Source organism: Lepisosteus oculatus, unplaced genomic scaffold (genome assembly GCF_040954835.1).
Source record: "Lepisosteus oculatus isolate fLepOcu1 unplaced genomic scaffold, fLepOcu1.hap2 HAP2_SCAFFOLD_52, whole genome shotgun sequence".
NCBI lineage: Eukaryota > Metazoa > Chordata > Actinopteri > Semionotiformes > Lepisosteidae > Lepisosteus > Lepisosteus oculatus.
Genome location: NW_027168064.1, coordinates 134,409 through 275,307, shown reverse-complemented (window position 1 = coordinate 275,307; position 140,899 = coordinate 134,409). Strand labels below are relative to the sequence as shown.

The window sequence follows — 140,899 nt, the reverse complement described above, 5'->3', positions numbered from 1 at the left end:
AGATGACTGTGGGTCCCAGCAAGTCAGGAAGAGGACCGGTTCTTCCTGATGAAGAGCTAGTTCTGAATAGTGATTCAGCTGTCCACAGTTCCGACCTGTTCACGAGGCCTGCTGCTGGTTACTCTCTGGCAACCTCCACTCTAGACTCTTAGAACAAAGGAAAGTTCTGGCACTCGGACACACTGGCCGTTCCGTGGTTGTCCGGGCTGAGTCTCAGGATGGTCAGGAGGCGCGCTGCGAGAATGTCCTGCCCTTGGGAGCCTTCTGCTCCTGGGCCGTCCTGCCCTGGAATTCTCCTTTGAATTCCCTTTAGAACAGTCCACAGAATCCTCTCCAGAATCCCTTCTGAATCTCAATCTGAAACTTGTTGAATCTGAATCTGAATCTGAATCTGAATCTGAATCTGAATCTCTCAGGCTCTCTGTGTTGCCTGTTTTTACCTGGAGGAACTTCAGCTCATTGATTGGCTGAAAGTTCCATGGGCATCAGAGTCCCACGTGGGTTACTCGGCCCTACCAGTCCCTGATTGGTTGATCAAGGTGAGATATGAGTCACTTAGTCCTGACACTTAGTAATGCAATCCAGATGTCCAACTCGCACTCCCTAGACAGATAGGCACCAATGGATGACCATTGATCATGATAGCCAGGCTTAGCTAAGTGCATCCCCCTTTGGGACCTGTCCTTATCAAAAGAAAACATCTTGCATGAATGGTTTCTCTGTGGCTGCACCACAGAGATGGAGGGTGAGATGGGGCCTCTTTTGGGAAGGCTCAGAACACTTAATTCTTTCTTATTATTAAGCCTCGCCGCTACATATCCCCCCTTTTTGAAGGTCACGAGGTCCCGAGGCATTGTTGCCTTCAAAACAAAACAGAGTTAAGTGATGTCCCTTGCCATTAGAACATTAACCTTAAATGTCTACATTACTCCTCGAGAATTCATACCGGAACCAGCATTGGATACAAACAGGATGAATAACATCTGGAGTATGTATAAACACGGTAGGAGACATTATCTAAGTCTAGGAATTACACATCAGGAAGTTCACTGTCAATATCTGATACCTCTGTGGTAGATATTTGGGAAGAAGTAACTTCCTTTCTTTTGGCATGCTACCTTTGACTCATTCATGCTACCCAGAGTACATCTTGATGTGAGAGTACATCATTCAGAGTACACTGTCAGTCATGATCCAGCTACCTGGCAGTAGTGTTACAATAACAACAGTTCCTGTTCCCAGCCCCCGATAAACCACAACACCTGTGTTGGGTATCTGCTAGGGTGGTTTGGAGGTTTGTTCCATTAAAGCAAACTAACTACCTGTACCTCTTCAGGGCTTACTGTTTCTTGGATTTCTATCCAATTCAATAGTGTGGCACCTGAAGGCATCCATGACCTCAAGTTTGGTCTTATGTTGTCTGGTTCTAGACAGTACAGTGTTAAGTTCAAGAGCACTGTGGCCTCCTCGGGAACTTGCAGGAAAACTGTTTGATTAGGTAGCTGCATTGCGGTAGCTGTATCTTGCCTGTCACAAGTCATAGTGTCAGTTAAATGTGGTGTGCTGACCAGCCATTTACTTCCCACCTGCTCTTCATGGGGTTCATTAACCTCCCTCTGCTCGTTAGTAGCTTTACACCCTTCATTGGTGAATCGTTTAGACACAGCCAATGGATAGCTTTGGTAGCCATACCCATCTCAAGATTTGGAACCGAATTCAATCTTGGATTGCCTTCTGGGTGAGCTATGAACGATGAGGTTAATGTCACATGCTCCTCTACTGAGAAGAGTGGAATCAAGTGGGTTGGGAATTGTGCCGTGGTTAGACTGGCTACAGTGGCACTAAACTCCCTTAACAGGTCTTGTGTCAACATTCTGGCCTGTTGCACACAAGCATAAACCCACTGTATAACACCAACAATCATGTCCACTGGTTGGGGAATAAGGTTTAACCCTGTTGCATAGGAAGTTGCCTGTAGGGTTTCCCCTAAGCTTTCCAACTTTTGCTGCTGTTGATACAGTCTGTCACTACCCTCTGGCATCTCTGACACCTGCCTTCTTGGGGCAGTCAGGGTGAGAGTGCCAGTAGCACACAAACCTACCAGAAAAAGCAAACGTGCAACAGTGGTGGCAGCAATCAGTCCTCCCAAAAGTCTTTTCGGATGGCTGATCCCAGTCATCTCCTTCTGAGTGACTGTTGCCTTTCTAAGCTGGTGCAGCGTGTACATGGTGTCTTTCTCAGTATGCCCTGTGGCATCTTGGGCACCAACATCCTGGAAATCTGGGGAGATCTGACACAGCGGCTGATGCTGCTCCTCCGTTTCCAGGGCATCTGCTTTTTCGATTTGTTCATGCCTGTGCTCTAGGAACCCTGCAGGGAGCGGTGCAGCGGTAGAGCATGCCTGAGCCTCGGCTGAGTGGTCATCTGGAGCACCTGAGTGATCTGGGATTGTTACCCCATTCTCACTGTTCAGGTCCACCCTGCACACTTCCTGATTGAGGAATCCCTCTATCGGCATGTTTACAATCGTTCGCTGGGGGTAGGTGTAGGACACCTGCTCGCTCCCCCCTTCCCTCGCTAGGGGTTCAGGGAGCTGCCCCAGCAGTGGGATAGCTAGTTCACTGTCTTTGAACTCACTATCACTCACCAGGCCCATGTCAGTGCAGGCGGGGATTCTGACATCCCTCTTTGCGATGTCCTGCACTGGCAGGCGGGTGACTTTACCATCCAGCTCCAGTCTGGCTGAACCACTGTTGGTCAGACTCAAACTGACAGACTGAGCTGGTGGCTGTGAGAAAACCGGCTCGGCTTTCATTCCCTGTCCCTTCTGGGGGACTGGGTGTGCTGGCAACCCTGCCGTTGAGGCAGGAACAATCAGGTCAGTCTCACTCACTACCTGGTAGTTGTGAGAAATAATGTTACCTGACTGCAGGTTCCCTGGGTCACAGCAGAGGGAATCAGCATCTGGGATCAGGTGTTTCCACAGTGCAGTAGTCTCAGCGTCCAGCTGGACCTCCTGTCTAACCTGTGAATGTTGCACCAGGGGCACCTGGCGGTGGCCCTGTGACAGCTGCTCAAGCAGATCCTCACTAATAGAGGACCTCTCAGGGCTAAGAGTGAGGGCTACATCACCAACCTGCTCTCCTGCCATCTGGATCCCTTCCACCACTGCGGGGTGGTGGTCCTGACCCCTCTTGGGTGCCAGGGTGCACAGGGAAAGCTCCTTCTCATCGCCAGGTGGGGAGATCTGCTCCTCTTTAGGGATGTAAAAGGGGTGTGCTTTACCTGGTGGATCAGGCGGCTGCTTGGAGCACCGCTCCTGTGGCATGGAGGCTGTTGGGACCTTGGCCGGGACACGACTTCCCTGTATATTGGGGGAACAAGAAAATATTTTTATTTCTTGTCCAGAGGGAACAGAAGGAATCTCCACATAGGCTTCTGTGTTCGGTGGGCACTGTGTGAGCACAGTCTGCCTCTTGGCCCCCCTTTCCTTCTGTACAGAAGGCTTAGGAGCCTTGACCTGTTTCCACACTTTGCCTTTCTGGTGATTCACCAAAGGTTCCTCTCTGAGTCGCATGCCCTTTTCTTTTTCTACCCGTTTGAGCTTGCCGTGTGACATCAAACACCTTTCAACCTCAGTGTCAATCAGTGTCTCACTGGGTAAGACATCTCCCATGGCAGCCTTGAAGTAAAAGCTTCTTGCTTTTCCTCTGCGTTTTACTGCCTGCCCTGTGACTTCAGGGGTGGAGTCAGCACTCACTTGGGAGTGGCTGACCTTATCCAGGCAGGAACCCTTCCGCTCAATCAGATAGACTGAGGGAGGGAGAGGGGGCGGGTCTCTGCCTCCTCCATTGGAGAGTATCAGCTCATTCACGCTTCCGGCAGCCTTGGGGAGCGGTTGTCCCTGTCCTAATAAAGCTTGTTCAAGCCTGGCCAGGCGGGCGGCTACTGAATCCTTTTGTTCAGCCTTTTCTAGCCCTTTCCTTCCCCCGGTGTTCTCATGGCACTTAGGACGCTGGGTGCGGTCCTGTGTGAGTGCTTTGGAACGGGGCTTAGCCAGCTCAGGAGCCTGTGCTCCTTCGAGCAGGGGAGAATTAACCCTGCTGGCTCTGACGGGGAACGCAGTCGCTTTAGCAACTTTTTGCTCAGAGCGACTTTGGACATCATACTCCCAGGCTTTCTGCACGAATCTCTTGATATCAGTCATTTTCATGGTCTGTGCATCTGTATGCATTAAGATCATCTTTCTGACTGACGGGTGGAGATTCGCAATGAATAAACCCTTGAAATGTGTGTTCTCTTCGCAACCCTCATCATTTCGCCCTGCAAAATAAGTTCGTCTAAGTCTCTCGTAATATTCGCGAGGGGACTCTGCTCTCTCGTGCTTAATGTTAAGAGCGGCGGCTATCGCAGCAGTCGGGTCAATAAACGCACTGTATTCTTCGATAAGTGCTTGACAAAGCTGCTCAAAATCATTACAGACTTCTTTCATCTGCCTAGCCATCCACTCATGTACAGCTCTGCTGGTAGTTTTTCTAACCAGAAACACTTTCTCCTGTTCTGTGGCGTTTGGCAGGTACTGCAGGTTATACCTGAGGTCTTGAATATAACTCTCGATATTATTCTCTGACACTGCGGGGTCAAATCTCTCTATGTCCTTCGCTAGCTCTCTCAGAGAATGGAGGTTTATTCTCCTAGCTTCTCCGCTGACGGAGATATGGAAGAGATCGTGGTCAGATCTGTCGCTGCTAGAGAGAGTGCTTAATAGCGACTCGAATTCAGACCTTTTAGCAACCATCGTTAAACTTAAAGAGTATTACTTATAAGTACGAAATCACAGTTTTACCACAGAAAACCACAAGATCAAGTATGCAATCAACCTGGTAGATTGCAAAAGATCACAAAACGATCAAGCACTGCTTAAAGAGCAAGGGGAACTTTTTTTCCTTTCGGCTTTCAGCACACTGTATTGTCGTGTATGAAACCCGCGGCGTTTTATATTGAATTATTCCGCTTGGTTGACTCATTTCAGTCTTGCCACGCCCGTGCCAGGGACGCCAAATAAATGTAGATAAAGCCGGTTCAGGGACGCCAAATATGTAATCATAGTGGCTCTCTGAAGGCACCAGTTCTGTAGGGTTTGGGCATTTACTGAAACAATTATTAATTGTAGCAGTAAATCACAAAGTTGATTCTTTTGATGGCTTTAGAGTCCAACCATGCGACATAACTCAAACAACGCGCACACACAGGTACTAATACACGAGGATACATTTATTAATACATAGAATATGCATGTAAACCTAACAGATCTTATCGAGAGGGTTATCAGAATACAAAAGGTATATATTCAATCAGTTACAAAGTGTTACACATATCAAGAGGACATACGTTCAGTATATCATTCATTTAGACCGTTTCGTAAAGTGAACTTGGTTACAACTTCTACATTAGATACTCAAAACAAGTACATAACTCTTAGGAATTAAATTGATATCAACTGGTTGGGATAACAATTGAATTCTCGAGCTGTAATGCATTGAAGTTGAATACTCATCCAATCTTTGGGGATTCAGATCTCCTGCGGGCACAAAGAAACAGTTGCAGGCTGTTGCTGTCCAATCCGCGCTCTCTGGCTCCGTGCCAGGCTGTGCTGTGCGGCTTGCGACGGTGCGCTGCTGATGCTCACTGTTGGCTTTAACTAGCAAAGTTTGTGCACAGGAGAAAAGATGACTGTGGGTCCCAGCAAGTCAGGAAGAGGACCGGTTCTTCCTGATGAAGAGCTAGTTCTGAATAGTGATTCAGCTGTCCACAGTTCCGACCTGTTCACGAGGCCTGCTGCTGGTTACTCTCTGGCAACCTCCACTCTAGACTCTTAGAACAAAGGAAAGTTCTGGCACTCGGACACACTGGCCGTTCCGTGGTTGTCCGGGGCTGAGTCTCAGGATGGTCAGGAGGCGCGCTGCGAGAATGTCCTGCCCTTGGGAGCCTTCTGCTCCTGGGCCGTCCTGCCCTGGAATTCTCCTTTGAATTCCCTTTAGAACAGTCCACAGAATCCTCTCCAGAATCCCTTCTGAATCTCAATCTGAAACTTGTTGAATCTGAATCTGAATCTGAATCTGAATCTGAATCTCTCAGGCTCTCTGTGTTGCCTGTTTTTACCTGGAGGAACTTCAGCTCATTGATTGGCTGAAAGTTCCATGGGCATCAGAGTCCCACGTGGGTTACTCGGCCCTACCAGTCCCTGATTGGTTGATCAAGGTGAGATATGAGTCACTTAGTCCTGACACTTAGTAATGCAATCCAGATGTCCAACTCGCACTCCCTAGACAGATAGGCACCAATGGATGACCATTGATCATGATAGCCAGGCTTAGCTAAGTGCATCCCCCTTTGGGAGCTGTCCTTATCAAAAGAAAACATCTTGCATGAATGGTTTCTCTGTGGCTGCACCACAGAGATGGAGGGTGAGATGGGGCCTCTTTTGGGAAGGCTCAGAACACTTAATTCTTTCTTATTATTAAGCCTCGCCGCTACACGCCTCAATCATTATTCACCAAAACCATCAGCAGAATGTGTCGCCTTTGTGGTGATGTCACTCCTCTGCTTCACAAATGTCCTTAGTGACGGACCATTTCTTTCTGCCATTTTTCCGGAGCGGTTATTGATTGCTCCATCATTTCCCTCATACTTTCCATCCCTAGATTGAAAAAAAAAAACAGAAACAGGCTGACAGGACGACAATCAAATTGCAAAAACTCATCAAAGCACTCGATAGAGTATTTGAATCCACAAGTAGCTCTGAGCAACTTTGTCCTGGCTTGCATGAAAGTCGGAAAATGTCAAAAAGAAAAAGATGGTGGCTTTTTCATATCTGTTCTTTTATTTTTAGTTCGTTGGCTCTTCTGTCCATTGTCCTCCTGCCTGGCTCTTGACCTGTGACTGTCTGAACGCACACATTAGACTTTCAGGCGGGGGATTTGTCCTGAGCCTCTGTGAAAGACCCACCCACCCCCATAAATCACTGCTCTAGAAACACATGAATGCAAAACTAAACCACAGCTTAAAGAGGAGCTCCAACTCAGTGCCATACTAATGTAAACGAAGTAATACTAAGACATGTTCTTATGGATTTGTCTTACCTTGAGATATGTAATTGGATTTCAGGATTAACTTCCTCATTCAATGTACTGGTGATTCTTTGCCTGGTCAGTACCTGGATGGGAGACCTCCAGCGAACAATTAAGCTTGCTGCTGGAAGTGGTGTTAAGAGACTCTTAGGATCTTCCAGAGGTGTCTGTCCAATAGCACTAGTTGCCTTAGAGCTGGCTCAAACATTGCTCAAGAGTCTACCTTTCACAGATGCGCAAAGATGAATGATGGGGGTGCACGCTTCAAGGAGCCTTCCAGCTGTAGGGACCGATTAGAGACGATCCGTAGCATGTGTTCGTTTCCATATACGCCCCGTGTCTCAACGGTAGGACAGAGTCAAATACTGCCTCGACACGTAACAGCGTTATATTAAACCGCAGGACTTGAGGGCTGTTTTGTTTGAATGTTCAAGGCATTGGTAAGAGCGTAGGTCAAGGGCCATTGGTGCATCTCCTGTAACTGAAGTAAAAATGCTATTCAAAGTGCAGTGACTAAAATCGTCGTCCACATGTCTCCGTTGTTGATTGCTTTCTGTCTAAGAACGTTCTGTTTTCATGTCCGAACGGGGAGATTTTATCATTCCAACTTGAAGCCACCCTTAAGTCCTCTGAGGTGTGTGTGTGTGTGTGCTTGCACGTATGGCGTAAAAGGTTTCTTAAACGGAGAGCGAACTTGAAAAAAGTTGCCTCAGCTGCCGCCGCCGCCTCGCACTCCCTGTTCGATTGTAGCAAGAAGGCAGCGGCCGCGGCGTTCGCTGTAGTCGTGCCCGATTGGTTAAGGTGACGGACTTGAAATCCGTTGGGGTCTCCCCGCGCAGGTTCAAATCCTGCCGACTACGGCGTCCTTTGCATTTGTTTGCGTGCGTGCGTGTAAAAGGACCAGCGCCGTTTCGTTTTCGCTGGGACCTTTAACACTCTAAATCGCCTGGACCCGCAGCCTGTGAAATCGGTTCTTCAGCACCCACGAAGGACGCTTTGCCGCTGGACACAGATACCGATGCTTTTCTGCAACGAGCTTTCCAGCTGAATTTTCTCGGCAGCTCCGTACTGAACCTGTTCTCCATTGCAACATAGCGGAGGCTCATCACGTCTATAGCAAGGCTGTGTAGGACCGCATACGCCACAGTGACTTGTACACAGACCACATGAAAGGCAAGCGAAATACACTTTTAAAATTCCAAAGAATCACAAGGTCAGAGGAACAGCGATGACCTGAACAGATCTGTTACAGAAGTCTAGGTTGACCTATTTAGAGCTGTAATTGCATTTTTGTTTAATAGAAGATCAAATCTACTCGCATGTACCAGCACCTTACAGTTTATTGATGTTAATTCTGTTTAAGTAATAAGATTGCTAACGATGTTGGACTTAAGCCGGTGTTTTTTAGAACAAATTGCTTACACTTCTGTAAGGAATACGCAGTACGTGCCTTTGTCAGTCATTGCTCACCATACCTGTAACTTTCTTATCTAACTCACTTCCTCAAATGGTGAAGGTCCACAAACATAAATGAAAAAAAAAAACCCTTGTTGTAGATGAGGTGCACAAAAAAGCAGCCCCTGATAGTGTATAACACATTTATACTATTGCAGAGACACATGTAACATATATATATATACTGTATATATATATATGAAACAGAAATAGAAACAGAAACAGGAATCGCTTACTCACCTGGAGAATCTCTGTAGGAATATCTAGCATTTATCAATGGAAATAAAAGCTGCTTTAATACAGTGCATGTTCAAACTCAAACCCTCAGCTGCTGTTCTTGTTTGTTTTGGGACAAATTGCAACTGAGCATCGCATGAGCCGTTACGTACCCTTATCTGTTAGGGAATTTCAAGGGAGGAGTTAGGTCAGAATGGGTAGGCTGCAAAACAACAAGTAAAGATTTATTCCAAGATGAAACGTTGTGGCGGTTTTCTTATCTTTTCAGCATGGACTAAACTTTTACGTGTTCCTTATATGCTATATATGTATATATTAGCACCAATGTCGTTCTTAAAAACTAACATGAAATTGTCAGGGACATTCAGCTATATACAAAGACGAGACAGACAAAGTAATAATTCTGTATTAACGTGGCCTACATATTGACGCAATGATCGAACTAACTGACATGTTCTGATTCAGATCCCCTGCAGTTCATGCCAATTAGAACAATAGGAATGCTGAGTCCTCCCCACCCTACTGAGCACAAATTCAGCTGCTCTCCAGTTCTGTTCTGCATGTTTTTTCATTGCAATTGAGCTCGGAACTGGAGATGATCTCCATACAGTTCTGTGTTCACTAGCCCACACTTGCGTGCTAATTTACGGGTTGTGGCAAATGCTTTTCTATAGTTCATATACATGACGGCAACCTGTTACCGAGGAACCTGAGAGGTTTAAAAGCCTCGCAAGCCAGGTAGGACTCGAACCTACAATCTTCTGATCCGAAGTCAGACGCGTTATCCATTACGCCACTGGCCCATAGAACATGCGCTTGAACTCCACCACAGAGAGCTCTACACTGCTATTAGTAGTACACTTCCCCATCTAAAGCTGATTGCAGCTGTCAATCATTTCGCAGCCACGCCCCCTCTTCATCTTCTCTCTGCCTTAAGCGTCTCCGCCACTCTCTCTTGACATTTCATGTCAGCATGTCAGAAGTCCGAGTGACGTTTTTAATGGCTGAGTGAGGGCACGATGCTGAAGCAGAGAGGCCACTTCAGCCAGAGAGACTTGTGCTAGGTGAGATCTGAAAAACAGACTCGCAACAGAAACAGACCAAAAAAGTATCGGTGAGATCAAAAGGCAAATGCAACATCCAGCAGAGGGCGTCTAAAGATTAGGGAACGGGCGACTGAAATCCATATGAGGCAAACTTTCCGGCTGTGTACTGCAGCTGGCCTCGTTGGCGTAGTTGGTAGCGCGTCAGTTTCATCGTCTGAAGGTCCTGAGTTTGATCCTCACACGGGGCAGGGCTGCTTCCTCTCTTGCTCTTTTCAAACACTTGCGGCAACTGTTCGCTCATAACCACGTCTGGAATGCGTGACCTTTACACGGGGGAGAAGCAACGCCGCATCCCTTTTCTAAAGAACATTCACATTCAGAAATAAGTCAAGAAATTTGCCATTACTTTAGCTTGCGCTGCTGTCAGCCTGCCCATGTTGCCAAAGAAAGATTCACTCGGCGTCAACATGACAGAACAGCGATCACTTGAAAACACTGTTCCACACTCCGTAAGCAAGAACTTCAGTGTTTGCAGTCACCCGATATGCCGATAGTCAAAGGAGCACAAAACACGAAGCGTCAAAGACAAGATGAGTTGATGGAAAGAGCGTTGAATTGATGAGCACAAAAGTTCAGCTCGTACAATAGGCAACGAAGGTCCCGGCGTCATCATCGCACTTGAAAGGACTGCCTTGCAGACTAAGGGCAGTGGGAGGTTGCTGTTTTGAGATGGAGGCATTGGGATGGTGGGCCGAGATCTATTCTTCTTAAGGAATTCTTCATCGTGAAAGATCGGTCCACAGGTCATCCAAAGAACTTACAAATTTTTGGGACTCAGGGAATCACGTGCTTCCGGAAGGGAGTGAAGTGCTCAAACACATGACATGCCCCCTTGATCTCACATGCACAATTCTGCTGCAACATGCACAGCTACCGTCCACACCAGGCAGTGGGGCTTCAGCAGAATTTGCAACGCCACCTGCAATTACATATCCAGCTGCACACATATACATGGCCCCTCTGTCCTTTTCAGGATCTCAAAAAAAAGCATAGCGTGGTTTTCCTGCAACCTGATTGACCGCATCTCCCTCAGAATGTGCCCCGTTGCATTCATTGGTGAAGCAGGACGGAGGCTAACGGGCATGCCAGAACAGTTAGGCTCAGCGATCTCTCCAAAATATTGTGGTTGTAGTGGAAGAAATATGGTTTAAATTGTACCTTGGTATTTCAAACTCTCTCTAGAATGTTATCCATTTCTATTTTATTTTGACAGGAACTGGCTAATGACACTGGATGAAAAGAGAAGAAAGAAAACACAACGTTTCGGCCGTGGAGCCTTCTTCAGGTGTGAGGGCTCCACGGCTGAAATGTTGTGTTTTCTTTCTTCTCTTTTAAGCATGGAATAGACCTATTACTTGTTCCTTTGCAGCCTACGCATGCTGACACAGCTCCCCACCTGAACTGCTAATGATGCCTGGTAGTTTGTGGTACTTGGGTATTGTCTTATGTTTGCTCAAACTGCATATGTGTGATTGCATATTTTTGGGAATTTTCATATGTCAATATTTAATTCACTGACATTCCTGTATGCTTGGAAGAAAGGTAGATTGGATTTGGCACAGGACGCCTGTCCATATTTGTTGATCATTGTTGGGCTGGAAAAACAATGATAAAAAGTGTATGAAAAAAGCTCTCTCCAATATTTCCCTTCTCTTCGCCATGGTTACACTGCCCGTTCTTTCCGTCTTTTGTCCTTCTACAAAGATTCCAGGGCTCTTTTTCCACCATAATATCAGAATTTGTTTTTTTCTCTTTTAAAGGCTGTAGGTGGGGTGTGATGGACTGTACCACTATCATAGAAGATTTTTTCAGGACACATCGCAGTTCCATAGTAGAATTTATCAATAGTAGAATTCCATAGGACATTATTTACCAACGTATTACCCAGTGTGAGACTCTGCCAGTAAACCTCAGAGCATTGAGTTCTCCACTGATAAAGATGGCTGTCTGAAGTCATGAAATCCACTGCTGGGATGCCTGAGAGACAGTAATTGAATCTTGGCTGGAATTAGGCTTTCTATTAGTGTTGATCTTTGGGAATTATGTGGTAAAAAGGGAAAACTCCTTTACTTTAGTCACTTTGAATGTTCAAATGTACAGAACCTGTAAAACTAAGCAATGAAAAAAATCCATCACCACTCTCATGATAGCATAACTCATAGTCTCTGCTGTTGTGTAACAATACACACTTTCAATTTTCTTATCGCCTGTCTCCAGAGAGAATGTTGTTAGTGCTGATGACCTTGAATTAGACCTTGTTGACTCTGTAAAACAATCTTCCTCTGCTTAGATTTTCACTCAGATTGATTTTGTTCTCAGATTATTCCTGGCAGGACTGAGTTTCTAGGAAATGAAAAGTGAAAGAAAAAGTACAGAAGATCAGCCCTTGAATATACAACATTGTGCAGTGAGATTGTTAAATGTATTAGCTGCTATCCTGTGCTAGAGCCTGTCGTGGTAAGCAGTGGATGACAGGATCTAGCACAGATACTAATGAAACACTGTTAATGAAAGATAAAGCACTTGAGTCTTATTTTAGTTTTCCATTTCCCTTTCATTTGTGATGTACTGTACAACAGGCCACAGAACATGCACAAAAACAGATATGCACACATTCACACCAGGCAATGACAGTCTGCCCAGTCAGAATCTGAGCTGAGGTATCAGAATTCTGAATTCCCTGAATTCTGTCATGGATCATCCACAATAAGGGCAATATTTGAACACGAGGATCCCCAGGAGAGAGCCTAGTAACATAAATCTTGGAGCAAAAGCAGATGATTAACTTCATAGTTTGTGTGGTTGAGCCAAAGTTGAGCATGAGGATATGTGAGTCACCATTCTTAGAAATGGATCCAACTTCAGACAGGCGTCAAAAGTAAGAGTATACAGTGCTGGGGCAATGACACTTCAATGATCAGAAGGATAACAAGAGTTTTAATGCATTGAAATTGATTTTCTGGTGATGCACACTGTCATGGAACTATTAATTTTTTAAGGATCACTTACTGACGTCAGACAGCTGCCAATTCTCCAGACTGGAAGGATGAACAGTTTATCCCCCTAGGTACCATATTTCCATATTTCGAAGCATTGGAATAATACATGTCATACAGCAACATAAAAACAGGAAGACAAGTATCACAGCCCCTATAATCGGTGTTAGTAACTTAAAAGAAAAACATTCCCCCTGGCCCAAACAGTGATTCTAACCAGGAGAGAAAAGCCGGTGTATCTTTTATGCCTCTCTCTTTATTCACCTTGTCTTTTAGTTCTTTCAAATGCTGAATAGCGAGCGTAAGATTTCCGTAATCATAGTCATTAGCTGGAATATATGTACAACAGGAGTCTCCTACTAAAGCATAGACTCCTCCAGATGCTGCATTTTGAAGGTCCAGCACGAACCTGTTCTGAAGTGCCATTAATCTAACTCCCCTTAATTCTTGTTTGATAGCGTCTAAGCCTTCTAACGTGATATTAATAAAAGAGTACATTTCATAAAAAGTCGCATGGGTGAGGCTGTAGAATGAGGCATTAAAGCACATATATAACAAGATGCATTAAATTTCTTTAACTTTACATTATGATTTATAAATTTATACCACAAATTACTCATATCCCCCTCATTATCAGTTTCATTCAGCCAGTTTGTATACAAAGAGGCTTCGTGTTTAGATTCTTCCTCTTTTGGGGTGGTGACAGGCTTCTACATAAAAAGGAAAAGGGCTGTGCACATCAGTCCCAAGCAGGTTATCCCCATCTGTCCTTGTGGAGACATCACTCCTGCGCTTTGCTCAGTTCGTTTGTGACCTTTTTACAGTGGGAAGCATGAATCCAGGGCACCATTTCTGTGACCTTCACAGCAGTGGCAGTGGTCAGCAGCACCTGGTACAGCCCCCTCCACCTGAGTGAACACCATTTCTTTTTCCTGAAGTCTTTCACCAGAATCCAGTCTCCTTATTCACTCATTAGTTCTTACAGCACAGGTAAATCCCTGTGGGCTGGAGCCCAGCATAATCTTAGGCTTTTTTGGTCAACATTGGTCAACAGATTGGTCAACAACTGGGTAATAACTCTTAGAAAAATCTACACATTGTTCCCCTGCCTCAGCTGTGACGTTTTGCAGAACAATTCTAGCTGAAGTTGTAAAATTTCTCTTTGTTCCGTTCCTGCAAAACATCTTATTATGAACAAACAAACCACAATAATCATTTGCATCTAGGGGAATCACTCCCAAGGGTAACCCCCCTTAAAGCTATATTGTTCTACCCATCAGGTTCTGCCACTAGATAAGAGAACCTTTCCCATGAAATCATTTTTTGACCTTGAATTAGACCTTGTTGACTCTGTAAAACAATCTTCCTCTGCTTAGATTTTCACTCAGATTGATTTTGTTCTCAGATTATTCCTGGCAGGACTGAGTTTCTAGGAAATGAAAAGTGAAAGAAAAAGTACAGAAGATCAGCCCTTGAATATACAACATTGTGCAGTGAGATTGTTAAATGTATTAGCTGCTATCCTGTGCTAGAGCCTGTCGTGGTAAGCAGTGGATGACAGGATCTAGCACAGATACTAATGAAACACTGTTAATGAAAGATAAAACACTTGAGTCTTATTTTAGTTTTCCATTTCCCTTTCATTTGTGATGTACTGTACAACAGGCCACAGAACATGCACAAAAACAGATATGCACACATTCACACCAGGCAATGACAGTCTGCCCAGTCAGAATCTGAGCTGAGGTATCAGAATTCTGAATTCCCTGAATTCTGTCATGGATCATCCACAATAAGGGCAATGTTTGAACACGAGGATCCCCAGGAGAGAGCCTAGTAACATAAATCTTGGAGCAAAAGCAGATGATTAACTTCATAGTTTGTGTGGTTGAGCCAAAGTTGAGCATGAGGATATGTGAGTCACCATTCTTAGAAATGGATCCAACTTCAGACAGGCGTCAAAAGTAAGAGTATACAGTGCTGGGGCAATGACACTTCAATGATCAGAAGGATAACAAGAGTTTTAATGCATTGAAATTGATTTTCTGGTGATGCACACTGTCATGGAACTATTAATTTTTTAAGGATCACTTACTGACGTCAGACAGCTGCCAATTCTCCAGACTGGAAGGATGAACAGTTTATCCCCCTAGGTACCATATTTCCATATTTCGAAGCATTGGAATAATACATGTCATACAGCAACATAAAAACAGGAAGACAAGTATCACAGCCCCTATAATCGGTGTTAGTAACTTAAAAGAAAAACATTCCCCCTGGCCCAAACAGTGATTCTAACCAGGAGAGAAAAGCCGGTGTATCTTTTATGCCTCTCTCTTTATTCACCTTGTCTTTTAGTTCTTTCAAATGCTGAATAGCGAGCGTAAGATTTCCGTAATCATAGTCATTAGCTGGAATATATGTACAACAGGAGTCTCCTACTAAAGCATAGACTCCTCCAGATGCTGCATTTTGAAGGTCCAGCACGAACCTGTTCTGAAGTGCCATTAATCTAACTCCCCTTAATTCTTGTTTGATAGCGTCTAAGCCTTCTAACGTGATATTAATAAAAGAGTACATTTCATAAAAAGTCGCATGGGTGAGGCTGTAGAATGAGGCATTAAAGCACATATATAACAAGATGCATTAAATTTCTTTAACTTTACAGTATGATTTATAAATTTATACCACAAATTACTCATATCCCCCTCATTATCAGTTTCATTCAGCCAGTTTGTATACAAAGAGGCTTCGTGTTTAGATTCTTCCTCTTTTGGGGTGGTGACAGGCTTCTACATAAAAAGGAAAAGGGCTGTGCACATCAGTCCCAAGCAGGTTATCCCCATCTGTCCTTGTGGAGACATCACTCCTGCGCTTTGCTCAGTTCGTTTGTGACCTTTTTACAGTGGGAAGCATGAATCCAGGGCACCATTTCTGTGACCTTCACAGCAGTGGCAGTGGTCAGCAGCACCTGGTACAGCCCCCTCCACCTGAGTGAACACCATTTCTTTTTCCTGAAGTCTTTCACCAGAATCCAGTCTCCTTATTCACTCATTAGTTCTTACAGCACAGGTAAATCCCTGTGGGCTGGAGCCCAGCATAATCTTAGGCTTTTTTGGTCAACATTGGTCAACAGATTGGTCAACAACTGGGTAATAACTCTTAGAAAAATCTACACATTGTTCCCCTGCCTCAGCTGTGACGTTTTGCAGAACAATTCTAGCTGAAGTTGTAAAATTTCTCTTTGTTCCGTTCCTGCAAAACATCTTATTATGAACAAACAAACCACAATAATCATTTGCATCTAGGGGAATCACTCCCAAGGGTAACCCCCCTTAAAGCTATATTGTTCTACCCATCAGGTTCTGCCACTAGATAAGAGAACCTTTCCCATGAAATCATTTTTTGACCTTCATGATCCCTTCAGGGCGTACAATTAGCACAGAAGCAGCAGCTTTAGTCCACATGTTTTTCAAACAGGATATTAACGATATGATCATAACGAATAATACCAGACCCACAAATATGTATTGAACCAGAGACCCTCTCAATGTTCCTAGCACAGACTGTAGCCATGCACCAATGCCCCAATCGTCTGGATTATAATTATGATATATATTTTTCTTCATCATAGTGCTTTGCTAAGTCCTAGCAACCTACAATACTACAATAGAGAATTAGCAAATTCAACAATCCATTCGTCCAGCTAAATTCGTCCCCCCAGGAAGTTTCATTGATTGGCCCGTGATGATATCAAACAGGCTGTTACACAGTTCTGTTTGATCCAGCCCGCATCCCATGGCGTTCCTTCAGTCTGATGTCTAGTCGATCTTTCAGAGATCTGTTCCTTCATTCCACTGTTCCAGCAGACTGAGGGTGATCTCAGTCCATCTCACTCCGAACAATGCAGCCACAGCCTGACACACCTTCCCTGTGAAGTGTGTTCCTTGATCATAATACAAGGGGCAGGGCAGTGCCCACCGAGGGCTTATCTCTGTTATCAAGTGTTTGGTAGACACAGAGGCAGTGGCAGCAACCCACCGGGAAAACAGATTATAAGAGCCCAGGTTTCCCTTTACAATTTTCAATTTCCCAGGTTTGAAAGGTTCCTCAGGAGCAGGCCTTTTGAGCTGTTGCACCCGCACCTGAACTGTAGTTGAGTTCCTTTGATAAACATTACATCCACATTAGATACCACATAAGTGGTTACTGCTTCAAACCCGGTTCTCACCCAGTTTTGGGTAACCGGCACACCATTTGACTCCCACCTGGGTGTCCAACAGAGTGCATTTGTCGGGCTATAAAGGGCATTAGGCTGTGAGGGCATGCAGGGCGTCTGGTGTGCTGTCAGCTCCACACCCCATCATCCTGCAGCCCCATAATCTTTTCTAACCATGTCCATTTCTCTGCTTCACAGAGGTCTCAGACTACTGTTCTACAAGTATTGCTCACCTGACAGTTGCATCTGCAAAGTTGTTCCCTCGAGTTACTGGAAACATTTCTTTATTATGTGATTTACACATTACCACAGCTACTTCAGTCAGTAGCTGCAAAGCTTCTAATAGTTCAGAGATAAACCCAGCATTCTTAACTGGAGTCCCTGCCGTGTTGAGAAAATCCCTATTCCTCCACCACCATCCAAAATTGTGGCATGCACCAAATGTATATATAGAGTCTATATACATATGCAGCCATTCAAAACAAGCGGGGTATGCTGCGGTATAACACGGTGGGAGTGTCCCAGTATACCGCATCATACCGGACGCAAATTAGATTATGTTAATAGTATCCGGAATCACCTTGTAAAATCGCCAGGTGGAGCTAATAAAGGTTAACCTCTCCTGTACAGCATTTGAGCTGTCACCAGAAAACGTCAGTTTTGAATCCTGATCACTGCTGAGGGACAATCTTTATTCAATTAAGAATTTAAGGTGTATACTCTTTAGACTTTTAAATTTAAACAGTGTATTACAGCATGTTAATCATTAAACATTAAAAAGGCGGTATATTTTATAAAAGCAAGATTGTTCTGTTGGACAAAAGTACACAACCTACCACCTTTATCATAAATATTTTAAATATGCAGGAATATTTTATGCATCAAAGTCTTTACTGAAGATATTACTAAGAGTATTAATAATGAATGACCTTGGACAAGCTGTAAGCTCAAAGTATTACCCTGGTCCACATTCTTTGTAACCGTCTTTGTAAACGAAAAGAGTTTATTTTTTCATTGACAAAAAGTAACACCACAGCATTTAGTTGATCCGATCACGCAAGCCCAGGCCGCCTTCAAGGCCTCTGCCCTGCCGGTCGTGGTTGGCAATACACCTGGCCTTACAAACGAGCCAGTGGGGCCCGTTCAGCTCCGGGCTCATCGCCTGCGGCTCACGGCTTGCGAGCGTGCCCAATCCGTGCGATAACTCGGAAAACACCCGGCCACACTGTGCCGGAAACGACGCACTCTGGGAAGCCGCTATGCAGGCAAGGTCCCAAGATCCCCACCGGCCGGACACTTCCCGCCCCCCAAAGAAAAGCACGCCAATCAGACGGCCGGAGACCGAGGACTCGCGGAGCAGACGACCACAATCACCATTACAAGAGCGATTGCGAACGTGCTTGGTTTCTCTCTTTGACCAACCCAGCTGCGACCCACCCGAAAGCAGAGAAGCACAAAAATTGCATGGAACTCATTCATGCTCCTCTCCACGGAAATCTTTAGTAAAAGGCGAAAGATTTGTACGAGATGAAGAGAAACCAGAGTGCGTGGCTGCACAGCTGCAGGAGCCCAGGCCGCCTTCAAGGCCTCTGCCCTGCCGGTCGTGGTTGGCAATACACCTGGCCTTACAAACGAGCCAATGGGGCCCGTTCAGCTCCGGGCTCATCGCCTGCGGCTCACGGCTTGCGAGCGTGCCCAATCCGTGCGATAACTCGGAAAACACCCGGCCACACTGTGCCGGAAACGACGCACTCTGGGAAGCCGCTATGCAGGCAAGGTCCCAAGATCCCCTGCGGCCGGACACTTCCCGCCCCCCAAAGAAAAGAACGCCAATCAGACGGCCGGAGACCGAGAACTCGCTGAGCAGACGGCCACAATCACCATTACAAGAGCGATTGCAAACGTGCTTGTTTTCTCTCTTTGACCAACCCAGCTGCGACCCACCCGAAGACAGAAAAGCACAAAAATTGCATGGAACTCATTCATGCGCCTCTCCACGGAAATCTTTAGTAAAAGGCGAAAGACTCGTACGAGATGAAGAGAAACCAGAGTGCGTGGCTGCACAGCTGCAGGAGCCCAGGCCGCCTTCAAAGCCTCTGCGCTGCCGGTCATGGTTGGCAATGCACCTGGCCTTACAAACTAGCCAGTGGGGCCCGTTCAGCTCCGGGCTCATCGCCTGCGGCTCTCAGCTTGCGGCCGTGCCCAATCCGTGCGATAAGTCGGAAAACACCCAGCCACACTGTGCCGGAAACGACGCACTCTGGGAAGCCGCTATGCAAAGCGAGGTCCCAAGATCCCCTGCGGCCGGACACTTCCCGCCCCCCAAAGAAAAGAGCGCCAATCAGACGGCCGGAGACCAAGGACTCGCGGAGCAGACGGCCACAATCACCATTACAAGAGCGATTGCGAACGTGCTTGTTTTCTCTCTTTGACCAGCCCAGCTGCCCGCCACCCGAAAGCAGGAAAGCACAAAAATTGCAGGGAACTCATTCATGCTCCTCTCCACGGAAATCTTTAGTAAAAGGCGAAAGATTTGTACGAGATGAAGAAAAACCAGAGTGCGTGGCTGCACAGCTGCAGGAGCCCAGGCCGCCTTCAAGGCCTCTGCCCTGCCGGTCGTGGTTGGCAATGCACCTGGCCTTACAAACGAGCCAGTGGGGCCTGTTCAGCTCCGGGCTCATCGCCTGCGGCTTACGGCTTGCGAGCGTGCCCAATCCGTGCGATAACTCGGAAAACACCCGGCCACACTGTGCCGGAAACGACGCACTCTGGGAAGCCGCTATGCAAAGTGAGGTCCCAAGATCCCCTGCGGCCGGACACTTCCCACCCCCCAAAGAAAAGAGCGCCAATCAGACGGCCAGAGACCGAGGACTCGCGGAGCAGACAGCCACAATCGCCATAACAAGAGCAATTGTGAATGTTTTTGTTTTCTCTCTTTGACCAGCCCAGCCGTACCCCACCCGAAAGCAGGGAAGCGCAAAAATTGCATAGAACTCATTCATGCTCCTCTCCACGGAAATCTTTAGTAAAAGGCAAAAGATTTGTACGAGATGAAGAGAAACCAGAGTGCGTGGCTGCAGAGCTGCAGGAGCCCAGGCCGCCTTCAAAGCCTCTGCGCTGCCGGTCGTGGTTGGCAATGCACCTGGCCTTACAAACTAGCCAGTGGGGCCCGTTCAGCTCCGGGCTCATCGCCTGCGGCTCTCAGCTTGCGGCCGTGCCCAATCCGTGCGATAACTCGGAAAACACCCGGCCACACTGTGCCGGAAACGACGCACTCTGGGAAGCCGCTATGCAAAGCGAGGTCCCAAGATCCCCTGCGGCCGGACACTTCCCGCCCCCCAAAGAAAAGAACGCCAATCAGACGGCCGGAGACCGAGAACTCGCGGAGCAGACGGCCACAATCACCATTACAAGAGCGATTGCGAACGTGCTTGTTTTCTCTCTTTGACCAACCCAGCTGCGACCCACCCGAAGGCAGGGAAGCACAAAAATTGCATGGAACTCATTCATGCTCCTCTCCACGGAAATCTTTAGTAAAAGGCGAAAGATTTGTACGAGATGAAAAGAAACCAGAGTGCATGGCTGATTAAGGCCATTTAAGGCCTTAATCTGGCAATTAAGGCCCACACCGATCCTGAGCCTCAGAACTCCGGGCGCAATTAAGGCCCAAACCAGTTCTGACCTTCAGAACTCCGGGCGCAATTAAGGCCCACACCAGTCCTGAACTTCACGGTAAGGGTCCAAAACCCGTTCAAAAACTCCACGCGCAATTAAGGCATAAACCAGCTTCGAACGCCTGTACACAATACCGCGGAACCCCTGCCAGACCAAATTCTGGGCTTACAGCAAACAACCCATTACATACACCGGTGTCTTCCCCGGGCCAGAGGAATTCAGAAACTCACGTTTACTCCGTCATCTCGGGCGATTCTCGCAGGGAGCAGAGATTTCCCAATCGGTCAGAGAGAGTCGGGACTTTTAAATAAAAGAGGAGTCCTTACCTCTTAGTTATGTGCGCGCTGACCATCTCTCCTGCCGATGGGAAGTTCTGCGCCTTCTGGAGCATCCGCCGACTACGCCAAATTTGTTGTAACAGAAGAAATAAGGTTCTTGATCCCGAGATGAAGTAAAACAGATGAGTTTATTGCATGCAAGGAACAATAAAGCCAAAGTCTTGTTTCCCGCAAGAAACAACAAAACCGAAGTATTGTTCCCCGTACTGTTACAAACTTTTGGGTTATATAGTGTTTTCTTCTCCGTTTCTGACGTCACTCGGTCTGATGGTAAAGAGGGGGGTTCATGGTATTTGGCCAGTTTACGATGTTCTGGACAAATGGTCAGTTTAACATTACACCCAGGGGGGTTCCTAGCTTGCATCTGCAATCCTTATCAGTTAACCCCCCTTTCCTGCCATAAACCCCAGTTTGTGACTTGAAAGTCTAAACCCCCTACAGAAAGGATTAAATTCAAACCCCCGTCTCCACATCTTTCTTCAGTATCTTAATAAAGTGAAGGAACTGCCCCTTCGCCAAGGCGGTGTGGGGCAGAATGGACAACATAATGCAACTCCTGGAAACGAATGCGGTGCTCAGCTACCAGTACATTCTGCTGGGGCTGGCACCTACCGGACTGGACAGGGGGACGCAGTTCCTGATGTGGCTGCTGCTGTCCCTCACAAAGAAAGGCCTGTGGGACGCGAGAAACAATCTCATCCGGCACAACAACAAGTGGGGAGCGAGGGAGCTGGAAGAGAGGATCCTGGCGGACCTCAGGAGGAGGATGAAGCGCGACGTTGCTAAATGGGGTTTCCCCACGGCAAAGGAGCACTGGAAAGGCCTATGGACCCTGTACAGGGATTAATGGTTTACAGCAAGCGGTAGGGTTTGGAGGGACTCTCATAATAGCGCAAATCCGCCCACCCTTGCAAGGATTGATAACGGACAATCACCGCCGTTCCGCCGATGTTTTAATTTTGTGGAGTGTTATCGTGTGAGACGTTTCCCTTTGAGATGTGTTTTTTTTCGGAATAAAGTATATTTTATAAGAAAAAAAAAAGATTGTACCATAAAGATTTCCATGGAGAGGACTATGGTTTCCTGCAGGACTATGCCGGTAGGAGGACCAGGTTCCACAACTTCAAGGGGCTGTGTCGAGGCGATCCACAGTACTGTCAGGACCAGCCCTGGCAGTTTTAGGATTCCCATTCTGGAACATAGATGAGGCACATGGTACAGTTCCACTATAATTTTGAATATATTTTCCTAGCAGGACCTACAGTACAGTACCTAACTACCTGCAGCTACAAAGGGGCACCCCCCTCTTTGATCGGGTTTGGATGTTTAACCCTATTCTGTGTTCTCCGGCGCCATTTGAGGTGGGCGATACAACCGGAGGTGGTTGCGATGCACCCACTTGTAGACCAGAGATTGCCTTCCCTTCTCAATCTGAATTCGATAAGCTACCGGTGATACCTTATCGACAATCTCGTGGGGTCCTGTCCAACTGGGTAAGAACTTCCGGGCCACCCCTGTGGGTTTGGCAAATTGGAAGTACAGGACCTTGTCTCCTACTTGGAGTTCCTGGTTAACTGCCTTTCGGTCATAGTATGCTTTCCTACCCTCTACACTCCTTCCCAGATTGTTCTGGGCAAAAGCAAAGGTTGCCTGCAGATGTGCTCGCAGGTCTGACACATACTGATGGGCCGTAGCAGCCCCCGTCGTGCTCAGGTCCTCCACCCCATAAAGACAGTGTAGGGGAAGAGTCATCTTCCGACCTGTCATCATCTCAAAAGGTGGGACCCCCGTAGAGCAATGGGGCTTACCTCGGATGGCCATCAGAACCAGGGGCAGCTTAATGTCTCAGTCCCTACTGCTGTTGGAGACAAACTTTTTGAGCATACTAACCACCGTTCGGTTTGCCCTTTCTGCCTGGCCCGAGGATTGAGGGTGGTAGGAGATATGCAACTGGGTCTTGACCCCAAGCATATTCCACAGGGTTGCCATTACTGTAGCTGTGAAATGGGTTCCCCGATCCGAGACCACGGTCAGGGGGAATCCCCATCGACTGAACACATGGTTCATCAACAGCACTGCAGTTGTCTCTGCCGTGTCGTTGGGTGCTGGGAGGCACTCAATCCATTTTGTGAATGCACACGTAACAGTGAGGAAATATTTGTTCCCTCTGGATGACCTCACCAGCGGCCCCACCCAATCCATTTGAAGATTGGACCAGGTGAATGTCATGCCCTTTTTCTGGAGTGGTGCACGGTGCAAGGGCCGTGATGGTTGGAACTGGCTACACGTCAGACACCCCTTTACATACGCGGCGATGTCTTGGCCCATGTGAGGCCAGAATGCCACCTGCTGGATAGTGTCGTATGTAGCCTTGATTCCCCGGTGACCCCCACAGGGTTCGTCATGAGCGTGTTGGATCATGACCCCCCGATGACAGTGGGGAACTACCCACTTTGGGACACCTTGTGCAACTGGTACACAAACCAACAACCCCTTTATAATTTTTAGGTTGTCTTTCACCTCTGCCAGCTCCTTCAGCTCCAGAGACTGGCTCAGCACCTGCTCCGAAAGAGGTTGACGCACTGGGTCAGCGATATGCTGATACATTTGCCCAATTGCTGGGTCCTGTTTCTGCATTTCCGCAAGATCGGTGTTAAAACCCTGTGACCCAAGCACTACAGATTGAGGGTCAGCTCCGACATCCTGTCTAGCCCTGCTTCGGGTGACCGCCTTGACCTCAGCCACGAATTCTGGGGGTAGCCATTCCTGCTGGAACTGCCAGGGTTCACCCTCTAAGGCGCCAGATTTGGCCAACCGGTCGGCCTCATCATTCCCGTCTTTGTCGGGTCCCTTCACCTGGGAGTGTCCCTTCACCTTCCTCCAGTAAACCATCATTCCAGCCTCGGTCGTGAGCTTGTCACTGGCCAGGAACAACTCTTTGTTCTTTACTTCCTTGCCCCGGGCATTTTTCATGCCGTTACCCTTCCAATACGGAACGTGAGACACGAAGCTATGTCGGGCGTAGTTCGAGTCACTACAGATGACAAACTGTTTAAGGCCATGTGTCAGGGCCTGCTGGAGGGTGATCAGCACCCCAGCTACTTCCGCATACTGACTAGTCTTTGGTCCTAGCTTATAGCGGGTCGGCCCACAGGGAGTATTGTCTTGCCAGACTACTCCTACCCCTGCTAGCACCTGCTGTTCGTGGCGAAAAGAGCAACCGTCAACATAGGCCATGGGTAAGCCCTGGCCCACGTTCTCATCGTAGTACCGATGATTGTTCGGTAGCTCAGCAGCGGGAATTGTTTCTGGAGCTTCCATGTCAGTGTCACAGCCGTGACACACTTGGCCCAAAGCCAGGCCCTGTCCCAGGTACATTTTCTTGCTCTGTGCATAACGTACCTCTATCTCATAGCCTTGTAGGGCCATCATTCATGCCACAATCCTGCTATTTGACACCCTGCCCGCTTTCAGTCTCTGGCTATGCAGGAATGTCACAGGTTGGTGGCAGGTTTCGATGATGATCTTTTGTCCCCCAACATAACTACGGAAGTGTTCTACCGACCAGACCGTAGACAACAGGGCCTTCTCGCAGTCCAAGAACTTTTGCTCCACTGGGCTCAGGGCTCGACTGGCATATGCCACCACCCTTCACTCTTGGTTATATTCCTGACTCAGAGCAGCCCCAAGGCAGTGCTCTGAGAACCCTGCTTCAAGGTAGAAGACCTTATTTTTGTCAGGGTAGGCCAAGCTCGGCGCACTACCGAGTCTGCGCTTCAGCTCCATCACAGCCTGTTCTGGGGAAGGCCCCCACTCAAAGGGCACGTCTTTCTGCAACAGCTTGTGGAGGGGCCTTGCTATTTCAGCGTAATCCTCAATGAACTGCTGGGAATAATTACATACTCCCAGAAAGCTGCGCAGTTCAGACAGGTTAGTGGGCGACTTCATATTCTGGATAGCTTGGACTCTGCTGGACTGTGGCTGTATGCCTTGGGCTCCAACCAACAGTCCCACGTACTCCACTTGGGTCCTACACCACTGTCCCTTAGCCAGGGACAGTTTGGCCCCTGCACAGGAGAGCTGGGTCAACACATGCCTGATCTCGGCCATGTGTTCTTCCCAGGTCTGACTCCTCATCAGAATATCGTCCACATAGACCAGGTTGCCCCTGGCGGCTGCATCACTCATGGCTTTGTGCAGAAATATGTTGAACTCCGCTGGGGAGTTGGAATACCCAAAGGGGCATCGATTCCAGGTGAACTGCCTGTTTCCAAAGGAAAAGGCCAGTTTGTACTGGTCTGTTGGTTCTACCTTAAGGGTCCAGAACCCATTGGCCACATCCACTGTGGTGAAATATTTCGCTGTTGTCACCTTGGCTAACTCCTGATCTAGGTAGATCATTGGCCATCGTGACAAAGGAACCTGTTTATTCAGCTGCCGGTAGTCAATGGTCAGACGCCATTTACCATTGGGTTTCAGCACCGGCCACAGTGGGGAGTTATAAGTGGAGTTACACTCCCTTATGATCTGACGCTCTAGTAGAGCATCCAACGTCTGCTTTATGGACTCGTATGCCGTGAGGGGAATGCGATACTGCCTGACATAGGTTGGGCGGGCGCCAGGGGCCGTTGGAATGCGCACTGTGTTCAAATCCGTCACCCCGCAGTCATAGGCGTCCCGTGCAAACACTTCCCGGAAATCCTGGAAATTCTGACGCAGCTGCTGACGCTGGCTTTCCGTTTCCAGGGCATCTGCCTTGCCAACCTGTTCCTGTACCTGCTCTAGGAACCCCGCTTTTGACGGCATGGCGGTATCCCGGGTCGTACTCTCGGCTGAGTGGTCCATCGGAACACCTGCGTGTACTGTGTACACAACCATCTCATCCTTATCGCTAAGGTCCACCCTGCACACCTCCTGGTTGCAGAATCCCTCTATTGGCATAATTGCAATCATCCGCCGGGGGTAGGTGTAGTACACCTGCTCGGTTCCCCCCTCCCTGGCCAAGGGACCAGGGAGCTGCCCCAGTACTGGGATGGCTAGTTCGAAATCATAGAAACCATTGTCAATTACCAGTCCCATGTCAGTGCGAGCAGGGATTTTGACATCTTGTTTTGCTATGTTCTGCACCAACAGGCAGGTGGCTCGGCCATTCCGTTCCAGTCTGGGGGTACAACAGACTGCTAGGTTCAGTCTGATAAACTGAGCTGATGGTTGGAAGAAAACCATCTCAGCGTCCATTCTCTGTCCCTTCTTTAGGACAAGGCGTACTGGAAACCCTGCTGTTGACGCAGGAACGATCAGGTCCGATTCGTTTACTACCTGGCAGGCCTGAGGAATCGTCTGACCTGACCGAATGTTCTCGGGGTCACCGCTTAGAGAGTGGGCATCTGGGTCCACCCGTGTCCACAGCACACTGTTTACTGTGTCCAGCTGGGCGCCCAGTCGAACCAATAGGTACTTCCAATAGGAAGTAGTGAGCAAACTTCCTTTTTCCGATGGAGATGGAAGCTACACAGCTTCCTTTGCTCCAAATGGACCTATGAGATGGGGGTGCCCACCACAGAACCTGTGACTGCGTCACCAGGGTCACTTGACAGCTTGGCGACAGGTCCTCGAACAGACCTTCACTGATTATGGACTTCTCAGAGCTGAGGCTAAGAATTACATCATCAACCTGCACTTCTGCCACCTGGACCCCCTCCCACCACCATGGGGTGGTATTCCTGGACCCCCTGAGGTACCAGGGTGCACAGAAAGGACTCCCATTCATTACCGGACAGGGAGATCCACTCTTCTTCAGGGATGAAAAGGGGGTGTGCTTTACCTGGCGGGTCAAGCAGCTGCTTGGAGCACTGCTCCTGTAGTTGGGAGACCGTGGGAGTGCTGGCCTGGGCAGGACTTCCCTGTAGTTTTGGAAAGCAAGAAGAGACATTTATTCTCGTCCAGAGGAACCAGGAGGAACCTCCAACTCAGCTATAGTGTTCAGTGGGCACTGTGTGATCACAGCATAACCACTGAATCCCCCTTTTTGCTGTGCAACAGGCTTAGGGTTTTTGACCTGAGCCCACAATTTTCCACGCTGGCAGTCCACCAGAGGCTCCAGCCTGTCAAACAGGTCTTGGCCAATGAGTAGTGGCTCTGTTTTAAACCTAGAGATGTAAACAGGATGCACCACGTTCATTGGCCCGAACCTAAGTGCCACCCACACTCGGTGTGTGATCCTGGCATGATCCTGGGTATAGCTGGAAATATCTATCTTACACGGTTCTACCTTAAGTCTGATGCCTTTTCCTTTCGCTACTCGTTTGAGCTCGCTGAGTAGATCGGCTGACATCAAACTAATTTCAGCCCCAGTGTCAATCAGTGCTTCTCTATCTAAGACGTTTTCAAGAGAAACCTTGATATAAATACGCCTTGCTTTGCCTTTCTGGCTGAGATTCCCTAAGAATTGTTGGAAGCCTGCCTTTTCTTTGACTTCAGGGGCGGGGTCAGCGCCCAACTCAGAGTCACAGCCTTCTTCCAGGCAGGAACCCTCCCACCCAATCAGATAGACTGAGGGAGGGGCTTGGGACGGATCCCCGCCTCCTCCAGTGAGAAGGGGCGTGGTCCCCCTAAGCTCATTCACACTTCCGGCATTCGGTGCGGAAGGTTTACCCTGTCCTGATCTCTCAGGCAGGGCTTGTTCAAGCCTGGCCAGGCGGGCTGCAGTCGACTCCCTTCGTCCAGTCTTATGATAGACTCTGCCTGAGCCCTTGCCTTCCCCGTAGCGCTCACGGCGGCTCTGACGCTTAGTGCGGTCCTGCCTGCCTATTTTGCGCCGGGGCTTAGCGAGCTCAGGAACCTCAGCTGCCTCGAGCTGAGGTGAGTCGTCAACCCTGCTGGCTTTAGTGGCGAACACGGCCGTTTTAGCAGGTTTTCGCTCTGAGGAAGCAGAGACTTCAGCTCCCCAGGCTTTTTGAGCCAACCTTCTAATGTCAGCCATTTTCATCGCTTTTGCATCAGTGTGCATCACAATCATTTTCCTGACTGAGGGATGCAGATTAGCAATGAATAAACCTTTGAAATTCACATTCTCTTCGCAACCCTCTTCATTCCGCCCTGCAAAATAAGTGCGCCTAAGCCTCTGATAATAGTCACGAGGGGCTTCAGCTTTTTCGTGCTTAATATGGTGCACAGCGGCCACGGCAGCTATGGGATCGATAAAAGCCGAAAATTCTCCGATCATTGCCTGACACAGCTCCTCAAAGCTATTACAGACCTCCGGTCCTTGTCTAGACATCCACGCAGGGCAGTCGTTGCTCCGAGGGGATCTACCAGCAGTCCGGCTGGCTGGTAGAAAGTCTCTATGCACAGAGTGGGACCGCGAGTCCTCACAAGTCACTCTTGTGCCTGGGAAGAAGCTGGTTCGTTCCCGGTCCAGCACTGCTTCTGAATAAGCTATTCAGGTTGTCTATGAGGGTCCAGCTGTAGGGTCCAACTGTCCAACACAAACACAATCTGTAGCGTTTAGCGTGACATAGTCTTGCAGGCATCGTGCTGTCTCACTGCAATACTATACCGCTGGAGGAAACAGTCCATCTGGCCATGAAACTCATTTGAACGTCTAGCTACAGCAACTAACAATATCATGATTTATTCAGGATTTGTGGAATCAGCACGTCCCGGAGACAGCTTCCGAAATCGTGAGCATTCTCTGGTGGTGTCCTGCAGAGCTTTTGCGGGTGTGTGTTGGTGGTATAGTGGTGAGCATAGCTGCCTTCCAAGCAGTTGACCTGGGTTCGATTCCCGGCCAACGCAGTGGCGATTGGTTTTAAATGCTGTCATGAGCCTTGGATTGTGAATAGCAAAGCGAATCCTTTTGAAAGAGCCAAAGCACTGCAAAACGGAATTGAAGGAGAATCTTAAAGGGGATTCTGAGCGGTGTCTGCATACACGCAGTCCGATACGGGTGCTGAAAGCTTGAGCTACTCTCAATGTCATGCTGCCTTTCCCCGGAGTAAATCTGTTACATTGAAAGAATGCTTCTGGCAGGTTCAAAAAGGGACCCTTGTTAATTGGAGAAATCAATGATTTCGAATGAATTCTGTATGCGTTAAAAGACAGCTATACACAGAAAACATGCAGGACACTGCTCATGATGTCTCAGTGCGTTTTTCCAAGCCATCTGACAAAGCCCGCCCACTGAAAACTGCAGCAGATCGTGTAAAGACGTTCAACTTTGTAACTACTGCACGCACAGGAAGCAGAATAAATTCCTCTTTTCAAACTGTCAAAGGTTTGCTTTGTGAACGCTGCAGGACATCGTACAATCTCTTTTGAACGGGGACAAACCATTTCTTATAGGGCGCAGTAAGTACAGACGTTTAAAAAGCTCCACTCATGCCGACGATGCAGCATGAAGAAGCGCAACCTAACTTTTGACAGACAAAAGCCGGGCGCCGCTACGAGCAATATGAAATCAAACTGACAGCACACGGCGTTTCGCGCTAACTCAAAAGTGATCTCGACAGACGCTGTTCTCTGCATAACGCTGAAAGAGCTAAAGAGCGTTTCTGTTGATACGTAACAAGCTCGTTTCTTTCTACCATGATGTCACCATGACCAAATCTGTCTTTAAACACCTTGCTCAGTCTCTGACGAGACCGTCAAAAATTGCTTTCGCCGATTGTATTGCAAACCGGCGGAAGCGGGGTATTGGGAAAAGTTTTCAACTAGCAATAATCGCGCCTCGGCTAAACCTCACAGGCTACGATACTGCCACTGCGCAAAGCTGACGGTTGCCAGGCAACCGCGGGGATCCTATGGAAATCGTTATCGATCGTCTCATGGCATGTCGTTGCGGTAACGCTTCATATTTGTCGTCTTCTTCTTCTTCTAGCTTGAGGTTTTGAAGAATTTCATGACAGACAAGGGCTCCGTTGGGAACAAAGGGCGTTGTGAGAAAACCGTTGCTTATTTTCAGCAGCAGAAATACAACCCTTTAAATACAAGATGACAGAACAATGACGAAGGGCGTGCCGGGAGGAACTCATGCACTACAGAGGAAAGGGGGCGGGCACGTACAGTTCACATTCAAGCCACAAGTACTCTTCTCGGATGTTACACAAACAAATCCTAACGTCTTGAAAGCATTGCAGCATGTTTGTGTCCCACTTCCCGTGGCTGCAGGACGACTGACACGAACGGACAAACACAATCTGTGGCGTTTAGCGTGACATAGTCTTGCAGGCATCGTGCTGTCTCACTGCAATACTATACCGCTGGAGGAAACAGTCCATCTGGCCATGAAACTCATTTAAACGTCTAGCTACAGCAACTAACAATATCATGATTTATTCAGGATGTGTGGAATCAGCACGTCCCGGAGACAGCTTCCGAAATCGTGAGCATTCTCTGGTGGTGTCCTGCAGGGCTTTTGCAGGTGTGTGTTGGTGGTATAGTGGTGAGCATAGCTGCCTTCCAAGCAGTTGACCTGGGTTCGATTCCTGGCCAACGCAGTGGCGATTGGTTCCAAATGTTGTCATGAGCCTTGGATTGTGACTAGCAAAGCGAAGCCTTTTGAAAGAGCTAAAGCACTGCAAAACGTAATTGAAGGAGAATCTTACAGGAGATTCTGAGCGGTGTCTGCATACACGCAGTCCGATACGGGAGCTGAAAGCTTGAGCTACTCTCAATGTCATGCTGCCTTTCCCCGGAGTAAATCTGTTACATTGAAAGAATGCTTCTGGCAGGTTCAAAAAGGGACCCTTGTTAATTGGAGAAATCAATGATTTCGAATGAATTCTGTATGCGTTAAAAGACAGCTATACACAGAAAACATGCAGGACACTGCTCATGATGTTTCCCGAGCCGAAACACAGTGCGTTTTTCCAAGCCATCTGACAAAGATTGCCCACTGAAAACTGCAGCAGTTGGACATGAAAAGTGCACGATAAATGCCATTTCTCATCATTTCTCTTGGCATCAGTTCTGCTATCAAATGGGACGGAGGCAACGGGCTCAGAGAGCAGGTTAAGTGCACACCGAACGCAGATGTGTCCAAGTGTCTGTAAAAGCGCGGTGCTCCGCTGGCGCTGTTCCCTAGTGGCTTAAAGTGCCTGCCTAGTAAGCAGGCGATCCTGGGTCTGAATACCAGCGGTGCCTCTCTCCGTGTCTTGTTGTGCCGAATGTCTCATTTCAGACAAACATGTACAGCTTGGTTCAGTTTAATGCAAGAATTCATTTCCTTTCTGGAATAACTTGTTTTTGAAGAAATCCATACAGCTTGTGAAAGATGAAATCCATTTCTTGGTTGTCAGTGGAAAAAGATTGCCGGCTGCAAGAAGCGCAAGTGATTGTTTTCTTTGACCAGAAACCTGCAAATGTAGGGAGCACAAGCAGCAGTCAGTCTCTGTGGCGCAATTGGTTAGCGCGTTCGGCTGTTAACCGAAAGGTTGGTGGTTCAAGCCCACCCAGGGACGCGTGTCTCAGTTTTTCCAATGTAAACATCATAACCGCTAAAGATGATGGCGCAGAAGGCTCCACAGTCGAAACGTTGTGCTTCTTTTCTTATTTTTTCAGCATGGAGTAAACCTTTGCTTGATCCTTTGCAGCCTACGCATGCTGACACAGCTACCTTTCTCTTAACGCGCCTCAATCATTATTCACCAAAACCATCAGCAGAATGTGTCGCCTTTGTGGTGATGTCACTCCTCTGCTTCACAAATGTCCTTAGTGACGGACCATTTCTTTCTGCCATTTTTCCGGAGCGGTTATTGATTGCTCCATCATTTCCCTCATACTTTCCATCCCTAGATTGAAAAAAAAACAGAAACAGGCTGACAGGACGACAATCAAATTGCAAAAACTCATCAAAGCACTCAATAGAGTATTTGAATCCACAAGTAGCTATGAGCAACTTTGTCCTGGCTTGCATGAAAGTCGGAAAATGTCAAAAAGAAAAAGATGGTGGCTTTTTCATATTTGTTCTTTCATTTTTAGTTTGTTGGCTCTTCTGTCCATTGTCCTCCTGCCTGGCTCTTGACCTGTGACTGTCTGAACGCACACATTAGACTTTCAGGCAGGGGATTTGTCCTGAGCCTCTGTGAAAGACCCACCCACCCCCATAAATAACTGCTCTAGAAACACATGAATGCAAAACTAAACCACAGCTTAAAGAGGAGCTCCAACTCAGTGCCATACTAATGTAAACGAAGTAATACTAAGACATGTTCTTATGGATTTGTCTTACCTTGAGATATGTAATTGGATTTCAGGATTAACTTCCTCATTCAATGTAGTGGTGATTCTTTGCCTGGTCAGTACCTGGGTGGGAGACCTCCAGCGAACAATTAAGCTTGCTGCTGGAAGTGGTGTTAAGAGACTCTTAGGATCTTCCAGAGGTCTCTGTCCAATAGCACTAGTTGCCTTAGAGCTGGCTCAAACATTGCTCAAGAGTCTACCTTTCACAGATGCGCAAAGATGAATGATGGGGGTGCACGCTTCAAGGAGCCTTCCAACTGTAGGGACCGATTAGAGACGATCCGTAGCATGTGTTCGTTTCCATATACGCCCCGTGTCTCAACGGTAGGACAGAGTCAAATACTGCCTCAACACGTAACAGCGTTATATTAAACCGCAGGACTTGAGGGCTGTTTTGTTTGAATGTTCAAGGCATTGGTAAGAACGTAGGTCAAGGGCCATTGGTGCATCTCCTGTAACTGGAGCAAAAATGCTATTCAAAGTGCAGTGACTAAAATCGTCGTCCACATGTCTCCGTTGTTGATTGCTTTCTGTCAAAGAACGTTCTGTTTTCATGTCCGAACGGGGAGACTTTATCATTCCAACTTGAAGCCACCCTTAAGTCCTCTGAGGTGTGTGTGTGTGTGCTTGCACGTATGGCGTAAAAGGTTTCTTAAACGGAGAGCGAACTTGAAAAAAGTTGCCTCCGCTGCCGCCGCCGCCTCGCACTCCCTGTTCGATTGTAGCAAAAAGGCAGCGACCGCAGCGCTCGCTGTAGTCGTGGCCGAGTGGTTAAGGTGACGGACTTGAAATCCGTTGCGGTCTCCCCGCGCAGGTTCAAATCCTGCCGACTACGGCGTCCTTTGCATTTGGTTGCGTGCGTGCGTGTAAAAGGACCAGCGCCATTTCGTTTTCGCTGGGACCTTTAACACTCTAAATCGCCTGGACCCGCAGCCTGTGAAATCGATTCTTCAGCACCCACGAAGGACGCTTTGCCGCTGGACACAGAAACCGATGCTTTTCTGCAACGAGCTTTCCAGCTGAATTTTCTCGGCAGCTCCGTACTGAACCTGTTCTCCATTGCAACATAGCGGAGGCTCGTCACGTCTATAGCAAGGCTGTGTAGGACCGCATACGCCACAGTGACTTGTACACAGACCACATGAAAGGCAAGCAAAATACACTTTTAAAATTCCAAAGACTCACAAGGTCAGAGGAACAGCGATGACCTGAACAGATCTGTTCCAGAAGTCTAGGTTGACCTTTTTAGAGCTGTAATTGCATTTTTGTTTAATAGAAGATCAAATCTACTCGCATGTACCAGCACCTTACAGTTTATTGATGTTAATTCTGTTTAAGTAATAAGATTGCTAACGATGTTGGACTTTAGCCGGTGTTTTTTAGAACAAATTGCTTACACTTCTGTAAGGAATACGCAGTACGTGCCTTTGTCAGTCATTGCTCACCATACCTGTAACTTTCTTATCTAACTCACTTCCTCAAATGGTGAAGGTCCACAAACATAAATGAAAAAAAAAACCCTTGTTGTAGATGAGGTGCACAAAAAAGCAGCCCCTGATAGTGTATAACACATTTGTACTATTGCAGAGACACATGTAACATATATATATACTGTATATATATATGAAACAGAAATAGAAACAGAAACAGGAATCGCTTACTCACCTGGAGAATCTCTGTAGGAATATCTAGCATTTATCAATGGAAATAAAAGCTGCTTTAATACAGTGCATGTTCAAACTCAAACCCTCAGCTGCTGTTCTTGTTTGTTTTGGGACAAATTGCAACTGAGCATCGCATGAGCCCTTACGTACCCTTATCTGTTAGGGAATTTCAAGGGAGGAGTTAGGTCAGAATGGGTAGGCTGCAAAACAACAAGTAAAGATTTATTCCAAGATGAAACATTGTGGCGGTTTTCTTATCTTTTCAGCATGGACTAAACTTTTACGTGTTCCTTAAATGCTATATGTGTATATATTAGCACCAATGTTGTTCTTAAAAACTAACATGAAATTGTCAGGGACATTCAGCTATATACAAAGACGAGACAGACAAAGTAATAATTCTGTATTAACGTGTCCTACATATTGACGCAATGATCGAACTAACTGACATGTTCTGATTCAGATCCCCTGCAGTTCATGCCAATTAGAACAATAGCAATGCTGAGTCCTCCCCACCCTACCGAGCACAAATTCAGCTGCTCTCCAGTTCTGTTCTGCATGTTTTTTCATTGCAATTGAGCTCGGAGCTGGAGATGATCTCCATACAGTTCTGTGTTCACTAGCCCGCACTTGCATGCTAATTTACGGGTTGTGGCAAATGCTTTTCTATAGTTCATATACATGACGGCAACCTGTTACCGAGGAACCTGAGAGGTTTAAAAGCCTCACGAGCCAGGCAGGACTCGAACCCACAATCTTCTGATCCGAAGTCAGACGCGTTATCCATTACGCCACTGGCCCATAGAACATGCGCTTGCACTCCACCACAGAGAGCTCTACACTGCTACTAGTAGTACACTTCCCCATCTAAATTTTCACAGCAAGAAACTTGTGTTTCCTACTATTTTTATCAGGTTTAAAATATCATCTCCTTAAAACAGAAAAAGTGTTGATGTGTCGTGCTGAAATTCCGATTGATTTTGAATTCAAAGAAAAAAGGTTTTCTTCCAAAACACCATGAAATTGTCACATCTTGCAGACAATAGGTGTATTCCATGTTGAAAAGAGAAGAAAGAAAACCATGGAGCCTTTTACAGGTGTGAGGCTTCTTCAGGTGTGAGAAGAACTCACAGTCGAAACGCTGTGTTTCCGTTCTTCTCTTTTCAGCATGCAATAAACCTATTGCTTGTTCCTTTGCAGCCGAGGCATGCTGACGTAGCTACCCAGCTGAACATCTTGCAGACTCTACAATACTTCTCTCCTGTAGAAGTAAAGCAGGGCTTGCTGGGTGAGCTTTTGCTCCGGTAAATTAGGTCACGTGTCATGTTAAATCACTTCTTCTAAACACAACATTTAGTGGTGCTAGCTTTCCCCATTAAAAAAAAGAGACATTTCCCTTACAGTACATGACATATCGTTTTTATTCTATGAATAAGTATAGAAATTAAACAAAAGAAAAAATGGTGTCGCCAAAGAATGCACAGCTTGGACATGAAAAGTGCCCGATAAATGCCATTTCTCATCATTTCTCTTGGCGTCAGTTCTGCTATTAAATGGGACGGAGGCAACGGGCTCAGAGAGCAGGTTAAGTGCACACCGAACACAGATGTGTCCAAGTGTCTGTAAAAGCGCGGTGCTCCGCTGGCGCTGTTCCCTAGTGGCTTAAAGTGCCCGCCTAGTAAGCAGGCGATCCTGGGTCTGAATACCAGCGGTGCCTCTCTCCGTGTCTTGTTGTGCCGAATGTATCATTTCAGACAAACATGTACAGCTTGGTTCAGTTTAATGCAAGAATTCATTTCTTTTCTGGAATAACTTGTTTTTGAAGAAATCCATACAGCTTGTGAAAGATTAAATCCATTTCTTGGTTGTCAGTGGAAAAAGATTGCCGGCTGCAAGAAGCGCAAGTGATTGTTTTCTTTGACCATAAACCTGCAAATGTAGGGAGCACAAGCGGCCGTCAGTCTCTGTGGCGCAATCGGTTAGCGCGTGCGGCTGTTAACCGAAAGGTTGGTGGTTCAAGCCCACCCAGGGACGCATGTCTCAGTTTTTCCAATGTAAACATCATAACCGCTAAAGAAGATGGCACAGAAGGCTCCACAGTCGAAACGTTGTGCTTCTTTTCTTCTCTTTTCAGCATGGAGTAAACCTTTGCTTGATCCTTTGCAGCCTAAGCATGCTGACGCAGCTACCTTTCTCTTAACGCACCTCAATCATTATTCAGCAGAATAAGTCGCCTTTGTGGTGATGTCACTCCTCTGCTTCACAAATGTCCTTAGTGACGGGCCATTTCTTTCTGCCATTTTTCCGGAGCGGTTATTGATTGCTCCATCATTTCCCTCTTACTTTCCATCACTAGATTGAAAAAAAAAACAGAAACAGGCTGACAGGACGACAATCAAATTGCAAAAACTCATCAAAGCACTCGATAGAGTATTTGAATCCACAAGTAGCTACGAGCAACTTTGTCCTGGCTTGCATGAAAGTCGGAAAATGTCAAAAAGAAAAAGATGGTGGCTTTTTCATATTCGTTCTTTTATTTTTAGTTCGTTGGCTCTTCTGTCCATTGTCCTCCTGCCTGGCTCTTGACCTGTGACTGTCTGAACGCACACAGTAAAATTTCATGTGGGGGATTTGTCCTTAACCTCTGTGAAAGACCCACCCACCCCCATAAATACCTGCTCTAGAAACACATGAATGCAAAACTAAACCACAGCTTAAAGAGGAGCTTGTCATGACCGCCAGGCAGTTAAGACCAACTCATAAGCGATCTAATCAGCACCAGCAGTGGGTGATTATTAACAAACGCCGCCGCACGAGTTTACCCACCTGCACACACTCCACCGTGCGGTACGCAGTGCTATTTTTACCATCTTTACCTGCTTCCCGCTGCTCGGTATTGAGTCTGCTCCTTGAGAGCTCTACCTGGCGTTTTTCCATTACCTCGTTTATTCTGGATATTGGACTCCCCTTCTGCCTTTTCGACTTTGGACCTCGCCTCTCACCTCGGACTGTTTGCCACCAGTGTTCTCCCTGGATTACGACTTACCTTACGCCTCTTGACCACGAAACAAAGCAAAGCAGAGCAAAACAAAACGAACAAACGAAAACCCTCACGTCCCGCACTTGCATATAACGCCGTTACGTGCCCAAGCGGTATTGTATGTCATCCTAGCACTGCACCCCGGGGCGTACGGTATATGGGAACGAGCACACGCCACGAATCGTCTCGAATCACTCCCTACAGCTGTAAGGAGCTTTGAAGCGTGCACCCCCAACATTCTTCTTTGCGCATCTGTGAAAGGTAAACTCTTGAGCAAACTCTGAACCAGCTCTAAGGAAACTAATCCGATTAGACGTTACTTTGACTCATCCTTTAAGGGACCCTTGTTAATTGGAGAAATCAATGATTTCGAATGAATTCTGTATGCGTTAAAAGACAGCTATACACAGAAAACATGCAGGACACTGCTCATGATGTTTCCCGAGCCGAAACACAGTGCGTTTTTCCAAGCCATTTGACAAAGCCCGCCCACTGAAAACTGCAGCAGATCGTGTAAAGGCGTTCAACTTTGTAACTACTGCACGCACAGGAAGCAGAATAAATTCCTCTTTTCAAACTGTCAAAGGTTTGCTGCAGGACATCGCACAATCTCTTTTGAACGGGGACAAACGATTTCTTATGGGGCGCAGTAAGTACAGACGTTTATAAAGCTCCACTCATGCCGACGATGCAGCATGAAGAAGCGCAACCTAACGTTTGACAGACAAAAGCCGGGCGCCGCTACAAGCAATATGAAATCAAACTGACAGCACACGGCGTTTCGCGCTGACTCAAAAGTGATCTCGACAGACGCTGTTCTCTGCATAACGCTGAAAGAGCTAAAGAGCGTTTCTGTTGAAACGTAACAAGCTTGTTTCTTTCTATCATGATGTCACCATGACAAAATCTGTCTTTAAACACCTTGCTCAGTCTCTGACGAGACTGTCAAAAATTGCTTTCGCCGATTGTATTGCAAACCGGCGGAAGGGGGATATTGGGAAAAGTTTTCAACTAGTAATAATCGCGCCTCGGCTAAACCTCACAGGCTACGATACTGCCACTGCGCAAAGCTGACGGTTGCCAGGCAACCGCGGGGATCCTACGGAAATCGTTATCAATCGTCTCATGGCATGTCGTTGCTGTAACGCTTCATATTTGTCGTCTTCTTCTTCTAGCTTGAGGTTTTGAAGAATTTCATGACAGACAAGGGCTCCGTCGGAAACAAAGGGCGTTGTGAGAAAACCGTTGCTTATTTTCAGCAGCAGAAATACAACCCTTTAAATACAAGATGACAGAACAATGACGAAGGGCATGCCGGGAGGAACTCATGCACTACAGAGGAAAGGGGGCGGGCACGTACAGTTCACATTCAAGCCACAAGTACTCTTCTCGGATGTTGCATAAACAAATCCTAACGTCCTGAAAGCATTGCAGCATGTTTGTGTCCCACTTCCCGTGGTTGCAGGACGACTGACACGAACGGACAAACACAATCTGTGGCGTTTAGCGTGACATAGTCTTGCAGGCATCGTGCTGTCTCACTGCAATACTATACCGCTGGAGGAAACAGCCCGGGTTCGATGAGCCTTGGAATGTGACTAGGAAAGTGAAGCCTTTTGAAAGAGGTAAAACACTGCTCAAAGGAACTGAGGGAGAATCTTACAGGGGATTCTGAGCGGTGTCTAAATAAATAAATTCTTCAGTGTCTGCGGATGGCATTTTGCAGCTGGAAACAGATGTCGACGCTTTTTGAACAGAGCACCAAAAAAGCGTCTTTTTTGAAGGTACAGGTATTGAGCATTGGTGGTTCAGTGGAAGAATTCTTGCCTGCCAAGTAAGAGGCTCGGGTTCGATTCCTGGCCAATGCAGTGGCTTTTGCATGCTCACCACTATACCACCAACACACGCCCACAGGATCCCAGCAGGACACCACCAGAGAATGCTCACGATTTCGGAAGCTGTCTCCGGGATGTTCTGATTCCACACATCCTGAATAAATCATGATATTGTTAGTTGCTGTAGCTAGACGTTCAAATGAGTTTCATGGCCAGATGGACTGTTTCCTCCAGTGGTATAGTATTGCAGTGAGACAGCACGATGCCTGCAAGACTATGTCACGCTAAACGCCACAGATTGTGTTTGTCCAAATTTGAACTTTCACAAAAGCATGCTAGCAGACAAATGCGCCTCAGAGGACTTAAGGCTGGCTGTTATATGCTGGAATTACCTTTTTTTGACGCTCTTACGAATGCGATGTCAACGAAAACAGAACAAAGCACAAAAAAACCCTCAAGTCCTGCAGTTGGATAGAATGCCGTTACACGTCCAAGCCGTATTTGACTTCATCCTACCATTGCAACACGGGGCGTATATGGAAACGAACACACGCTACGAATTGTCTCTAATCAGTCCCTACAGTTGTAAGGCGCCTGGAAGCATGCACCCCCATCATTAATCTTTGCGCATCTGTGCAAGGTAAACTCTGGAGCAGTCTTTGAAACGGCTCAAAGGAAACACGTGATTGATTCCATGTGCATCTGGGGTTCATATCTTATTTACATTTAATTCAAGGGAAAGGCTTGGGTCAGTTTCAGACGGCCTCCAACAGCGAGATTCAAGCGCCCCACCTTCAGCCCAATCTGCGCCACCAGAACGCCAACGGCTCCTCTGCGCTCCGGGGTGCGGTTGTGACCCCGTAACCTAAAGTGTTGGTGGCAGACAAATGGAGACTAACAGGTGACGTCCTAGGACATGACTACATTGTGACACTCGGTGGGGATGGTGACCATTGCTTGGAAAAGAGTGCGAGGCCCCTTTAGAAAAACATTTTGTTAACAGGCATTCTGCCTCAGCCTAAACACCTATAGCTTGAAAAGCGCATGCTATTAGACAGGCACCTCTGCAAGACCTTAAGAGTCTCTTAAACTAGTGATAGTAAGGTGTTCCCAATGGGCGATGTTCGGCTTTCAAATCATCTCTCCTTGGAAGCGCCGAGATGCAGCTGTTTAAGGCTTAGAAGCACCTGACTGTTTCACTACCTAGCTGATCACTGTCAGTCAGGGAGCTCAGAGGTGAAAAGCCTGTCTGAGAGACAATTCGCCGTCAATCAGTTCAATATGTTCCGTACCAGCTCGGCGCACCTGAGATCATCTTGGTAGCCGTGTAGCTCAGATGATTGAGAGCGTGTGTGTGTGTACCACCGTGATTGGATGCCGGTCCTTCTCAGGTCACAGTAAACCTTCTGCTGCCTAACTTCCCTTATTTTTGGGGATCCCTTTGAAAAAGCAAAGGAAAAAAAAACCAGCTCTTCATCAGCGTGATCAACCTCACCCAGTGTGGCGCAGTGGCCTAATGGCTAAGGCATTGGCACTCTAAGCCAGGGATTGTGGGTTCGAGTCCCATCTGGGGTGCTCCTGTCCCCTTTTGAGAGTACAAATGTCCTTGCAATTTGCGAAGCTACAACCCCACCTTACTCAGTGAGCGGCTCTGCTTTTCTCTCACATACAGTTGGAAGAAAAACTTTTGTAAACAGCCCTTCGGAATGATGTGGATTTCTGCATGAATGGCTCCTAACATGTGATCTTATCTTTATCTAAGTCATAATAATCAATAAAGAGAGTCTGATTTAACAAACAACACACGCCCAACATTTGACATTGCTGTTTTAACAAATGTTTTAAACAATCAAGGTCATTGATGGAAAAAGTACGTGAACCCTTATATTAAGGAGCTAGTGGAACCTCCTTTATTGACAAAAACCTCAACCCCCACTTTCTGTAGCGGCTGGTCAGACCTGAGCAGCGGTTAGGAGGTATTTTGGCCTATTCCTCTATGCAAAACTGTTTCAGTTCATGTATATTTTTGGGATGTCTTCTGAACGGCCTGCTTCAGATCATGCCACAGCACTTCAATGGGATTGGGGTCAGGACTCTTACTTGGCCATCCCAAAATACGGAATTTCTTCTGTTTCAGCCACTCTGTTGTTGATGTACTCCTTTATTTTTGTCATGCTGCATGACCCAGCGTCTTTCGAGTTTTAGATCACAGGCAGACACCCTGACATTCTGCTGTAGAATTTCCTGATACATCTTGGAATTCATCGGTCCCTCGATGATTGCAAGCCGTACAGCCTCCGCCATGCTTCCCAGGTGGGATGAGGTTTTGGAGTTGGTATGCAGTGTTTTGTTATCTCCAAACATAACGCTGTGCACATTTACCAACAAGTTCAACTTTTGTCACGTCTGTCCACAGAACATTGTTCCAGGAGTTGCTGTGGAACATCCATGTGGTCTTTAGCAAACTTGAGAGGGGCAGTGGTGGTTTTTTTGTTGGGGAGAGCAGTGGTTTCCTCCGTGGTGACCTCGGATGATCACCACTCCTGTTCAGATTTCTTCTTATGGTGGACTCATGAACACAGACGTAAGACAAAGTAAACCACCTGTTTGCTAGATCCCATCCCCACTCAGCTAGTCAAAGATTCCCTCGAAGGACTGGCAGGACCTATAATTAGTATGATGAATGCATCGCTTGCGTCAGGCGTCGTACATGATCAATTTAAGGTAGTGGTTCTTAGACCGCTCCTTAAGAAGTCAAATTTGGATCCACAAGTTCTTAACAACTACAGGCCTGTCTCAAAGGTCCCATTTCAATCTAAAAGTCTTGAGAGAATAGTTGTTGCCCAACGTCAATCGTATCTGGATTCAAATAATATAATTGAGAAATTTCAGTCTGGTTTCTGAAACTGCATTAACGAGAGTCGTAAATGATATTCTCTTAGCTACTGATGCGGGGAATGCAACAGTGCTTGTGCTTCTAGATCTTAGAGCTGCCTTTGACACGGTTGACCTCTCTGTTTTGTTACACAGGCTTGAGTTTGAGGTTGGCTTATCTGGAACCGTCCTTCAGTGGTTTACTTCACATTTTACTCATCGTTTTCATTATGTTCAAATATCTAATAATTGTACTGCTTCATCAACGTCACCAGTTCAATTTGGGGTACCAGACGGATCAGTGCCGGGACCAATATTGCTCTCTCTCTCTACATGCTGCTGCTAGGTAGGATAATAAGAAAAAATAATATGAACTTTCATTCATATGCTGATGACACTCAGATAAACATTTTGTTTCCACCAAATGACAACTCTTCTATTATCACTTTAGTTAAATGCATTAATGAAGGAAAGACTTGGATGTGTGAAAACTTTTTGTAACTCAACTCTGAGAAAACTGAGGATCTGTTGATCGGAGGCAACAATACTGATAGGACTACTATAACTTCAGCACTTAACTCAGAGGATTTAAACATTTGCCTCAAAGAGACAGCACGTAACCTAGGCGGCATATTAGACACAAGGCTCTTAACAACTTGCATTGTTAAGTGCCTTGGGACAACCTTGTTGTGAAAGGCGCTATATAGAAATACATTGATTTGAACTGAATTGACAATGTAAAATGTTGTGTGTTTTTTGTTAAACAAGACTGTCTTTATTTATTATTATGCGTCAGATGAAGATCAGATCACATTTTAAGAGCCATTCATGTAGAAATCCAGATCATTCGTGTTTTAAAAGTCGCGGGAAAAGCGAAACGGGTGCTTTTCCTTTGTTGCGCAGACACACGACGACACCGTAGGCGGCAGGACTCGAAGCTTCGCAGGGAGACCCCGACGGCTTTCTAATCCATCGCCCTAACCACTCGGCCACGGCTGCAGCGCGCGCTGCTTTCTTGATACAGTCTAACATAGAGTGCCGGGCGGCGGTGGAAACCTTTTTCAAAGTCGCTTTTGGTTTAACAACAACAAAAAAAAATTTCACAAAATGCATGCTAGCAGACAAATGCGCCTCGGAGAACTTAAGGCTGGCTTCAAGTTGGAATGATAGTCTCCCCGTCCGGTCAGGAAAAGGGAACTTTGTTAGACAGAAAGAAGGAAGTAACAATAACGGAGAATTGTGTGCAAGGATTTTAGAAGCTGCGCAGCCCTGCAGTTTCAATAGCCCTTTTATTCGTGTTAGATGCTGGAATTGCCTTTTTTTGACGCTCTTACGAATGCGATGTCAACGAAAACAGAACAAAGCACAAAAAACTCTCAAGTCCTGCAGTTGGATAGTTGGATAGAATGCCGTTACGCGTCCAAGACGTATTTTCAAGACGTGATTCCCTGAGTCCCAAAAATTTGTAAGTTCTTTGGATGATCTGTGGACCGATCTTTCACGATGAAGAATTCCTTAAGAAGAATAGATCTCGGCCCACCATCCCAATGCCTCCATCTCAAAACAGCAACCTCCCACTGCCCTTAGTCTGCAAGGCAGTCCTTTCAAGTGCGATGATGACGCCGGGACCTTCGTTGCCTATTGTACGAGCTGAACTTTTGTGCTCATCAATTCAACGCTCTTTCCATCAACTCATCTTGTCTTTTGACGCTTCGTGTTTTGTGCTCCTTTGACTATCGGCATATCGGGTGACTGCAAACACTGAAGTTCTTGCTTACGGAGTGTGGAACAGTGTTTTCAAGTGATCGCTGTTCTGTCATGTTGACGCCGAGTGAATCTTTCTTTGGCAACATGGGCAGGCTGACAGCAAAAGTAATGGCAAATTTCTAGACTTATTTCTGAATATGAATGTTCTTTAGAAAAGGGATGCGGCGTTGCTTCTCCCCCGTGTAAAGGTCACGCATTCCAGACGTGGTTATGAGCGAACAGTTGCCGCAAGTGTTTGAAAAGAGCAAGCAGCCATGCCCCGTGTGAGGATCAAACTCAGGACCTTCAGATAAAGAGACTGATGCGCTACCAACTACGCCAACGAGGCCAGCTGCAGTGCACAGCCGGAAAGTTTGCCTCATATGGATTTCAGTCGCCCGTTCCCTAATCTTCAGACGCCCTCTGCTGGATGTTGCATTTGCCTTTTGATCTCACCGATACTTTTTTGGTCTGTTTCTGTTGCGAGTCTGTTTTTCAGATCTCACCTAGCACAAGTCTCTCTGGCTGAAGTGGCCTCTCTGCTTCAGCATCGTGCCCTCACTCAGCCATTAAAAACGTCACTCGGACTTCTGACATGCTGACATGAAATGTCAAGAGAGAGTGGCGGAGACGCTTAAGGCAGAGAGAAGATGAAGAGGGGGCGTGGCTGTGAAATGATTGACAGCTGCATGACGCTCTCCATGCAAGGTGTGACCACAGGCTAAAGGACACCTTTCGGCACATCAAGCTCTAAGCACACACCTGGAGGACGTGGGAAACGATCCCGCTACCTCTCGCATGCAAAGCGAGCGCCGTACCATGCAAGCTAACCCCCCTCGCTGGGGCTCATGCCTCGGTGTCGCCTAGTGCCGCTTGTTCCCCTCTTACCGGGTGCAGTTCACTGCCCTTCGTCTGCAAGGCAGTCGTGTAATTGCGGCTTTCTTGACTTATTGATGAAGGTCTGACTGGACGAGCGAATGACGCCTCTCCCCCGTCCTCAAGCTCGCTGACAGGATAAAATAGAAAGTGCTGCCGTGGCTCATTGGTTTAGGGGTATGATTCTCGCTTAGGGTGGGGGAGGTCCCGGGTTCAACTCCCGGCTGAGCCCTTGTGTGCTCTTTTTGTCCTCGTGACTGGGAACTGATATCCACATCACCTTGCAGCATCTGCTTATGGCAAATGATGGAATGTGACTAATGACTGAACGAGCCTGGTGAATACTCATCACGTGGCACAATGAGAGCATGCAGTCAGCTGTCCAAGGCAGCAACCTCATTGCTCGTTCAAAAGAACACGTACTGAAAACTCATCACCACTATGTCGTAAATGAGCACCGCAATCGCTTGTTGTCATGCGTCCTTACTTGGGAAATGCAGAAGCAAAAACTGCCCTCTCTCAGCCACCGAAACGTGTGCGGCTCGCCTTGCACTCTCTGCGCCTCGCATATTTATGGAGCTGTCTGCTCTTCTTTCTGTTGAAGTACGCAAGTTACGGGGCGTACTGCAGACTATGATGTGCTCAATGACAGCTTTCAAGATTTGAAAACTATGAGCTTGATGGCTCAAGTCGAACGAATGTGGTTGTTACGCAATTGATGATCAAACGCACATATTCTAACGATTCGTGAGAGTATGTTCTAAAGATCCTTGGCTCAATCCCGGGTTTCGGCATTTTGTTTCATCGCTCCCTTTGTTCCTCTCTCCAGCGCCCCCTGCCTAAAATGACGCGTCCCTTTCTCAGCCCGAAACGCAAGCGATACACCAGCAGCAGTCCCTACAGGTTTCCGTAGTGTAGTGGTTATCACGTTCGCCTAACACGCGAAAGGTCCCCGGTTCGAGACCGGGCGGAAACAGCCTCGATTTGCACGCTCCTGTACTTCACAGAGGTATTGAGCGACTGGTCATTTGTTCCCAATGTATTTCCAGTGCCTTCATGCACTCTTGTACCAAACGCACGTTCCTTCTGTACGCGGAGCCGATCATTTGCAATTGGGCTGTGCCGACAGACCAGGACGAGCTCTGTCGGCTCAAAAGCAGCGCAGGACCTGCAAGAACAACAGAAAGATTAGCATCCAGCGGGGGCTTCTTAGTGAGCCCAAGATCTCATCAAGAATCGGCTCCAGCAACAGGGCTGGGCGCATTGTTCCATTCTCCGACCACTCTCGGTGTAAACAAGTCCCTCCTGGTCTCTGCTTGAATTGCACTTTCCTGCGTTTGCTTTGGTGTAACTGGCTTCCCCTGCATGGGCGAATGTGAAGAAGATCCTTAGTAAGTCATTGAAGAAACCCGAGAAGAGGTCGGAGTGGTCTCTGTCGTTCATCAACGATCCAGTCAGGCAGTACTCCTCTGTAAAGCGCCGTTCGTTCACATCAATTGGCTTTTTTTTGCCTTCATTCGTGCAAGTAGTAAAAGCAGACGCCCCTATTCTGCCGTGACCCCGATTCGAACCGGGGTTGTTGCGGCCACAACGCAAAGTACTGACCACTATACGATCACGGCGAGTTACCGATACACACGTGGCAGGGCGGAAAAGGCTGTGCTCTCTTCATGTGACATAATTCAGAAAAGTCCTGACGTTGCATTTCAACTGAGCCCCAGTATACATCGACCCTTCGACACTCTGAGTGACAACTCTCTTGCGTGTTTTCTAATATTTCTGTAGTTTGCTTGCATGATGCCCGGAACAGCAGGGTTGTGCGCTCCTATATGGTCTAGCGGTTAGGATTCCTGGTTTTCACCCAGGCGGCCAGAGCTGACCATCGCTGCAGGAGGTGGGAGGGTTACTCTGGTAGACAGGGCTGACCTTTGGCAATAGGATTTATACTCTCCAAGATGATATTTGCACTTTCTGGAGAGGCGATTTTCTCCACTTCAGTAGCCCGATTTCGTCGATTGCGTGGAGAGGGCTGTAGAATGTGGCGCCGCCTTTCCTGCTCCGTCCATGACAGGCGTGCTGGACTCTGGAGAGAGAGCACGGTCCATCAGCGCACACCAATAAAGGCACTGGAAGCCGCTGAATCGCATTGGCGAAGCTCAGCACTGGGCCGCTGGACACATCTGACCACTGTTTCCGTAGTGTAGTGGTTATCACGTTCGCCTCACACGCGAAAGGTCCCCGGGTGGAAACGGACTTCAGACTTCTTTTGTCGCCACGCACAAAAGGGGATTGGGGATTCGCCTAGCGCTGTTATCGAACAGACCCACTCACCTCTTAGTGTGGCGGGATCTGCACAGTGCATGTCGCAGCGCATCCTGCTTTCACTTCAATGCGCGTCCTGATGTACCCCTGTCTCCCGCGTGACAGGTGGGGACAGGTGACAGGTCCTATACTAATGAGGAAGACATCGCTCTCTCCGACCCCCCGGCATCGTGTCCCGACCCACCGTGCTGGAAGCCGACGCGTGCTGTGATTCCTTTACGGAGCAGAAATGACAACCGAGGAGCCGAGAGATCATTTCAGCATTTCGCGTCTGAACGGAAAACACAAACGACCAACTCAGAATGACTTGCCTTTGACGCTTTTCAAAGCGTTCTTTGTGCACGACGACTGCGCCGCCTAGCAGATACAAATGGGTTGTACAACTTTGAACTAGTAAATGGAAGAGGGCTAAGCCTCCTCTCTTTTAGCCCAGGTTCGATCTGTCTCCCAGAATCACCAGGGCGCACACACACACACCCGTGCCGTTGAAGTGCTCTGCTTCATTTCTAAGGGCAACTCAACATTCACTCCTACCCCGAGTGCAGAAAAGACAGCGTCCGCAGCAACAACAGCTCAGGTCTCTGCACAGGAGCTAAGCTGCCCCCATCTCCTCTGCTCTGCGGCTCCTGCAGAGCGGAGTCCTGCCTGGAGCTGTGTTTGCAGGCGGCGGCTCCCCACGCTCTGTCTGTGCGTCGTGAAATTAATTAATAACGTTAATAAATTTATAAAGTTAATTTATAAAGTTAATAAAGTTATAAATTAGAAATTAATAACGATATAATTATATTCATGTACCGCAACACAAGAATAGTACACGCTGTACATTGTCTGTCGATAATGTTTCTGTAGTGCTTTAGTGGGTTAGGTTCCTGACTTCCATGTCACACGGTCTATGATTGAATCCCATGGAACTATGACTTTATTTTTTAACAAACATTTCTTTGAAAAAATGAAACGTTTCCCTTGGACAGAGATTAAATAAAACCTCACTTTTTTAGGTTTTACTGTGCAGAGTGAGGTTTTACCTCACTTTTTTTGAGCAGAAGGTTTACTGTGACCTGAGAAGGGCCGGCATCCAATCACGGTGGTAAATACACACAAGCTCTCACTCATCTGAGCTACACGGCTACCAAGATGATCTCGGGTGCGCCGAGCTGGTACGGAACATATTGAACTGATCGATGGCGAATTGTCTCTCAGACAGGCTTTTCACCTCTAAGCTCCCTGACTGACAGTGATCAGCTAGGTAGTGAAACAGTCAGCTGCTTCTAAGCCTTAAACAGCTGCATCTCGGCGCTTCCACGGATGAGATGATTTGAAAGCCGAACATCACCCATTGGGAACACCTTACTATCACTAGTTTAAGAGACTCTTAAGGTCTTGCAGAGGTGCCTGTCTAATAGCATGCGCTTTGCAAGCTATAGGTGTTTAGGCTGAGGCAGAATGCCTAACAAAATGTTTTTCTAAAGGTGTGTCCAAGTGGCTGCAAAAGGACAACACTCCCGGGGCACTGTGGCTTAGTTGGTTAAAGCGCCTGTCTAGTAAACAGGAGATCCTGGGTTCGAATCCCAGCGGTGCCTTCTTTGTTCTGTCTTCTTGAACAGTACTGGTCATTATGGACAACCGCCTACGGCTAGACTTAATTAAATGCAAGTATTCATTTCCTGTCTTTAACGCGACTTGTTTTTCTTAAAATGGATGCAACTTGCAAAACATGAAATACCTTCACAAACCTTGCTAATCAGCGCTAGCGGCTGGCAAAAAAAAAAGAAGTCAGCAATGTTTTTTTCTTTAACCTTAACCCTACTAATGGAGAAGAGTTAAACGACCGAGTCTATGCAGCTTAAACGGTGCGCACGTCGGGTTCTTAGCTGGTAAATCACGCTCACCCCAGTCCTTAATCTTTTAAAGAGGATACAAAATTGAACCTAGTCGCCACATCACATACATCCTGTTCAATGATAAAAAGGTAACATCTATCCTCGCTCCAGACTAAATCTCACGTTGAGGGCATATTTTTTTTCACTTTACCGTGAGTCGGGCTCGGCTGCACAGAGGAGAGAGCAGACCAATGAGGTCACGGGGACAGGGGAGTCACACGCTGGTGGTTTGAATACGCGGAAGATCACTGAGGGATCCACAGTATATGGACCCTCCGTGCGCCATCAGTCCGCACTCCGGACTCTGAATCCTGCCATCCGAGTTAAGATCTCGGCGGAACCTGAGGCACAGTTCCTTCTTAAAACGTAATCTGGTGAGCATTTCTAGAATCGTACTTGTATAGATGCAGCCTTTAATGTGTTGCTAGGTTAAAATTGATGACTTCTTGTATTTCAGTAGGCAACTGCCCTCTTGATTTCGGATTTAATTTCTTTATTACAGGGGCGCTTTTATGATGACAGAGTCATGTTCAGGTACTTTGCTTGATTGAGGAAGCTCATTTCGGACTCTGTGATCTGCTCACCTGGAAAGGTCTGCTGTACTACTACAAGAGAGAAGTAGAGTCTGGAAGAAGGGACAATTTTATGATGCTTTGGAAGGTAATGTTTTTTTTTTCTTTGAAATCGAAATGAATCAGAATAGCAGTGCAAAAGACAAACTCTTTGGTTTGGTTTAAAGAGATATGGTTTTAAAACAGACAACATGTAGAAAACAGGTGTTTCTCACTTTTGGAAAAGAATGGACCGGGGGTAATATTTTACTAGTTGCAGGGCTGAGCTCACTGGGTTACAGTCCTGCAGTGTTACACCAGGTCCAGTGGCGCAATGGATAAGGCGTCTGATTACGAATCAGGAGATTGCAGGTTCGACTCTTACCTGGCTCGGGTCATTTTTAAACACATCGGGCTGCTCCCTAAGTAGTCTGTGCTACTTACTGCATTGTAATCGTACCCAGTAAGAGATTTCCTTCATGTAAATGAACTGCACCTGACAGCTTTAGAAAAACACCTGGGCTCAGTACGGTGCTGAGAGCTCAGCGTTGCTGTTCTAATTAGCACGCACTGCATCGGCTATGAGCCCGAACCTTTCAATTATTCCGATCAGTAAGTCAACACGTAGTCCACATGAACGGTAGAAATATTCTCTTGTCTGTCTCTTGTTTGTATAGAACTGAATGTCCCTGACAATGTACTGTTAGTTTTAATTGAAGAACGGCATTTGTGTTCAAATATACCAGACAAGTTTATGTAACTGCTCATGCGACACTCAGTTGTAATTAGTCAAGAAATAAAGTCGAACAACAGCTGCGGGTTTGATTCTGAACGTATCAGATTGCAGCGCCTTTTACTTCCATTGACAAATGATAGAGATTCGAAGAGAGATCCTTCAGACCAGCAAGCAAACCCACGGCTATTTCGGTTTTCTATCTAGGCAACGTTGGTGTTTGCAATAGCATACATGAAAGCGTGATGCAATTTCTGTGGCTACATTTGTTGCACGTCATGCACAGTAAGAGTGTTTCTAACACCAAATAAAAAGTCAACAATTAGCGATCACGCCTTCTCCTCAGTTAACCCACTGAAACCCTTGCTTTTAACAGTTCTTTACTGCGTGCTTTACCAGCACCTACATATCGTGTCGGTTCTTTCAGCTTTATTCATTAGGTTTTCAAAGGCATAAGCAGAGCACCAGAGGTGCGAAGGCAAAGTGTGTGGTTATCGGAAGAATTGATGTCCGTGGCAGCAGGTCCAAGCGATTTCGCGTTGTTATAGTACCAGGAAAGGAGAAGCGGCACTTCGCCTCTGCCGCGCAGGCACAAGGCGACATGCGGCAGACGCCGGAGTCGGCAGGTTTCGAACCTGCGCGGGGAGTCCCCAACGCATTTCGATCCCATCGCCTTAAACACTCGAGCACGACAAATGCGAGCTCGCCGCCGCCGCATTCCTCCTATAATCAAACACGGACTGCGAGGTGGCTGCGGATACCTTTTTAAAGTTGCTCTCCGTTAAAAAAAAATACCTTTCACAAGATACGTGCCGGCAGATAGACACACCTCAGAGGGTTTAAGGCTGGCTTCACGTTCAAATGATAAAGTCCCCCCGTCCGGATGTCAAAATGCAACTTTGGCAGACAGAACAAACATCAACAAACCACAAATGTGGACAAGGATTTTACAAGCTGCACCACACTGCACTTTCAAAAGCATTTACGTTCGTGTTAGACGCAGGACTTGCCTTTGATTTGCGCGCTTACGAACGTCATGGAAAACGAAACAAAACTAAAGCCCTCAGCTCCTTCACGTGATTATAATGGCGTTACGTGTCGAAGCAGTAATTTACGTCATCCTACCACTGCAACACGGGGAATAGAGAGAAATGAGCACACGCTACGAATCGTCTCAATCACTCCCTAGAGTCGTAAGGCGCATTGAAGGGTGCACCCCCATCATTAATCGTTGCGCCTCTGTGAAAGGAAAGCTCTTGGGCAGTCTTTGAAACAGCTCGGATGAAACACTTGATTGCTTCCATGTGCATCTGGAGCCCACCCAGTGGGCAAAAGACGTATAATATACGTCTATTAAACGCATACCTTATACGTCTAAATGTGGTCTACAATTCGTCTAGAATGAAATTCTAATATACGTCTAAAGTTATACGTCAATTATACGTCTATGTTTAGACGTTCATTATACATAAATGGTTGGAGTTCTATTATACGGATAAATTTAGAGGACTATTATACATATATGGTTGGAGTTCCGGATAACTTTAGAGGTCTATTATACGGATAACTTTAGAGGACTATTATACGTATATGGTTAGAGGTCTATTATACGTATAACTTTAGAGGTCTATTATACGTATATGGTTAGAGGTCTATTATACGTATAACTTTAGAGGTCTATTATACGTATATGGGTAGAGGTCTATTATACATCAAAGATAGATTTTATAGGTGTAGAAACAAGTAAACCAAGCCAATGATTAGATTTAGAAATGTATTCTGAAAATACACATTCACACCTGAAACATATGTATTTCAAATTATACATTGTATACAATCAATCAACAATCAACATATGGGCAATAATCATAAAAAAACACAACTAGTCTTAAACTTCAGCTACAAATTCTGGTAACATGGCAATATACAGTATAGTAATGACAAACACAAAACTAATTACATTAACACACTAACTCAAAACCACATTTTGATTCAAATATACATTTTAAAATGTACAACTTCTATATTTCCAAGAAAAAAAAATATTACAATGGAAGTTAAGATGATTTTTTTCCACTATTTGCAAACCCTGTCTAATTGTCCTAACAGTTAGAACCAAAAACCTATTATTTTCAGTGTCCAGATCTCCTGGCCCCCTGTCTTTCATATGCATTCTTCAAGTAACACATTGCATGCTCCTTTATTTCTTTTTCTGTTGATGTAGGGTGGGACTTCAGCACCGCAGCTAGGAAAAAATTATATAATATTACTTCCCAAATAAATGATGATTAATATCTTCTTTAGTATAATCTAAAAAGTGAACGGTTTACTAAGCTCAAAACTGAAATAAATGTATAAAATTTGGCTTGCATCATAGCAGTTGAGCAATAAAGTCTGTCCTAATTAAAGAGTACCCAAAGTTTGAAAGTACAACATAGAATAAGAATAGAGAAACGGCAAAACGATTTTGTGTCATCTTCCCCATTCACACTATTTTATGTGCCATTTTTTGCTTATTCACGTACTATTTTAATCAAAATAATATTAAGAAAGATCTGTATGTATTCAGATAGTATTATTATTGTTCATACTTACTCGTCAAAAGAGGATTGCTGAGATATTTGCGGATATACTTCTACGTTTGAAAAACGTGTCCAAAATTGTGACCAACGAATACTAGCAATGCATTGTGGTATATAACCGGAAAATATGTTGGGTTCGATATTTTCTCAACGTATGCGTTTATTAATGTTGTCGATATTATGGTTGAAATATAACATTGATAATACATCGCGGCTATGTGCCCCCTGCTATGAGCTGATGTGCAATTTTAACGCATGTAGTTAGTAAGGATCGGTCACTGTTGTATGGTATTATATATAATGACATTATGGAATAGGATGGGGACAGGCCTGGCATCACGGGGGGAGGGGGGAATGTTGCCCCTTCAGTTTTGGGCAAAAAGATTTACCTAACTTAATTTGCGCCCTAAAAAAATAGTTGTACTTTGTCAATGGTCAGACAACACTAAATGACAGGAACAGTCACTCAGTCTGTTTGATGGGCAGGAGGGCTATCCGTCCAGGAACTGCACATATCAGTGTCGTTATTGAGTGTCAACTATACGATCCTGTTTGCTCAGGTGGACCGATTCCTTGCAGTAGTTTATCATTATACTTAAAATCGTTATATAACTAGGACTAGTTATAGCAGTCTGTGCTTTCTGTTGGTTTTACAACATTTTTTCTTAACGATTCAGAACGTCCATGTAGCTGCAAAAATGAACGCTTATGGTACTTTTCGCTCCAGGCAATACTCTCCAGTGAGAGTGACGAAAAATGTGAAACTGAACTTCATCGCAAATACCAGATTGCTAGTCGATATCTTCTATCATAAAGCACTAATTAATGGCATAGCTGCGAGATTTCATTTGGGTAGCTGCACCGTACAGCTCCGTTTCAACCGAAATATCACCCCCGCTCAGAATTTCAGACGCCCCCCTACAGATTTTTCCCCGGGCACCGCGCACTGATGGGGGACGGGGTTTCCAGGAAATGGTATCAACTTTTCTCAAGAAAATAAAAATAGAAACTCTATAGACACTCAAACATTTTACTGTTTTTTTTTCAGGCAGGTGGCAAGACCCCTCCGCAAAACCCTTGTATGCCAAGCTGTGGGCATTGATTCGTCGAATATACGTATATTCACGGCGAAAATACGGCTATACGTATATATACGTCGCCTCGACGTATAATCAACGTCGAATTGCAACCGTAAAATCGACGACATTAATAAATGCATATATAACGTCGAAAACACATCTAACACTAGGAGTATACGGCACTCTGCACAGTGTACGAAGTAAATTATTTTCGCAGTAATTAATTTACACGTGTATAATAAATATAGTAAATATAATTAATTACTGCAAAAATAATTTACTTCGTACACTGTGCAGAGTGCTGTATACTCCTAGTGTTAGATGTGTTTTCGACGTTATATATGCGTTTATTAATGTTTATTTCACAGTGTCGTGCACCTTTTCATTGCTCTCGCTTTCAGAGCCTCCGCACGGCACACGACTCGACATCAGGAAGCACATTGAAGTGAAAGCAGGGAGCGCTGCGACATGCACTGTGCAGATCCCGCCACACTAAGAAGTATATAAGCGTCAAAGGCAAGTCATTCCGAGTTGGTCGTTTGTGTTTTCCGTTCAGACGCGAAATGCTGAAATGATCTCTCGGCTCCTCGGTTGTCATTTCTGCTCCGTAAAGGAATCACAGCACGCGTCGCCTTCCAGCACGCTGGGTCGGGACACGATGCCGGGGGTCGGAGCGTGTGATGTCTTCCTCGTTAGTATAGTGGCAAGTATCCCCGCCTGTTACGCGGGAGACCGGGGTTCGATTCCCCGATGGGGAGTAGCTTTTCTTTTACCTCCTTAGAGAAAGGACTGCCTTTCACTTCTCTGTTTTCTAACACAGCGTCGTGCACCTTTTCATTGCTCTCGCTTTCAGAGCCTCCGCACGGCACAAGACTCGACATCAGGAAGCACATTGAAGTGAAAGCAGGGAGCGCTGCGACATGCACTGTGCAGATCCCGCCACACTAAGAGGTGAGTGGGTCTGTTCGATGCACAAAGAACGCTTTGATAAGCGTCAAAGGCAAATCATTCCGAGTTGGTCGTTTGTGTTTTCCGTTCAGACGCGAAATGCTGAAATGATCTCTCGGCTCCTCGGTTGTCATTTCTGCTCCGTAAAGGAATCACAGCACGAGTCGGCTTCCAGCACGGTGGGTCGGGACACGATGCCGGGGGTCGGAGAGAGTGATGTCTTCCTCGTTAGTATAGGACCTGTCACGTGGACCTGTCACCTGTCCCCACCTGTCACGCGGGAGACCGGGGTACATCAGGACGCGCATTGAAGTGAAAGCAGGATGCGCTGCGACATGCACTGTGCAGATCCCGCCACACTAAGAGGTGAGTGGGTCTGTTCGATCACAGCACTAGGCGAATCCCCAATCCCCTTTTGTGCGTGGCGACAGAAGAAGTCTGGTCTGTTTCCACCCGGTTTCGATCCGGGGATCTTTCGCGTGTGAGGCGAACGTGATAACCACTACACTACGGAAACTGTGGTCAGATGTGCCCAGCGGCCCAGTGCTGAGCTTCGCCAATGCGATTCAGCTGCTTCCAGTGCCTTTATTGGGGTGCGCTGATGGACCGTGCTCTCTCTCCAGAGACCAGCACGCCTGTCATGGACGGAGCAGGAAAGACGGCGCCACATTCTACAGCCCTCTCCACGCAATCGACGAAATCGGGCTACTGAAGTGGAGAAAATCGCCTCTCCAGAAAGTGCAAATATCATCTTGGAGAGTATAAATCCTATTGCCGAAGGTCAGCCCTGTCTACCAGAGTGACCCTCCCACCTCCTGCAGCGATGGTCAGCTCGTCTCACACGCGAGAAGTTTCGGCTGGAAACAAGCGCCCCCTCTTCTCGCACGTTTTGCACGTTGAGTAGTTTTAATGCGGCTCCTTCGTACACAGTGCTGATCTTTTGGAAAGCAGGAGGCAAAATTGACACGTTCCCATACCGGGAGTCGAACCCGGGCCGCCTGGGTGAAAACCAGGAATCCTAACCGCTAGACCATATGGGAGTGCACAACCCTGCTGTTCCGGGCATCATGCAAGCAAACTACATAAATATGAGAAAACACGCAAGAGAGTTGTCACTCAGAGTGTCGAAGGGTCGATGTATACTGGGGCTCAGTTGAAATGCAACGTCAGGACTTTCCCGAATTATGTCACACGAAGAGAGCACAGCCTTTTCCGCCCTGCCACGTGTGTATCGGTAACTCGCCGTGATCGTATAGTGGTCAGTACTTTGCGTTGTGGCCGCAACAACCCCGGTTCGAATCCGGGTCACGGCAGAATAGGGGCGTCTGCTTTTACTACTTGCACGAATGAAGGCAAAAAAAAGCCAATCGATGTGAACGAACGGCACTTTACAGAGGAGTACTGCCTGACTGGATCGTTGATGAACGACAGAGACCACTCCGACCTCTTCTCGGGTTTCTTCAATGACTTACTAAGGATCTTCTTCACATTCGCCCATGCAGGGGAAGCCAGTTACACCAAAGCAAACGTAGGAAAGTGCAATTCAAGCAGAGACCAGGAGGGACTTGTTTACACCAAGAGTGGTCGGAGAATGGAACAATGCGCCCAGCCCTGTTGCTGGAGCCGATTCTTGATGAGATCTTAGGCTCACTAAGAAGCCCCCGCTGGATGCTAATCTTTCTGTTGTTCTTGCAGGTCCTGCGCTGCTATTGAGCCGACAGAGCTCGTCCTGATCTGTCGGCACAGCCCAATTGCAAATGATCGGCTCCGCATACAGAAGGAACGTGCGTTTGGTACAAGAGTGCATGAAGGCACCGGAAATACATTGGGAACAAATGACTGGTGGTTCAAGACCTCTGTGAAGTGCAGGAGCGTGCAAGAAGAGGCTGTTTGCACCCAGTCTCGAACCGGGGACCTTTCGCGTGTTAGGCGAACGTGATAGCCGCTACACTACGGAAACCTGTAGGGACTGCTGCTGGTGTCTCGCTTGCGTTTCGGGCTGAGAAAGGGACGCGTCACTTTAGGCAGAGGGCGCTGGAGATAGGAACAAAGGGCGCGATGAAACAAAATGCCGAAACCCGGGATCGAGCCAGGGACCTTTAGAACATACTCTCACGAATCGTTAGAATACGTGTGTTTGATCATCAATTGCGTAACAACCACATTCGTTCGACTTGAGCCATCAAGCTCATAGTTTTCAAATCTTGAAAGCTGTCATTGAGCACATCATAGTCTGCAGTACGCCCCGTAACTTGCGTACTTCAACAGAAAGAAGAGCAGACAGCTCCATAAATATGCGAGGCGCAGAGAGTGCAAGGCGAGCCGCACACGTTTCGGTGACTGAGAGAGGGCAGTTTTTGCTTCTGCATTTCCCAAGTAAGGACGCATGACAACAAGCGATCGCGGTGCTCATTTACGACATAGTGGTGATGAGTTTTCAGTACGTGTTCTTTTGAACGAGCAATGAGGTTGCTGCCTTGGACAGCTGACTGCACGCTCTCATTGTGCCACGTGATGAGTATTCACCAGGCTCGTTCAGTCATTAGTCACATTCCATCATTTGCCATAAGCAGATGCTGCAAGGTGATGTGGATATCAGTTCCCAGTCTTGTGGACGAGGACAAAAAGAACACACAAGGGCTCATCCGCAAGTTGAACCCAGGACCTCCCACACCCTAAGTGAGAATCATACCCCTAAACCAATGAGCCACGGCAGCACTTTCCATTTTATTCTGTCAGCGAGCTTGAGGACGGGGGAGAGGCGTCATTCGCTCGTCCAGTCAGACCTTCATCAATACGTCAAGAAAGCCGCAATTACACGACTGCCTTGCAGACGAAGGGCAGTGAACTGCACCCGGTAAGAGGGGAACAAGCGGCACTAGGCGACACCGAGGCATGAGCCCCAGCGAGGGGGGTTAGCTTGCATGGTACAGCGCTCGCTTTGCATGCGAGAGGTAGCGGGATCATTTCCCACGTCCTCCAGGTGTGTGCTTAGAGCTTGATGTGCCGAAAGGTGTCCTTTAGCCTGTGGTCACGCCTTGCATGGAGAGCGTCATGCAGCTGTCAATCATTTCGCAGCCACGCCCCCTCTTCATCTTCTCTCTGCCTTAAGCGTCTCCGCCACTCTCTCTTGACATTTCATGTCAGCATGTCAGAAGTCCGAGTGACGTTTTTAATGGCTGAGTGAGGGCACGATGCTGAAGCAGAGAGGCCACTTCAGCCAGAGAGACTTGTGCTAGGTGAGATCTGAAAAACAGACTCGCAACAGAAACAGACCAAAAAAGTATCGGTGAGATCAAAAGGCAAATGCATGAGGCAAACTTTCCGGCTGAGTACTGCAGCTGGCCTCGTTGGCGTAGTTGGTAGCGCGTCAGTCTCATCATCTGAAGGTCCTGAGTTTGATCCTCACACGGGGCAGGGCTGCTTCCTCTCTTGCTCTTTTCAAACACTTGCGGCAACTGTTCGCTCATAACCACGTCTGGAATGCGTGACCTTTACAGGGGGGAGAAGCAACGCCGCATCCCTTTTCTAAAGAACATTCACATTCAGAAATAAGTCAAGAAATTTGCCATTACTTTCGCTCGCGCTGCTGTCAGCCTGCCCATGTTGCCAAAGAAAGATTCACTCGGCGTCAACATGACAGAACAGCGATCACTTGAAAACACTATTCCACACTCCGTAAGCAAGAACTTCAGTGTTTGCAGTCACCCGATATGCCGATAGTCAAAGGAGCACAAAACACGAAGCGTCAAAAGACAAGATGAGTTGATGGAAAGAGCGTTGAATTGATGAGCACAAAAGTTCAGCTCGTACAATAGGCAACGAAGGTCCCGGCGTCATCATCGCACTTGAAAGGACTGCCTTGCAGACTAAGGGCAGTGGGAGGTTGCTGTTTTGAGATGGAGGCATTGGGATGGTGGGCCGAGATCTATTCTTCTTAAGGAATTCTTCATCGTGAAAGATCGGTCCACAGGTCATCCAAAGAACTTACAAATTTTTTGGACTCAGGGAATCACGTGCTTCCGGAAGGGAGTGAAGTGCTCAAACACATGACATGCCCCCTTGATCTCACATGCACAATTCTGCTGCAACATGCACAGCTACCGTCCACACCAGGCAGTGGGGCTTCAGCAGAATTTGCTACGCCACCTGCAATTACATATCCAGCTGCACACATATACATGGCCCCTCTGTCCTTTTCAGGATCTCAAAAAAAAGCATAGCGTGGTTTTCCTGCAACCTGATTGACCGCATCTCCCTCAGAATGTGCCCCGTTGCATTCATTGCTGAAGCAGGACGGAGGCTAACGGGCATGCCAGAACAGTTAGGCTCAGCGATCTCTCCAAAATATTGTGGTTGTAGTGGAAGAAATATGGTTTAAATTGTACCTTGGTATTTCAAACTCTCTCTAGAATGTTATCCATTTCTATTTTATTTTGACAGGAACTGGCTAATGACACTAGATGAAAAGAGAAGAAAGAAAACACAACGTTTCGGCCGTGGAGCCTTCTTCAGGTGTGAGGGCTCCACGGCTGAAATGTTGTGTTTTCTTTCTTCTCTTTTAAGCATGGAATAGACCTATTACTTGTTCCTTTGCAGCCTACGCATGCTGACACAGCTCCCCACCTGAACTGCTAATGATGCCTGGTAGTTTGTGGTACTTGGGTATTGTCTTATGTTTGCTCAAACTGCATATGTGTGATTGCATATTTTTGGGTATTTTCATATGTCAATATTTAATTCACTGACATTCCTGTATGCTTGGAAGAAAGGTAGATTGGATTTGGCACAGGACGCCTGCCCATATTTGTTGATCATTGTTGGGCTGGAAAAACAATGATAAAAAGTGTATGAAAAAAGCTCTCTCCAATATTTCCCTTCTCTTCGCCATGGTTACACTGCCCGTTCTTTCCGTCTTTGGTCCTTCTACAAAGATTCCAGGGCTCTTTTTCCACCATAATATCAGAATATTTTTTTCTCTTTTAAAGGCTGTAGGTGGGGTGTGATGGACTGTACCACTATCATAGAAGATTTTTTCAGGACACATCGCAGTTCCATAGTAGAATTTATCAATAGTAGAATTCCATAGGACATTATTTACCAACATATTACCCAGTGTGAGACTCTGCCAGTAAACCTCAGAGCATTGAGTTCTCCACTGATAAAGATGGCTGTCTGAAGTCATGAAATCCACTGCTGGGATGCCTGAGAGACAGTAATTGAATCTTGGCTGGAATTAGGCTTTCTATTAGTGTTGATCTTTGGGAATTATGTGGTAAAAAGGGAAAACTCCTTTACTTTAGTCACTTTGAATGTTCAAATGTACAGAACCTGCAAAACTAAGCAATGAAAAAAATCCATCACCACTCTCATGATAGCATAACTCATAGTCTCTGCTGTTATGTAACAATACACACTTTCAATTTTCTTATCGCCTGTCTCCAGAGAGAATGTTGTTAGTGCTGATGACCTTGAATTAGACCTTGTTAACTCTGTAAAACAATCTTCCTCTGCTTAGATTTTCACTCAGATTGATTTTGTTCTCAGATTATTCCTGGCAGGACTGAGTTTCTAGGAAATGAAAAGTGAAAGAAAAAGTACAGAAGATCAGCCCTTGAATATACAACATTGTGCAGTGAGATTGTTAAATGTATTAGCTGCTATCCTGTGCTAGAGCCTGTCGTGGTAAGCAGTGGATGACAGGATCTAGCACAGATACTAATGAAACACTGTTAATGAAAGATAAAACACTTGAGTCTTATTTTAGTTTTCCATTTCCCTTTCATTTGTGATGTACTGTACAACAGGCCACAGAACATGCACAAAAACAGATATGCACACATTCACACCAGGCAATGACAGTCTGCCCAGTCAGAATCTGAGCTGAGGTATCAGAATTCTGAATTCCCTGAATTCTGTCATGGATCATCCACAATAAGGGCAAAGTTTGAACACGAGGATCCCCAGGAGAGAGCCTAGTAACATAAATCTTGGAGCAAAAGCAGATGATTAACTTCATAGTTTGTGTGGTTGAGCCAAAGTTGAGCATGAGGATATGTGAGTCACCATTCTTAGAAATGGATCCAACTTCAGACAGGCGTCAAAAGTAAGAGTATACAGTGCTGGGGCAATGACACTTCAATGATCAGAAGGATAACACGAGTTTTAATGCATTGAAATTGATTTTCTGGTGATGCACACTGTCATGGAACTATTAATTTTTTAAGGATCACTTACTGACGACAGACAGCTGCCAATTCTCCAGACTGGAAGGATGAACAGTTTATCCCCCTAGGTACCATATTTCCATATTTCGAAGCATTGGAATAATACATGTCATACAGCAACATAAAAACAGGAAGACAAGTATCACAGCCCCTATAATCGGTGTTAGTAACTTAAAAGAAAAACATTCCCCCTGGCCCAAACAGTGATTCTAACCAGGAGAGAAAAGCCGGTGTATCTTTTATGCCTCTCTCTTTATTCACCTTGTCTTTTAGTTCTTTTAAATGCTGAATAGCGAGTGTAAGATTTCCGTAATCATAGTCATTAGCTGGAATATATGTACAACAGGAGTCTCCTACTAAAGCATAGACTCCTCCAGATGCTGCATTTTGAAGGTCCAGCACGAACCTGTTCTGAAGTGCCATTAATCTAACTCCCCTTAATTCTTGTTTGATAGCGTCTAAGCCTTCTAACATGATATTAATAAAAGAGTACATTTCATAAAAAGTCGCATGGGTGAGGCTGTAGAATGAGGCATTAAAGCACATATATAACAAGATGCATTAAATTTCTTTAACTTTACAGTATGATTTATCAATTTATACCACAAATTACTCATATCCCCCTCATTATCAGTTTCATTCAGCCAGTTTGTATACAAAGAGGCTTCGTGTTTAGATTCTTCCTCTTTTGGGGTGGTGACAGGCTTCTACATAAAAAGGAAAAAGGCTGTGCACATCAGTCCCAAGCAGGTTATCCCCATCTGTCCTTGTGGAGACATCACTCCTGCGCTTTGTTCAGTTCGTTTGTGACCTTTTTACAGTGGGAAGCACGAATCCAGGGCACCATTTCTGTGACCTTCACAGCAGTGGCAGTGGTCAGCAGCACCTGGTACAGCCCCCTCCACCTGAGTGAACACCATTTCTTTTTCCTGAAGTCTTTCACCAGAATCCAGTCTCCTTATTCACTCATTAGTTCTTACAGCACAGGTAAATCCCTGTGGGCTGGAGCCCAGCATAATCCTAGGCTTTTTTGGTCAACATTGGTCAACAGATTGGTCAACAACTGGGTAATAACTCTTAGAAAAATCTACACATTGTTCCCCTGCCTCAGCTGTGACGTTTTGTAGAACAATTCTAGCTGAAGTTGTAAAATTTCTCTTTGTTCCGTTCCTGCAAAACATCTTATTATGAACAAACAAACCACAATAATCATTTGCATCTAGGGGAATCACTCCCAAGGGTAACCCCCCTTAAAGCTATATTGTTCTACCCATCAGGTTCTGCCACTAGATAAGAGAACCTTTCCCATGAAATCATTTTTTGACCTTCATGATCCCTTCAGGGCGTACAATTAGCACAGAAGCAGCAGCTTTAGTCCACATGTTTTTCAAACAGGATATTAACGATATGATCATAACGAATAATACCAGACCCACAAATATGTATTGAACCAGAGACCCTCTCCATGTTCCTAGCACAGACTGTAGCCATGCACCAATGCCCCAATCATCTGGATTATAATTATGATATATATTTTTCTTCATCATAGATGTGCTTTGCTAAGTCCTAGCAACCTACAATACTACAATAGGGAATTAGCAAATTCAACAATCCATTCGTCCAGCTAAATTCGTCCCTCCAGGAAGTTTCATTGATTGGCCCGTGATGATATCAAACAGGCTGTTACACAGTTCTGTTTGATCCAGCCCGCATCCCATGGCGTTCCTTCAGTCTGATGTCTAGTCAATCTTTCAGAGATCTGTTCCTTCATTCCACTGTTCCAGCAGACTGAGGATGATCTCAGTCCATCTCACTCCGAACAATGCAGCCACAGCCTGACACACCTTCCCCGTGAAGTGTGTTCCTTGATCATAATACAAGGGGCAGGGCAGTGCCCACCGAGGGCTTATCTCTGTTATCAAGTGTTTGGTAGACACAGAGGCAGTGGCAGCAACCCACTGGGAAAACAGATTATAAGAGCCCAGGTTTCCCTTTACAATTTTCAATTTCCCCGGTTTGAAAGGTTCCTCAGGAGCAGGCCTTTTGAGCTGTTGCACCCGCACCTGAACTGAGTTGAGTTACTTTGATAAACATTACATCCAGATACCACATAAGTGGTTACTGCTTCAAACCCGGTTCTCACCCAGTTTTGGGTAACCGGCACACCATTTGACTCCCACCTGGGTGTCCAACAGAGTGCATTTGTCGGGCTATAAAGGGCATTAGGCTGTGAGGGCATGCAGGGCGTCTGGTGTGCTGTCAGCTCCACACCCCATCATCCTGCAGCCCCATAATCTTTTCTAACCATGTCCATTTCTCTGCTTCACAGAGGTCTCAGACTACTGTTCTACAAGTATTGCTCACCTGACAGTTGCATCTGCAAAGTTGTTCCCTCGAGTTACTGGAAACATTTCTTTATTATGTGATTTACACATCACCACAGCTACTTCAGTCAGTAGCTGCAAAGCTTCTAATAGTTCAGAGATAAACCCAGCATTCTTAACTGGAGTCCCTGCCGTGTTGAGAAAATCCCTATTCCTCCACCACCATCCAAAATTGTGGCATGCACCAAATGTATATATAGAGTCTATATACATATGCAGCCATTCAAAACAAGCGGGGTATGCTGCGGTATAACACGGTGGGAGTGTCGCAGTATACCGCATCATACCGGACGCAAATTAGATTATGTTAATAGTATCCGGAATCACCTTGTAAAATCGCCAGGTGGAGCTAATAAAGGTTAACCTCTCCTGTACAGCATTTGAGCTGTCACCAGAAAACGTCAGTTTTGAATCCTGATCACTGCTGAGGGACAATCTTTATTCAATTAAGAATTTAAGGTGTATACTCTTTAGACTTTTAAATTTAAACAGTGTATTACAGCATGTTAATCATTAAACATTAAAAAGGCGGTATATTTTATAAAAGCAAGATTGTTCTGTTGGACAAAAGTACACAACCTACCACCTTTATCATAAATATTTTAATTATGCAGGAATATTTTATGCATCAAAGTCTTTACTGAAGATATTACTAAGAGTATTAATAATGAATGACCTTGGACAAGCTGTAAGCTCAAAGTATTACCCTGGTCCACATTCTTTGTAACCGTCTTTGTAAACGAAAAGAGTTTATTTTTTCATTGACAAAAAGTAACACCACAGCATTTAGTTGATCCGATCACGCATTCATTTCCAATCATACAATGTAAATCTTGAGAATCTCCGATTCACCATGCCTTTCACATGCTCATAAACGATATTAATTTAGGAATATAAACATATTAATGTATGTAAACTGTACTGTATATTGCTGGTCTTGGTAGTTTAAAGAAAAAAATACACACCAGTACTCCATTTCTCCCTAAACATTTTAAGCATCAAAGTCTTACATGTTGTTATTTGGGAAACATTTTTACGTGCTCCTTCTGACCATATTAGGATTATATACTTTGTGAAAAGTGATAGTATTTTAACCTTTTCTGTGAATTCGCTTGTTATCTAACAAATGCATACTTTTAGAATTTGATTAACAGGGAATATAATATGGAATTGCGTATCTAAACAACTTAATAATGATATAATTATATTAATGTACTGTCTGGCGGAATAAACTGAAGAGGTTAGTTAATGCGACACGGAATTATTAAGAATTATCACCTCTTTTTACACTTGAGAACAAATGAGAACATTCCACTCAGTGGGATGTTATCTCAAGCACCTGCTAATTCGTTTTACACCACTGGACGACAGGAGAATGTGACTGTACTGTATCTGTACAGAATGTATCTTTCAATCAATACAGTAATTGATTAAAATCGCAATCGTGTGTTTAATTAAATGCCTTTTTTGATTCACAATCTGAAAATGAAAACCGCGGTAAAGTCACCTTGAATTTAAAAAAAACGATTTTGGCACGCCTGTAGCATTTTCACGAAACCTCCTAAAGTTATGAGAACACTTGCTTAAGTGTTAACTTTTGAGCTGACACAGTTTTGGAAAATGTTTCCTTCACGCTGCACTGTACAACATAGGCAGCCAAGAGTCTCCAAAACAAAACAGAATTGACAGATAGGAGAAAATTCCCACTCGTCCTGAAGTTCCCAAAATCCAGCACTGAGCGTAAACAAAGTGTCTAAGTAGCGTGGGAATGCTAACCCTAACCCTAGCTGGAGTTTGAGCAATCCAGCACTGAGCGTAAAAAGATGAGTCAAAGTAACGTCTAATCGGATTAGTTTCCTTAGAGCTGGTTCAGAGTTTGCTCAAGAGTTTACCTTTCACAGATGCGCAAAGAAGAATGTTGGGGGTGCACGCTTCAAGGCGCCTTACAGCTGTAGGGAGTGATTCGAGACGATTCGTGGCGTGTGCTCGTTCCCATATACCTTACGCCCCGGGGTGCAGTGCTAGGATGACGTACAATACCGCTTGGGCACGTAACGGCGTTATATGCAAGTGCGGGACGTGAGGGTTTTCGTTTGTTCGTTTTGTTTTGCTCTGCTTTGCTTTGTTTTGCTTTCCATCGCGTTGGTAAGAGCGTAAATAAAAAGGCGATTCCTGCGTCTACCACTAATGTAAGAGCTATTTCAAGTGCGACGTGGTGCGGCTTTTCAAATGTTTGTGGGCATTTCTCTGTTGTTGATTCTTTTTTTGTGTGTAACAAAGTGGCATTTTCATGTCCGGACGGGGAGACTTTATCTTTCCGACATGAAGCCACCCTTAAGTCCTCTGAGGCGTGTCTGTCTGCAAGGCTTGTATTTTGGAAATGTTTTTTTGAAACGGAGAACGACTTTGAAATAGGCTTCCGCCGGCGCCTCGCGATCCAGGTAAGATTGTAGCAAGAACGCAGCGGTGGCGGGGCTCGCTGTAGTCGTGGCCGAGTGGTTAAGGCGATGGACTAAAAATCCATTGGGGTCTCCCCGCGCAGGTTCGAATCCTGCCGACTACGATGTCCGCCTCCAGTTGGTGTGTTCCGGCGTAAGCAAAGAAGCGCGCCTCTTTGCTGTTCCTGGTGGTTTTAAAACGCCCAACCACTTGTACCCGCTGCCTTGGAAATAAGTTCATCAGCGTCCGCGAATGGCATTTTGCAGATGTCGACGCGTTTTGCACAGAGCACCAAAAAAGCGTCTTTTTTGAAGGCCCAGGCACTGAGCATTGGTAGTTTAGTGGTAGAATTCTCGCCTGCCGTGTGGGAGGCTCGGGTTTGATTCCCGGCCAATGCAGTGGCTTTTGCAGCGAGCGGCTCCATCACTTGCATCCCCTTGCAACTCGCAACTGAAAACCCACTAAAGCTAAGCAGGTGTGAGCCAGGTCAGTACCCGGATGAGGGTGAGCTACAGGGAAAAACAAAGCTTCCAGCTGGAAGCGGTGTTAATGGGGGGGGCGCTCAGCCTGAGGTCTGTGCGGGTCCCAGTGCCCCAGCAAAGTGACGGAGACGCTGTGTTGTAAAAGGGCGCTGTCTTTTGGATGAGATGTAAAACCGAGGTCACAGCGCTCTGTGGTCATTAAAAATGACCACCAAAACCTTTGACAAAAGCTTTTGGTAATTGATGGTCTTCAATAATGCTTCTCCTTTAGGTACATTTTAAATCAGCTGAAAAATGCTGTGAAATGGTGGGGCACTTCAGGCCAGTGTAGGATTTGGGTTACAAGAACCATGAAAATGCACGAGAAAGCCCGTACACTGAATTACACGGCTTTCTATTCAAAGGAGGGCAAAAGAAATTCCCTGAGATTGATTTTTTGCAGCACAGAGAGGATTACCGCCGTGAGGCCGGTTAGCTCAGCTGGTTAGAGCGTGGTGCTAATAACGCCAAGGTCATGGGTTCGAGCCCCGTACGGGCCAGGTCCTTCTCTCCTCTCTTACCAAAGCTGTTAGCTTCCTTTCCATGGTGAGAGGGGTTGTCATGCAACGCTGCCACATAGTGCCGACAGACAAAAGTGTTGCAGGAGAAGAGAAAAGTGTTTGAAGATTTAAGAGTGTCTTAGGTGGAGCCAAAATCAAGTGTCACAAATGCAAGTGGGAGGATTTCCAATGTTTAATATGGTAAAAATAAGCAGAAGTTATCTGCCGGTCCGGCACAGTCTGCCATGCTTTTGTCATATACTGTAAAGTGGTGTCGAACTGGGTGTCGATCTGGAGCCTCACCATTTGCATATGTGAGGCTCCAGTTATACATCGAGTGTCACATTAAATGACAAAAATGAAGAGAGTTAAAGCAGCTGGAGAGGTTTTCTTACAACTTTTGAGTTGACACAGTTTTGGAAAATGTTTCCTTCACGCTGCACTGTTCAACATAGGCAGCCAAGAGTCTCCAAAACAAAACAGAATTGACAGATAGGAGAAAATTCCCACTCGTCCTGAAGTTGCCAAAATCCAGCAGGTGGATTTTGGGAACGGCATACAGACCCCTGGCACAAGTGGTCTGTGCCAGGGGTCTGTATGCCGTTAACCATGCCGCCATACCAGTAGCACCACCACAGTCTTAAAGGAAACCGGTGTAACAACATGTCCGGGTAACTTGTTCCATTCTCCCGCAGCTCTTTGTGTAAGGATGTGCCACATATGTGGCGTTTTTATCATAGTTATCATAGTTTTCTGATTTTGACCATTTAGATTTCATTGATTGTTGTGTTGAAAAGTCTTTTATTTTTATCACAGTGTAGTTTTCTGATTTTGAGATATGGAGCATTGGCGTTATTCACACAGCAGCTGTATCGACGAGCGGTGAAAAAAGTGTGGTGGAAACGTCGGACCCTAAGGTGGTGACTGCATCGGAGACGGCTGTTAAGACACTGACCAAAACCAAACGTGTCAAGCCTTCGGAGAGAAATAATAACACGCCTAAAGACTTGGTGTTTGGTGATGTGGGAGACTCAGTGCGGTATATTGCACAGTTAGTATCAAAGGTGGGCACTAATGAGGTGGATAAAAAGCGGGGTTTAGAGAATCTAAGAGCCGCTTTAGCAAGTGTACATTCAGTGTTTCCAAAACCGATCCAGGTTTACGCCGCTAGACTCTTAGACGTTTTTTCTAAAGAAGATGCTGATCTAACCTCTGGATTTCGTTACCTGATAATGCTATTTCATGGTGCACTGGCGAAGACCCACCGGGATAAATGACTAAACATGTGCATGGTGCAGTCCAGAGAATATTGGATGAACTTTCTCCAAACATCGGGGCGAATGATTTTGTACAGCTGCGTTTGACTGCGGGTGGTTTTAACAAACCCTTGTTCTCACGCAGGAGACAACCCGGAGAATTAAATGCTGCTGATTTTTTTAGCCACATCTCAGACCTCTTACAGAGCCACACAGAAATTCTCACCGATGACAGCCTCCGATTAGTGTTGACGATAGTTAGGAATATGCAGGGGGGTGCCCGTCGAAGATTTAAATCCGTTCTGGGTAATTGCTCAGAAAAAAGCGCACCTTATCGACTTACATTACACGGGCGGTAATCTGTGTTTCACCGGGAGTGTGTACGGTTTGTTGAATGAAGGTTGTACCAATGGGGAAATGTTACAGGGCGCTAAACGAATGCACAAAGAGTTGGGTTTTTCAGAGAATCAGAAAATGAGTTTGTCAGACATTACCGCTTTTGAAAAACATTTAAAGGTGGTCATTAAAATTTTGTACCACGACCAGGGTGATTGGAAATATTTTACAACGGGGCCCACACCACCTAATTCTAAAATACTTTTTGTTCTACTGCATGAAGAGCATTTTTATGGGGTTTTAAATATTAAAGCTTTTGTGGGGGCGGCATATTTGTGCACTAACTACCATGCGGCGTATAGCCACAAGAACGCACACGCCTGTGTTAAAGCTTGTAAAACCTGTTTAGATCCCCAGTGTTGCGAAATTGATGCAGAAATTCAGAATTGCCCGGCCTGTAAGGTCTTTTGTCGTAGCTCTCAATGTTTGGCGAGACACTTTCGGAATGCAGCGACGGGTGTTAGTAAGTGTGAGCGCAGGGTCTTTTGTGAGAAATGTGAGGTTTATAACCTCTCTAGTCACAAATGTAAAGAGAAACTGTGCTCGCATTGTAACAACGTGATCGACACCCCTGACACACATTTGTGCTACATACTGCCTTTGGACAACCCCAAAATTTCAAACAAGTACATTTTTTTTTACTTTGAATGCATGCAAGAAACGGGGACACACATACCAAATTACATCCATGCCCTTCATATTAACAATAAACGAAGCTGGGAATTTTATGGTGAAACTGCATCGTTCCTAACTGCAACGAGCTTTCCAGCTGAATTTTCTCGGCAGCTCCGTACTGAACCTGTTCTCCATTGCAACATAGCGGAGGCTCGTCACGTCTATAGCAAGGCTGTGTAGGACCGCATACGCCACAGTGACTTGTACACAGACCACATGAAAGGCAAGCAAAATACACTTTTAAAATTCCAAAGACTCACAAGGTCAGAGAAACAGCGATGACCTGAACAGATCTGTTACAGAAGTCTTGGTTGACCTTTTTAGAGCTGTAATTGCATTTTTGTTTAATAGAAGATCAAATCTACTCGCATGTACCAGCACCTTACAGTTTATTGATGTTAATTCTGTTTAAGTAATAAGATTGCTAACGATGTTGGACTTTAGCCGGTGTTTTTTAGAACAAATTGCTTACACTTCTGTAAGGAATACGCAGTACGTGCCTTTGTCAGTCATTGCTCACCATACCTGTAACTTTCTTATCTAACTCACTTCCTCAAATGGTGAAGGTCCACAAACATAAATGAAAAAAAAAACCCTTGTTGTAGATGAGGTGCACAAAAAAGCAGCCCCTGATAGTGTATAACACATTTATACTATTGCAGAGACACATGTAACATATATATACTGTATATATATATGAAACAGAAATAGAAACAGAAACAGGAATCGCTTACTCACCTGGAGAATCTCTGTAGGAATATCTAGCATTTATCAATGGAAATAAAAGCTGCTTTAATACAGTGCATGTTCAAACTCAAACCCTCAGCTGCTGTTCTTGTTTGTTTTGGGACAAATTGCAACTGAGCATCGCATGAGCCGTTACGTACCCTTATCTGTTAGGGAATTTCAAGGGAGGAGTTAGGTCAGAATGGGTAGGCTGCAAAACAACAAGTAAAGATTTATTCCAAGATGAAACGTTGTGGCGGTTTTCTTATCTTTTCAGCATGGACTAAACTTTTACGTGTTCCTTATATGCTATATATGTATATATTAGCACCAATGTCGTTCTTAAAAACTAACATGAAATTGTCAGGGACATTCAGCTATATACAAAGACGAGACAGACAAAGTAATAATTCTGTATTAACGTGGCCTACATATTGACGCAATGATCGAACTAACTGACATGTTCTGATTCAGATCCCCTGCAGTTCATGCCAATTAGAACAATAGCAATGCTGAGTCCTCCCCACCCTACTGAGCACAAATTCAGCTGCTCTCCAGTTCTGTTCTGCATGTTTTTTCATTGCAATTGAGCTCGGAGCTGGAGATGATCTCCATACAGTTCTGTGTTCACCAGCCCGCACTTGCGTGCTAATTTACGGGTTGTGGCAAATGCTTTTCTATAGTTCATATACATGACGGCAACCTGTTACCGAGGAACCTGAGAGGTTCACATCATTATATCTCATTTTGTATTTCTTTTAAAAAAATCGTTTGCCCAGCCTAACAGTATTAAATATACATGTACATATACATACTGTATACAGTACAGTTTGCATACAGTAATATATTTATGTTCCTAAATCAATCTCTTTTATGAGCATGTGAAAGGCATGGTGAATCGGAGATTCTCAAAAATTACTGTACTTTGCATGATTGGAAACAAATGCGTGATTGCGAAATGCTGTGGTGTTACTTTTACAAAGACGGTCAATGAAAAAAAGAATGTGGACCAGGGCACTACTTTGAGTTTACAGCTTGTCCAAGGTCATTCATTATTAATACTATTAGTAATATCTTCGTTAAAGACTTTGATGGCGACAGCTCAGACATGAGAGGCTGAGCTTTATTAGCTCCACCTTGCAGAAATTCCGGATACTATTATTTTAATTGCGGTTTTATAGGAGAATTTACGGTAACTCGTGGTAGACTGCGTAAAGCGCACCGCAAAATAATGTGGTATCGCCCGCTTGTTTTGAATAGCTGCATCTGTACGCCCCGTGTCTCAACGGTAGGACGGAGTCAAATACTGCCTCGACACGTAACAGCGTTATATTAAACCGCAGGACTTGAGGGCTGTTTTGTTTGAATGTTCAAGGCATTGGTAAGAGCGTAGGTCAAGGGCCATTGGTGCATCTCCTGTAACTGGAGTAAAAATGCTATTCAAAGTGCAGTGACTAAAATCGTCGTCCACATGTCTCCGTTGTTGATTGCTTTCTGTCTAAGAACGTTCTGTTTTCATGTCCGAACGGGGAGACTTTATCATTCCAACTTGAAGCCACCCTTAAGTCCTCTGAGGTGTGTGTGTGTGTGTGCTTGCACGTATGGCGTAAAAGGTTTCTTAAACCGAGAGCGAACTTGAAAAAAGTTGCCTCCGCTGCCGCCGCCGCCTCGCACTCCCTGTTCGATTGTAGCAAGAAGGCAGCGGCCGCGGCGCTTGCTGTAGTCGTGGCCGAGTGGTTAAGGTGACGGACTTGAAATCCGTTGGGGTCTCCCCGCGCAGGTTCAAATCCTGCCGACTACGGCGTCCTTTGCATTTGGTTGCGTGCGTGCGTGTAAAAGGACCAGCGCCGTTTCGTTTTCGCTGGGACCTTTAACACTCTAAGTCGCCTGGACCCGCAGCCTGTGAAATCGATTCTTCAGCACCCACGATGGACGCTTTGCCGCTGGACACAGATAACGATGCTTTTCTGCAACGAGCTTTCCAGCTGAATTTTCTCGGCAGCTCCGTACTGAACCTGTTCTCCATTGCAACATAGCGGAGGCTCGTCACGTCTATAGCAAGGCTGTGTAGGACCGCATACGCCACAGTGACTTGTACACAGACCACATGAAAGGCAAGCAAAATACACTTTTAAAATTCCAAAGACTCACAAGGTCAGAGAAACAGCGATGACCTGAACAGATCTGTTACAGAAGTCTAGGTTGACCTTTTTAGAGCTGTAATTGCATTTTTGTTTAATAGAAGATCAAATCTACTCGCATGTACCAGCACCTTACAGTTTATTGATGTTAATTCTGTTTAAGTAATAAGATTGCTAACGATGTTGGACTTTAGCCGGTGTTTTTTGGAACAAATTGCTTACACTTCTGTAAGGAATACGCAGTACGTGCCTTTGTCAGTCATTGCTCACCATACCTGTAACTTTCTTATCTAACTCACTTCCTCAAATGGTGAAGGTCCACAAACATAAATGAAAAAAAAACCCTTGTTGTAGATGAGGTGCACAAAAAAGCAGCCCCTGATAGTGTATAACACATTTATACTATTGCAGAGACACATGTAACATATATATACTGTATATATATATGAAACAGAAATAGAAACAGAAACAGGAATCGCTTACTCACCTGGAGAATCTCTGTAGGAATATCTAGCATTTATCAATGGAAATAAAAGCTGCTTTAATACAGTGCATGTTCAAACTCAAACCCTCAGCTGCTGTTCTTGTTTGTTTTGGGACAAATTGCAACTGAGCATCGCATGAGCCGTTACGTACCCTTATCTGTTAGGGAATTTCAAGGGAGGAGGGAATTTCAGTCTCGATTCTAAACCTACACCGTTTCAGCATGTCTGGTTTCGAGACATTCGAATAAAACCAAATTGTTTCCATTATTGCAACTAATTGTATAAATTACAATTTATAATAATTTATAATAATACAAAAACTGTTTAACTACTTTTACGTCCACCTGTACTGTACTTATACGTTTCAGACTCTCTTATATTTTCCAATCTCCTTAAGTTGATTTTCGTCAAGTCTCTTTAGTTACGTCTCTAGCCAGTCCCGCTGGCTAAACACACTCACACCGTCATTTAGTATACCAAAACTCACAGTTACACACATACATGCCGGCACACAAATTCATAAAACACACATACACATCGAGAATATATTTTTCTCTTCGTAATACAATGTGCTGTATTCTTGTTTTACTTCTACATGAATCCTTTTAATTCCTGAAGCGCACTCCAGGTTCGCTGCATTTCTAATTTCGGGTGCGGTACTTTAGCCCACCGGTCAATATCTTACGGTTTTGGATTTGATCGTATGGGGGAAATCAGGGAAGGTAGGTGCGATTGCAGACCCCCTCGACGGGGTGCGAGACAGTGTTAGAGTGGCACTGTCATCAACGGCGCCAGCCCCTGCTACATCAAGTCCTTTCCCACTTCGAGTGAGAGTACAGATCTGCGGGCGCCCTCCCTCTAACAGGGGAGACCCTGATCCGTCTTTATCACACTCATACCAAGTGTTATCCCAATCAGACCCCCCTTCTCCATATGGCCACTGAGGGAATTGATCCCAATTATTTTCGTTTCCTGCCTGTTTGTTCCCCTGTGGGAGAGCAGGATATAACTTAGTCGCTGGCTGCAGCACATTAACCAGTGCAGCGTGACCAGGAGTTAATTCCTTCTTTAGTTTCTCATTCTCCTGTACTGCCTCTTTTAGCTTTTTTTCTATACTCTTTCGTAGCGAGTAAAATATATTTTCTTCCGGGTTTTTGTTTTCCCCGTAAACACACTTTTAAGTCACATACATTTTCTCATGTATCTGCCACCACTGGTGCCGGCCGTGCACCAGGGTGGGAGCTACATGCTTGTGCTTTTGCCAATCAATACTCATATATGCTTTCTTTACAGGCGTCTTCGCCCCCAAATTCCCTCTGACAAACTCAGCTTTTTCCATATTTTTCTCCTTCTTTTCCGTCAACTTACACTTTTCCGATATTTAAACGGACCCTTCCACCACTTTCTCAAACCATCAGTTAGCGCACATGTTCGGTCTCATTAAGATTTACTTTTGTCGTGTGTGAGGTAACAGCTCATTCAGTAGGGGGATGTTTTCACTTGGAAAAACCTGTGCATTACTGCACTCATTCAGCCAAGGGCGTCTGTTACCTCCAGATCTAAATGCCTCTCCGAGACTTTAGAGAGGACTTACACCGCACTGTTCACAGGTAAGAAACGAGACCTCGAAAACCCCCTTTCTTGATCAGTAATTCACCATCCCCAGAACGCCAGCATCGCTGCTTTTGCCCCGGGGTGGACTTACGCACTGAGCTCAATCAGGGCGATTCTCGGGTCTCAACGTCCTTTAAATCCTGCTACTTAATGCTTTGCTCTTTATTATGAGGTGTGTTTATGTTAGTGTCGTGCGTGTGTATATGTATTTCACAAACAAGGAAAACACCAAAAACATACATACATATATCTCTTCTACTCCTGTTTCCTTTAAAACAAAAAAAAAAACCACGCCACGCCAGAAACCACGCCACTCCAATCTGTGCACGATCAAGGCGTAGCTAATCTCAGGACCCCGGGCGTAATTAAAGCCCACACCAATCCTGGATTATACGTGCATTTAATGCACCACTCAGCTCCAGAACCCCGGGCGCAATTAAGGCCCACACCGATCCCGAGCCACAGAACTCCGGGTGCAATTAAGACCCAAACCAGTTCTGACCTTCAGAACTCCGGGTGCAATTAAGACCCACACCAGTCCTGAACTACGTGCATTTAATGCACCACTTGCTCTAGAACCCCGGGCGCAATTAAGGCCCACACCGATTCTGAGCCTCAGAACTCCGGGTGCAATTAAGACCCAAACCAGTTCTGACCTTCAGAACTCCGGGTGCAATTAAGACCCACACCAGTCCTGAACTTCACGGTAAGGGTCCAAAACCCGTTCAAAACTCCACGCCCAATTAAGGCATACACCAGCTTCGAACGCCTGTACACAATACCGCGGAACCCCTGCCAGACCAAATTCTGGGCTTACAGCAACCAACCCATTACATACACCGGTGCCTTCCCCAGGCCAGAGGAATTCAGAAACTCACGTTTACTCCGTCATCTCGGGCGATTCTCGCAGGGAGCAGAGATTTCCCAATCGGTCAGAGAGAGTCGGGACTTTTAAATAAAAGAGGAGTCCTTACCTCTTAGTTATGTGCGCGCTGACCGTCTCTCCTGCCGATGGGAAGTTCTGCGCCTTCTGGAGCATCCGCCAACTACGCCAAATTTGTTGTAACAGAAGAAATAAGGTTCTTGATCCCGAGATGAAGTAAAACAGATGAGTTTATTGCATGCAAGGAACAATAAAGCCCCCTTTCCTGCCATAAACCCCAGCTTGTGACTTAGAAGTCTAAACCCCCTACAGAAAGGATTAAATTCAAACCCCCGTCTTCACATCTTTCTTCATGGTTCTTTGAAAAACTCAATAGTTTAGACAGTCTTAGAGTTAGTTATTTGCTTTTGTGTATGTCTTTTTCATGAATGCCAGAGGTACTCGAAATGTTGTTAAAAGAAAAACTGTGTGCTGAGTTTTATTTTTTACAGGAAACGCATGCATGTTGAAACTAAAGTTTATAAATAATTGAGAAATATTAAAGCAAGGAAAATATGATACGTGTAAAATATACAATTTGATCACATAATTACTTAATTACCTCTGGTAGTTAAATGCTTTTTTCTGCTGCGTTTTTTTTCTCTTGTACATGACTCTGATCCTCTTGTTGTATTTGTATTTGTAAATTCTGTTTAATAAAAAAAAAATTTAAAAAAAGCATTCTCTGGTGGTGTCCTGCAGGCTTCCTGTGGGTGTGCGTTGGTGGTATAGTGGTGAGCATAGCTGCCTTCCAAGCAGTTGACCCGGGTTCGATTCCCGGCCAACGCAGTGGCGAATGTTTTCAAATGCTGTCATGAGCCTTGGATTGTGACTAGCAAAGCGAAGCCTTTTGAAAGAGCTAAAGCACTGAAAAACGGAATTGAGGGAGAATCTTACAGGGGATTCTGAGCGGTGTCTGCATACACGCAGTCCGATACGGGTGCTGAAAGCTTGAGCTACTCTCAATGTCATGCTGGCTTTCCCCGGAGTAAATCTGTTACATTGAAAGAATGCTTCTCGCAGGTTCAAAAAGGGACCCTTGTTAATTGGAGAAATCAATGATTTCGAATGAATTCTGTATGCGTTAAAAGACAGCTATACACAGAAAACATGCAGGACACTGCTCATGATGTTTCCCGAGCCGAAACACAGTGCGTTTTTTCAAGCCATCTGACAAAGCCTGCCCACTGAAAACTGCAGCAGATCGTGTAAAGACGTTCAACTTTGTAACTACTGCACGCACAGGAAGCAGAATAAATTCCTCTTTTCAAACTGTCAAAGGTTTGCTTTACGAACGCCGCAGGACATCGCACAATCTCTTTTGAACAGGGACAAACGATTTCTTATGGGGCGCAGTAAGTACTGTTACTGTCACTGCTCGATACCGACGTTGGCCTACTATACCATGTTCAGCCACTGCTAGAAAATGTACGGCTCTAGCACCGGAGCAAACAACAGGAGGGCCGATGTCGAACAGGCACACGTGTCAGACATGGAGAGCAATGAGAATGGGATTCGAACCCATGCCTGCAGAGCACAATGGATCACCTTAACCACTCAGCCACCTTGTTGACGAAACTGGGCTGTCCGGACATGGGTTGGCGCGCTCCAGATGATCTTTTTCTTTTTTTCCCCACGTACTCGAGGGTCATTTTCCTGTTCCACATGTGATTTCAACATTTTCCTTGGGAGATGTCAAGCCAGCAAGCCACTGCTGTGGTTCAGTGGCCAGTGTGGAGTTCAGTGGCCCTGTTGTACACAGAAAGCACATTGAGCTCCTTGGACATGAAAAGTTCCAGATAAAAGCCATTTGTCATCCTTTCTCTTGGTGTCGATGTTGCTATTGTATGTAAAGGTGGCAACTTGCTCAGCGAGCAGGCGGAGCACACACCGAATGCAGATGTGTCTGAGTGGTGTGTCCAAGTGGCTGCAAAAGGACAACACTCCTGGGGCGCTGTGGCTTAGTTGGTTAAAGCGCCTGTCTAGTAAACAGGAGATCCCCGCCTACGGCTAGACTTAATTAAATGCAAGTATTCATTTCCTGTCTTTAACGCGACTTGTTTTTCTTAAAATGGATGCAACTTGCAAAACATGAAATACAAGCCTTGCTAATCAGCGCTAGCGGCTGGCAAAAAAAAGGAGTCAGCTATTTTTTTTTCTTTAACCTTAACCCTGCTAACGGAGAAGAGTTAAACGACCGAGTCTATGCAGCTTAAACGGTGCGCAAGTCGGGTTCTTATCTGAAAGGGTGGTAAATCACGCTCACCCCAGTCCTTAATCTTTTAAAGAGGATACAAAATTGAACCTAGTCGCCACATCACATACATCCTGTTAAATGATAAAAAGGTAACATCTATCCTCGCTCCAGAGTAAATCTCACGTTGAGGGCATCTTTTTTTTCACTTTACCGTGAGTCGGGCTCGGCTGCACAGAGGAGAGAGCAGAGCAATGAGGTCACAGGGACAGGGGAGTCACACGCTGGCGGTTTGAATACGCGGAAGATCACTGAGGGATCCACAGTATGTGGACCCTCCGTTCGCCATCAGTCCACACTCCGGACTCTGAATCCTGCCATCCGAGTTAAGATCTCGGCGGAACCTGAGGCGCAGTTCCTTCTTAAAACGTAATCTGGTGAGCATTTCTAGAATCGCACTTGTATAGATGCAGCCTTTAATGTGTTGCTAGGTTAAAATTGATGACTTCTTGTATTTCAGTAGGCAACTGCCCTCTTGATTTTGGATTTAATTTCTTTATTACAGGGGCGCTTTTATGAAGACAGAGTCATGTTCAGGTACTTTGCTTGATGGAGGAAGCTCATTTCGGACTCTGTGATCTGCTCACCTGGAAAGGTCTGCTGTACTACTACAAGAGAGAAGTAGGGTCTGGAAGAAGGGACAATTTTATGATGCTTTGGAAGATAGTTTTTTTTTTCTTATACTGAAAATGAAAAGTAGTTGTTTCTATATGGACTCAGTCTTTGGAATTTGTATATTTATACATTTCAGTGAACCCTCAGCCATTCCTTCTGTATTGTAATTCAATTTCTCTTTTAAAATTCCTTCCCCACTTCTAGGACCTGCAGTTGCTGAACTCCACAATGGCTTCTATTGGAAAGTCTGTGACTGAGACCATTATTTATTTTGGAGCAATGAACAATTCTTATATAAATGCAATAAAATCATTATGCTCAAACTATGAGAGAGAATTTTAAGGATAATTTAAGAAATCAGTCTTAGCTTGTTTCTATACACAGATGGTATTATTTATTTTCAAAGGAAACCCGCGAGGATTCCCCTGGTGTGCAAGATGTGCCTGAATACTTTTGATCAGCTTCCTGCTCACTTCAAGAGGGTGTGTATGAAGCACGCCACGGCAGAAGAGATCAGGTGGCCTCTCAACAGGCGAGGGAGGACATGATGAATCACCTGAAGAACGGGGTCATCGTGGATTACCACAGAATAGAGATCAAAGGACACTTTGTGGGCTTGAAATACAAAGAAAATCATGTTCTATGGGACAAGATAAATACAAAACTTAAGCTTTTATTTTAATTAGATTTATTTATAAAGCATAAGCAATCATTTATTACATTAATATATGTGAAAATAACATTTTAGTATCATACGTTTAGTATATTTAGTCCCTAATGCTGAAAGAAATGATCATAGAACATGACATCTAACCTTACCTGCTGTGTTTTTAATCCCTATTGCTCAATGCACGGTGAAAGCATTGCATACATATGTCTGACAATGAGGAATGGGCCCCTGAGACAGTCATTTGCCTGTTTCACAAATGATCGTATTTTACTAGAGATTCTGTTTGGGATTCAGATGTGCATTCGGACAGCAATCCCTTTCAAGAAATGATACGTTCTGGATGAGGTCAAAGGTGCTGGAACACTGTATTTAGGATGTGTTTGCAGAGACTGTGTGTCTCCTGCTTCAACGCAGTGAGAAATAGATGTGCTCCTGTAATTCATTGGTACATGCCCAGGGCAGTAAGCAGTCTGAGGATTTATTTCCAGACGGCATAGAGCAGTGAAGCAGTGAAGTAGTGCCACACACTGGATCATTATATTATTAGAATCTATTCTACTTAAATTATTACATTATACACAATTTGAGTTCATTTTAAAAAGTAAAAGGTAATGAAAGGAATGCATTTTCGTAAGAAAGATAATACCGATATGCATGTGATAATCTTCCTTATATCATGTAGTGCGTCATTTGGACACTTTGTGGGATTGAAATACAAAGAAAATCATGTTCTATGGTACAAGATAAATACAAAACTTAAGCTTTTATTTTAATTAGATTTGTTTATAAAGCAAAAGCAATCATTTATTATATTAATATATGTGTGTAGCGGCGAGGCTTATTAATAAGGCAGAATTAAGTGTTCTGAGCCTTCCCAAATGAGGCCCCATTTCTCTGTTCATCTCTGTGGTGCAGCCACAGAGAGACTATTCATGCAGGGTGATTTAAGGTTCTAGGACAGCTCCCAAAGGGGGATGCACTTAGCTAAGCCTGGCTATCATGATCAATGGTCATCCATTGGCGCCTATCTGTCTAGGGAGTGCCAGTTGGACATCTGGACTGCATTACTAAGTGTCAGGACTAAGTGACTCATATCTCACCTTGATCAATCAATCAGGGACTGGTAGGGCTGAGTAACCCACGTGGGACTCTGATGCCCATGGAACTTTCAGCCAATCAATGAGCTGAAGTTCCTCCAGGTAAAAACAGGCAACACAGAGAGCCTGTGAGATTCAGTAAGATTCAGAAGGGAGGATTCAGAGGATTCTGTGGACAATTCTAAAGGGAATTCAAAGGAGAATTCCAGGGCAGGGCGGCCCAGGAGCAGAAGGCTCCCAAGGGCAGGACATTCTCGCAGCGCACCTCCTGACCATCCTGAGACTCAGCCCGGACAACCACGGAACGGCCAGTGTGTCCGAGTGCCAGAACTTTCCTTTGTTCTAAGAGTCTAGAGCGGAGGTTGCCAGAGAATAACCAGAGGATCCACCCGAGGTTAGCACCAGCAGCAGGCCTCGTGAACAGGTCGGAACTGTGGACAGCTGAATCACTATTCAGAACTAGCTCTTCATCAGAAACGAACCGGTCCTCTTCCTGACTTGCTGGGACCCACAGTCATCTTTTCTCCTGTGCACAAACTTTGCTAGTTAAAGCCCACAGTGAGCATCAGCAGCGCAGCATCGCAAGCCGCACAGCACAGCCTGGCACGGAGCCAGAGAGCGCGGATTGGACAGCAACAGCCTGCAACTGTTTCTTTGTGCCCGCAGGAAGATCTGAATCCCCAAAGATTGGATGAGTATTCAACTTCAATGCATTACAGCTCAAGAATTCAATTGTTATCCCAACCAGTTGATATCAATTTAATTCCTAAGAGTTATGTACTTGTTTGAGTATCTAATGTAGAAGTTATAACCAAGTTCATTAACGAAACGGTCTTAATGAATGATATACTGAACGTATGTCCTCTTGATATGTGTAACACTTCGTAACTGACTGAATATATATCTTTTGTATTCTGATAACCCTCTCGATAAGATCTGTTAGGTTTACATGCATATTTTATGTATTAATAAATGTATCCTCGTGTATTAGTACCTGTGTGTGCGCGTTGTTTGAGTTATGTCACATGGTTGGATTCTAAAGCCATCAAAAGAATCAACTTTGTGATTTACTGCTACAATTAATAATTGTCTCAGTAAATGCCCAAACCCTACAGAACTGGTGCCTTCAGAGAGCCACTACATTTAATTTTGCTATGGCAACATTACATATTTGGCGTCCCTGAGCCGGTTTTCTTACATGTGAAAATAACATTTTAGCATCATATTATTACATACAGGTCTCTAGCTTCAACACAGTGATATATATATATACTCAGTGATTTATTGGTACATGCCCAGGTCAATAATCAGAATGAGGATTTATTTCCAGACGGGCTACAGGTAGTGTTGTGAAATACTTCAACACACTGGATCGCAGATTTAGACCCCCTGCACTCTTACTCCTTAAAAACCAAAGAAATGAAGATATGTAGCAATCACATTGCAACAGGGCTGACAGTGACTTAATGCTTATACTAGTGGACTTCTGGTACCTTTAGGGTACGGTGTTCCCTGAAGGGCTCTCAAACCCCGCATTTCAGATGCCTAGCTGTTTCGCTGATGTGTTGCACCTCAGAATCACTTTTAAACCTTACCTCTGGTATCTTTAATCCCTATTGCTCAACGCATGGTGAAAGTATTGCATAAATGTGTCTGAAAATGAGCAATGGGCACCTGAGAGACTCATTTGCCTGTTTCACAAATGATCATATTTGACTAGAGATTCTGTTTGGGATTCAGTTGTGCATTCTGACAGCAATCGCTTTCAAAAAACGATACATTCTGGATGAGGTCAAGGTGCAGGAACACTGTATTTAGGATGTGTTTGTACTTATTCTGTGTCTCTAGCTTCAACACAGCGATATATGTATATGCTCACTGATTTTTTGGTACATGCCCAGGGCAATAATCATTATGAGGATTTATTTCCTGATGTGCTAGGGGTAGTGTTGTGAAATACTTCAACACACTGGATCGCAGGTTTAAACCGCCTGCACTCTTACTCCTTAAAAACCAACAAATGCAGATATGTAGCAATCATATTGCAGCTGACACTCATTTGCCTGTTTCACAAATGATCATATTTTACTAGAGATTCTGTTTGGGATCCGGATGTGCATTCTGACAGCAATCTCCTTATCGCGGCTTTGCCCTTCTTGCCTCTTTGGACAATATCTCTATCTTGTGGTCGTTGTTGGTAATGTCTAGACAATATCTCCATCTTGTAGTCGTTGTTGGTAATGTCTTCTTATGCCCTTTTTTATTTTAATTCTCTATTAGTTGATTCTAGAAACTCTACAATGGAGATGAAAACATCAGTTTTATAGCAGACAATATGACATTATTTATAGTCCAATTAGAAACTTATTACCCTGTTTTTAACATAATAACAAATTAAAATTGAGTAAAACTAAGTTTGGAACACCAGGGAACATAACAAATGATTTTTAGGAAAACCATGAGGTTCTCTGTGTCCAATGCCTGCAAGGGGAGAAAGCTAGAATCCTTTGATTTTTTCAAAATTTGAAAATAAACATCATATAACAACAGCTTTCATTCCTAGGAGTGAAAAATAACCATTTTTGAAGACATAGTAGTTTCTAAAACACTACAATAAAGTTAAAAACATCAGTTTTATATTACATTATTTTTAGTGAAATTAGTCATTTTTTGCACTATTTTTAATAAAATATCTAATTAAAAGTGATTAAAATTAAGTTTGGAACAACAAGGAACACAAAAAAAAAAGATTTTTAGGAAAACCATGAGGTCCTCTGTGCCCGATGCCTGCAAAGGGAGAAAGCTAGAATCCTAAAAAAAAGTTATCAATTCTAGAGCCTAAGAGGAAAACAAGACAAATGTATATCTCCAAATAATTTTATGTGCTTCAGAAGAGCCCAGGAAAGTTTTTTGCATACATGAAACCACGCCCGTTTGCACATAAGCAGACATGGTTGCACACACGACTGCATGAAAGCACACGTGCATGCGAAGTCATCCTGTTGAGCATTTGAAAAGCCGCACCACGCCGCACTTGAAATAGCTCTTACATTAGTGGTAGACGCAGGAATCGCCTTTTTATTTACGCTCTTACCAACGCGATGGAAAGCAAAACAAAGCAAAGCAGAGCAAAACAAAACGAACAAACGAAAACCCTCACGTCCCGCACTTGCATATAACGCCGTTACGTGCCCAAGCGGTATTGTACGTCATCCTAGCACTGCACCCGGGGGCGTAAGGTATATGGGAACGAGCACACGCCACGAATCGTCTCGAATCACTCCCTACAGCTGTAAGGCGCCTTGAAGCGTGCACCCCCAACATTCTTCTTTGCGCATCTGTGAAAGGTAAACTCTTGAGCAAACTCTGAACCAGCTCTAAGGAAACTAATCTGATTAGACGTTACTTTGACTCATCTTTTTACTCTCAGTGCTGGATTGCTCAAACTCCAGCTAGGGTTAGGTTTAACATTCCCACGCTACTTAGACACTTTGTTTACGCTCAGTGCTGGATTTTGGGAACTTCAGGACGAGTGGGAATTTTCTCCTATCTGTCAATTCTGTTTTGTTTTGGAGACTCTTGGCTGCCTATATTGTACAGTGCAGCGTGAAGGAAACATTTTCCAAAACTGTGTCAGCTCAAAAGTTGTAAGAAAACCTCTCCAGCTGCTTTACCTCTCTTCATTTTTGTCATTTAATGTGACAATCGATGTATAACTGGAGCCTCACATATGCAAATGGTGAGGCTCCAGTTCGACACCACTTTACAGTATATGACAAAAGCATGGCAGACTGTGCCGGACCAGCTGGTAACTTCCGCTTATTTTGACCATATTAAACATTGGAAATCTTCCCACTTGCATTTGTGACACTTGATTTTGGCTCCACCTAAGACACTCTTAAATCTTCAAACACTTTTCTCTTCTCCCGCAACACTCTTGTCTGTCGGCACTGTGTGGCAGCGTTGCAGGACAACCCATCTCACCACGGAAAGGAACCTAACAGCTTTGGTAAGAGAGGAGAAAAGGACATGGCCCGTACGGGGCTCGAACCCGCGACCTTGGCATTATTAGCACCACGCTCTAACCAGCTGAGCTAACCAGCCTCGTAACAGTGCCCCTCTCTGTGCTGCAAAAAATCGAACTCAGGGAATTTCTTTTGTCCTCCTTTGAATAGAAAGCCGTGTAATTCAGTGTACGGGCTTTCTCATGCAGTTTCATGGTTTCACAGCATTATTCAGCTGATTTTAAATGTACCTAAAGGAGAAACATTATTGAAGACCATCAATTACCAAGAGCTTTTGTCAAAGGTTTTGGTGGTCATTTTTAATGACCACAGAGCACTATGACCTCGGTTTTACATCTCATCCAAAAGACAGCGCCCTTTTACAACACAGCTTCTCCGTCACTATATTGGGAGATTGGGACCCGCACAGACCTCAGGGTGAGCGCCTCCCCGCTGGCCCCATTAACACCACTTCCAGCTGGAAGCTTTGTTTTTCCCTGTAGCTCACCCTCATCCAGGTACTGACCTGGCTCACACCTGCTTAGCTTCAGTGGGTTTTCAGTTGCGAGTTGCAAAAGTTGGGATGCAAGTGATGGAGCCGTTCGCTGCAAAAGCCACTGCATTGGCCAGGAATCGAAACCAAGCCTCCTGCGTGGCAGGCGAGAGTTCTAACAATGAACCACCAATGCTCAATGCCTGTACCTTCAAAAAAGATGCTTTTTTGGTGCTGTGTGCAAAAAGCGTCGACATCTACTTCCAGCTGCAAAATGCCATCCGCGGACGCTGTGAATTTATTTATTTAGACACCGCTCAGAATCCCCTGTAAGATTCTCCTTCAATTCCGTTTTGCAGTGCTTTAGCTCTTTCAAAAGGCTTCGCTTTGCTAGTCACAATCCAAGGCTTGTGACAGCATTTGAAAACACTTGCCACTGCGTTGGCCGGGAATCGAACGCGGGTCAACTGCTTGGAAGGTAGCTATGCTCACCACTATACCACCAACACATGCCCGGGGGAGCCCTCCAGGACACCACCAGAGAATGCTCACGATTTCAGAAGTTGTCTCCGGGACGTGCTGATTCCACACATCCTGAATAAATCATGTTATTGTTAGTTGCTGTAGCTAGACGTTCAAATGAGTTTCATGGCCAGATGGACTGTTTCCTCAAGTGGTATAGTATTGCAGTAAGACAGCACGATGCCTGCAAGACTATGTCACGCTAAACGCCACAGATTGTGTTTGTCCGTTCGTGTCAGTCGTCCTGCAGCCACGGGAAGTGGGACACAAACATGCTGCAATGCTTTCAAGACATTAGGATTTGTTTGTGCAACATCCGAGTAGAGTACTTGTGGCTTGAATGTGACTGAGCAAGGTGTTTAAAGACAGAGACTGAAAACTGTTAAAGGATGAGTCAAAGTAACGTCTAATCGGATTAGTTTCCTTAGAGCTGGTTCAGAGTTTGCTCAAGAGTTTACCTTTCACAGATGCGCAAAGAAGAATGTTGGGGGTGCACGCTTCAAGGCGCCTTACAGCTGTAGGGAGTGATTTCAGACAATTCGTGGCGTGTGCTCATTCCCATATACCGTACGCCCCGGGGTGCAGTGCTAGGATGACGTACAATACCGCTTGGGCATGTAACGGCGTGATATGCAAGTGCGGGACGTGAGGGTTTTGCGTTTGTTCGTTTTGTTTTGCTCTGCTTTGCTTTGTTTTGCTTTCCATCGCGTTGGTAAGAGCGTAAATAAAAAGGCGATTCCTGCGTCGACCACTAATGTAAGAGCTATTTCAAGTGCGCCGTGGTGCGGCTTTTCAAATGCTTAACAGGATGATTTTGCATGCACGCGTGCTTTCATGCAGTCGTGTGTGCAACCATGTCTGCTTACGTGCAAACGGGCGTGGTTTCATGTATGCAAAAAACTTTCCTGGGCTCTTCTGAAGCACATAAAATTATTTGGAGATATACATTTGTCTTATTTACCTCTTAGGCTCTAGAATTGATAACTTTTTTTTCATTTTTGGCATTTTTCATCATTTTCCAGAAAGTGGTTGCAAGCCCGATATCATGCGAAGAAACTTCAGGATTCGGGGATCAGTCAATGGATTTTCTTCAAAGTTGGATTTTTGCACTCTGTGGACCAAGAGATGTTGTTCTATAATGTTTTTTTTTTTCAAATTTTAAATGATCATTTTTTCATGGAGCTTTGAAGGGGATGGATTCACCCTCCTTTAGCCAGGACAGAGCTCCAGGAGCCTGGGTAGGATTCTAGCTTTCTCCCCTTGCAGGCACCTGGCACAGAAGACATCATTTTTTTCCTTAAAATCTTTTTTTTTTGTGTTCCTTGTTGCTCCAAACTTAATTCTATTCACTTTTAATTAGAGATTATATTAAAAATAGTGCAATAAATGACTAATTTCACTAAAAATACTAAAAGTAATATAAAACGGATGTTTTTAACTTTATTGTAGTGTTTTGGAAACTAATATGTCTTCAAAAATGGTTATTTTTCACTCCTAGGAATGAAAGCTGTTGTTATATGATGTTTATTTTCAAATTTTGAAAAAGCAAAGGATTCTAGCTTTCTCCCCTTGCAGGCATCGGACACAGAGAACCTCATGGTTTTCCTAAAAATCATTTTTTATGTTCCCTGGTGTTCCAAACTTAGTTTTAATCAATTTTAATTTGTTATGTTACAAACAGGGTAATAAAGTCTTAATTGGACTATAACTAATGTCATATTGTCTGCTACAAAACTGATATTTTCAGCTCTATTGTAGAGATTCTAGAATCAACTAATAAAGAATTGAAATAAAAAAAGGGCATAAGAAGACATTACCAACAACGACCACATGATGGAGATATTGTCTAGACATTACCAACAACGACCACAAGATGGAGATATTGTCTAGACATTACCAACAGCGACCACAAGATGGAGATATTTTCCAAAGAGGCAAGAGGGGCAAAGCTGCAATAAGGTAAAATCATTTTTTGAAAGAGATTGTTGTCAGAATGCACATCCGTATCCCAAACAGAATCTCTAGTAAAATATGATCATTTGTGAAACAGGCAAATGAGTGTCAGCTACAATATGATTGCTACATATCTGCATTTGTTGGTATTTAAGGAGTAAGAGTGCAGGTTTAAACCTGCGATCCAGTGTGTTGAAGAATTTCACAACACTACCTCTAGCACATATGGAAATAAATCCTCATAATGATTATTGCCCTGGGCATGTACCAAAAAATCAGTGAGCATATATATATATATCACTGGGTTGAAGCTAGAAACACAGAATAACTGCAAACACATCCTAAATACAGTGTTCCAGCACCTTTGACCTCATCCAGAACGTATCATTTCTTGAAAGGGATTGCTGTCCGAATGCACATCTGAATCCCAAACAGAATCTCTAGTAAAATACGATCATTTGTGAAACAGGCAAATGACTGTCTCAGGGGCCCATTTCTCATTGTCAGACACATGTATGCAATGCTTTCACTGTGCATTGAGCAATAGGGATCAAAAACAGAATGGAAACAGACGAGGATGGGATTTGAACCCATGCGTGCAAAGCACAATGGATTAGCAATCCATCGCCTTAACCACTCGGCCACCTCGTTAACAAAACTGGGCTGTCCCAACTGGGTTGGCGCGCTCCAGATGATCTTTTTCTTTTTTTCCCCTCGTACTTGAGGGTCATTTTCCTGTTCCACATGCGATTTCAACATTTTCCTTGGGAGATGTCAAGCCAGCAAGCCACTGCTGTGGTTCAGTGGCCAGCGTGGAGTTCAGTGGCCCTGTTGTACACAGAAAGCACATTGAGCTCCTTGGACATGAAAAGTTCCAGATAAAAGCCATTTGTCATCCTTTCTCTTGGTGTCGATGTTGCTATTGTATGTAAAGGTGGCAACTTGCTCAGCGAGCAGGCGGAGCACACACCGAATGCAGATGTGTCTGAGTGGTGTGTCCAAGTGGCTGCAAAAGGATAGCACTCCTGGGGCGCTGTGGCTTAGTTGGTTAAAGCGCCTGTCTAGTAAACAGGAGGCCCTGGGTCTGAATCCCAGTGGATAACCGCCTACGGCTAGACTTAATTAAATGCAAGTATTCATTTCCTGTCTTTAACACGACTTGTTTTTCTTAAAATGGATGCAACTTGCAAAACATGAAATACAAACCTTGCTAATCAGCGCTAGCAGCTGGCAAAAAAAAAAGAAGTCAGCAATGTTTTTTTTCTTTAACCTTAACCCTGCTAACGGAGATGAGTTAAACGACCGAGTCTATGCAGCTTAAACGGTGCGCACGTCGGGTTCTTAGCTGAAAGGGTGGTAAATCACGCTCACCCCAGTCCTTAATCTTTTAAAGAGGATACAAAATTGAACCTAGTCGCCATATCACATACATCCTGTTCAATGATAAAAAGGTAACATCTATCCTCGCTCCAGAGTAAATCTCACGTTGAGGGCATATTTTTTTTCACTTTACCGTGAATCGGGCTCGGCTGCACAGAGGAGAGAGCAGAGCAATGAGGTCACGGGGACAGGGGAGTCACACGCTGGCTGTTTGAACACGCGGAAGATCACTGAGGGATCCACAGTATATGGACCCTCCGTGTGCAATCAGTCCGCACTCCGGACTCTGAATCCTGCCATCCGAGTTAAGATCTCGGCAGAACCTGAAGCGCAGTTCCTTCTTAAAACGTAATCTGGTGAGCATTTCTAGAATCGTACTTGTATAGATGCAGCCTTTAATGTGTTGCTAGGTTAAAATTGATGACTTCTTGTATTTCAGTAGGCAACTGCCCTCTTGATTTTGGATTTAATTTCTTTATTACAGTGGCGCTTTTATGAAGCCAAGGGACCAGGGAGCTGCCCCAGTACTGGGATGGCCAGTTCGAAATCATAGAAACTATTGTCAATTCCAGTCCCATGTCAGTGCGAGCAGGGATTTTGACATCTTGTTTTGCTATGTTCTGCACCAACAGGCAGGTGGCTCGGCCATTCCGTTCCAGTCTGGGGGTACAACAGACTGCTAGGTTCAGTCTGATAAACTGAGCTGATGGTTGGAAGAAAACCATCTCAGCGTCCATTCTCTGTCCCTTCTTTAGGACAAGGCGTACCGGAAACCCTGCTGCTGACGCAGGAACGATCAGGTCCGATTCGTTTACTACCTGGCAGGCCTGAGGAATCGTCTGACCTGACCGAATGTTCTCGGGGTCACCGCTTAGAGAGTGGGCATCTGGGTCCACCCGTTTCCACAGCACACTGTTTACTGTGTCCAGCTGGGCGCCCAGTCGAACCAATAGGTCTGCACCAATGCAGACTGAATGGGTCAGCTGAGGTGCTACCTGGAAGTAGTGAGCAAACTTCCTTTTTCCGATGGAGATGGAAGCTACACAGCTTCCTTTGCTCCAAATGGACCTATGAGGTGGGGGTGCCCACCACAGAACCTGTGACTGCGTCACCAGGGTCACCTGACAGCTTCGCGACAGGTCCTCGAACAGACCTTCACTGATTATGGACTTCTCAGAGCTGAGGCTAAGAATTACATCATCAACCTGCACTTCTGCCACCTGGACCCCCTCCCACCACCATGGGGTGGTAGTCCTGGGCCCCCTGAGGTACCAGGGTGCACAGAAAGGACTCCCATTCATTACCGGACAGGGAGATCCACTCTTCTTCAGGGATGAAAAGGGGGTGTGCTTTACCTGGCGGGTCAAGCAGCTGCTCGGAGCACTGCTCCTGTAGTTGGGAGACCGTGGGAGTGCTGGCCTGGGCAGGACTTCCCTGTAGTTTTGGAAAGCAAGAAGAGACATTTATTCTCGTCCAGAGGAACCAGGAGGAACCTCCAACTCAGCTATAGTGTTCAGTGGGCACTGTGTGATCACAGCATAACCACTGAATCCCCCTTTTTGCTGTGCAACAGGCTTAGGGTTTTTGACCTGAGCCCACAATTTTCCACGCTGGCAGTCCACCAGAGGCTCCAGCCTGTCAAGCACGTCTTGGCCAATGAGTAGTGGCTCTGTTTTTAACCTAGAGATGTAAACAGGATGCACCACGTTCATTGGCCCGAACCTAAGTGCCACCCACACTCGGTGTGTGATCCTGGCATGATCCTGGGTATAGCTGGAAATATCTATCTTACACGGTTCTACCTTAAGTCTGATGCCTTTTCCTTTCGCTACTCGTTTGAGCTCGCTGAGTAGATCGGCTGACATCAAACTAATTTCAGCCCCAGTGTCAATCAGTGCTTCTCTATCTAAGACGTTTTCAAGAGAAACCTTGATATAAATACGCCTTGCTTTGCCTTTCTGGCTGAGATTCCCTAAGAATTGTTGGAAGCCTGCCTTTTCTTTGACTTCAGGGGCGGGGTCAGCGCCCAACTCAGAGTCACAGCCTTCTTCCAGGCAGGAACCCTCCCACCCAATCAGATAGACTGAGGGAGGGGCTTGGGACGGATCCCCGCCTCCTCCAGTGAGAAGGGGCGTGGTCCCCCTAAGCTCATTCACACTTCTGGTATTCGCTGCGGAAGGTTTACCCTGTCCTGATCTCTCAGGCAGGGCTTGTTCAAGCCTGGCCAGGCGGGCTGCAGTCGACTCCCTTCGTCCAGTCTTCTGATAGACTCTGCCTGAGCCCTTGCCTTCCCCGTAGCGCTCACGGCGGCTCTGACGCTTAGTGCGGTCCTGCCTGCCTATTTTGCGCCGGGGCTTAGCGAGCTCAGGAACCTCAGCTGCCTCGAGCTGAGGCGAGTCGTCAACCCTGCTGGCTTTAGTGGCGAACACGGCCGTTTTAGCAGGTTTTCGCTCTGAGGAAGCAGAGACTTCAGCTCCCCAGGCTTTTTGAGCCAACCTTCTAATGTCAGCCATTTTCATCGCTGTGTGTGCATCACAATCATTTTCCTGACTGAGGGATGCAGATTAGCAATGAATAAACCTTTGAAATTCACGTTCTCTTCGCAACCCTCTTCATTCCGCCCTGCAAAATAAGTGCGCCTAAGCCTCTGATAATAGTCGCGAGGGGCTTCAGCTTTTTCGTGCTTAATATAATGCACAGCAGCCACGGCAGCTATGGGATCGATAAAAGCCGAAAATTCTCCGATCATTGCCTGACACAGCTCCTCGAAGCTATTACAGACCTCCGGTCCTTGTCTAGACATCCACTCGTGGACCGCTCGGCTGGTAGTTTTCCTTACTTACATAGCCTTTTCCTGTTCGGACGCTTCGGGCATAAACTGCAAAGTATATCTCAGCTCATCGATGTAGGTCTCCACATTATTCCCTGACACTGACGGGTCAAACCTTTCTACATCTTTGGCTAACTGCCTCAGGGAGTGGAGGTTAATTTTTACGGTTTCTCCGCGGGCAGGGAGACGGCCGTGATCAGGAGCAGGGGGTCTATGCCTGAATTGACTCGCCCTTGCGTTTCGCGCAGGACTCGGCGATCTCCCCCATGCCGATCCGACCACAGACCCTGGCCGGGAGAAACCTCCTCCCGGCGCGCTGGGTGAGCGCTCCAGGCTGCTAGGTGGGCTGGCATGCAAGTGGGATCTAGTCTATTTTGCTTCCAGTACGGCAGCATCTGACTCCTTTTGCCTTTCCTGGCTGAGCTCATTTAAACTCTCAATTTCTTTTTCTTTTTCTTTCGAGCTCGCTTCCAGGTCTCTCCTAGCTACCTCAGCCGCAGTTTCTCTAGCAGACAAGTCATCTAATTTACCTAAAACTTCCCTGAGTCAGTCTTCACTTTCCTCATTTTTCACTCTCTTTTCTCTGATTATATCCAACAACTCGACTCGCTCCGCCTTATATCTTTCTAGCGTTCCCTGAAGCTTTTGAAACTTTGTCAGCTCGGACAAAGACAGTTCCAGCTGTTTAGCTAGATTTAAGGTGAAACTCGATAGGACCAGAACTGCGTTCACAGACACTCCTGTGTTAAGCTGGTTCGCTACCTTAGCTACTAAATCTACTTGCAGCTTCTCAATATCATCAAAGTTCAACTTTTCGATACCACTCCAGTAACCAGGATTGTCGTCGCTAGAAATAGTACTTATAAGCGACTCCACTTCAGACATTTTAGCAGCCATTGTCATTACGTCAGAGAAACTTTAAGAGTATTACTTTTTTTTTTCTTTTTCCAAAATACAGTATGGAATCTAGACACCCGAGCAGATGGATTTCCAATCAGCACACGTTACACTAAACGCTAGAAAACAGGGGGATTTCTTTACGCAGTTATCAGCACACCCGGTATTCGCGTATAGAAGCCGCGGTGCTGTGCTGAACTTCAGTTATTCTGTGCGACTGATTCTCATTTCATTCTAAACTCGCCCACCCAGGGACGCCATTAAATGTAATGGTTTGATGGGTTTACTGAGACAATTATTAATTGTAGCAGTAATCACAAGGTTGTTCGTTGGGGCTTTTAGAAAATCAATCGTCAGAACAACTAACAACGCACACACAGGGGTTCAATACACTAGATACATTTATTAATATAAATTGTGCACCAAACATATACTAGTCTGCCTGGATACAAGTGGCAGACCTTACTGTGAGGGTTATCAATATACAAGGTATATAATCCCGAAGAGATGCAAACACAAAGAGATACACAACAGAGAATATATGTCAATATATATCGTTCGGTTACCAAATCGCTAATCAGTGTTATTACCCACTGTTACTCTAAACTCGGAAGTAAATACATTACTCATGAATTAAATTGATAACAACTTGTGTTGAGGTACAATTGAATTCTCGAGACGCAATGTAGAACATGGGGTTTACTTATCCACTGTGTATGGATTTGGAATTTCCCGGCACGAACACCAAACCAGCTGACAGGCTCTGTTGCAGCCTCTGTTCCAGCGGTTGTCCAATGGGCGTTGTCCCGGCGTCCTCTGGCTACCGGCCAACCAGTCAAGGTGCAGCTCGGAGTAGGACGGGCGGAGGAATCTGACTGCGGCGCACAGGGCAGTCGTTGCTCCGAGGGGATCTACCAGCAGTCCGGCTGGCTGGTAGAAAGTCTCTATGCACAGAGTGTGACCGCGAGTCCTCACAAGTCACTCTTGTACCTGGGAAGAAGCTGGTTCTTTCCCGGTCCAGCACTGCTTCTGAATAAGCTATTCAGGTTGTCGACGAGGGTCCAACTGTAGGGTCCAACTGTCCAACACAAACACAATCTGTGGCGTTTAGCGTGACATAGTCTTGCAGGCATCGTGCTGTCTCACTGCAATACTATACCGCTGGAGGAAACAGTCCATCTGGCCATGAAACTCATTTGAACGTCTAGCTACAGCAACTAACAATATCATGATTTATTCAGGATGTGTGGAATCAGAACGTCCCGGAGACAGCTTCCGAAATCGTGAGCATTCTCTGGTGGTGTCCTGCAGGGCACCTGTGGGCGTGCGTTGGTGGTATAGTGGTGAGCATAGCTGCCTTCCAAGCAGTTGACCCGGGTTTGATTCCCGGCCAACACAGTGGCGATTGGTTTCAAATGCTGTCATGAGCCTTGGATTGTGACTAGCAAAGCGCAGCCTTTTGAAAGAGCTAAAGCACTGCAAAACGGAATTGAAGGAGAATCTTACAGGGGATTCTGAGCGGTGTCTGCATACACGCAGTCCGATACGGGTGCTGAAAGCTTGATCTACTCTCAATGTCATGCTGCCTTTCCCCGGAGTAAATCTGTTACATTGAAAGAATGCTTCTGGCAGGTTCAAAAAGGGACCCTTGTTAATTGGAGAAATCAATGATTTCGAATGAATTCTGTATGCGTTAAAAGACAGCTATACACAGAAAACATGCAGGACACTGCTCATGATGTTTCCCGAGCCGAAACACAGTGCGTTTTTCCAAGCCATCTGACAAAGCCCGCCCACTGAAAACTGCAGCAGATCGTGTAAAGACGTTCAACTTTGTAACTACTGCACGCACAGGAAGCAGAATAAATTCCTCTTTTCAAACTGTCAAAGGTTTGCTTTGCGAACGCTGCAGGACGTCGCACAATCTCTTTTGAACGGGGACAAACGATTTCTTATGGGGCGCAGTAAGACAAGTACAGACAATTAAAAAGCTCCACTCATGCCGACGATGCAGCATGAAGAAGCGCAACCTAACGTTTGACAGACAAAAGCCGGGCGCCCTACGAGCAATATGAAATCAAACTGACAGCACACGGCGTTTCGCGCTGACTCAAAAGTGATCTCGACAGACGCTGGTATAGTATTGCAGTGATACAGCACGATGCCTGCAAGACTATGTCACGCTAAACGCCACAAATTGTGTTTGTCCGTTCGTGTCAGTCGTCCTGCAGCCACGGGAAGTGGGACACAAACATGCTGCAATGCTTTCAGGACGTTAGGATTTGTTTATGCAACATCCGAGAAGAGTACTTGTGGCTTGAATGTGAACTGTACGTGCCCGCCCCCTTTCCTCTGTAGTGCATGAGTTCCTCCCGGCATGCCCTTCGTCATTGTTCTGTCATCTTGTATTTAAAGGGTTGTATTTCTGCTGCTGAAAATAAGCAACGGTTTTCTCACAACGCCCTTTGTTCCCGACGGAGCCCTTGTCTGTCATGAAATTCTTCAAAACCTCAAGCTAGAAGAAGAAGAAGACGACAAATATGAAGCGTTACCGCAACGACATGCCATGAGACGATCGATAACGATTTCCATAGGATCCCCGCGGTTGCCTGGCAACCGTCAGCTTTGCGCAGTGGCAGTATCGTAGCCTGTGAGGTTTAGCCGAGGCGCAATTATTGCTAGTTGAAAACTTTTCCCAATACCCCGCTTCCGCCGGTTAGTCTTGCAGGCATCGTGCTGTCTAACTGCAATACTATACCGCTGGAGGAAACAGCCGGGGTTCAATGAGCCTTGGAATGTGACTAGGAAAGTGAAGCCTTTTGAAAGAGGTAATGTCGACGCTTTTTTAACCGAGTACCAAAAAAGCATCTTTTTTGAAGGCCTGGGCACTGAGCATTGTTGGTTCAGTGGTAGAATTCTCGCTTCTCACGCGGGAGGCTCTGGTTCGATTCCCAGCCAAAGCAGTGGCTTTTGCAGCGAGCGGCTCCATCACTTGCATCCCCTTGCAACTCGCAACTGAAAACCCACTGAAGCTAAGCAGGTGTGAGCCAGGTCAGTACCCGGATGAGGGTGAGCTACAGGGAAAAACAAAGTTTCCAGCTGGAAGCGGTGTTAATGGTGCCGGCGGGGGGGCGCTCACCCTGAGGTCTGTGCGGGTCCCAGTGCCCCAGCATAGTGACGGAGACACTGAATTACACGGCTTTCAATTCAAAGGAGGGCAAAAGACATTCCCTGAGTTCGATTTTTTGCAGCACAGAGAGGATTGCTGTCGTGAGGCTGGTTAGCTCAGTTGGTTAGAGCTAATAACACCAAGGTTGTGGGTTCGAGTCCCGTACGGGCCAGGTCCTTTTCTCCTCTCTTACAAAAGCTGTTAGGTTCCTTTCCGTGGTGAGATGGGTTGTCATGCAATGCTGCTACATAGTGCCGACAGACAATTAAATGACAAAAATGAGGAGAGTTAAAGCAGCTGGAAAGATTTTCTTACAACTTTTGAGCTGACACAGTTTTGGAAAATGTTTTCTTCACGCTGCACTGTACCACATAGGCAGCCAAGAGTCTCCAAAACAAAACAGAATTGACAGTCATATAATGTCCATTAACCCCGATTTTAAACACAGCATCATGTCTGCCATCATAAGAATATGAGTCCAATATTTTAGAATATAGTCAGAATGTCTTCTAACCTTACCTGTGGTGTCTTTAATCCCTATTGCTCAATGCATGATGTACGTACTGCATACATGTGTCTTGAGAATGAGGAATGGGCCCCTGAGACATTTACCTGTTTCACAAATGATCGTATTTTACTAGAGATTCTGTTTGGGATTCAGATGTGCATTCGGACAGCAATTCCTTTCAAGAAATGATACGTTCTGGATGAGGTCAAAGGTGCTGGAACACTGTATTTGGGATGTATTTGCAGTGATTGTGTCTCCTGCTTCAACGCAGTGATATATAGATGTGCTCCTGTAATTTATTGGTACATGCCCAGGGCAGTAAGTTGTCTGAGGATTTATTTCCAGACGGCATAGAGCAGTGAAGCAGTGAAGTAGTGCAACACACTGGATCATTATATTATTAGAATCTATTCTACTTAAATTATTACATTATACACAACTTGAGCTCTCAGCACCGTACTGAGCCCAGGTGTTTTTCTAAAGCTGTCAGGTGCAGTTCATTTACATGAAGGAAATCTCTTACTGGGTACGATTACAATGCAGTAAGTAGCACAGACTACTTAGGGAGTAGGCTGATGTGTTTAAAAACAACCAGCGCCAGACAGGAGTCGAACCTCCAAACTCCTAATCCATAGTCAGACACATTATCCATTGCACCACTGGCCCTCGTGTGACATTGCAGGGCTGTAACCCAGTGAGCTTAGCACTGCAACTAGTAAAATATTACCCCCGGTCCATTCTTTTCCAAAAGTGAGAAACACCTGTTTTCTACATTTTGTCTGTTTTAAAACCATATCTCTTTAAACCAAACCAAGAGTTTGTCTTTTGCACTGATATTCTGATTCATTTCGATTTCAAAGAAAAAAAAAACATTACCTTCCAAAGCATCATAAAATTGTCCCTTCCTCCAGACTCTACTTCTCTCTTGTAGTAGTACAGCAGACCTTTCCAGGTGAGAAGATCACAGAGTCCGAAATGAGCTTCCTCCATCAAGCAAAGTACCTGAACTTGACTCTGTCATCATAAAAGCGCCCCTGTAATAAAGAAATTAAATCCGAAATCAAGAGGGCAGTTGCCTACTGAAGTTCAAGAAGTCATAAATTTTAACCTAGCAACATATTAAAGGCTGCATCTATACAATTACGATTCTAGAAATGCTCACCAGATTACGTTTTAAGAAAGAACTGCGCTTCAGGTTCCGCCGAGATCTTAACTCGGATGGCAGGATTCAGAGTCTGGAGTGTGGAATGATGGCGCACGGAGGGTCCACATACTGTGGATCCCTCAGTGATCTTCCGCGTGTTCAAACCGCCAGCGTGTGACTCCCCTATCCCCCTGACCTCATTGCTCTGCTCTCGCCTCTGTGCAGCTGAGCCCGACTCATGGTAAAGTGGAAAAAATATGCCCTCAACGTGAGATTTACTCTGGAGTGAGGATAGTTGTTACCTTCTTATCGTTGAAACGGATGTATGTGATGTGGCGACTAGGTTCTTCTCCATTAGCATGCTTAAGGTTAAAGAAAAAAACATTGCTGACTTCTTTTTTTTTTGCCAGCCGCGAGCGCTGATTAGCGAGGTTTGTATTTCATGTTTTGCAAGTTGCATCCATTTTAAGAAAAACAAGTCGTTCAAGACAGGAAATGAATACTTGCATTTAATTAAGTCTAGACGTATGCGGTTGTCCATAATGACCAGTTCTGTTCGAGAACACAGAACAAAAAAAGGCACCGCTGGGATTCGGACCCAGGATTTTCTGTTTACTAGACAGGCGCTTTAACCAACTAAGCCACGGCGCCCCGGGAGTGCTGTCCTTTTGCAGCCACTTGGACACACCACTCAGACACATCTGCATTCGGTGTGTGCTCCGCCTGCTCGCTGAGCAAGTTGCCACCTTTACATACAATAGCAACATCGACACCAAGAGAAAGGATGACAAATGGCTTTTATCTGGAACTTTTCATGTCCAAGGAGCTCAATGTGCTTTCTGTGTACAACAGGGCCACTGAACTCCACACTGGCCACTGAACCACAGCAGTGGCTTGCTGGCTTGACATCTCCCAAGGAAAATGTTGAAATCGCATGTGGAACAGGAAAATGACCCTCGAGTATGAGGGAAAAAAAAGAAAAAGATCAACTGGAGTGCGCCAACCCATGTCAGGACAGCCCAGTTTCCTAGACGAGGTGGCCGAGTGGTAACTGTATGCTGAGTCTAAAGACAGTTTCACCCGTTTTCTGATTGCTCGGTTCTGTACCAGTGCAGACATGTCAAACAGTGAATGGCTGTACCTCTATTGTATCCGTGCTCAATGAATGAAATCGGTAACAAATGAATAAATGTCTAGATATACGAAAAACGAGTGGTTTATCGACTCATCTTCATTTGCAGATTTAGAGGCAGCTTCGATATTCGTTTTACAGACGGGTTTTTTTTTTTGAATATGGGTCACACACATGCCACAGCAACAAAACATCTCTAGAGATGAGGCTATAGATCACCTTTCCATCCTGCAGGTTCTCCTCCCAAAGCCTACGGCACCAACGGCGACCCCTGCTGGCCGGGAGAGCAAAAGCTTACAGCACCTGGTATTCCCAGGCAGTCTCCCATCCAAGTACTAACCAGGCCCGACGCTGCTTAGCTTCCGAGATCAGACGAGATCGGGCGTGTTCAGGGTGGTGTGGCCGTAAGCGAAACCCCCGGCGCCTGACTCGCTACTTGAAGCTGTGTGGGGCGGGGGTTCCGTGCCCCCCGAGCGGGACTGAAGGATCGTTCGTGTGCAACTCTTTGGAAAGGAGCTGCTTTCCAAATCGCATTGTGTGCCTGGATGTTGGCGAATGCGCTCCCTTGTGTTGGCTCGTCCCGCACTGGAGGAGGACAAACAATCTGCACGGAGGAGCACCAGGCAAGTCTTCAGTGCACAGCACTCTGGAAACATTTCGGGGCTGTCGCGTGTTTATTTCAGCACGTAAAGGGCACCGGTCCAACACGTCGGCCGGGCGCGCGGCGCCTCCGCCCTCTTGCTGCCCCTGCAGCTGCTTCACTTTTCCCTTTAGTTGCCATCGATTTTTTTGTAGTGCTATACATATACGATTGAGGTATCTTAGAGTTCTCCTTCGAAGACCCAGCACTCTCTTTTCTTTTCCCAGTGTTACTCATATCGGACTTTTTAAACCTAAAAAAAAATCGTTTTTTTTTCTTTCAATTATAACTGAAGTTTAAACAACTAGTGTTAAGTCCTTATTTTTCTGTAGTCAAAAAAAGCAAAAATTAACATTCAGGTCATGAAAAACTCAAAAAAACTCCCCAACCACTAAACTTTACCTCCCACCTGAGCGCCATCTTGAACTCCCCTACCACCAGAGAATGCTCACGATTTCGGAAGCTGTCTCCGGGACGTGCTGATTCCACACATCCTGAATAAATCATGATATTGTTAGTTGCTGTAGCTAGACGTTCAAATGAGTTTCATGGCCAGATGGACTGTTTCCTCCAGCGGTATAATATTGCAGTGAGACAGCACGATGCCTGCAAGACTATGTCACGCTAAACGCCACAGATTGTGTTTGTCCGTTCGTGTCAGTCGTCCCGCAGCCACGGGAAGTGGGACACAAACATGCTGCAATGCTTTCAAGACGTTAGGATTTGTTTGTGCAACATCCAAGAAGAGTACTTGTGGCTTGAATGTGAACTGTACGTGCCCGCCCCCTTTCCTCTGTAGTGCATGAGTTCCTCCCGGCATGCCCTTCGTCATTGTTCTGTCATCTTGTATTTAAAGGGTTGTATTTCTGCTGCTGAAAATAAGCAACGGTTTTCTCACAACGCCCTTTGATCCCAACGGAGCCCTTGTCTGTCATGAAATTCTTCAAAACCTCAAGCTAGAAGAAGAAGAAGACGACAAATATGAAGCGTTATAGCAACGACATGCCATGAGACGATCGATAACGATTTCCATAGGATCCCCGCGGTTGCCTGGCAACCGTCAGCTTTGCGCAGTGGCAGTATCATAGACTGTGAGGTTTAGCCGAGGCGCGATTATTGCTAGTTGAAAACTTTTCCCAATACCCCGCTTCCGCCGGTTTGCAATACACTCGGCGAAAGCAATTTTTGACAGTCTCGTCAGAGACTGAGCAAGGTGTTTAAAGACAGATTTTGTCATAGTGACATAATGGTAGAAAGAAACGAGCTTCCCAGTGGGCAAAAGCCGTATAATATACGTCTATTAAACGCATACCTTAGACATCTAAATGTGGTCTGCAATTCATCTAGAATGAAATTCTAATATACGTCTACTGTTATACGTCAATTATACGTCTATGATTAGATGTCCATTATACGTAAATGGTTGGAGTTCTATTATACGGATAAATTCAGAGGACTATTATACATATAATGTAGGTGTTACAGATAACTTTAGAGGTCTATTATACGTATATGGGTAGAGGTCTATTATACATCAAAGACAGGTTTTACAGGTGTAGAAACTAGTAAATCAAGCCAATGATTAGGTTTAGAAATTTATTCTGAAAATACACATTCACACCTGAAACATATGTATTTCAAATTATACATTGTATACAATCAATCAACAATCAACATATGGGCAATAATCATAAAAAACACAACTAGTCTTAAACTTCAGCTACAAATTCTGGTAACATGGCAATATACAGTATAGTAACGACAAACACAAACTAATTACATTAACACACTAACTCAAAACCACATTTTGATTCAAATATACATTTTAAAATGTACAACTTCTATATTTCCAAGAAAAAAAAATATTACAATGGAAGTTAAGACGATTTTTGTCCACTATTTGCAAACCCTGTCTAATTGTCCTAACAGTTAGAACCAAAAACCTATTATTTTCAGTGTCCAGATCTCCTGGCCCCCTGCCTTGCATATGCATTCTTCAAGTAACACGTTGCGTGCTCCTTTATTTCTTTTTCTGTTGATGTAGGGTGGGACTTCAGCACCGCAGCTAGGAGAAAATTATATAATATTACTTCCCAAATAAATGATGATTAATATCTTCTTTAGTATAATCTAAAAAATGAATGGTTTACTGAGCTCAAAGCTGAAATAAATGTATAAAATTTGGCTTGCATCATAGCAGTTGAGCAATAAAGTCTGTCCTAATTAAAGAGTACCCAAAGTTTGAAAGTACAACATAGAATAAGAAAAGAGAAACGGCAAAACGATTTTGTGTCATCTTCCCCATTCACACTATTTTTATGTGCCATTTTTTGCTTATTCACGTACTATTTTAATCAAAATAATATTAAGAAAGATCTGTATGTATTCAGATAGTATTATTATTGTTCATACTTGCTCGTCAAAAGAGGATTGCTGAGATATTTGCGGATATACTTCTACGTTTGAAAAACGTGACCAACGAATACTAGCAATGCATTGTGGTATATAACCGGAAAATATGCTGGGTTGAATATTTTCTCAACGTATGCGTTTATTAATGTTGTCGATATTATGGTTGAAATTTAACATTGATAATACATCGCGGCTATGTGCCCCCTGCTATGAGCTGATGTGCAATTTTAACGCATGCAGTTAGTAAGGATCGGTCACTGTTGTATGGTATTATATATAATGACATTATGGAATAGGATGGGGACAGGCCTGGCATCACGGGGGGAGGGAGGAATGTCGCCCCTTCAGTTTTGGGCAAAAAGATTTACCTAACTTAATTTGCGCCCTAAAAAAATAGTTGTACTTTGTCAATGGTCAGACATCACTAAATGACACGAACAGTCACTCAGTCTGTTTGATGGGCAGGAGGGCTATCCGTCCAGGAACTGCACATATCAGTGTCGTTATTGAGTGTCAACATTACGATCCTGTTTGCTCAGGTGGACCGATTCCTTGCAGTAGTTTATCATTAAACTTAAAATCATTATATAACTAGGACTAGTTATAGCAGTCTGTGCTTTCTGTTGGTTTTACAACAATTTTTTCTTAACGATTCAGAACGTCCATGTAGCTGCAAAAATGAACGCTTATGGTACTTTTCGCTCCAGGCTATACAAACCGTGAGAGTGAGATTAGATCGGATCGTCTCTAATCGGTCCCTACAGTTGGAAGGCTCCTTGAAGCGTGCACCCCCATCATTCATCTTTGCGCATCTGTGAAAGGTAGACTCTTGAGCAATGTTTGAGCCAGCTCTAAGGCAACTAGTGCTATTGGACAGACACCTCTGGAAGATCCTAAGAGTCTCTTAACACCACTTCCAGCAGCAAGCTTAATTGTTCGCTGGAGGTCTCCCACCCAGGTACTGACCAGGCAAAGAATCACCAGTACATTGAATGAGGAAGTTAATCCTGAAATCCAATTACATATCTCAAGGTAAGACAAATCCATAAGAACATGTCTTAGTATTACTTCGTTTACATTAGTATGGCACTGAGTTGGAGCTCCTCTTTAAGCTGTGGTTTAGTTTTGCATTCATGTGTTTCTAGAGCAGTTATTTATGGGGGTGGGTGGGTCTTTCACAGAGGCTCAGGACAAATCCCCCGCCTGAAAGTCTAATGTGTGCGTTCAGACAGTCACAGGTCAAGAGCCAGGCAGGAGGACAATGGACAGAAGAGCCAACGAACTAAAAATAAAAGAACAGATATGAAAAAGCCACCATCTTTTTCTTTTTGACATTTTCCGACTTTCATGCAAGCCAGGACAAAGTTGCTCGTAGCTACTTGTGGATTCAAATACTCTATCGAGTGCTTTGATGAGTTTTTGCAATTTGATTGTCGTCCTGTCAGCCTGTTTCTGTTTTTTTTTTTTTCAATCTAGGGATGGAAAGTATGAGGGAAATGATGGAGCAATCAATAACCGCTCCGGAAAAATGGCAGAAAGAAATGGTCCGTCACTAAGGACATTTGTGAAGCAGAGGAGTGACATCACCACAAAGGCGACACATTCTGCTGATGGTTTTGGTGAATAATGATTGAGGCGCGTTAAGAGAAAGGTAGCTGTGTCAGCATGCGTAGGCTGCAAAGGATCAAGCAAAGGTTTACTCCATGCTGAAAAGAGAAGAAAAGAAGCACAATGTTTCGACTGTGGAGCCTTCTGCGCCATCTTCTTTAGCGGTGATGATGTTTACATTGGAAAAACTGAGACATGCGTCCCTGGGTGGGCTTGAACCACCAACCTTTCGGTTAACAGCCGAACGCGCTAACCGATTGCGCCACAGAGACTGACGGCTGCTTGTGCTCCCTACATTTGCAGGTTTATGGTCAAAGAAAACAATCACTTGCGCTTCTTGCAGCCGGCAATCTTTTTCCACTGACAACCAAGAAATGGATTTCATCTTTCACAAGCTGTATGGATTTCTTCAAAAACAAGTTATTCCAGAAAGGAAATGAATTCTTGCATTAAACTGAACCAAGCTGTACATGTTTGTCTGAAATGATACATTCGGCACAGCAAGACACGGAGAGAGGCACCGCTGGTATTCAGACCCAGGATCGCCTGCTTACTAGGCGGGCACTTTAAGCCACTAGGGAACAGCGCCAGCGGAGCACCACGCTTTTACAGACACTTGGACACATCTGCGTTCGGTGTGCACTTAACCTGCTCTCTGAGCCCGTTGCCTCCGTCCCATTTAATAGCAGAACTGACGCCAAGAGAAATGATGAGAAATGGCATTTATCGGGCACTTTTCATGTCCAAGGAGCTCAATGCCCTTGACACCTCCCCAAGGCGACAGAGCTGTGCATTCTTTGGCGACACCATTTTTTCTTTTGTTTAATTTCTATACTTATTGATAGAATAAAAATGATATGTCATGTACTGTAAGGGAAATGTCTCTTTTCATGGGGAAAGCTAGCACCAGCAAATGTTGTGTTTAGAAGAAGTGATTTAACATGACACGTGACCTAATTTACCGGAGCAAAAGCTCACCCAGCAAGCCCTGCTTTACTTCTACAGGAGAGAAGTACTGTAGAGTCTGCAAGATGTTCAGCTGGGTAGCTACGTCAGCATGCCTCGGCTGCAAAGGAACAAGTACTAGGTTTATTGCATGCTGAAAAGAGAAGAACGGAAACACAGCGTTTCGACTGTGAGGTCTTCTCACACCTGAAGAAGCCTCACACCTGTAAAAGGCTCCATGGTTTTCTTTCTTCTCTTTTCAACATGGAATACACCTATTGTCTGCAAGATGTGACAATTTCATGGTGTTTTGGAAGAAAACCTTTTTTCTTTGAATTCAAAATCAATCGGAATTTCAGCACAACACATCAACACTTTTTCTGTTTTAAGGAGATGATATTTTAAACCTGACAAAAATAGTAGGAAACACAAGTTTCTTGCTGTGAAAATTTAGATGGGGAAGTGTACTACTAGTAGCAGTGTAGAGCTCTCTGTGGTGGAGTGCAAGCGCATGTTCTATGGGCCAGTGGCGTAATGGATAACGCGTCTGACTTCGGATCAGAAGATTGTAGGTTTGAGTCCTGCCTGGCTCGTGAGGCTTTTAAACCTCTCAGGTTCCTCGGTAACAGGTTGCCGTCATGTATATGAACTATAGAAAAGCATTTGCCACAACCCGTAAATTAGCACGCAAGTGCGGGCTGGTGAACACAGAACTGTATGGAGATCATCTCCAGCTCCGAGCTCAATTGCAATGAAAAAACATGCAGAACAGAACTGGAGAGCAGCTGAATTTGTGCTCAGTAGGGTGGGGAGGACTCAGCATTGCTATTGTTCTAATTGGCATGAACTGCAGGGGATCTGAATCAGAACACGTCACTTAGTTCGATCATTGCGTCAATATGTAGGCCACGTTAATACAGAATTATTACTTTGTCTGTCTCGTCTTTGTATATAGCTGAATGTCCCTGACAATTTCATGTTTAGTCCATGCTGAAAAGATAAGAAAACCGCCACAACGTTTCATCTTGGAATAAATCTTTACTTGTTGTTTTGCAGCCTACCCATTCTGACCTAACTCCTCCCTTGAAATTCCCTAACAGATAAGGGTACGTAACAGCTCATGCGATGCTCAGTTGCAATTTGTCCCAAAACAAACAAGAACAGCAGCTGAGGGTTTGAGTTTGAACATGCACTGTATTAAAGCAGCTTTTATTTCCATTGATAAATGCTAGATATTCCTACAGAGATTCTCCAGGTGAGTAAGCGATTCCTGTTTCTGTTTCTATTTTTGTTTCATATATATACAGTATATATATGTTACATGTGTCTCTGCAATAGTATAAATGTGTTATACACTATCAGGGGCTGCTTTTTTGTGCACCTCATCTACAACAAGGGTTTTTTTTTCATTTATGTTTGTGGACCTTCACCATTTGAGGAAGTGAGTTAGATAAGAAAGTTACAGGTATGGTGAGCAATGACTGACAAAGGCACGTACTGCGTATTCCTTACAGAAGTGTAAGCAATTTGTTCTAAAAAACACCGGCTAAAGTCCAACATCGTTAGCAATCTTATTACTTAAACAGAATTAACATCAATAAACTGTAAGGTGCTGGTACATGCGAGTAGATTTGATCTTTTATTAAACAAAAATGCAATTACAGCTCTAAAAAGGTCAACCTAGACTTCTGTAACAGATCTGTTCAGGTCATCGCTGTTTCTCTGACCTTGTGAGTCTTTGGAATTTTAAAAGTGTATTTTGCTTGCCTTTCATGTGGTCTGTGTACAAGTCACTGTGGCGTATGCGGTCCTACACAGCCTTGCTATAGACGTGACGAGCCTCCACTATGTTGCAATGGAGAACAGGTTCAGTACGGAGCTGCCGAGAAAATTCAGCTGGAAAGCTCGTTGCAGAAAAGCATCGTTATCTGTGTCCAGCGGCAAAGCGTCCATCGTGGGTGCTGAAGAATCGATTTCACAGGCTGCGGGTCCAGGCGATTTAGAGTGTTAAAGGTCCCAGCGAAAACGAAACGGCGCTGGTCCTTTTACACGCACGCACGCAACCAAATGCAAAGGACGCCGCAGTCGGCAGGATTTGAACCTGCGCGGGGAGACCCCAACGGATTTCAAGTCCGTCACCTTAACCACTCGGCCACGACTACAGCAAGCGCCGCGGCCGCTGCCTTCTTGCTACAATCGAACAGGGAGTGCGAGGCGGCGGCGGCAGCGGAGGCAACTTTTTTCAAGTTCACTCTCCGTTTAAGAAACCTTTTACGCCATACGTGCAAGCACACACACACACACACACACACACACACACCTCAGAGGACTTAAGGGTGGCTTCAAGTTGGAATGATAAAGTCTCCCCGTTCGGACATGAAAACAGAACGTTCTTAGACAGAAAGCAATCAACAACGGAGACATGTGGATGACGATTTTAGTCACTGCACTTTGAATAGCATTTTTACTCCAGTTACAGGAGATGCACCAATGGCCCTTGACCTACGCTCTTACCAATGCCTTGAACATTCAAACAAAACAGCCCTCAAGTCCTGCGGTTTAATATAACGCTGTTACGTGTCGAGGCAGTATTTGACTCTGTCCTACCGTTGAGACACGGGGCGTATATGGAAACGAACACATGCTACGGATCGTCTCTAATCGGTCCCTACAGTTGGAAGGCTCCTTGAAGCGTGCACCCCCATCATTCATCTTTGCGCATCTGTGAAAGGTAGACTCTTGAGCAATGTTTGAGCCAGCTCTAAGGCAACTAGTGCTATTGGACAGACACCTCTGGAAGATCCTAAGAGTCTCTTAACACCACTTCCAGCAGCAAGCTTAATTGTTCGCTGGAGGTCTCCCACCCAGGTACTGAACAGGCAAAGAATCACCAGTACATTGAATGAGGAAGTTAATCCTGAAATCCAATTACATATCTCAAGGTAAGACAAATCCATAAGAACATGTCTTAGTATTACTTCTGTAGCGGCGAGGCTTAATAATAAGGCAGAATTAAGTGTTTCTGAGCTTCCCAAATGAGGCCCCATTTCTCTGTTCATCTCTGTGGTGCAGCCACAGAGAAACTATTCATGCAAGATGTTTTCTTTTGATAAGGACAGCTCCCACAGGGGGATGCACTTAGCTAAGCCTGGCTATCATGATCAATGGTCATCCATTGGCGCCTATCTGTTTAGGGAGTGCCAGTTGGACATCTGGACTGCATTACTAAGTGTCAGGAGTAAGTGACTCATATCTCACCTTGATCAACCAATCAGGGACCGGTAGGGCCGAGTAACCCACGTGGGACTCTGATGCCCATGGAACTTTCAGCCAATCAATGAGCTGAAGTTCCTCCAGGTAAAAACAGGCAACACAGAGAGCCTGAGAGATTCAGATTCAGATTCAGAAAGGGAGATTCAACAAGATTCAGTAAGATTCTAAAGGGCAGGACGGCCCAGGAGCAGAAGGCTCCCAAGGGCAGGACATTCTCGCAGCGCGCCTCCTGACCATCCTGAGACTCAGCCCGGACAACCACGGAACGGCCAGTGTGTCCGAGTGCCAGATTTTTCCTTTGTTCTAAGAGTCTAGAGTGGAGGTTGCCAGAGAGTAACCAGCAGCAGGCCTCGTGAACAGGTCGGAACTGTGGACAGCTGAATCACTATTCAGAACTAGCTCTTCATCGGGAACGAACCGGTCCTCTTCCTGACTTGCTGGGACCCACAGTCATCTTTTCTCCTGTGCACAAACTTTGCTAGTTAAAGCCAACAATGAGCATCAGCAGCGCACCGTCACAAGCCGCACAGCACAGCCTGGCACGGAGCCAGAGAGCGCGGATTGGACAGCAACAGCCTGCAACTGTTTCTTTGTGCCCGCAGGAGATCTGAATCCCCAAAGATTGGATGAGTATTCAACTTCAATGCATTACAGCTCGAGAATTCAATTGTTATCCCAACCAGTTGATATCAATTTAATTCCTAAGAGTTATGTACTTGTTTTGAGTATCTAATGTAGAAGTTGTAACCAAGTTCACTTTACGAAACGGTCTAAATGAATGATATACTGAACGTATGTCCTCTTGATATGTGTAACACTTTGTAACTGACCGAATATACCTTTTGTATTCTGATAACCCTCTCGATAAGATCTGTTAGGTATATGCATATTCTATGTATTAATAAATGTATCCTCGTGTATTAGTACCTGTGTGTGCGCGTTGTTTGAGTTATGTCACATGGTTGGATTCTAAAGCCATCAAAAGAATCAACTTTGTGATTTACTGCTACAATTAATAATTGTCTCAGTAAATGCCCAAACCCTACAAAACTGGTGCCTTCAGAGAGCCACTATGATTACATATTTGGTGTCCCTGAACCGGTTTTCCCTACATTATTTGGCGTCCCTGGGCCGGCTTAATCTACATTATTTGGCGTCCCTGGGTGGGCTTAATCTACATTATTTGGCGTCCCTGGCACGGGCGTGGCAAGACTGAAATGAGTCAACCAAGCGGAATAATTCAATATAAAACGCCGCGGGTTTCATACACGACAATACAGTGTGCTGAAAGCCGAAAGAAAAAAAGTTCCCCTTGCTCTTTAAGCAGTGCTTGATTGTTTTGTGATCTTTTGCGATCTACCGGGTTGATTGCATACTTGATCTTGTGGTTTTCTGTGGTAAAACTGTGATTTCGTACTTAAAAGTAATACTCTTTAAGTTTAACGATGGTTGCTAAAAGGTCTGAATTCGAGTCGCTATTAAGCACTCTCTCTAGCAGCGACAGGTCTGACCACGATATCTGCCATATCTCCGTCAGCGGAGACGCTAGAATAAATCTCCATTCTCTGAGAGAGCTAGCGAAGGACATAGAGAGATTTGACCCCGCAGTGTCAGAGAATAATATCAAGAGTTATATTCAAGACCTCAGGTATAACCTGCAGTACCTGCCAAATGCCACAGAACAGGAGAAAGTGTTTCTGGTCAGGAAAACTACCAGCAGAGCTGTACATGAGTGGATGGCTAGGCAGATGAAAGAAGTCTGTAATGATTTTGAGCAGCTTTGTCAAGCACTTATCGAAGAATACAGTGCGTTTATTGACCCGACTGCTGCGATAGCCGCCGCTCTTAACATTAAGCACGAGAGAGCAGAGTCCCCTCGCGAATATTACGAGAGACTTAGACAAACTTATTTTGCAGGGCGAAATGATGAGGGTTGCGAAGAGAACACACATTTCAAGGGTTTATTCATTGCGAATCTCCACCCATCAGTCAGAAAGATGATCTTAATGCATACAGATGCACAGACCATGAAAATGACTGATATTAAGAGATTCGTGCAGAAAGCCTGGGAGTATGATGTCCAAAGTCGCTCTGAGCAAAAAGCTGTTAAAGCGACTGTGTCCGCCGTCAGAGCCAGCAGGGTTAATTCCCTCCTGCTCGAAGGAGCACAGGCTCCTGAGCTGGCTAAGCCCCGTTCCAAAGCAGGCACACAGGACCGCACCCAGCGTCCTAAGTGCCATGAGAACACCGGGGGAGGGAAAGGGCTAGAAAAGGCTGAACAAAAGGATTCAGTAGCCGCCCGCCTGGCCAGGCTTGAACAAGCTTTATTAGGACAGGGATAACCGCTCCCCAAGGCTGCCGGAAGCGTGAATGAGCCGATACTCTCCACTGGAGGAGGCGGAGACCCGCCCCCTCTCCCTCCCTCAGTCTATCTGATTGAGCGGAAGGGTTCCTGCCTGGATGAATTCAGCCACTCCCAAGTGAGTGCTGACTCCACCCCTGAAGTCACAGAGCAGGCAGTAAAACGCAGAGGAAAAGCAAGAAGCTTTTACCTCAAGGCTGCCATGGGAGATGTCTTACCCAGTGAGACACTGATTGACACTGAGGTTGAAAGGTGTTTGATGTCACACGGCAAGCTCAAAAGGGTTGAAAAAGAAAAGGGCATGCGACTCAGAGAGGAACCTTTGGTGGATCGCCAGAAAGGCAAAGTGTGGAAACAGGTCAAGGCTCCTAAGCCTTCTGTACAGAAGAAAAGGGGGGCCAAGAGGCAGACTGTGCTCACACAGTGCCCACCGAACACAGAAGCCTATGTGAAGATTCCTTCTGTTCCCTCTGGACAAGAAATAAAAATATTTCCTTGTTCCCCGGATATACAGGGAAGTCGTGTCCCGGCTGAGGTCCCAACAGCCTCCCTGCCACAGGAGCGGTGCTCCAAGCAGCCGCCTGATCCACCAGGTAAAGCACACCCCTTTTACATCCCTAAAGAGGAGCAGATCTCCCCACCTGGCGATGAAAAGGAGCTTTCCCTGTGCACCCTGGCACCCAAGAGGGGTCAGGACCACCACCCCGCAGTGGTGGAAGGGATCCAGATGGCAGGAGAGCAGGTTGGTGATGTAGCCCTCACCCTTAGCCCTGAGAGGTCCTCTATTAGTGAGGATATGCTTGAGCAGCTGTCACAGGGCCACCGCCAGGTGCCCCTGGTGCAACATTCACAGGTTAGACAGGAGGTCCAGCTGGACGCTGAGACTACTGCGCTGTGGACACACCTGATCCCAGATGCCGATTCCCTCTGCTGTGACCCAGGGAACCTGCAGTCAGGTAACATTATTTCTCACAACTACCAGGTAGTGAGTGAGACTGACCTGATTGTTCCTGCCTCAACGGCAGGATTGCCAGCACACCCAGTCCCCCAGAAGGGACAGGGAATGAAAGCCGAGCCGGTTTTCTTACAGCCACCAGCTCAGTCTGTCAGTCTGAGTCTGACCAACAGTGGTTCAGCCAGACTGGAGCTGGATGGTCAAGTCACCCGCCTGCCAGTACAGGACATCGCAAAGAGGGGTGTCAGAATCCCCGCCTGCACTGACATGGGCCTGGTGAGTGATAGTAAGTTCAAAGACAGTGAACTAGCTATCCCAGTGCTGGGGCAGCTCCCTGAACCCCTAGCGAGGGAAGGGGGGAGCGAGCAGGTGTCCTACACCCACGCCCAGCGAACGATTGTAAACATGCCGATAGAGGGATTCCTCAATCAGGAAGTGTGCAGGGTGGACCGGAACAGTGAGAATGGGGTAACAATCCCAGATCACTCAGGTGCTCCAGATGACCACTCAGCCGAGGGTCAGGCATGCTCCACCGCTGCACCGCCCCCTGCAGGGTTCCTAGAGCACAGGCATGAACAAATCGAAAAAGCAGATGCCCTGGAAAAGGAGGAGCAGCATCAGCAGCTGCGTCAGATCTCCCCAGATTTCCAGGATGTTGGTGCCCAAGATGCCACAGGGCATACTGAGAAAGACACCATGTACACGCTGCGCCAGCTTAGAAAGGCAACAGTCACTCAGAAGGAGATGACTGGGATCAGCCACCCGAAAAGACTTTTGGGAGGACTGATTGCTGCCGCCACTGTTGCACGTTTGCTTTTTCTGGTAGGTTTGTGTGCTACTGGCACTCTCACCCTGACTGCCCCAAGAAGGCAGGTGTCAGAGATGCCAGAGGGTAGTGACAGACTGTATCGACAGCAGCAAAAGTTGGAAAGCTTAGGGAAAACCCTAAAGGCAACTTCCTATGCAACAGGGTTAAACCTTATTCCCCAACCAGTGGACATGATTGTTGGTGTTATACAGTGGGTTTATGCTTGTGTGCAACAGGCCAGAATGTTGACACAAGACCTGTTAAGGGAGTTTAGTGCCACTGTAGCCAGTCTAGCCATGGCACAAATCCCAACAGACTTGATTCCACTCTTCTCAGTAGAGGAGTGTGTGACATTAACCCCATCACTCATAGCTCACCCAGAAGGCAATCCAAGATTGAATTTGGTTCCAAATCTTGAGATGGGTATGGCTACCAAAGCTATTGGCTGTGTCTAAACGATTCACCAATGAAGGGTGTAAAGCTACTAATGGGCAGAGGGAGGTTAATGAACCCCATGAAGAGCAGGTGGGAAGTAAATGGCTGGTCAGCACACCACATTTAACTGACACTATGACTTGTGACAGGCATGATACAGCTACCGCAATGCAGCTACCTAATCAAACAGTTTTCCTGCAAGTTCCCGAGGAGGCCATAGTACAGCTTGAACTTAACACTGTACGGTCTGGAACCAGACAACATAAGACCAAACTTGAGGTCTTGGATGCCTTCAGGTGCCACACTATTGAATTGGATAGAAATCCAAGAAACAGTAAGCCCTGAAGAGGTACAGGTAGTTAGTTTGCTTTAATGGAACAAACCTCCAAACCACCCTAGCAGATACCCAACACAGGTGTTGTGGTTTATCGGGGGCTGGGAACAGGAACTGTTGTTATTGTAACACTACTGCCGGGTAGCTGGATCATGACTGACAGTGTACTCTGAATGCTGTACTCTTGCATCAAGATGTACTCTGGGTAGCACAAATGAGTCGAAGGTAGCATGTCAAAAGAAAGGAAGTGACTTCTCCCCAAATATCTACTACAGAGGTATCAGATATTGACAGTGAACTTCCTCATGTGTAATTCCTAGACTGAGATAATGTCTCCTACCGTGTTTATACATACTCCAGATGTTATTCATCCTGTTTGTATCCAATGCTGGTTCCGGTATGAATTCTAGAGGAGTAATGTAGACATTTAAGATTAATGTTCTAATGGCAAGGGACATCACTTAACTCTGTTTTGTTTTGAAGGCAACAATGTCTCGGGACCTCGTGGCCTTCAAAAAGGGGGGATATGTAGCGGCGAGGCTTAATAATAAGGCAGAATTAAGTGTTTCTGAGCTTCCCAAATGAGGCCCCATTTCTCTGTTCATCTCTGTGGTGCAGCCACAGAGAAACTATTCATGCAAGATGTTTTCTTTTGATAAGGACAGCTCCCACAGGGGGATGCACTTAGCTAAGCCTGGCTATCATGATCAATGGTCATCCATTGGCGCCTATCTGTTTAGGGAGTGCCAGTTGGACATCTGGACTGCATTACTAAGTGTCAGGAGTAAGTGACTCATATCTCACCTTGATCAACCAATCAGGGACCGGTAGGGCCGAGTAACCCACGTGGGACTCTGATGCCCATGGAACTTTCAGCCAATCAATGAGCTGAAGTTCCTCCAGGTAAAAACAGGCAACACAGAGAGCCTGAGAGATTCAGATTCAGATTCAGAAAGGGAGATTCAACAAGATTCAGTAAGATTCTAAAGGGCAGGACGGCCCAGGAGCAGAAGGCTCCCAAGGGCAGGACATTCTCGCAGCGCGCCTCCTGACCATCCTGAGACTCAGCCCGGACAACCACGGAACGGCCAGTGTGTCCGAGTGCCAGAACTTTCCTTTGTTCTAAGAGTCTAGAGTGGAGGTTGCCAGAGAGTAACCAGCAGCAGGCCTCGTGAACAGGTATTTGGCGTCCCTGAACCGGTTTTCCCTACATTATTTGGCGTCCCTGGGCCGGCTTAATCTACACTTCGTTTACATTAGTATGGCACTGAGTTGGAGCTCCTCTTTAAGCTGTGGTTTAGTTTTGCATTCATGTGTTTCTAGAGCAGTTATTTATGGGGGTGGGTGGGTCTTTCACAGAGGCTCAGGACAAATCCCCCGCCTGAAAGTCTAATGTGTGCGTTCAGACAGTCACAGGTCAAGAGCCAGGCAGGAGGACAATGGACAGAAGAGCCAACGAACTAAAAATAAAAGAACAGATATGAAAAAGCCACCATCTTTTTCTTTTTGACATTTTCCGACTTTCATGCAAGCCAGGACAAAGTTGCTCATAGTATTCAAATACTCTATCGAGTGCTTTGCTGAGTTTTTGCAATTTGATTGTCGTCCTGTCAGCCTGTTTCTGTTTTTTTTTTTTCAATCTAGGGATGGAAAGTATGAGGGAAATGATGGAGCAATCAATAACCGCTCCGGAAAAATGGCAGAAAGAAATGGTCCGTCACTAAGGACATTTGTGAAGCAGAGGAGTGACATCACCACAAAGGCGACACATTCTGCTGATGGTTTTGGTGAATAATGATTGAGGCGCGTTAAGAGAAAGGTAGCTGTGTCAGCATGCGTAGGCTGCAAAGGATCAAGCAAAGGTTTACTCCATGCTGAAAAGAGAAGAAAAGAAGCACAACGTTTCGACTGTGGAGCCTTCTGCGCCATCTTCTTTAGCGGTGATGATGTTTACATTGGAAAAACTGAGACATGCGTCCCTGGGTGGGCTTGAACCACCAACCTTTCGGTTAACAGCCGAACGCACTAACCGATTGCGCCACAGAGACTGACGGCCACTTATGCTCCCTACATTTGCAGGTTTATGGTCAAAGAAAACAATCACTTGCGCTTCTTGCAGCCGGCAATCTTTTTCCACTGACAACCAAGAAATGGATTTCATCTTTCACAAGCTGTATGGATTTCTTCAAAAACAAGTTATTCCAGAAAGGAAATGAATTCTTGCATTAAACTGAACCAAGCTGTACATGTTTGTCTGAAATGATACATTCGGCACAACAAGACACGGAGAGAGGCACCGCTGGTATTCAGACCCAGGATCGCCTGCTTACTAGGCGGGCACTTTAAGCCACTAGGGAACAGCGCCAGCGGAGCACCACGCTTTTACAGACACTTGGACACATCTGCGTTCGGTGTGCACTTAACCTGCTCTCTGAGCCCGTTGCCTCCGTCCCATTTAATAGCAGAACTGACGCCAAGAGAAATGATGAGAAATGGCATTTATCGGGCACTTTTCATGTCCAAGGAGCTCAATGCCCTTGACACCTCCCCAAGGCGACAGAGCTGTGCATTCTTTGGCGACACCATTTTTTCTTTTGTTTAATTTCTATACTTATTGATAGAATAAAAACGATATGTCATGTACTGTAAGGGAAATGTCTCTTTTCATGGGGAAAGCTAGCACCAGCAAATGTTGTGTTTAGAAGAAGTGATTTAACATGACACGTGACCTAATTTACTGGAGCAAAAGCTCACCCAGCAAGCCCTGCTTTACTTCTACAGGAGAGAAGTACTGTAGAGTCTGCAAGATGTTCAGCTGGGTAGCTACGTCAGCATGCCTCGGCTGCAAAGGAACAAGTACTAGGTTTATTGCATGCTGAAAAGAGAAGAACGGAAACACAGCATTTCGACTGTGAGGTCTTCTCACACCTGAAGAAGCCTCACACCTGTAAAAGGCTCCATGGTTTTCTTTCTTCTCTTTTCAACATGGAATACACCTATTGTCTGCAAGATGTGACAATTTCATGGTGTTTTGGAAGAAAACCTTTTTTCTTTGAATTCAAAATCAATCGGAATTTCAGCACGACACATCAACACTTTTTCTGTTTTAAGGAGATGATATTTTAAACCTGATAAAAATAGTAGGAAACACAAGTTTCTTGCTGTGAAAATTTAGATGGGGAAGTGTACTACTAGTAGCAGTGTAGAGCTCTCTGTGGTGGAGTGCAAGCGCATGTTCTATGGGCCAGTGGCGTAATGGATAACGCGTCTGACTTCGGATCAGAAGATTGTAGGTTCGAGTCCTGCCTGGCTCGTGAGGCTTTTAAACCTCTCAGGTTCCTCGGTAACAGGTTGCCGTCATGTATATGAACTATAGAAAAGCATTTGCCACAACCCGTAAATTAGCACGCAAGTGCGGGCTGGTGAACACAGAACTGTATGGAGATCATCTCCAGCTCCGAGCTCAATTGCAATGAAAAAACATGCAGAACAGAACTGGAGAGCAGCTGAATTTGTGCTCAGTAGGGTGGGGAGGACTCAGCATTGCTATTGTTCTAATTGGCATGAACTGCAGGGGATCTGAATCAGAACACGTCACTTAGTTCGATCATTGCGGCAATATGTAGGCCACGTTAATACAGAATTATTACTTTGTCTGTCTCGTCTTTGTATATAGCTGAATGTCCCTGACAATTTCATGTTAGTTTTTAAGAACGACATTGGTGCTAATATATACATATATAGCATATAAGGAACACGTTTGTCCCAAAACAAACAAGAACAGCAGCTGAGGGTTTGAGTTTGAACATGCACTGTATTAAAGCAGCTTTTATTTCCATTGATAAATGCTAGATATTCCTACAGAGATTCTCCAGGTGAGTAAGCGATTCCTGTTTCTGTTTCTATTTTTGTTTCATATATATACAGTATATATATGTTACATGTGTCTCTGCAATAGTATAAATGTGTTATACACTATCAGGGGCTGCTTTTTTGTGCACCTCATCTACAACAAGGGTTTTTTTTTCATTTATGTTTGTGGACCTTCACCATTTGAGGAAGTGAGTTAGATAAGAAAGTTACAGGTATGGTGAGCAATGACTGACAAAGGCACGTACTGCGTATTCCTTACAGAAGTGTAAGCAATTTGTTCTAAAAAACACCGGCTAAAGTCCAACATCGTTAGCAATCTTATTACTTAAACAGAATTAACATCAATAAACTGTAAGGTGCTGGTACATGCGAGTAGATTTGATCTTCTATTAAACAAAAATGCAATTACAGCTCTAAAAAGGTCAGCCTAGACTTCTGTAACAGATCTGTTCAGGTCATCGCTGTTTCTCTGACCTTGTGAGTCTTTGGAATTTTAAAAGTGTATTTTGCTTGCCTTTCATGTGGTCTGTGTACAAGTCACTGTGGCGTATGCGGTCCTACACAGCCTTGCTATAGACGTGACGAGCCTCCACTATGTTGCAATGGAGAACAGGTTCAGTACGGAGCTGCCGAGAAAATTCAGCTGGAAAGCTCGTTGCAGAAAAGCATCGTTATCTGTGTCCAGCGGCAAAGCGTCCATCGTGGGTGCTGAAGAACCGATTTCACAGGCTGCGGGTCCAGGCGATTTAGAGTGTTAAAGGTCCCAGCGAAAACGAAACGGCGCTGGTCCTTTTACACGCACGCACGCAACCAAATGCAAAGGACGCCGTAGTCGGCAGGATTTGAACCTGCGCGGGGAGACCCCAACGGATTTCAAGTCCGTCACCTTAACCACTCGGCCACGACTACAGCGAGTGCTGCGGCCGCTGCCTTCTTGCTACAATCGAACAGGGAGTGCGAGGCGGCGGCGGCAGCGGAGGCAACTTTTTTCAAGTTCGCTCTCCGTTTAAGAAACCTTTTACGCCATACGTGCAAGCACACACACACACACACACCTCAGAGGACTTAAGGGTGGCTTCAAGTTGGAATGATAAAGTCTCCCCGTTCGGACATGAAAACAGAACGTTCTTAGACAGAAAGCAATCAACAACGGAGACATGTGGACGACGATTTTAGTCACTGCACTTTGAATAGCATTTTTACTCCAGTTACAGGAGATGCACCAATGGCCCTTGACCTACGCTCTTACCAATGCCTTGAACATTCAAACAAAACAGCCCTCAAGTCCTGCGGTTTAATATAACGCTGTTACGTGTCGAGGCAGTATTTGACTCTGTCCTACCGTTGAGACACGGGGCGTAAGTGGAAACGAACACATGCTACGGATCGTCTCTAATCGGTCCCTACAGTTGGAAGGCTCCTTGAAGCGTGCACCCCCATCATTCATCTTTGCGCATCTGTGAAAGGTAGACTCTTGAGCAATGTTTGAGCCAGCTCTAAGGCAACTAGTGCTATTGGACAGACACCTCTGGAAGATCCTTAGAGTCTCTTAACACCACTTCCAGCAGCAAGCTTAATTGTTCGCTGGAGGTCTCCCACCCAGGTACTGACCAGGCAAAGAATCACCAGTACATTGAATGAGGAAGTTAATCCTGAAATCCAATTACATATCTCAAGGTAAGACAAATCCATAAGAACATGTCTTAGTATTAGTTCGTTTACATTAGTATGGCACTGAGTTGGAGCTCCTCTTTAAGCTGTGGTTTAGTTTTGCATTCATGTGTTTCTAGAGCAGTTATTTATGGGGGTGGGTGGGTCTTTCACAGAGGCTCAGGACAAATCCCCCGCCTGAAAGTCTAATGTGTGCGTTCAGACAGTCACAGGTCAAGAGCCAGGCAGGAGGACAATGGACAGAAGAGCCAACGAACTAAAAATAAAAGAACAGATATGAAAAAGCCACCATCTTTTTCTTTTTGACATTTTCCGACTTTCATGCAAGCCAGGACAAAGTTGCTCATAGTATTCAAATACTCTATCGAGTGCTTTGCTGAGTTTTTGCAATTTGATTGTCGTCCTGTCAGCCTGTTTCTGTTTTTTTTTTTTCAATCTAGGGATGGAAAGTATGAGGGAAATGATGGAGCAATCAATAACCGCTCCGGAAAAATGGCAGAAAGAAATGGTCCGTCACTAAGGACATTTGTGAAGCAGAGGAGTGACATCACCACAAAGGCGACACATTCTGCTGATGGTTTTGGTGAATAATGATTGAGGCGCGTTAAGAGAAAGGTAGCTGTGTCAGCATGCGTAGGCTGCAAAGGATCAAGCAAAGGTTTACTCCATGCTGAAAAGAGAAGAAAAGAAGCACAACGTTTCGACTGTGGAGCCTTCTGCGCTATCTTCTTTAGCGGTGATGATGTTTACATTGGAAAAACTGAGACATGCGTCCCTGGGTGGGCTTGAACCACCAACCTTTCGGTTAACAGCCAAACGCGCTAACCGATTGCGCCACAGAGACTGACAGCCGCTTGTGCTCCCTACATTTGCAGGTTTATGGTCAAAGAAAACAATCACTTGCGCTTCTTGCAGCCGGCAATCTTTTTCCACTGACAACCAAGAAATGGATTTCATCTTTCACAAGCTGTATGGATTTCTTCAAAAACAAGTTATTCCAGAAAGGAAATGAATTCTTGCATTAAACTGAACCAAGCTGTACATGTTTGTCTGAAATGATACATTCGGCACAACAAGACACGGAGAGAGGCACCGCTGGTATTCAGACCCAGGATCGCCTGCTTACTAGGCGGGCACTTTAAGCCACTAGGGAACAGCGCCAGCGGAGCACCGCGCTTTTACAGACACTTGGACACATCTGCGTTCGGTGTGCACTTAACCTGCTCTCTGAGCCCGTTGCCTCCGTCCCATTTAATAGCAGAACTGACGCCAAGAGAAATGATGAGAAATGGCATTTATCGGGCACTTTTCATGTCCAAGGAGCTCAATGCCCTTGACACCTCCCCAAGGCGACAGAGCTGTGCATTCTTTGGCGACACCATTTTTTCTTTTGTTTAATTTCTATACTTATTGATAGAATAAAAACGATATGTCATGTACTGTAAGGGAAATGTCTCTTTTCATGGGGAAAGCTAGCACCAGCAAATGTTGTGTTTAGAAGAAGTGATTTAACATGACACGTGACCTAATTTACCGGAGCAAAAGCTCACCCAGCAAGCCCTGCTTTACTTCTACAGGAGAGAAGTACTGTAGAGTCTGCAAGATGTTCAGCTGGGTAGCTACGTCAGCATGCCTCGGCTGCAAAGGAACAAGTACTAGGTTTATTGCATGCTGAAAAGAGAAGAACGGAAACACAGCGTTTCGACTGTGAGGTCTTCTCACACCTGAAGAAGCCTCACACCTGTAAAAGGCTCCATGGTTTTCTTTCTTCTCTTTTCAACATGGAATACACCTATTGTCTGCAAGATGTGACAATTTCATGGTGTTTTGGAAGAAAACCTTTTTTCTTTGAATTCAAAATCAATCGGAATTTCAGCACGACACATCAACACTTTTTCTGTTTTAAGGAGATGATATTTTAAACCTGATAAAAATAGTAGGAAACACAAGTTTCTTGCTGTGAAAATTTAGATGGGGAAGTGTACTACTAGTATCAGTGTAGAGCTCTCTGTGGTGGAGTGCAAACGCATGTTCTATGGGCCAGTGGCGTAATGGATAACGCGTCTGACTTCGAATCAGAAGATTGTAGGTTTGAGTCCTGCCTGGCTCGTGAGGCTTTTAAACCTCTCAGGTTCCTCGGTAACAGGTTGCCGTCATGTATATGAACTATAGAAAAGCATTTGCCACAACCCGTAAATTAGCACGCAAGTGCGGGCTGGTGAACACAGAACTGTATGGAGATCATCTCCAGCTCCGAGCTCAATTGCAATGAAAAAACACGCAGAACAGAACTGGAGAGCAGCTGAATTTGTGCTCAGTAGGGTGGGGAGGACTCAGCATTGCTATTGTTCTAATTGGCATGAACTGCAGGGGATCTGAATCAGAACACGTCACTTAGTTCGATCATTGCGTCAATATGTAGGCCACGTTAATACAGAATTATTACTTTGTCTGTCTCGTCTTTGTATATAGCTGAATGTCCCTGACAATTTCATGTTAGTTTTTAAGAACGACATTGGTGCTAATATATACATATATAGCATATAAGGAACACGTTTGTCCCAAAACAAACAAGAACAGCAGCTGAGGGTTTGAGTTTGAACATGCACTGTATTAAAGCAGCTTTTATTTCCATTGATAAATGCTAGATATTCCTACAGAGATTCTCCAGGTGAGTAAGCGATTCCTGTTTCTGTTTCTATTTTTGTTTCATATATATACAGTATATATATGTTACATGTGTCTCTGCAATAGTATAAATGTGTTATACACTATCAGGGGCTGCTTTTTTGTGCACCTCATCTACAACAAGGGTTTTTTTTTCATTTATGTTTGTGGACCTTCACCATTTGAGGAAGTGAGTTAGATAAGAAAGTTACAGGTATGGTGAGCAATGACTGACAAAGGCACGTACTGCGTATTCCTTACAGAAATGTAAGCAATTTGTTCTAAAAAACACCGGCTAAAGTCCAACATCGTTAGCAATCTTATTACTTAAACAGAATTAACATCAATAAACTGTAAGGTGCTGGTACATGCGAGTAGATTTGATCTTCTATTAAACAAAAATGCAATTACAGCTCTAAAAAGGTCAACCTAGACTTCTGTAACAGATCTGTTCAGGTCATCGCTGTTCCTCTGACCTTGTGAGTCTTTGGAATTTTAAAAGTGTATTTTGCTTGCCTTTCATGTGGTCTGTGTACAAGTCACTGTGGCGTATGCGGTCCTACACAGCCTTGCTATAGACGTGACGAGCCTCCACTATGTTGCAATGGAGAACAGGTTCAGTACGGAGCTGCCGAGAAAATTCAGCTGGAAAGCTCGTTGCAGAAAAGCATCGTTATCTGTGTCCAGCGGCAAAGCGTCCATCGTGGGTGCTGAAGAATCGATTTCACAGGCTGCGGGTCCAGGCGATTTAGAGTGTTAAAGGTCCCAGCGAAAACGAAACGGCGCTGGTCCTTTTACACGCACGCACGCAACCAAATGCGAAGGACGCCGTAGTCGGCAGGATTTGAACCTGCGCGGGGAGACCCCAACGGATTTCAAGTCCGTCACCTTAACCACTCGGCCACGACTACAGCGAGCGCTGCGGCCGCTGCCTTCTTGCTACAATCGAACAGGGAGTGCGAGGCGGCGGCGGCAGCGGAGGCAACTTTTTTCAAGTTCGCTCTCCGTTTAAGAAACCTTTTACGCCATACGTGCAAGCACACACACACACACACACACACACACACACACACACCTCAGAGGACTTAAGGGTGGCTTCAAGTTGGAATGATAAAGTCTCCCCGTTCGGACATGAAAACAGAACGTTCTTAGGCAGAAAGCAATCAACAACGGAGACATGTGGATGACGATTTTAGTCACTGCACTTTGAATAGCATTTTTACTCCAGTTACAGGAGATGCACCAATGGCCCTTGACCTACGCTCTTACCAATGCCTTGAACATTCAAACAAAACAGCCCTCAAGTCCTGCGGTTTAATATAACGCTGTTACGTGTCGAGGCAGTATTTGACTCTGTCCTACCGTTGAGACACGGGGCGTATATGGAAACGAACACATGCTACGGATCGTCTCTAATCGGTCCCTACAGTTGGAAGGCTCCTTGAAGCGTGCACCCCCATCATTCATCTTTGCGCATCTGTGAAAGGTAGACTCTTGAGCAATGTTTGAGCCAGCTCTAAGGCAACTAGTGCTATTGGACAGACACCTCTGGAAGATCCTTAGAGTCTCTTAACACCACTTCCAGCAGCAAGCTTAATTGTTCGCTGGAGGTCTCCCACCCAGGTACTGACCAGGCAAAGAATCACCAGTACATTGAATGAGGAAGTTAATCCTGAAATCCAATTACATATCTCAAGGTAAGACAAATCCATAAGAACATGTCTTAGTATTACTTCGTTTACATTAGTATGGCACTGAGTTGGAGCTCCTCTTTAAGCTGTGGTTTAGTTTTGCATTCATGTGTTTCTAGAGCAGTTATTTATGGGGGTGGGTGGGTCTTTCACAGAGGCTCAGGACAAATCCCCCGCCTGAAAGTCTAATGTGTGCGTTCAGACAGTCACAGGTCAAGAGCCAGGCAGGAGGACAATGGACAGAAGAGCCAACGAACTAAAAATAAAAGAACAGATATGAAAAAGCCACCATCTTTTTCTTTTTGACATTTTCCGACTTTCATGCAAGCCAGGACAAAGTTGCTCGTAGCTACTTGTGGATTCAAATACTCTATCGAGTGCTTTGATGAGTTTTTGCAATTTGATTGTCGTCCTGTCAGCCTGTTTCTGTTTTTTTTTTTTCAATCTAGGGATGGAAAGTATGAGGGAAATGATGGAGCAATCAATAACCGCTCCGGAAAAATGGCAGAAAGAAATGGTCCGTCACTAAGGACATTTGTGAAGCAGAGGAGTGACATCACCACAAAGGCGACACATTCTGCTGATGGTTTTGGTGAATAATGATTGAGGCGCGTTAAGAGAAAGGTAGCTGTGTCAGCATGCGTAGGCTGCAAAGGATCAAGCAAAGGTTTACTCCATGCTGAAAAGAGAAGAAAAGAAGCACAACGTTTCGACTGTGGAGCCTTCTGCGCCATCTTCTTTAGCGGTGATGATGTTTACATTGGAAAAACTGAGACATGCGTCCCTGGGTGGTACGTCTCTTTGTGCCTGCGCGGCAAAGGCGAAGTGCCACTTCTCCTTTCCTGGTACTATAAAAACGCTAAATCGCTTGGCCCTGCTGCCATGGAAATGAGTTCTTCAGATAACCACACATCTTGCGTTCGCACCTCTGGTGTTTTACTTATGCCTTTGAAAACCTAATGAATAAAACTGAAAGAACCGACACAATATGTAGGTGCTCGTAAAGCACGCATTAAAGAACTGTTAAAAGCAAGGGTTTCAGTGGGTTAAATGAGGAGAAGGCGTGATCGCTAAATGTTGACTTTGTATTTGGTGTTAGAAACATTCTTACTGTGCATGACGTGCAACAAATTTAGCCACAGAAATTGCATCACGCTTTCATGTATGGTATTGCAGACACCAACGTTGCCTAGATAGAAAACCGAAATAGCCGTGGGTTTGCTTGCTGGTCTGAAGGATCTCTCTTCGAATCTCTATCATTTGTCAATTGAAGAAAAAGGTGCTGCAATCTGATACGTTCAGAATCAAACCCGCAGCTGTTGTTCGACTTTATTTCTTGACTAATTACAACTGAGTGTCGCATGAGCAGTTACGTAAACTTGTCTGATATATTTGAACACAAATGCCGTTCTTCAATTAAAACTAACAGTACATTGTCAGGGACATTCAGTTCTATACAAACAAGAGACAGACAAGAGAATATTTCTACCTTTCATGTGGACTACGTGTTGACTTACTGATCGGAATAATTGAAAAGTTCGGGTTCATAGCCGATGCAGTGCGTGCTAATTAGAACAACAGCAATGCTGAGCTCTCAGCACCGTACTGAGCCCAGGTGATTTTCTAAAGCTGTCAGGTGCAGTTCATTTACATGAAGGAAATCTCTTACTGAGTACGATTACAATGCAGTAAGTAGCACAGACTACTTAGGGGAGTAGCCCGATGCGTTTAAAAACCAGCCGAGCCAGACAGGAGTCAAACTTGCAATCTCCTGATCCATAGTCAGACGCTTTATCCATTGCGCCACTGGCCCTCGTGTGATACTGCAGGGCTGTAACCCAGTGAGATAAGCAATGCAACTAGTAAAATACCCCCGGTCCATTCTTTTCCAAAAGTGAGAAACACCTGTTTTCTACATTTTGTCTGTTTTAAAACCATATCTCTTTAAACCAAACCAAGAGTTTGTCTTTTGCACTGATATTCTGATTCATTTCGATTTCAAAGAAAAAAAAAACATTATCTTCCAAAGCATCATAAAATTGTCCCTTCTTCCAGACTCCAGGTGAGCAGATCACAGAGTCCGTAATGAGCTTCCTCCATCAAGCAAAGTACCTGAACATAACTCTGTCTTCATAAAAGCGCCCCTTGAAAGGTCTGCTATACTACTACAAGAGAGAAGTAGAGTCTGGAAGAAGGGACAATTTTATGATGCTTTGGAAGATAATGTTTTTTTTTCTTATACTGAAAATGAAAGGTAGTTGTTTCTATATGGACTCAGTCTTTGGAATTTGTATATATATATATTTCAGTGATCCCTCAGCCATTCCTTCTGTATTGTAATTCAATTTCTCTTTTAAAATTCCTTCCCCACTTCTAGGACCTGCAGTTGCTGAACTCCACAATGGCTTCTATTGGAAAGTCTGTGACTGAGACCAAGTAAGTGTTCACTTTTTTATGAAACCATTATTTATTTTGGAGCAATGAGCAATTCTTATATAAATGCAATAAAATCATTATGCTCAAACTATGAGAGAGAATTTTAAGGATAATTTAATAAATCAGTCTTAGCTTGTTTCTATACACAGATGGTATTATTTATTTTCAAAGGAAACCCGCGAGGATTCCCCTGGTGTGCAAGATTTGCCTGAATACTTTTGATCAGCTTCCTGCTCTCTTGAAGAGGGCGTGTATGAAGCACGCCATGGCAGAACAGATCAGGATGGCCTCTCAACAGGCGAGGGAGGACATGATGAATCACCTGAAGAACGGGGTCATCGTGGATTACCACAGAATAGAGATCGTGTCTGGTGAGGCAAACAGAATAGACTGCTAGAGTCCTTGGGCCTTTTTGTACATGGGAAACCTGAAGACACATCGGCAAGGTGAGATATTTTTAATCTATAACGCTTCTGTAATTTCTTTTTGAAATCATTGTTACAACATATTATGTAAAAGCATGTTGAAAAGAATCTACCTACATTCCAGCGGCCCTGAGCAAGAGGCCGCTGTCCAGGAGGAAGAGATGCCAGAGGCTGCTCTAGAAACTGAAACAGAAGCAGATAAGGAAGGGGAAGATGTGAGCTCTGAAGAACTCTATCAGCAGTAAGACTTTATATTTTTCAGATGTATCTATTTTTTACTAAAATTCTAATTTGTCTTATAGGTATAAAATGTTTAAACCGGTGTTTTATATCCTTACAGGCCCTGAGTAGTTAAAAAGTATCAGCAGGCTCTCCGGAAGAGAGTGACCCAAGCTGGACTCTATAGAAAGCACTCCCTGGATGCTCTTCTCCTGATTGGATTCAAACAGTACCTTACCAAGGATCTTTGAGTGGCAAATTATTCTCAGGAGGTATTTATTTTTTAAAGGCATTTAAAATTAAGCAATGGTATCTTCATTGTAAATGTTTTTATTTCTTAGCTTAAAATTCACCCATGTGAAATGATGTCAGACATAAACATCATGACTCTATATTTTCTACCTGAATCTATTCTACTTAAATTATTACATTATACACAATTTGAGTTCATTTTAAAAAAGTAAAAGGTAATGAAAGGAATGCATTTTCATAAGAAAGATAATACCGATATGCATGTGATAATCTTCCTAATATCATATAGTGCATCATTTGGACACTTTGTGGGCTTGAAATACAAAGAAAATCATGTTCTATGGTACAAGATAAATGCAAAGCTTTTATTATAATTAGATTTGTTTATAAAGCATAAGCAATCATTTATTACATTAATATATGTAAAAATAACATTTTAGCATCATACGTTAAGTATATTTAGTCCCTAATGCTGAAAGAAATGATCATAGAACATGACTTCTAACCTTACCTGCGGTGTTTTTGATCCCTATTGCTCAATGCACAGTGAAAGCATTGCATACATGTCTGACAATGAGAAATGGGCCCCTGAGACAGTCATTTGCCTGTTTCACAAGTGATCGTATTTTACTAGAGATTCTGTTTGGGATTCAGATGTGCATTCGGACAGCAATCCCTTTCAAGAAATGATACGTTCTGGATGAGGTCAAAGGTGCTGGAACACTGTATTTAGGATGTGTTTGCAGTTATTCTGTGTCTCTAGCTTCAACCCAGTGATATATATATATATGCTCACTGATTTTTTGGTACATGCCCAGGGCAATAATCATTATGAGGATTTATTTCCATATGTGCTAGAGGTAGTGTTGTGAAATTCTTCAACACACTGGATCGCAGGTTTAAACCCCCTGCACTCTTACTCCTTAAATACCAACAAATGCAGATATGTAGCAATCATATTGTAGCGGACACTCATTTGCCTGTTTCACAAATGATCATATTTTACTAGAGATTCTGTTTGGGATACGGATGTGCATTCTGACAACAATCTCTTTCAAAAAATGATTTTACCTTATTGCAGCTTTGCCCTTCTTGCCTCTTTGGAAAATATCTCCATCTTGTGGTCGTTGTTGGTAATGTCTAGACAATATCTCCATCTTGTGGTCGTTGTTGGTAATGTCTTCTTATGCATTTTTTTATTTCAATTCTTTATTAGTTGATTCTAGAATCTCTACAATAGAGCTGAAAATATCAGTTTTGTAGCAGACAATATGAAATTAGTTATAGTTCAATTAAGAATTTATTACCCTGTTTGTAACATAACAAATTAAAATTGATTAAAACTAAGTTTGGAACACCAGGGAACATAAAAAATGATTTTTAGGAAAACCATGAGGTTCTCTGTGTCCGATGCCTGCAAAGGGAGAAAGCTAGAATCCTTTGATTTTTCAAAATTTGAAAATAAACATCATATAACAACAGCTTTCATTCCTAGGAGTGAAAAATAACCATTGTTGAAGACATATTAGTTTCTAAAACACTACAATAAAGTTAAAAACATCCGTTTTATATTACTTTTAGTATTTTTAGTGAAATTAGTCATTTATTGCACTATTTTTAATATAATCTCAAATTAAAAGTGATTAGAATTAAGTTTGGAGCAACAAGGAACACAAAAAAAAAAGATTTTAAGAAAAAAAATGATGTCTTCTGTGCCAGGTGCCTGCAAGGGGAGAAAGGTAGAATCCTACCCAGGCTCCTGGAGCTCTGTCCTGGCTAAAGGAGGGTGAATCCATCCCCTTCAAAGCTCCATGAAAAAATGATCATTTAAAATTTGAAAAAAAAAACATCATATAACATCATATAACAACAGTTTTCATTCATAGGAGTGAAAAACAACCATTTTTAAAGACATATTAGTTTCTAAAACACTACAATAAAGTTAAAAACATCCATTTTATATTACATTATTTTTTGTGAAATTAGTCATTTATTGCACTATTTTTAATAAAATCTCTAATTAAAAGTGATTAAAATTAAGTTTGGAACAACAAGGAACACAAAAAAAAAAGATTTTAAGGAAAAAAATATTGTCTTCTGTGCCAGGTGCCTGCAAGGGGAGAAAGCTAGAATCCTACCCAGGCTCCTGGAGCTCTGTCCTGGCTAAAGGAGGGTGAATCCATCCCCTTCAAAGCTCCATGAAAAAATGATATTTTTAAATTTGAAAAAAAAAAAACATTATAGAACAACATCTCTTGGTCCACAGAGTGCAAAAATCCAACTTTGAAGAAAATCCATTGACTGATCCCCGAATCCTGAAGTTTCTTCGCATGATATCGGGCTTGCAACCACTTTCTGGAAAATGATGAAAAATGCCAAAAATGAAAAAAAGTTATCAATTCTAGAGCCTAAGAGGAAAATAAGACAAATGTATATCTCCAAATAATTTTATGTGCTTCAGAAGAGCCCAGGAAAGTTTTTTGCATACATGAAACCACGCCCGTTTGCACGTAAGCAGACATGGTTGCACACACGACTGCATGAAAGCACGCGTGCATGTGAAATCATCCTGTTAAGAATTTGAAAAGCCACACCACGGCGCACTTGAAATAGCTCTTACATTAGTGGTAGACGCAGGAATCGCCTTTTTATTTACGCTCTTACCAACGCGATGGAAAGCAAAACAAAGCAAAGCAGAGCAAAACAAAACGAACAAACGCAAAACCCTCACGTCCCGCACTTGCATATAACGCCGTTACGTGCCCAAGCGGTATTGTATGTCATTCTAGCACTGCACCCCGGGGAGTACGGTATATGGGAATGAGCACACGCCACGAATCGTCTCAAATCACTCCCTACAGCTGTAAGGCGCCTTGAAGCGTGCACCCCCAACATTCTTCTTTGCGCATCTGTGAAAGGTAAACTCTTGAGCAAACTCTGAACCAGCTCTAAGGAAACTAATCCGATTAGACGTTACTTTGACTCATCCTTTAACAGTTTTCAGTCTCTGTCTTTAAACACCTTGCTCAGTCACATTCAAGCCACAAGTACTCTTCTCGGATGTTGCACAAACAAATCCTAACGTCTTGAAAGCATTGCAGCATGTTTGTGTCCCACTTCCCGTGGCTGCAGGACGACTGACACGAACGGACAAACACAATCTGTGGTGTTTAGCGTGACATAGTCTTGCAGGCATCGTGCTGTCTTACTGCAATACTATACCACTTGAGGAAACAGTCCATCTGGCCATGAAACTCATTTGAACGTCTTGCTACAGCAACTAACAATAACATGATTTATTCAGGATGTGTGGAATCAGCACGTCCCGGAGACAGCTTCTGAAATCGTGAGCATTCTCTGGTGGTGTCCTTGAGGGCTCCGGCGGGCGTGTGTTGGTGGTATAGTGGTGAGCATAGCAACCTTCCAAGCAGTTGACCCAGGTTCGATCCCCGGCCAATGCAGTGGTGAGTGTTTTCAGGTGCTGTCACGAGCCTTGGATTGTGACTAGCAAAGCGAAGCCTTTTGAAAGAGCTAAAGCACTGCAAAACGGAATTGAAGGAGAATCTTACAGGGGATTCTGAGCAGTGTCTAAATAAATAAATTCACAGCGTCCGCGGATGGCATTTTGCAGCTGGAAGTAGATGTCGACGCTTTTTGCACACAGCACCAAAAAAGCGTCTTTTTTGAAGGTACAGGCATTGAGCATTGGTGGTTCATTGTTAGAACTCTCACCTGCCACGCAGGAGGCTTGGTTTCGATTCCTGGCCAATGCAGTGGCTTTTGCAGCGAACGGCTCCATCACTTGCATCCCAACTTTTGCAACTCGCAACTGAAAACCCACTGAAGCTAAGCAGGTGTGAGCCAGGTCAGTACCTGGATGAGGGTGAGCTACAGGGAAAAACAAAGCTTCCAGCTGAAAGTGGTGTTAATGGGGCCAGCGGGGAGGCGCTCACCCTGAGGTCTGTGCGGGTCCCAATCTCCCAATATAGTGACGGAGAAGCTGTGTTGTAAAAGGGCGCTGTCTTTTGGATGAGATGTAAAACCGAGGTCATAGTGCTCTGTGGTCATTAAAAATGACCACCAAAACCTTTGACAAAAGCTCTTGGTAATTGATGGTCTTCAATAATGTTTCTCCTTTAGGTACATTTAAAATCAGCTGAATAATGCTGTGAAACCATGAAACTGCATGAGAAAGCCCGTACACTGAATTACACGGCTTTCTATTCAAAGGAGGACAAAAGAAATTCCCTGAGTTTGATTTTTTGCAGCACAGAGAGGGGCACTGTCACGAGGCCGGTTAGCTCAGTTGGTTAGAGTGTGGTGCTAATAACGCCAAGGTCACGGGTTCGAGCCCCGTACGGGCCATGTCCTTTCCTCCTCTCTTACCAAAGCTGTTAGGTTCCTTTCCGTGGTGAGATGGGTTGTCCTGCAACGCTGCCACACAGTGCCGACGGACAAGAGTGTTGCGGGAGAAGAGAAAAGTGTTTGAAGATTTAAGAGTGTCTTAGGTGGAGCCAAAATCAAGTGTCACAAATGCAAGTGGGAAGATTTCCAATGTTTAATATGGTCAAAATAAGCGGAAGTTACCAGCTGGTCCGGCACAGTCTGCCATGCTTTTGTCATATACTGTAAAGTGGTGTCGAACTGGAGCCTCACCATTTGCATATGTAAGGCTCCAGTTATACATCGATTGTCACATTAAATGACAAAAATGAAGAGAGGTAAAGCAGCTGGAGAGGTTTTCTTACAACTTTTGAGCTGACACAGTTTTGGAAAATGTTTCCTTCACGCTGCACTGTACAATATAGGCAGCCAAGAGTCTCCAAAACAAAACAGAATTGACAGATAGGAGAAAATTCCCACTCGTCCTGAAGTTCCCAAAATCCAGCACTGAGCGTAAACAAAGTGTCTAAGTAGCGTGGGAATGTTAAACCTAACCCTAGCTGGAGTTTGAGCAATCCAGCACTGAGAGTAAAAAGATGAGTCAAAGTAACGTCTAATCAGATTAGTTTCCTTAGAGCTGGTTCAGAGTTTGCTCAAGAGTTTACCTTTCACAGATGTGCAAAGAAGAATGTTGGGGGTGCACGCTTCAAGGTGCCTTACAGCTGTAGGGAGTGATTCGAGACGATTCGTGGCGTGTGCTCGTTCCCATATACCTTACGCCCCGGGGTGCAGTGCTAGGATGACGTACAATACCGCTTGGGCACGTAACGGCGTTATATGCAAGTGCGGGACGTGAGGGTTTTCGTTTGTTCGTTTTGTATTGCTCTGCTTTGCTTTGTTTTGCTTTCCATCGCGTTGGTAAGAGCGTAAATAAAAAGGCGATTCCTGCGTCTACCACTAATGTAAGAGCTATTTCAAGTGCGGCGTGGTGCGGCTTTTCAAATGCTCAACAGGATGACTTCGCATGCACGTGTGCTTTCATGCAGTCGTGTGTGCAACCATGTCTGCTTATGTGCAAACGGGCGTGGTTTCATGTATGCAAAAAACTTTCCTGGGCTCTTCTGAAGCACATAAAATTATTTGGAGATATACATTTGTCTTGTTTTCCTCTTAGGCTCTAGAATTGATAACTTTTTTTTAGGATTCTAGCTTTCTCCCCTTGCAGGCATCGGGCACAGAGGACCTCATGGTTTTCCTAAAAATCTTTTTTTTTTGTGTTCCTTGTTGTTCCAAACTTAATTTTAATCACTTTTAATTAGATATTTTATTAAAAATAGTGCAAAAAATGACTAATTTCACTAAAAATAATGTAATATAAAACTGATGTTTTTAACTTTATTGTAGTGTTTTAGAAACTACTATGTCTTCAAAAATGGTTATTTTTCACTCCTAGGAATGAAAGCTGTTGTTATATGATGTTTATTTTCAAATTTTGAAAAAATCAAAGGATTCTAGCTTTCTCCCCTTGCAGGCATTGGACACAGAGAACCTCATGGTTTTCCTAAAAATCATTTGTTATGTTCCCTGGTGTTCCAAACTTAGTTTTAATCAATTTTAATTTGTTATTATGTTAAAAACAGGGTAATAAGTTTCTAATTGGACTATAAATAATGTCATATTGTCTGCTATAAAACTGATGTTTTCATCTCCATTGTAGAGATTCTAGAATCAACTAATAGAGAATTAAAATAAAAAAGGGCATAAGAAGACATTACCAACAACGACCACAAGATGGAGATGTTGTCTAGACTTTACCAATAACGACCACAAGATGGAGATATTGTCCAAAGAGGCAAGAAGGGCAAAGCCGCGATAAGGAGATTGCTGTCAGAATGCACATCCGGATCCCAAACAGAATCTCTAGTAAAATATGATCATTTGTGAAACAGGCAAATGAGTGTCAGCTACAATATGATTGCTACATATCTGCATTTGTTGGTTTTTAAGGAGTAAGAGTGCAGGCGGTTTAAACCTGCGATCCAGTGTGTTGAAGTATTTCACAACACTACCCCTAGCACATCAGGAAATAAATCCTCATAATGATTATTGCCCTGGGCATGTACCAAAAAATCAGTGAGCATATACATATATCGCTGTGTTGAAGCTAGAGACACAGAATAAGTGCAAACACATCCTAAATACAGTGTTTAGTAACGTTTGTAAGGCCAGGTGTATTGCCAACCACGACCGGCAGGGCAGAGGCCTTGAAGGCGGCCTGGGCTCCTGCAGCTGTGCAGCCACGCACTCTGGTTTCTCTTCATCTCGTACAAATCTTTCGCCTTTTACTAAAGATTTCCGTGGAGAGGAGCATGAATGAGTTCCATGCATTTTTTGTGCTTCCCTGCCTTCGGGTGGGGCGCAGCCTGGCTGGTCAAAGAGAGAAAACAAAAACGCTCGCAATCGGTCTTGTTATGGCGATTGTGGCAGTCTGCTCCGCGAGTCCTCGGTCTCCGGCCGTCTGATTGGCGCTCTTTTCTTTGGGGGTTGGGAAGTGTCCGGCCGCAGGGGATCTTGGGACCTCGCTTTGCATAGCGGCTTCCCAGAGTGCGTCGTTTCCGGCACAGTGTGGCCGGGTGTTTTCCGAGTTATCGCACGGATTGGTCACGCTCGCAAGCCGTGAGCCGCAGGCGATGAGCCCGGAGCTGAACGGGCCCCACTGGCTCGTTTGTAAGGCCAGGTGTATTGCCAACCACGACCGGCAGGGCAGAGGCCTTGAAGGCGGCCTGGGCTCCTGCACAGCACCCACCCACTGTGTCCCACAGCACCACAGCGCCGACACACCTTTGGGTGTCCCACATAAAAAACATAGCCATTGCAGGCGCCCAGCTGGATTGTAGAGGGCAGGTGCCTTAAGCCTCCATTTACATTGTCCGGTAGCAAGCGAACCTCGAATTTCCTTGCTCCTGTTTTTATACCGTCAACATCTCTAACCTCAGTTCCATGGTGGACGGTGCAGTACTGCTTAAGCCAGGTGTGAATGTCCTCCGTCTTTGCCATTTCCGAGAACATAACAACATGCACCGTTTTCCTCTCTCTCTGTGTCAGAGGCTGCAAGTTGATCTTCTCAAGGGCAGGAACTTTCCCTCTTTTTGCCTCAAACACATCCACACATTGTTCAAACAGAGAATAGGTAGCAAAAACAACCTCAAATTCTTTCTGACCTGGGAGAGCGAAGATGAAATACAAGTGCCGAGGTTCAAAGCCAAGTTCCTTCTGTAACACTTTTCTGCTGAACTGCATACGATCCATGAAGAGGTCATCCAAAAGCTCAAAACGTACAGCATTCTTGCGGGATCCAAAGGTTGCCATCTCAAACTGCAAAACAAACACTGCTTCCACAAAACAAGAAAACAATCCAACTACAGGCTGATCAAGGTATCTCCCCTGCCAGGTAAGCTGAGAGCCACTGGCTCGTTTGTAAGGCCAGGTGCATTGACAACCACGACTGGCAGGGCAGAGGACTTGAAGGCGGCCTGGGCTCCTGCAGCTGTCCAGCCACGCACTCTGGTTTCTCTTCATCTCGTACAAATCTTTTGCCTTTTACTAAAGATTTCCATGGAGAGGAGCATGAATGAGTTCCATACAATTTTTGTGCTTCCCTGCCTTCGGGTGGGGCGCAGCTGGGCTGGTCAAAGAGAGAAAACAAAACCGCTCACAATCGCTCTTACAATGCAGTAAGTAGCACAGGCTACTTAGGGAGTAGGCTCTTCTTCTTCTTCTTCTTCTTTTTCACAGCCTTAGTCCCAGACTGTCCTGGGGTCAGCTGCTTTGGTTGCTCTTCTCCATTTGTCTCTGTCGAGCACATCTTCCTCACTCACTTCACATACCTCCATATCTTTTCTCACACAATCTATCCATCTCTTTCTAGGCCTGCCTCTTCCATTGTTACCTTCCACCTCAAATTCCATTACCCTCTTTGTTACTTCCTCAAAGTCCCTCCTCATGATATGTCCATACCACCGTAACCTCGCCTCTCGAATCTTCTCAACCACATCCACCACCCTACATTGTCTACGGATTTCTTCATTTCTGATCTTATCCTTCATTGAAATCTGCAGAATCCATCTCAACATCCTCATTTCAGTTCTTCTCATCAAGTTCTCTTCCCTCTTTCCAACTGCCAAGCATTCAGCTCCATATAGTAGTACAGGTCTAATCACAGTCTTGTACATTTTGCACTTTAACTTTCTGGGAATTTTCCTGTCACAGATTATTCCAGTTATCTCTCTCCACTTGTTCCATCCAGCTTTCACTCTTTGTTTTACTGCCTCCAGTGTTTCTCCTCCCTTTACCAGTTTTGATCCAAGGTATTTAAAGTCATCAACTTGTTTCAGTTTTCCTCCATTTGTCTCCTCAACATTGGTCATAGTATCTCCTCTTCTCTCCATTACCATTATTTCAGATTTTTGTGCATTCATTTTCAGTCCACCCTTTTCCAGACTCCTCTGCCATTTGAACACTTTCTCCCGTAGTTCTACTTCTGAGTCTGCCATCAGTGCCACATCATCAGCAAAGATGAGTTCCCAAGGCACTTCTGTTCTTACCTCCTCTGTCAGTGTGTCAATAATGTTTATGAAAAGGAAAGAACTTAGTGCTGATCCTTGGTGTACTCCAACTGTGATTTCAAACTCTTTTGTCTCTCCCTGTTGTGTTATCATCTTCGTAGTTGCATCTCTATAGGTTGCTTGAACTAACTTCACCATGCTTTCTGGTACTCCTTTCTTCCTCAAGCACCAATACACCACCTCTCTGGGCACACGGTCATATGCCTTCTCCAAGTCCAGAAAGGCCACATACAGCTTTTTCCCTTTCTCTAGTGTCTTCTCCTGTAACTGTCTCATCACAAAAATGGCATCTGTTGTGCTTTTCCCCACTGAGAATCCAAATTGTGAGTTGTGGATCCTGATTATCTTCCTGAGTCTCTTGTCCAGAATTTTTTCCAGGATTTTCAATCCATGTTCCAGAAGTTTTATTCCTCTATAGTTTTAACACTCCATTGGGTCTCCTTTCTCCTTGTAGATGGTAACCATACTGCTTTTTGTCCATTCTTCTGGAATTCTCTCTTCCTTTGCAATATTGTTTAGCAATCTCGTCAGCCACTGAATCCCCTCTTCATCGAGGTTCTTAAAGTGTTCTGCTGCTATTCCTGATGGTCCAGTTGCTTTGCCCACTTTCATCTCTTTGATAGCTTCTGTCACTTCCTTTACTGAAATTTCTTGGATTGGTCCACACACTACGTCTGCCTCCACTAGGTTCTCCCTCTCATTTTCTACATTTAACAGATTTTTGAAGTACTCCAGCCATCTTTGCTTGATCTGTTCTTCTTTAATCAAGACTCTGCCTTCTCCATCCTTGAGTCCCGCCACCCGGATAATATCTTTTTTCTGTCTCGCTCTATGTTTAGCAATCTTGTAGATTTGGTCCTCTCCTTCCTTTGTTTCAAGTTTCTCATTCCATTCTTTCCAGGCTCTTTCCTTTGCTCTTGCTACACTTCTTTTTGCTACCTTCTTTAGTCTCTTATATTCTTGTAATTCTCCAGTGCCATCTTTCAGTGCCTTGTATGCTTTTTTCTTTTCCTTCAGTGTTTCCTGAACTTCCATATCCCACCACCACTCTTCATTTTCCCTCGGTCTGCCTCCTCTTGTCTTTCCACAAACCCTGGTAGCAGCCTCTTCTAGGATGTGGCTCATCTCAGTCCACTCTTCTTCAACTGAAGGCTCCTCTGTTTCCTCTGTGTTGTTTTTCATTTCTTTCACCAGCCTGTTGAAATCTACTTTGTTTTCTCTCAGTTTCCACACTTTTGTTCGTGCTGGGTGTTTCCTCTGCCTTATTCTTCGCTCCTTCAATATTGTGATGTCCATCACCAGTAGCCTGTGTTGTCTGGTAACAGCCTCATAGGGCAGGACTTTAGCATCTTGGACTTTCGCTCTATCAATTCTTCTCACTAATATGTAATCTATTTGGGTATCATGGCCTCCACTCCTGTATGTCACCTTTTGCTCATAATTCTTCGTGAACCCTGTGTTCACTGCAAACAATTCAAGAGCTTGGAGTGTCTCTAGTAGCCTTCCTCCTTCTTCATTTCTCTCTCCTAGCCCTCTCTGACCATGTTCATCTGGATAATCTGGGCATTTCTCTCCTAAATGTGCATTGAAGTCTCCTCCAATTACCACCATTTCATTTCCTGGGATTCTGCTAATCACTTCTTCGAGATCTTCCAAAAAGCTCTCCTTTTCCTCCTGTGGTCTTCCTACCTGTGGTGCATATACAGAGATGATATTCCATAACCCACTCTCAAAAGCCACCTGTACATTGATAATCCTGTCTGAGTGTCTAACCACCCTCACTATCTTGTCTGCTAGGTCTTTGCACACTATCACACCCACTCCATTCATTTTGGTACTCTTTCCAGCATATAGAATCATGTATCCCTCTCCTAGGTGTCTTGAGCTGTTTCCTTTCCACTTGGTTACTTGCACACACAAGATCTCCACTTTTCTCCTTGCCATAGTTTCAACCAATTCTCTCCCTCTCCCTGTCATGGTGCCAACATTCCAACTCCCCACTCTCATTGACTTAACATTCCTTCCAGGCCCCTTCACCTTGTTTCTTTTCTGTAGCCCCCACTCTACAGTTTTCCCCACAGTAGCATAATTTCCATTAGTACCCTGTTGGGACACAGCACTAATGGCGGACGTTGTTAACCCGGGCCCCGGCCGATCCGGTATGTGGTTTGTGTTCTTTGCAACCATGGTTTTGGCAAGATGGTTTTACGTCAGATGCCCTTCCCGACACAACCCTTTTAGTCGCCTCTTACGACAGGCACTTAGGGAGTAGGCTGATGTGTTTAAAAACAACCAGCGCCAGGCAGGAGTCGAACCTCCAAACTCCTAATCCATAGTCAGACACATTATCCATTGCACCACTGGCCCTGGTGTGACACTACAGGACTGTAACCCAGTGAGCTTAGCACTGCAACTAGTAAAATATTACCCCTGGTCCATTCTTTTCCAAAAGTGAGAAACACCTGTTTTCTACATTTTGTCTGTTTTAAAACCATATCTCTTTAAACCAAACCAAAAGTTTGTCTTTTGCACTGATATTCTGATTCATTTCGATTTCAAAGAAAAAAAAACATTACCTTCCAAAGCATCATAAAATTGTCCCTTCCTCCAGACTCTACTTCTCTCTTGTAGTAGTACAGCAGACCTTTCCAGGTGAGCAGATCACAGAGTCCGAAATGAGCTTCCTCCATCAAGCAAAGTACCTGAACATGACTCTGTCATCATAAAAGCGCCCCTGTAATAAAGAAATTAAATCCGAAATCAAGAGGGCAGTTGCCTACTGAAGTTCAAGAAGTCATAAATTTTAACCTAGCAACACATTAAAGGCTGCATCTATACAAGTACGATTCTAGAAATGCTCACCAGATTACGTTTTAAGAAAGAACTGCGCCTCAGGTTCCGCCGAGATCTTAACTCGGATGGCAGGATTCAGAGTCTGGAGTGTGGAATGATGGCGCACGGAGGGTCCACATACTGTGGATCTCTCAGTGATCTTCCGCGTGTTCAAACCGCCAGCGTGTGACTCCCCTGTCCCCGTGACCTCATTGCTCTGCTCTCGCCTCTGTGCAGCTGAGCCCGACTCATGGTAAAGTGGAAAAAAATATGCCCTAAACGTGAGATTTACTCTGGAGTGAGGATAGTTGTTACCTTCTTATCGTTGAAACGGATGTATGTGATATGGCGACTAGGTTCTTCTCCATTAGCAGGCTTAAGGTTAAAGAAAAAAACATTGCTGACTTCTTTTTTTTTTGCCAGCCTCGAGCGCTGATTAGCGAGGTTTGTATTTCATGTTTTGCAAGTTGCATCCATTTTAAGAAAAACAAGTCGCGTTAAAGACAGGAAATGAATACTTGCATTTAATTAAGTCTAGCCGTAGGCGGTTGTCTGTAAGGACCAGTTCAGTTCGAGAAGACAGAACGAAGAAGGCACCACTGGGATTCGGACCCAGCATCTCCTGTTTAAGGAGACAAGCACTTTAACCAACTAAGCCACGGCACCCTGGGAGTGTTGTCCTTTTGCAGCCACTTGGACACACCACTCAGACACATCTGCATTCGGTGTGTGCTCCGCCTGCTCGCTGAGCAAGTTGCCACCTTTACATACAATAGCAACATCGACACCAAGAGAAAGGATGACAAATGGCTTTTATCTGGAACTTTTCATGTCCAAGGAGCTCAATGTGCTTTCTGTGTACAACAGGGCCACTGAACTCCACACTGGCCACTGAACCACAGCAGTGGCTTGCTGGCTTGACATCTCCCAAGGAAAATGTTGAAATCGCATGTGGAACAGGAAAAGGACCCTCGAGTACGAGGGAAAAAAAAGAAAAAGATCATCTTTAGCGCGCCAACCCATGTCTGGACAGCCCAGTTTCGTCGACGAGGTGGCCGAGTGGTTAAGGCGATGGACTGCTAATCCGTTGTGCTCTGCACGCATGGGTTCGAATCCCATTCTCGTCGCTCTCTATGTCTGACACGTGTGCCCGTTCGACGTTGGCCCTCCTTTTGTTTGCTCCAGTACTAGAGCCGTGCATTTTCTAGCGGTGGCTGAACATGGTATAGTAGGCTAACGTCGGTATCGAGCAGTGGCAGTAACAGTATTTACGTGCCGCTGCTGCCAAGTGGCTCTGGTTTGAGACTGCGTTTTCACTTACTTGCAGCACAAACGGAGAAAGCGATTTTTGACAGTCTCTCGAGAGACTGCGCTAGGTGTTTAGGGATAGATCAAAGGGATAGACTTTGTCAGTTCCCCCTGGGATGATGGCCTCTCAAATAGTTTGTGATTCCTCTAGACGTTTATACAGTAGAAGCCTGCTTCGTGGCTTAAATCCAAGCTAAGGAAACGAGTTAGAGGTCTGATGCAGAACTGCGAATTCAATGAAGGGGAACACTACAGTACATTGCACTGTATGTGTGAGGAAAGCTGCCCCCTTCTGTTCCTTGTCGACCGAACAGAGGACTGTAAAGGATACCGCCAAGAAACTTTAGGATGCTGGTTGGAATCCAGCTCCAAAGAGGCCCCTTTGGGTGTTATGTCATCAAAAAGTAAGAACAGAGAATCTCCCTTTGATCAAAAGCGCAACAGAACTGTTTTCCGTGGAGCAGGTTTCAGACCCGTAGACCTGTTTTATTTGTAGGGCAGGGCGCATTCCCAAACGCGAATCTCCTGTTTTAGAAATGGTTTGGGGCGGCGTGAAGTGAAAATAAGAAGTGGGCTCCAGATGCACATGGAAGCAATCAAGTGTTTCATCCGAGCTGTTTCAAAGACTGCTCAACAGCTTTCCTTTCACAGAGGCCCAACGATTAATGATGGGGGTGCACCCTTCAATGTGCCTTACGACTCTAGGGAGTGATTGAGACGATTCGTAGCGTGTTTTCATTTCCCTCTATTCCCCGTGTTGCAGTGGTAGGATGACGTAAATTCCTGCTTCAACACGTAACGGCATTATAATCACGTGCAGGAGCTGAGGGCTTTTGTTTTGTTTCGTTTTCCATGGCGTTCGTAAACGCGCAAAACAAAGACAATTCCTCCGTCTAACACGAATGTAAATGCTTTTGAAAGTGCAGTGTGGTGCAGCTTGTAAAATCCTTGTCCACATTTTTGGTTTGTTGATGTTTTTTCTGTCTGCCAAAGTTGCATTTTGACATCCGGACGGGGAGACTTTATCATTTGAACGTGAAGCCAGCCTTAAACCCTCTGAGGCGTGTCTGTCTGCCGGCATGTATCTTGTGAAAGGTTTTTTTTTTTTAACGGAGAGCGACTTAAAAAAAGTTTCTGCAGCCACCTCGCACTCCGTGTTAGATTATAGGAGGAATGCGGCGGCGGCGAGCTCGCTGTAGTTGTGGCCGAGTAGTTAAGGCGATAGACTTGAAATCCATTGGGGACTCCCCGCTCAGGTTCGAATCCTGCCGACTATGGCGTCTGCCGCACGTTGCCTTGTGCCTGTGCGGCAAAGGCGAAGTGCAGTTTCTCCTTTCCTGGTACTATAAAAATGCTACATCGCTTGGTCCTGCTTCCATGGAAAGCAGTTCTTCAGGTAATTCTACTCTCTTACCAAAGCTGTTAGGTTCCTTTCCGTGGTGAGAGGGGTTGTCATGCAACGCTGCCACATAGTGCCGACAGACAAGTGTGTTGCGGGAGAAGAGAAAAGTGTTTGAAGATTTAAGAGTGTCTTAGGTGGAGCCAAAATCAAGTGTCACAAATGCAAGTGGGAGGATTTCCAATGTTTAATATGGTAAAAATAAGCGGAAGTTATCTGCCGGTCCGGCACAGTCTGCCATGCTTTTGTCATATACTGTAAAGTGGTGTCGAACTGGGTGTCGAACTGGAGCCTCACCATTTGCATATGTGAGGCTCCAGTTATACATCGAGTGTCACATTAAATGACAAAAATGAAGAGAGTTAAAGCAGCTGGAGAGGTTTTCTTACAACTTTTGAGCTGACACAGTTTTGGAAAATGTTTCCTTCACGCTGCACTGTACAACATAGGCAGCCAAGAGTCCCCAAAACAAAACAGAATTGACAGATAGGAGAAAATTCCCATTCGTCCTGAAGTTCCCAAAATCCAGCACTGAGCGTAAACAAAGTGTCTAAGTAGCGTGGGAATGCTAACCCTAACCCTAGCTGGAGTTTGAGCAATCCAGCACTGAGCGTAAAAAGATGAGTCAAAGTAACGTCTAATCGGATTAGTTTCCTTAGAGCTGGTTCAGAGTTTGCTCAAGAGTTTACCTTTCACAGATGCGCAAAGAAGAATGTTGGGGGTGCAAGCTTCAAGGCGCCTTACAGCTGTAGGGTGTGATTCGAGACGATTCGTGGCGTGTGCTGGTTCCCATATACCGTATGCACCGGGGTGCAGTACTAGGATGACGTACAATACCGCTTGGGCACGTAACGGCGTTATATGCAGGGTTTTCGTTTGTTCGTTTTGTTTTGCTCTGCTTTGCTTTGTTTTGCTTTCCATCGCGTTGGTAAGAGCGTAAATAAAAAGGCGATTCCTGCGTCTACCACTAATGTAAGAGCTATTTCAAGTGCGACGTGGTGCGGCTTTTCAAATGCTTGTGGGCATTTCTCTGTTGTTGATTCTTTTTTTGTGTGTAACAAAGTGGTATTTTCATGTCCGGACGGGGAGACTTTATCATTCCGACATGAAGCCACCCTTAAGTCCTCTGAGGCGTGTCTGTCTGCAAGGCTTGTATTTTGGAAATGTTTTTTTGAAACGGAGAACGACTTTGAAATAGGCTTTCGCCGGCGCCTCGCGATCCAGGTAAGATTGTAGCAAGAACGCAGCGGCGGTGGGGCTTGCTGTAGTCGTGGCCGAGTAGTTAAGGCGATGGACTAGAAATCCATTGGGGTCTCCCCGCGCAGGTTCGAATCCTGCCGACTACGTTGTCTGCCTCCAGTCGGTGTGTTTCGGCGCAAGCAAAGAAGCGCGCCTCTTTGCTGTTCCTGGTGGTTTTAAAACGCCCAATCGCTTGTACCCACTGCCTTGGAAATAAGTTCTTCAGCGTCCGCGAATGGCATTTTGCAGCTGGAAGCAGATGTCGACGCGTTTTCCACAGAGCACCAAAAAAGCGTCTTTTTTGAAGGTCCAGGCACTGAGCATTGGTGGTTCAGTGGTAGAATTCTCGCCTGCCATGTGGGAGGCTTGGGTTTGATTCCCGGCCAATGCAGTGGCTTTTGCAGGGAGCGGCTCCATCACTTGCATTCCCTTGCAACTCGCAACTGAAAACCCACTGAAGCTAAGCAGGTGTGAGCCAGGTCAGTACCCGGATGAGGGTGAGCTACAGGGAAAAACAAAGCTTCCAGCTGCAAGCGGTGTTAATGGTGCCGGCGGGGGGGCGCTCACCCTGAGGTCTGTGCCGGTCCCAATGCCCCAGTATAGTGACGGAGATGCTGTGTTGTAAA

At 45.2% G+C, this 140,899-nt stretch overlaps 43 non-coding genes and 1 pseudogene across 43 annotated transcripts; 25 read left to right on the top strand and 19 right to left on the bottom strand.

The window, feature by feature from the left end:
* Positions 1-7,908: 7,908 nt before the first annotated feature.
* trnas-uga (transfer RNA serine (anticodon UGA)) lies at positions 7,909-7,990 on the top strand. Its single transcript has one exon. It is a non-coding gene; the product is annotated as a tRNA-Ser (tRNA).
* Positions 7,991-9,552: 1,562 nt separating this feature from the next.
* Positions 9,553-9,625, bottom strand: trnar-ucg (transfer RNA arginine (anticodon UCG)). The gene has a single exon. It is a non-coding gene; the product is annotated as a tRNA-Arg (tRNA).
* Positions 9,626-18,574: 8,949 nt separating this feature from the next.
* On the bottom strand, positions 18,575-18,690 carry LOC138230911 (U5 spliceosomal RNA). The gene has a single exon (XR_011186499.1). It is a non-coding gene; the product is annotated as a U5 spliceosomal RNA (small nuclear RNA).
* A 393-nt stretch (positions 18,691-19,083) lies between these two features.
* LOC138230961 (U5 spliceosomal RNA) lies at positions 19,084-19,197 on the bottom strand. The gene has a single exon (XR_011186549.1). It is a non-coding gene; the product is annotated as a U5 spliceosomal RNA (small nuclear RNA).
* A 393-nt stretch (positions 19,198-19,590) lies between these two features.
* On the bottom strand, positions 19,591-19,705 carry LOC138230935 (U5 spliceosomal RNA). Its single transcript, XR_011186523.1, has one exon. It is a non-coding gene; the product is annotated as a U5 spliceosomal RNA (small nuclear RNA).
* Positions 19,706-20,096: 391 nt separating this feature from the next.
* Positions 20,097-20,213, bottom strand: LOC138230896 (U5 spliceosomal RNA). Its single transcript, XR_011186484.1, has one exon. It is a non-coding gene; the product is annotated as a U5 spliceosomal RNA (small nuclear RNA).
* Positions 20,214-20,607: 394 nt separating this feature from the next.
* LOC138230939 (U5 spliceosomal RNA) lies at positions 20,608-20,721 on the bottom strand. Its single transcript, XR_011186527.1, has one exon. It is a non-coding gene; the product is annotated as a U5 spliceosomal RNA (small nuclear RNA).
* Positions 20,722-28,881: 8,160 nt separating this feature from the next.
* On the top strand, positions 28,882-28,953 carry trnag-ucc (transfer RNA glycine (anticodon UCC)). Its single transcript has one exon. It is a non-coding gene; the product is annotated as a tRNA-Gly (tRNA).
* An 833-nt stretch (positions 28,954-29,786) lies between these two features.
* Positions 29,787-29,928, bottom strand: LOC138230836 (U4 spliceosomal RNA). The gene has a single exon (XR_011186430.1). It is a non-coding gene; the product is annotated as a U4 spliceosomal RNA (small nuclear RNA).
* Positions 29,929-30,581: 653 nt separating this feature from the next.
* trnag-ucc (transfer RNA glycine (anticodon UCC)) lies at positions 30,582-30,653 on the top strand. The gene has a single exon. It is a non-coding gene; the product is annotated as a tRNA-Gly (tRNA).
* An 889-nt stretch (positions 30,654-31,542) lies between these two features.
* Positions 31,543-31,616, top strand: trnan-guu (transfer RNA asparagine (anticodon GUU)). Its single transcript has one exon. It is a non-coding gene; the product is annotated as a tRNA-Asn (tRNA).
* A 1,534-nt stretch (positions 31,617-33,150) lies between these two features.
* On the top strand, positions 33,151-33,232 carry trnas-uga (transfer RNA serine (anticodon UGA)). Its single transcript has one exon. It is a non-coding gene; the product is annotated as a tRNA-Ser (tRNA).
* A 1,557-nt stretch (positions 33,233-34,789) lies between these two features.
* Positions 34,790-34,862, bottom strand: trnar-ucg (transfer RNA arginine (anticodon UCG)). The gene has a single exon. It is a non-coding gene; the product is annotated as a tRNA-Arg (tRNA).
* Positions 34,863-36,021: 1,159 nt separating this feature from the next.
* trnan-guu (transfer RNA asparagine (anticodon GUU)) lies at positions 36,022-36,095 on the top strand. The gene has a single exon. It is a non-coding gene; the product is annotated as a tRNA-Asn (tRNA).
* Positions 36,096-38,031: 1,936 nt separating this feature from the next.
* Positions 38,032-38,173, bottom strand: LOC138230869 (U4 spliceosomal RNA). Its single transcript, XR_011186463.1, has one exon. It is a non-coding gene; the product is annotated as a U4 spliceosomal RNA (small nuclear RNA).
* A 7,162-nt stretch (positions 38,174-45,335) lies between these two features.
* On the top strand, positions 45,336-45,408 carry trnav-aac (transfer RNA valine (anticodon AAC)). The gene has a single exon. It is a non-coding gene; the product is annotated as a tRNA-Val (tRNA).
* A 2,852-nt stretch (positions 45,409-48,260) lies between these two features.
* trnat-agu (transfer RNA threonine (anticodon AGU)) lies at positions 48,261-48,334 on the top strand. Its single transcript has one exon. It is a non-coding gene; the product is annotated as a tRNA-Thr (tRNA).
* Positions 48,335-54,971: 6,637 nt separating this feature from the next.
* trnav-cac (transfer RNA valine (anticodon CAC)) lies at positions 54,972-55,044 on the bottom strand. Its single transcript has one exon. It is a non-coding gene; the product is annotated as a tRNA-Val (tRNA).
* Positions 55,045-55,495: 451 nt separating this feature from the next.
* Positions 55,496-55,567, bottom strand: trnae-uuc (transfer RNA glutamic acid (anticodon UUC)). Its single transcript has one exon. It is a non-coding gene; the product is annotated as a tRNA-Glu (tRNA).
* Positions 55,568-55,768: 201 nt separating this feature from the next.
* trnah-gug (transfer RNA histidin (anticodon GUG)) lies at positions 55,769-55,840 on the top strand. Its single transcript has one exon. It is a non-coding gene; the product is annotated as a tRNA-His (tRNA).
* Positions 55,841-57,871: 2,031 nt separating this feature from the next.
* Positions 57,872-57,944, top strand: trnam-cau (transfer RNA methionine (anticodon CAU)). Its single transcript has one exon. It is a non-coding gene; the product is annotated as a tRNA-Met (tRNA).
* A 7,675-nt stretch (positions 57,945-65,619) lies between these two features.
* trnaf-aaa (transfer RNA phenylalanine (anticodon AAA)) lies at positions 65,620-65,701 on the top strand. Its single transcript has one exon. It is a non-coding gene; the product is annotated as a tRNA-Phe (tRNA).
* Positions 65,702-66,524: 823 nt separating this feature from the next.
* On the top strand, positions 66,525-66,598 carry trnai-aau (transfer RNA isoleucine (anticodon AAU)). The gene has a single exon. It is a non-coding gene; the product is annotated as a tRNA-Ile (tRNA).
* A 4,772-nt stretch (positions 66,599-71,370) lies between these two features.
* Positions 71,371-71,452, top strand: trnas-uga (transfer RNA serine (anticodon UGA)). The gene has a single exon. It is a non-coding gene; the product is annotated as a tRNA-Ser (tRNA).
* A 4,078-nt stretch (positions 71,453-75,530) lies between these two features.
* trnag-ucc (transfer RNA glycine (anticodon UCC)) lies at positions 75,531-75,602 on the top strand. The gene has a single exon. It is a non-coding gene; the product is annotated as a tRNA-Gly (tRNA).
* An 11,388-nt stretch (positions 75,603-86,990) lies between these two features.
* Positions 86,991-87,072, bottom strand: trnas-gcu (transfer RNA serine (anticodon GCU)). The gene has a single exon. It is a non-coding gene; the product is annotated as a tRNA-Ser (tRNA).
* Positions 87,073-92,854: 5,782 nt separating this feature from the next.
* trnag-ucc (transfer RNA glycine (anticodon UCC)) lies at positions 92,855-92,926 on the top strand. The gene has a single exon. It is a non-coding gene; the product is annotated as a tRNA-Gly (tRNA).
* A 1,223-nt stretch (positions 92,927-94,149) lies between these two features.
* Positions 94,150-94,302, top strand: LOC138230887 (U4 spliceosomal RNA; annotated as a pseudogene).
* A 3,470-nt stretch (positions 94,303-97,772) lies between these two features.
* Positions 97,773-97,891, bottom strand: LOC138230996 (5S ribosomal RNA). Its single transcript, XR_011186581.1, has one exon. It is a non-coding gene; the product is annotated as a 5S ribosomal RNA (ribosomal RNA).
* Positions 97,892-99,183: 1,292 nt separating this feature from the next.
* LOC138230883 (U4 spliceosomal RNA) lies at positions 99,184-99,325 on the top strand. Its single transcript, XR_011186477.1, has one exon. It is a non-coding gene; the product is annotated as a U4 spliceosomal RNA (small nuclear RNA).
* Positions 99,326-102,339: 3,014 nt separating this feature from the next.
* Positions 102,340-102,413, bottom strand: trnan-guu (transfer RNA asparagine (anticodon GUU)). The gene has a single exon. It is a non-coding gene; the product is annotated as a tRNA-Asn (tRNA).
* Positions 102,414-103,606: 1,193 nt separating this feature from the next.
* trnar-ucg (transfer RNA arginine (anticodon UCG)) lies at positions 103,607-103,679 on the top strand. The gene has a single exon. It is a non-coding gene; the product is annotated as a tRNA-Arg (tRNA).
* Positions 103,680-105,166: 1,487 nt separating this feature from the next.
* Positions 105,167-105,248, bottom strand: trnas-uga (transfer RNA serine (anticodon UGA)). Its single transcript has one exon. It is a non-coding gene; the product is annotated as a tRNA-Ser (tRNA).
* A 7,979-nt stretch (positions 105,249-113,227) lies between these two features.
* Positions 113,228-113,301, bottom strand: trnan-guu (transfer RNA asparagine (anticodon GUU)). The gene has a single exon. It is a non-coding gene; the product is annotated as a tRNA-Asn (tRNA).
* Positions 113,302-114,494: 1,193 nt separating this feature from the next.
* Positions 114,495-114,567, top strand: trnar-ucg (transfer RNA arginine (anticodon UCG)). The gene has a single exon. It is a non-coding gene; the product is annotated as a tRNA-Arg (tRNA).
* Positions 114,568-115,953: 1,386 nt separating this feature from the next.
* trnas-uga (transfer RNA serine (anticodon UGA)) lies at positions 115,954-116,035 on the bottom strand. The gene has a single exon. It is a non-coding gene; the product is annotated as a tRNA-Ser (tRNA).
* Positions 116,036-117,567: 1,532 nt separating this feature from the next.
* On the bottom strand, positions 117,568-117,641 carry trnan-guu (transfer RNA asparagine (anticodon GUU)). The gene has a single exon. It is a non-coding gene; the product is annotated as a tRNA-Asn (tRNA).
* A 1,193-nt stretch (positions 117,642-118,834) lies between these two features.
* Positions 118,835-118,907, top strand: trnar-ucg (transfer RNA arginine (anticodon UCG)). The gene has a single exon. It is a non-coding gene; the product is annotated as a tRNA-Arg (tRNA).
* A 1,386-nt stretch (positions 118,908-120,293) lies between these two features.
* On the bottom strand, positions 120,294-120,375 carry trnas-uga (transfer RNA serine (anticodon UGA)). The gene has a single exon. It is a non-coding gene; the product is annotated as a tRNA-Ser (tRNA).
* Positions 120,376-128,778: 8,403 nt separating this feature from the next.
* Positions 128,779-128,852, top strand: trnai-aau (transfer RNA isoleucine (anticodon AAU)). Its single transcript has one exon. It is a non-coding gene; the product is annotated as a tRNA-Ile (tRNA).
* Positions 128,853-131,171: 2,319 nt separating this feature from the next.
* Positions 131,172-131,288, top strand: LOC138230915 (U5 spliceosomal RNA). Its single transcript, XR_011186503.1, has one exon. It is a non-coding gene; the product is annotated as a U5 spliceosomal RNA (small nuclear RNA).
* A 1,141-nt stretch (positions 131,289-132,429) lies between these two features.
* Positions 132,430-132,546, top strand: LOC138230928 (U5 spliceosomal RNA). The gene has a single exon (XR_011186516.1). It is a non-coding gene; the product is annotated as a U5 spliceosomal RNA (small nuclear RNA).
* Positions 132,547-137,372: 4,826 nt separating this feature from the next.
* Positions 137,373-137,454, top strand: trnas-gcu (transfer RNA serine (anticodon GCU)). Its single transcript has one exon. It is a non-coding gene; the product is annotated as a tRNA-Ser (tRNA).
* A 2,844-nt stretch (positions 137,455-140,298) lies between these two features.
* On the top strand, positions 140,299-140,380 carry trnas-aga (transfer RNA serine (anticodon AGA)). Its single transcript has one exon. It is a non-coding gene; the product is annotated as a tRNA-Ser (tRNA).
* The last annotated feature ends 519 nt before the right edge of the window (positions 140,381-140,899 follow it).